Source organism: Drosophila rhopaloa, unplaced genomic scaffold (assembly GCF_018152115.1).
Source record: "Drosophila rhopaloa isolate 14029-0021.01 unplaced genomic scaffold, ASM1815211v1 contig_203, whole genome shotgun sequence".
Classification (NCBI taxonomy): Eukaryota; Metazoa; Arthropoda; class Insecta; order Diptera; family Drosophilidae; genus Drosophila; species Drosophila rhopaloa.
In genome coordinates, this window is record NW_025335088.1 from 3,986,684 (window position 1) to 4,130,862 (window position 144,179).

A 144,179-nucleotide genomic window follows, 5' to 3' on the forward strand; every position below is an offset into this window, starting at 1 on the left:
ACCCCTAACCTAATACTAACTAAGATATCTTCCGACACCTTGTTACACAGGCTCGTGTCTGGCCGGGACGAGGTTTGTTTAAATCCAAAAAAATCCATAAGTCCGTATTTGGACGACATGTCTTACACATACTGCGCTTCCGCAATTTTTTGTGTCTAAAATAATATTTATTTTATTTTTACGTTAATCAACCAATTAAATGGCTATAAAACGTAGGGACTAGCAAGGTAACAATCATAACATGAAAACGTAACAGCAACGCTAATGATAATAAGAGCTTTTGGTAAACGTTAAATTATGATCACGAGTTACTGGGGAAGAACTCTTTAGCCCTCTACTGGTCATCGGGGGTGCCAATGAAGCAGCTAGGTGGTTCGTGTGGGCTCGAAGCCGTTCATTGTTGCGACTTAAGCGAAAATTGATTTGTTTCCTCACGGTGGATATTTGATGTTATTTTGTGACCACCACGGCGCATTTACAATCGTTCACAGCGCTTGGTTTTGCAGCCTTTGCCTGATATTCGCATGATATTCTGGTCGAATTTCTTACCCCATACTTGAATGCAATAGGTAATGGCAGGGACTACTATTGACTTGTAGGTTATAATTTTATTTTTGAGGCTTAGATTACTCGCTGCTCTAAGCATCCTTTTAAGCTTCCTAAGCTTGAAACGGCAGTGTGGTCTCCATGTGAGCTGCTTGACGAGGATCAATCCAAGATACTCCACTCGCAGTACCTGTCCAAAAAGCTCAGGCAGTTTGCGATGAAGGCTGTGTCTTCAGCCATTTGAATGTCCAGTTATTTTTTGACAGCTATTGTGCGTGGCCGTGTTTTAGCTTGTCTTCGATTTTAGTCTATTTCAAAAAATGGATCAAAAATGTGAAAAACAACTTAAAGTGCGCGGACGCATTCAGAATGTTGACTATTGCATGCGGCGAAGCTACTACTGTGGGAAAAAAGTAAGGTTAATTTTCAATTTAAAATTCGCGGGCTTAAGATGGGGGACTTTTCTTTTTCTTTTTTTCTTGAGTTGGCAGAACTGTTGATGACATCTGGCGGTAATTTCATGTCAATGTCAGTATCAGTACTATATTTACGCTTGTGTTTACCAAACGATCAAAAGTGCATTTGTCGATTTTTACAATGTCTGATTTAATTGAGCACAGAAGTGCCATCAAATTTTGTTTGCGGAATGAAATTTCGTCTGCGGAAACGTTGAGGATGTTGCGGAAGGCCTTTGGTGATTCTACCATGTCCGAGAAAAATGTTTATAAGTGGTACAAAGACTTTAAAACGGGTCGGGAACGTGTTGATGACTTGGAGCGCTCTGGATGGCCATCGACGTCAACAGATGGCCATCGACGTCAACAGATGGCCATCGACGTCAACAGATGACCAACACGTCAATGAAGTAAAGGAATTAGTGCTCAAAAATCGTCGGTTGACTGTTAGAGACCTTACTGATATGATCGGAATATCAGAAGGATCTGTGAAAACCATTTTGATAAAAATAAGAATACTATATGTTATAGTATATTTTTTAATATTTCCGCATATATTTCATTTTGGTTTACATATTCAAATCAGTGGTAGCAGAAAAATGTTTTGCATATATGTATGTATTCCAGTTAATATAACACAATCTACTGAGATTGGAACAGGGCACATCGCAGTCGGTGTCTGCGCTTAGTGGTTGAGAAAACATCAAACCAAATCAGCTTTGGTTGTTGTTCTGCGAGCGGATGGTACCTGCTCAATCATCCCAATTTTTTGAAATAGACAAAAATCGAAGAAAAGCTAAAACACGCCCACGCACAAAAACTGACTGGACATTCAAAATGCCCGAAATTGTCAACATAAGTGAGGGTCATGAGTACCAACATAACGCCACCAAAAGATTAAAAATCGAACATACGTAGCCCGCGAAAATTCAATATTCGCGACACTTTTTGAACAAACCTCGAACTACGCAGTTGGCAAGAGAGTGTTCAGCTCAAATAGCAAGCCATCGTGACGCACTCTATTGAGAGCTTATTTACTTCCAAAAAGATAGCAGAGCTGTACTGTCTATTTTCGAAGGCATCCAAAATATATTGATTAGCCCTGTGCGCTTGTTCCGGGGTTCCATTGTGATTTCTGAAGCCGAACTGGTGGTCTGCAATGGTATCTGAACACTTCTTATTGCCATTATTCTACTAAGAAATATTCCTTCGAATATTTTAGAGAATGTGGACAGCAAGCTTATTGGTCGGTACGACGCAACAAGGTTCTCCGGTTTGCCTGGCTTCGGTATCATCGCTATCTCACCGCACTTCCATTGCGTGGGGAAGTGGGGAATGCCTAACATAAAGTTGAACAAGACGACTAGAAACAGAATACTCTTTCTTTGGAGCTGAATTGACAACTCTGCTATCAGTACTTAGGCCTTTACTGAGGCGCAGCTTTTTATTTAAAGACAAACTTCCTTCGGACTTAAATGACGCTTAGGCTCTGCTTCTGAGGATGCAGCATTGAGGAATTGCAGTGTTTTTTCTACGTCACCAGGCATAACACAGCAGAACCACCGAACCGCGTAGACGTGTCTTTTTGCTCGCCCTGCCGAAAGACTTCCAAAAATCTACAAAGTGACCACTAAAAATAAGAAAAATAGCGAAAAGACGCTGGCAGCAATGCCATATCCCAAGGTCAACACCTCCTTGTGATTAAAACTAAATTTAAAACAGATCTAGTTAATCAAAAACAATTAAAAATGTCGAACGCAAATAAAATATTAACAAGTGCAACAGGTAAAGCCACGAAGCCAAGTCGCGATCGGCTACAAATACAACTAGACATAGCGTATGCGTTGGGCAGTTCACCGCTACGGCTGGTCCTGTAAGAGCAACTAGAGAGCAGAGACATGACTTCGCACCGAGGACGACGAGAATTAAGCGCAGGGCACGGAGCATGGAAGCTACCGGAGAACTTATCCGGCAGACTTACAAGTTTATGACTTTACAATAAAACATAGAAAAGGATCCCTATATGTTGTCCTAGATGCCCTATCACAAGTCCACATGGCTAAAATTTAAAAGGCACCCTTTACTTACTTACATCTTGACCTATAATCGAACGCTTTTCAAAGCCCATATTATATGAAATTAATTAAGCATTTAAAGAAAGTACTGATAAATGCCAACACACCCAAATATCTAAGAGATACGTCTATATCCTATTTGGGTCTAAAATCAGTGATGCTATTGAAGATGACACACATTTACGAAAACATCTCATTTTAGTTGGGGGCACTAAAGGAGAGAGGGTATCAGAGCAGGGGAGGCAAATTGTCAATTCCATTGTTGGATGATATCGGTCTTCAGGTACAACAAGAGCGTCAATTCTACATACCGTGACCTCGGACGGGTCTGAAACAAACACAAGATCTAATTGTCTATTTAAAGAATTTCGTATAAAGCTTACTTGCTGTAACGATAATTCTAAAAGGCCATCTACAAAATCATGGGCGGATAAAGGTATAGCGACAAGTGAGTCAGTGGGAGGAGATGATGCTATTGAAGATGACACACATTTACGAAAACATCTCATTTTAGTTGGGGGCACTAAAGGAGAGAGGGTATCAGAGCAGGGGAGGCAAATTGTCAATTCCATTGTTGGATGATATCGGTCTTCAGGTACAACAAGAGCGTCAATTCTACATACCGTGACCTCGGACGGGTCTGAAACAAACACAAGATCTAATTGTCTATTTAAAGAATTTCGTATAAAGCTTACTTGCTGTAAGGATAATTCTAAAAGGCCATCTACAAAATCATGGGCGGATAAAGGTATAGCGACAAGTGAGTCAGTGGGAGGAGAAGAAATATCAGGTAGATTAAAGTCACCCAAAGCAATCAAAAGGTCTCTGTTAGAAAGCAGGGATAGTACGGATTTTATTGCGGACAGATGGTGCTCATAAATTACTAGATCAGAGCCAGGTGGAATATAGGAACATGTAACAAAAATAGATAAAGATTGCAAAGAAACTTTCACACTTACAAATTCAATTTCGTTTGGGATATGAGTGAGAATTCTTTCGGATGTTAGGCTAGAGGTAACAGCAATCAGTACAGTCAGTAAAAGCCAAAATATCTTCGGTGAATGCAGAGGAGTCGGCATAAAGCTTGTGTAGCTTCATATTTAGTCCCCTAACATTTTGATACGCCAAGAATAAACTATTTAGTTTTTTGGCACAGTGGAAGGCCTGTTATTTGTTCTCGGTTTATTTGGAACAAATTCTTTAATTTCTAAATCATCATTAAGCCAAAAACTTTCAGAAAGTAACACATTAAACACATCAGGCGGAGCAAATATTTTAAAAGACGATATCCTACGAGCGTAAGAAAATCGAAATTGTTCAACTGCAATATCCTCGGATGGGAATTTTTCACGTATAAATTCCAAAACATCCTCAGATGTGGTATCTGGGGTGAATCTAGAAACAAATAATTGCTTCCTTTGTGGAACAACTGAAAGTTTCTTACGGCCCCCCACCAGCAGTCTGAACCACACTGGGCTGAGAACCAGGAACGGTGTCTACTGTACCTGTAGGTACGGTCGGCAACGAATTCTTTGACTTAGCCAGTACTGTAGCTTTTATTCTGGAAACAGAGGTACCACCCGAACTAGCTGTATCCATAGGCACAGTTGGTTCATTTACCCCTGTGTCAACAGAAACTGCTGCTACCAAGTTCGGATTTGGGGTGGATTCCACAATCATATTAACGGCGGTTAAACTGGCTTTTTTACGTTTAGGCGACTCGGTTAATAATTTTTTATTATTAAACTGGGCACAGACGGAATTGAACCCCTCATTGAGTTGTTTAAAAGCTCCTGAGATATTCAATAAGCTGTCTCGAGTCTGCCTCATAAAGCCACTCAACAACCATTTCCTTGCAGGACCCACATGACCACATGAGACCAGAATTAAGATCAATGAAATCTTTGACTCTGCCAGTAAATCCTGCACATTTAACGTGCATCATCGAATCGCAGAGCCAGCAAAAAATAAAAGGGTCTTTAGTTGAAGAAGCAAGAGTACAAGAGCCATTGTAAGTTTAAAGCAAAATAAAAAAATAAGAATATGAAAAATACCTCAAAGTAAATTTGGCACTGGGATCAAATCAAATTGTCAAAAACCACAAAACACGAAAAAAGTAAGAGCGCGAGATCACGAAATTAAGTCGAATAAAGAGAGCACGAGAGAATAAATCTTATATCGACTGAGCGTGGCTTGTGCAACACAACAACTTTAATCAATAAACAAATGCAATGTAAAGCATGCAAGAGAGAGAGTTAGAGAAATAAACGAACAAGTCTACCAGAAGTTCATAGAGAGTAAATTACAGTTATAAAATAGAGCGGGAGAGATTGAGAGGGAGTAAAAGAGTTCTAGCAAGTATAGAGAGCGTAAATTACACTAACAAAGCTACGAGATTAAACAAATCTAATAAAAATGTTAAAACAATTCTAAACACATACCCGTTTACTGGGAGATCTATTTAAAATTTCTAACACAGATATGTATTAAGTTAAGCTTTGTAAATAAATTAACACAAAACACTCGCACAAAATCACTGAAAAAATACAAAAACTCAGAGCACAAAGGTAAACACAACTGTTCACAAGCGACGCTAAATCGAAAAGCAACAATAAGTATATCAAATCTTAAGAATGAATTTAGACTAACGGGCCCTAATATTTATTGCTGGGCTGGTAGATCGTTACGATGCAGACGAGTTCTGTTCGAAACCCGTCTTAGGTTCCTTGCGAGATTATTTGGGTGCAGTGTAAGCTTGTTATGGTAGGCCGCTTTCTGCTTTGCTATTTCATCTTTGACCGGTGGTATGCCCAGATCCCTGTGGATGTTTTCGTTCCGAACATACCATGGTGCCCCAGTGATTGTTCGCAGGATTTTTGATTGTGAGCGCTGTATGATATCAACGTTGCTGTTGCTCGCGTTCCCCCAGAGCTGGGAGCCGTAGGTCCAAATGGGCTTGAGGGTGGAGTTGTAGAGAAGAACTTTAAAGTCCAGACTCAGGGGTGATCGAGAATTTATAATCCAGTGTAGGCTGCTAGCTTTAAGTCTGAGATGTACTTTCTTGCATTCAATGTGCCTCCGCCAGGTTAGGCGTCTGTCGAGGTGGACGCCGAGATATGTTATATCGCTGGCTTGGGGAATCTGCGTACTATTCAAAGTTAGCGACGGGCACGATTGTCTGTTAAGGGTAAACGTTATATGTTTACACTTTTGTTCATTAAACTTTTGTTCACCAAATGATCAGCCAGTTGAGCTGTTGCTCTAGTTGGGCATCTCGAGCGGCTCAGGATTGCGGTGTCGTCAGCAAATGTGGACGTAGTCAGCCTCTCGTTCGTAGGGATGTCTGCTGTGTATAGGACAAACAGGGTAGGGCCCAGGGCGCTACCTTGTGGGACTCCGGCTTCAATGTTATACTCGTTGGATGTCGTTGTATTGCATCTAACCTCAAAGACTCTGTGGTAGAGGTACGACTTAAGTAACTTATTAGTGTTTTCTGGCAGTAATGTCATGATTTTATGCATAAGGCCTTCAAGCCACACTCGGTCGAATGCCTGTGAGACGTCGAGGAATATCGCACTACAATATTCCCGATGTTCGAAGGCTGTACGAATTTCTGAAGTTATCCGGTTGACTTGCTCGATGGTTCCGTGGCTTTCACGAAACCCGAATTGATGTGCCGCGATTAAGTTTTGTTCTCTTAAATATGGTGTAATGCGCGTGAGCAGGCATTTTTCCAGTAATTTGGACAGGCACGATGAGGGAATTGTGTGGTCTTTGCCAGGCTTCGGTATCATTATAACCACGGACTTTTTCCATTTTTGGGGTAGTAGCCAAGTTTTGTGATCCCGTTAAATAGCTTGCATATAACATCCACTGCGCAGTTTGGAAGTTCAATTATCATTTTTGGGGTTATTAGGTCGCCCCCTGGAGCTTTTTTTTGAAACAAAATCGGGTTAATTGCAACTTCAGAGCTAAACGGCGGTAGTTGAAGAGAGTTTGTGGCGGCGTTCGGCTGAAATACATTTCGTAGGTGTAAAGCAAATGTTTCGGCTCTGTCTTCGTCACTGCGGGCCCAAGTACCCGAGGAGTTTCTAATCGGAGTGACTGATTCTATCGGAGAGCTTAAATTTGGGTGAGCTCTCCACAAAGGATGCTTTGTACTGGTCGGCGACAGTTTCTCGATGTACCGGCGCTGCGCAAGCTCATCTTCTTGCTTGAGGGTTTTGGTGAGTCTACGGGTGGCATCATTATAGAGTTGCTTCGAATGGGGCGATCTGCAGGATTGCCAAACGCGTCGTAGACGTCGTTTTTCCCGAACCAGTTGTTCGATTTGCAGATTAGTTTTGTATTGGTTGCTACGCACGATTGTCTCTTCTGGTGTTGAGATTTTGGCTGCTGCCACGAGTACTGACTCCAGGGCATCAGCACAGCAGTCGATGTTGTTCTCTATGTTTAACTGTGGTGTTAGTTCAGTGTGGGAACTTACGTACTTTTTGTACTTTAGCCAGTTAGTTCTAGTCGAGGTCAGCCTGAAGGGGTGCTCGATTACTTTCGGGCTTTGAAGGAGAGTTATTAAAACAGGCGAGTGGTCCGATGATAAGTCCGATAGCGATTTGGCGCTGACTAAATTTCTTGGGATGTTCTTGGTCACAGCGAAGTCAATTAAGTCCGGGAGTTTTCTGGGGTCAGCTGGCCAATATGTGGGGCTGCCAGGGGAGACAGGCAGCATTACATTTTTTTTGTTTTCATTGAGGAATTGAGTTATTTCAAGCTTGTGCCGTGAAACGCCGTTGGCATTCCACATGGATATTCGAAGACAAGACATCGATTATTTAGATGGTTGGGATGTGAGCAAATTTATTAAAATGTTTTGATTTTGCATAAGGTTTGTCATTGTTGTTTTCATGAAGGACATAAATTCCATCATACCCTGTTGTAAAGTCAGCATCATGGTTTCCATGCTGTTTGGTATTTGTCCTATTGCTTGCTGAGGTGTTATTATATTTTTAGGGCACTGGCGTATGAAACTCCCCTATTTGTTTTGAGGGGCCCAAATGAAGATCTGGCTGCTTTCGCAAAGAAAACATTAGGTGTGGTTTGGGATTGCACGTACGCATTTCGTGCATTCTGGGAGCGTGCTTGTTTTGCTTGTTAAAACTGACTCTTCAGCTCTTTATAGACCGGGCAGCCTCTGTAGTTTGCGGTATGGTTATCTCCACAGTTAGCGCATTTCTTTGTCTTTGGGTCTTCTTTGCTTGCAGGGCAAGGTTCGGATTTGTGGAAGCCACCACAAGCTACACAGACTGAACGAAGCCCGCAGTTGTTTCTGGTGTGTCCATACTCTTGGCAGTTTGTGCATTGCAGCGGGCCATTCCGCTTATGCGGTTCTTCAACAGTAATCCTTCTGTGCAACAGGAATTGCAGTTTATAATCGGGTGCACTTCATTTTTCTTCAAGGCTCTGCTTTCTGGCTCCAGTTCGACCTTAAAGAGTGGTTGCGGCTTTTTATTTTTGTTGATAATATAAATAATATTTTTGGAGAAGAATCCTTTTTCTTTCAATGCCTCTTTTACCTCATTGGTGGATACGTCGGGCTCTATGCCCTTTAGCACTACTTGCAAGCCCTTGCTACTCTTGAGCTGGTACGTGTAGTAGGGTTTCCTAACCTCGTCTAGGTAATTAGTTACAGCTCTGAATTGATCTTCAGTTTTAGCTTGAAGCTTTGTTTCATGAATATTCCCTTTAACAAGAGGAGTAACATAAAAGTTGTCATTCCCGACCAGCGCAACAATTTTCTTTACTAGGGCATTTGAGTTCTGTTCCCTTTTGTAAATTGGTGGGGGCTTTGGTTTCTTTTGAACAGCCTGTCCAGATTCGGATTGATTATTATCAATTTCCGACAATAGGGCGAATCTGTTGTTACTAGATGCCCCTGGTTGTTCGCTGCCTTTATTAGGGCAATTTTGTTTTGGTTTATTTCCAACCATTTTATTTTGCGGGCTTAGCTTCCGTTTGATTTGGATGTAACAGTCCATGCCAGTCTCTATAGCCGGACCCACTTGTTGTTGTTTGATATTGCCGATATTGGCACTCGTACTTACACTTGGCTTTGTAGTTTTATTCGGCGCTGCAGAAGTTGCAAACGCATTCGAAATCGCGTTGTTGTTAACGGCGACCGTTGATGTTGTTGTTGCAGTGGCTGCGGTTGCAGAAATTAACGAGGTCGCAGTGCTCGTGGCTGGTGAGCTGTGAGTCGAAGCTGGGGGTGGGGTTCTACACTGCAAGCTCCATGAAGTGGGAGTTGGTGTGAGTAGGGCGGGAGAACAAGACCGTGCTCTCGCACTGTCAATGGTCAGTAGGGCTGAGTTGCTCTTTGAAGAAGTTCTTTCTACTTCTGTATCACGGGTTGAGAAATAAGAAATATAACTGTTTCTCTGGTCTACGGAGCTTCTACGCTCATTTTTTGAATCGCCGCTCATTGAGCTATCACTCGTAGCACTTCTTAGTTTTTATAATAACTTTGCACTAGTTTTTTTACATAGCACTAATTATTATTTACTGTTTTTAGCAATAAGATTGCCTTTATTACACCACTCCAGTATTTTTAGTTATTGTTTTTCACTTTTGAGCGGTTTTTTTCCGAAGCTCGCGCAAAACACGTCTGCACTCTCCGGCTGTTATTTGTTGAATCAGGAAAGAAGGGTGTGTGCAAAGTTTCAATTCGATAGCTTTAAAACTGAGAGACTAGTTTGCGTAGAAACAGACAGACGGACAGACGGACATGGCCCTCGGCAAGGGTATAATAAAATAATTAATCTGAATTATTTTAAAATGTAGTAAGAAAATATTAATAAAATTAATTTCGGAAAATTAAATTTTAAAAAATATTAATACATATTAGTAAATTTTTCTGTTGCTTTGTTTGGGGACCGACGGCTCCAAGAACTGGTGCTGCGACTTTGCATCTCAAATTGCCTTGTTCACTCCGTCGATTTATGCTGTTATGTTTTATTTGCATTAAAAGTGCATTAACAACTATTGTTGTTCATTGTAGCTTTGTCGAATTTTTAACGGTTTCTGTGACTTAAAGCTTGTGCATAAGAATGAATAAGGTCATTTTCAGTTCACTTTGTGGATATATGGACAAGAGCTTCAAGCTATGAATAAGAATGGGCAAGTATCTTTTGTCAATGAATATGGACTTTAAGCCTCCAAGATCAGGTTGTACTTTCAGTTGTATTAAGCTAATTTAAGTATAGTTAAGTTTGTTTTTCATACAAGTATACAAGACTTAAGTGTTAACTTTAGGTTCTCCCTACTTAAGTCCTCTGCACCGTTTTCATTAACGTCGACCCCTAACCTAATACTAACTAAGATATCTTCCGACACCTTGTTACACAGGCTCGTGTCTGGCCGGGACGAGGTTTGTTTAAATCCAAAAAAATCCATAAGTCCGTATTTGGACGACATGTCTTACACATACTGCGCTTCCGCAATTTTTTGTGTCTAAAATAATATTTATTTTATTTTTACGTTAATCAACCAATTAAATGGCTATAAAACGTAGGGACTAGCAAGGTAACAATCATAACATGAAAACGTAACAGCAACGCTAATGATAATAAGAGCTTTTGGTAAACGTTAAATTATGATCACGAGTTACTGGGGAAGAACTCTTTAGCCCTCTACTGGTCATCGGGGGTGCCAATGAAGCAGCTAGGTGGTTCGTGTGGGCTCGAAGCCGTTCATTGTTGCGACTTAAGCGAAAATTGATTTGTTTCCTCACGGTGGATATTTGATGTTATTTTGTGACCACCACGGCGCATTTACAATCGTTCACAGCGCTTGGTTTTGCAGCCTTTGCCTGATATTCGCATGATATTCTGGTCGAATTTCTTACCCCATACTTGAATGCAATAGGTAATGGCAGGGACTACTATTGACTTGTAGGTTATAATTTTATTTTTGAGGCTTAGATTACTCGCTGCTCTAAGCATCCTTTTAAGCTTCCTAAGCTTGAAACGGCAGTGTGGTCTCCATGTGAGCCGCTTGACGAGGATCAATCCAAGATACTCCACTCGCAGTACCTGTCCAAAAAGCTCAGGCAGTTTGCGATGAAGGCTGTGTCTTCAGCCATTTGAATGTCCAGTTATTTTTTGACAGCTATTGTGCGTGGCCGTGTTTTAGCTTGTCTTCGATTTTAGTCTATTTCAAAAAATGGATCAAAAATGTGAAAAACAACTTAAAGTGCGCGGACGCATTCAGAATGTTGACTATTGCATGCGGCGAAGCTACTACTGTGGGAAAAAAGTAAGGTTAATTTTCAATTTAAAATTCGCGGGCTTAAGATGGGGGACTTTTCTTTTTTCTTTTTTTCTTGAGTTGGCAGAACTGTTGATGACATCTGGCGGTAATTTCATGTCAATGTCAGTATCAGTACTATATTTACGCTTGTGTTTACCAAACGATCAAAAGTGCATTTGTCGATTTTTACAATGTCTGATTTAATTGAGCACAGAAGTGCCATCAAATTTTGTTTGCGGAATGAAATTTCGTCTGCGGAAACGTTGAGGATGTTGCGGAAGGCCTTTGGTGATTCTACCATGTCCGAGAAAAATGTTTATAAGTGGTACAAAGACTTTAAAACGGGTCGGGAACGTGTTGATGACTTGGAGCGCTCTGGATGGCCATCGACGTCAACAGATGGCCATCGACGTCAACAGATGACCAACACGTCAATGAAGTAAAGGAATTAGTGCTCAAAAATCGTCGGTTGACTGTTAGAGACCTTACTGATATGATCGGAATATCAGAAGGATCTGTGAAAACCATTTTGATAAAAATAAGAATACTATATGTTATAGTATATTTTTTAATATTTCCGCATATATTTCATTTTGGTTTACATATTCAAATCAGTGGTAGCAGAAAAATGTTTTGCATATATGTATGTATTCCAGTTAATATAAATCAATCTACTGAGATTGGAACAGGGCACATCGCAGTCGGTGTCTGCGCTTAGTGGTTGAGAAAACATCAAACCAAATCAGCTTTGGTTGTTGTTCTGCGAGCGGATGGTACCTGCTCAATCATCCCAATTTTTTGAAATAGACAAAAATCGAAGAAAAGCTAAAACACGCCCACGCACAAAAACTGACTGGACATTCAAAATGCCCGAAATTGTCAACATAAGTGAGGGTCATGAGTACCAACATAACGCCACCAAAAGATTAAAAATCGAACATACGTAGCCCGCGAAAATTCAATATTCGCGACACTTTTTGAACAAACCTCGAACTACGCAGTTGGCAAGAGAGTGTTCAGCTCAAATAGCAAGCCATCGTGACGCACTCTATTGAGAGCTTATTTACTTCCAAAAAGATAGCAGAGCTGTACTGTCTATTTTCGAAGGCATCCAAAATATATTGATTAGCCCTGTGCGCTTGTTCCGGGGTTCCATTGTGATTTCTGAAGCCGAACTGGTGGTCTGCAATGGTATCTGAACACTTCTTATTGCCATTATTCTACTAAGAAATATTCCTTCGAATATTTTAGAGAATGTGGACAGCAAGCTTATTGGTCGGTACGACGCAACAAGGTTCTCCGGTTTGCCTGGCTTCGGTATCATCGCTATCTCACCGCACTTCCATTGCGTGGGGAAGTGGGGAATGCCTAACATAAAGTTGAACAAGACGACTAGAAACAGAATACTCTTTCTTTGGAGCTGAATTGACAACTCTGCTATCAGTACTTAGGCCTTTACTGAGGCGCAGCTTTTTATTTAAAGACAAACTTCCTTCGGACTTAAATGACGCTTAGGCTCTGCTTCTGAGGATGCAGCATTGAGGAATTGCAGTGTTTTTTCTACGTCACCAGGCATAACACAGCAGAACCACCGAACCGCGTAGACGTGTCTTTTTGCTCGCCCTGCCGAAAGACTTCCAAAAATCTACAAAGTGACCACTAAAAATAAGAAAAATAGCGAAAAGACGCTGGCAGCAATGCCATATCCCAAGGTCAACACCTCCTTGTGATTAAAACTAAATTTAAAACAGATCTAGTTAATCAAAAACAATTAAAAATGTCGAACGCAAATAAAATATTAACAAGTGCAACAGGTAAAGCCACGAAGCCAAGTCGCGATCGGCTACAAATACAACTAGACGAACGGCGGCTGTCTTGTGCACGGAACAATGCTTACATTTCAATTGACTCATCGGAGGCAACAACAAAATCAACGTCACTGATCACTACCGAAAGAGCCCGCTCACTGTCACCAGCGATTTTATGCTCAAGCAGCGCTGCCGTTACTCAGTCGTGGAGTTCACAATGCCCGTCACCTCTCTCTCTCATCGATGCACCGACTACATCGGCTTGTGCGCCCACCAGCACTGTACCCTCTCTTACTACAGCAACGTCAACGACAACAACAACTTTAACGTCTGCGGCTACCCAGTGGCCTATCTCAACACCGCAAGCAAAACTCAGCTCTACTGACCCTCTTACGAATAATACTCTCGTACAGACGGGGATCGATCGGTATGTACAAATAAAAAGAAAGCTTAGTCCACAAAAAAACGTAAACTCAAATTTGCCAAAAGTACCGAAAACTTTAGGCAATACACGAACATCAGAAAACAGATTTGAAAACAAATGTCAGGCGCCTCAAGTCATGAAAGCTGTAAAGCCACCGCCAATATATATTAGGAAACACAACAGTGTCGATCTGATCAATAAGCTTAAACAAGTAATCGGGCCTAATCACTTCTATATCAACACCCTAAAAAGAGGAAACATATTAGAAGCAAAACTCCAGGTTAACAACGAAGACAACTTCCGTTCTGTAACAAGATATCTCGACAATGAGGTTATAAATTACTACACTTACCAACTAAAAAGTAAGAAAGGCCTACAAGTTGTACTTAAAGGTATAGAATCGTCTGTTGCGGTAGCAGAAATAGCTGAAGGCCTCACGGAAAAAGGCTTCGACGTTAAGCACATCGTGAACATAGTAAATAGGGATAAAATTCCTCAACCACTGTTTAAGATTGAGGTGGCCCCAGAGACGAAACCTCTAAAGAAAAATGCAGTGCATCCTATTTACAATCTGCAATATCTCCTTCACCGAAGAATCACCGTAGAGGAACCGCATAAGCGGAACGGCCCCGTACAGAAGTTCGGGCATACAAGAACCTACTGCACCCTGCGACCAGTTTGTTTCGCCTATGGAGATTTGCATTGCATTGAAGCATGCCTGGGAAACAAAGAAGACCCTACTCTGAGGAAATGCAGTAACTGTGGGGGAAATCATACTGCCAACTACCGGGGCTGTCGCGTCTACAAAGAACTCAAGAGCCGCCTAAATCAGAGACGCAGTAATCCATTCGCCGCTCAACACTCTGCTCAACCAAACATCTTCACCCCATCAACAACCACTCCTGGTGTCTCCTTTGCCAACGCACTCCGCTACCCTGGAATCTCACAAACATCTACCGCCCAGCCTGCAGCATTGCGTCCACAGCCACCCATACCAAACCTAAATGATTTTCCGCTCTTAAGCCAAAATGGCCAAAAAACAACTCAACCTTCTACGCAGCAAAACCAAACTCTTCCCCCACAAACACTTAGCGGTCTAGAATCTATTGTAGTGTTATTGAATTACTCGAGGTCATACGTTGGTTATATTTTAATTTCTTCTATAACGCAACGATTTATTCCACTTAACTTTCATCACACTTACACTCCCTGGGGAGTGAACCCGACTATGATAGGACTAGCTAGTTTCGTCTGCACGTCACCTCAGACTCATCAGCTATCTACGGGGATGGAAGCAGAGCGTCAGAAACTCCCCAATGTTACGATTAGATAAGCTTTTTGCAATTGTGAGTTGCCAAAGTTTATTGGTTTTAACATAGGTGGAGTTCTGTCGTTAAAGCTTGATTCAGTGTGTGAAAGTTTTCAGTGTGTGAAAGTTTTCAGTGTTTTGTCTGTTGAAAAACCCCTCGGTTTTTTCGATATGCAGACTGGTAAATACAACAAATAGTTGAAGATTGTTTTTAATTGCTGAATTTAGGGCGAGTGGATCCCTTTTGTTTATGTTGGTTTTGTATCGACCTTGTAAACAATAATTGTAGTGTTATTGAATTACTCGAGGTCATACGTTGGTTATATTTTAATTTCTTCTATAACGCAACGATTTATTCCACTTAACTTTCATCACACTTACACTCCCTGGGGAGTGAACCCGACTATGATAGGACTAGCTAGTTTCGTCTGCACGTCACCTCAGACTCATCAGCTATCTACGGGGATGGAAGCAGAGCGTCAGAAACTCCCCAATGTTACGATCAGATAAGCTTTTTGGCAATTGTGAGTTGCCAAAGTTTATTGGTTTTAACATAGGTGGAGTTCTGTCGTTAAAGCTTCTATCAGTGTGTGAAAGTTTTCAGTGTTTTGTCTGTTGAAAAACCCCTCGGTTTTTTCGATATGCAGACTGGTAAATACAACAAATAGTTGAAGATTGTTTTTAATTGCTGAATTTAGGGCGAGTGGATCCCTTTTGTTTATGTTGGTTTTGTATCGACCTTGTAAACAATAATTGTAGTGTTATTGAATTACTCGAGGTCATACGTTGGTTATATTTTAATTTCTTCTATAACGCAACGATTTATTCCACTTAACTTTCATCACACTTACACTCCCTGGGGAGTGAACCCGACTATGATAGGACTAGCTAGTTTCGTCTGCACGTCACCTCAGACTCATCAGCTATCTACGGGGATGGAAGCAGAGCGTCAGAAACTCCACAATGTTACGATCAGATAAGCTTTATGGCAATTGTGAGTTGCCAAAGTTTATTGGTTTTAACGTTATAGAAGAAATTAAAATATAACCAACGTATGACCTCGAGTAATTCAATAACACTACAATTATTGTTTACAAGGTCGATACAAAACCAACATAAACAAAAGGGATCCACTCGCCCTAAATTCAGCAATTAAAAACAATCTTCAACTATTTGTTTTATTTACCAGTCTGCATATCGAAAAAACCGAGGGGTTTTTCAACAGACAAAACACTGAAAACTTTCACACACTGAAAGAAGCTTTAACGACAGAACTCCACCTATGTTAAAACCAATAAACTTTGGCAACTCACAATTGCCAAAAAGCTTATCTGATCGTAACATTGGGGAGTTTCTGACGCTCTGCTTCCATCCCCGTAGATAGCTGATGAGTCTGAGGTGACGTTGCGTTATAGAAGAAATTAAAATATAACCAACATATGACCTCGAGTAATTCAATAACACTACAATTATTGTTTACAAGGTCGATACAAAACCAACGGTCTAGAATCTACACTAGCTACTCTTGCAAACGTCATGATGACGATTCAAAGTTCCCTTCAAGAACTACTGCGAAACCAGAGCCTTCTAATGGAACTGCTGATCAAACAAAAGTCTGTATAAATGGACTCCTTAAGAATATGCTTCTGGAAAGCAAACGGCGTTTCCCGGCACAAAAACGAACTCCTACAGTTCCTAAACAGCCACAATATCGATATCATGTTACTTTCTGAAACCCATCTAACTAATAAAAACTACTTCCATATCATCGGATATATATTCCACGCGACCAACCACCCGGACGGTAGAGCACACGGAGGTACCGGTATACTCATAAAACAACGCATAAAACATCATCCCTTGGAGACATTCGCTACTAACTACCTGCAGGCCACATCCCTACGTATAAATCTAATTGGCGGCCCACTTACCCTATCCGCCATATATTGCCCCCACGCTTCAGTATTGCAGAAAATGAGTTTATGAATTTCTACAACTCACTAGGACGCTGCTTTATAGCTGCCGGTGATTATAACGCAAAGCATCCCCACTGGGGATCTCGTCTTATCAACCCCAAAGGCCGCCAATTATACAACGCTATCATCACTCCTGGTAATACGCTTGACTTTGTCTCACCAGCTAGGCCTACATACTGGCCCACAGATCCAAATAAACAACCTGACATTATCGATTTCGCTGTTATTAGAAGAGTCTCGCACAGGCTGATAAAAGTAAAAACCCTAGAAGAGCTTACATCGGACCATTCGCCAGTTCTCCTCTGTCTATCTGAACAGCCGCAGCTTCTGGAACGCCCCCAACATCTAACATCAAACAAAACAAACTGGCTGAAGTACAAAAAATATTTAAGTGCACACATCGAACTTGATCCTGAAATTTCCTCTGAATCTGACATTGATAAGTCGCTTAAACACCTCACGGACGTAATGTCCTCTGCCGCCAAACATTCTACGCCAGAACCCTCATCCACAAACCCGCTAAGAACTGGACGCTCAAGTATCCAGATCGAGTCTCTCCTACTTGAAAAACGTAGACTCCGCAGAGACTGGCAGACTCATCGGTCCCCAGCTACTAAGAAAAGACTTAATGAAGCATCTCGAAAATTGTCGAAGGCCTTCTCTACCAAAACGAACCAGGCCCAACGGGCCTACATTGCGAAACTATCCCCGACGGGTAATAAATTCCCACTATGGAGAGCTCACCCAAACATGCAACCACCAATAGATCCCGATTGGCCAATTCGATCATAAACAGGTGCCTGGGCGCGGAATGACGAAGAAAGAGCTAACACTTTTGCCCATCACTTGGAAAACGTCTTCAAGCCTCACCCGCCATCCAACCAATTCACTCTACCGAATGTCGCGCTAGCGTCGCCGTCCTCCCCAGTTACCCTAGAAACCAGCAACATACTTAAGGCTATTAAAGAACATATAAACCCAAAGAAAGCTCCTGGTCACGATTGTATTTCTCCAAAAATGATAATTGAATTACCTGCATGCGCAGTCAGATGCATCGCATTTATATTTAACTGAATATTGAAATGGGGCTACTTTCCTGACCAATGGAAAAAGTCTCTCATTACAATGATCCCGAAGCCAGGAAAAGACAAATCCCAGCCTTTGAAAAACTGCTTCTTGTTCATCTAGTAACACATCTTCAAAACAACAGAACGATCCCTCTGCACCAATTCGGATTTAGGGAAAAGCATGGAACCGCTTAACATCTGAAATTCGCACGGCTTTCGAACACAAGCAATATTGCAATGCCTTATTTCTGGACGTATCACAAGCATTTGATCGCGTCTGGATCGGCGGTCTAGTATACAAAATCAAAACCCTCCTACCGGAAAACACTCACAAGTTGCTTGAGTCATACCTCAGAAACAGAGTTTTCACCGTGAGATGTAAAGGTTTTATACTTCAACCATCCGTAACATCGAAGCTGGAGTACCCCAAGGAAGTGTGCTTGGTCCAATCTTGTACATCCTTTACACGGCAGACATTCCAACAAGCCGCCAGACCCTCATCTCAACCTTTGCTGACGACACTGAAATTGTCAGCCGCTCGAAATGCCCAAAAACAGCTACAGCTCATTTAAAAGAACACCAGGTAGCTGTAGAAAAATGGCTCGCAGACTGGCGTATCAAAGTCAACGAGCAAAAGTGTAAGCACATTACGTTTACACTAAACTTGTCGAAATGCCCACCATTGGCGCTAAACAACAAGCCGGTTCCACAAGCAGACGAAGTCACCTATCTCGGCATACACTTAGACAGGAGGCTTACCTGGAGAAAGCATATAGAAGCAAAGAATACCCATTTAAAACTAAAGGCCAGCAGCCTTCACTGGCTCATGAACTACCGCTCTCCGCTTCCACTCGAATATAAAGTACTACTGTATAACTCGTGTTTAAAGCCGATCTGGACCTACGGTTCCGAGCTCTGGGGAAACGCAAGCAGCAACAATATAGAAATTATTCAAAGAGTACAATCAAAGACCCTACGAACAATAACTGGAGCTCCCTGGTACATCCGCAACGCAAACATCCAGAGAGACCTGGATATAAATCCCGTAAAAGAAGAAATTGTTTCCAGAAAAATTAAATATGAAGCCAGATTATCAAATCACCCAAACCTGCTAGCCAGACAACTCAACCGGCTAAGCTATCATTCCCGTCTACAGTGGAATGATTTCCCATCCCTCTTCAATAACATAAATTAACGTAACATAGATTAAGATTTGAAAACTTATTGTTAGTCTCTTAAGTAATAGAGAAAATCCAATAAATAAGAATAAAGTATAAAAAAAAAACAAGAAAGGAAAGCTAACTTCGGGCGGAGCCGAAGTTGATATACCCTTGCAGAATACTCTGTAAATTATATTCTCCAAAATTATTCATATGATGCATTCTTAATACTCATAAAAAATCCCAACTTCCTAACTTTAAAAACACCAAAGTTATGGCATTTCCAATCGTTCAGTTATATGGCAGCTATAGGATATAGTCGGCCGATCCTTATGAAATTTGGTAGGTCGGATTGATTGGCCAAAAATAAAACCCATAGAAAATCCCAACTTCCTAACTTAACAAACACCAAAGTTATGGCATTTCCGATTAATCAGTTATATGGCGGCTATAGGATATAGTCGGCCGATCCTTATGAAATTTGGTAGGTCAAATTGATTGGCCAAATATAACCCATAGAAAATCCCAACTTCCTAACTTTACAAACACCAAAGTAATGGCATTTCCGATCAATCAGTTATATGGCAGCTATAGGATATAGTCGGCCGATCCTTATGAAATTTGGTAGGTCAGATTGATTGGCCAAATATAAGACCCATAGAAAATTCCAACTTCCTAACTTTACAAACACCAAAGTAATGGCATTTCCGATCAATCAGTTATATGGCAGCTATAGGATATAGTCGGCCGATCCTGGCCGTTCCGACTTATATACTGCGTGCAAAGGAAAGAAGGGTGTGTGCAAAGTTTCAATTCGATATCTTTAAAACTGAGAGACTAGTTTGCGTAGAAACAGACAGACGGACAGACGGACAGACGGACAGACAGACGGACAGACGGACAGACGGACAGACGGACAGACGGACAGACGGACAGACGGACAGACAGACGGACAGACGGACAGACGGACAGACGGACATGGCTATATCAACTCAGGAGGTGATCCTGATCAAGAATATATATACTTTATAGGGTCGGAGATGTCTCCTTCACTGCGTTGCACACTTTTGACCAAAATTATAATACCCTCTGCAAGGGTATAAAAAAACACGCTTTACTTAGTTAAATGGATGAAAGCGATTTTCCTGTTCGTCACCAAAAGTCAAAGAAATTTCGGAGTCTGATCTGCACCAATTGTTTTCAGTACGCTTAATAGGAATTCTGCGAGGAGCTGTCTTTTTATACCCTTGCAGAGGGTATTATAATTTTGGTCAAAAGTGTGCAACGCAGTGAAGGAGACATCTCCGACCCTATAAAGTATATATATTCTTGATCAGGATCACCTCCTGAGTTGATATAGCCATGTCCGTCTGTCCGTCTGTCCGTCTGTCTGTTTCTACGCAAACTAGTCTCTCAGTTTTAAAGCTATCGAGTTGAAACTTTGCACACACCCTTCTTTCCTTTGCACGCAGTATATATGTCGGAACGGCCGGGATCGGCCGACTATATCCTATAGCTGCCATATAACTGATTGATCGGAAATGCCATAACTTTGGTGTTTGTAAAGTTAGGAAGTTGAAATTTTCTATGGGTTTTATATTTGGCCAATCAATCCGACCTACCAAATTTCATAAGGATCGGCCGACTATATCCTATAGCTGCCATATAACTGATTGATCGGAAATGCCATAACTTTGGTGTTCGTAAAGTTAGGAAGCTGGGATTTACTATGGGTTTTATATTTGGCCAATCAATCCGACCTACCAAATTTCATAAGGATCGGCCGACTATATCCTATAGCTGCCATATAACTGAACGATCGGAAATGCCATAACTTTGGTGTTTGTAAAGTTAGGAAGCTGGGATTTCCTATGGGTTTTATATTTGGCCAATCAATCCGATCTACCATATTTCATAAGGATCGGCCGACTATATCCTATAGCTGCCATATAACTGAACGATCGGAAATGCCATAACTTTGGTGTTTGTAAAGTTAGGAAGCTGGGATTTCCTATGGGTTTTATATTTGGCCAATCAATCCGATCTACCATATTTCATAAGGATCGACCGACTATATCCTATAGCTGTCATATAACTGAACGATTGGAAATGCCATAACTTTGGTGTTTTTAAAGTTAGGAAGTTGGGATTTTTTATGAGTATTAAGAATGCATCATATCAATAATTTTGGAGAATATAATTTACAGAGTATTCTGCAAGGGTATATAAACTTCGGCTCCGCCCGAAGTTAGCTTTCCTTTCTTGTTATTATTCTAGCTGCTTTCCAGAGGTTAAATCCATATGGTTTTGTAGGATCAGCAGTAGCAGATCAACAAAGTATTCATTTTTCGTTTTGTGCAACAACTTGTTGAGATCGTCCTCAGCACGACGATATTTTTATACCCTTGCAGAGGGTATTATAATTTTGGTCAAAAGTGTGCAACGCAGTGAAGGAGACATCTCCGACCCTATAAAGTATATATATTCTTGATCAGGATCACCTCCTGAGTTGATATAGCCATGTCCGTCTGTCCGTCTGTCCGTCTGTCTGTTTCTACGCAAACTAGTCTCTCAGTTTTAAAGCTATCGGATTGAAACTTTGCACACACCCTTCTTTCCTTTGCACGCAGTATATAAGTCGGAACGGCCGGGATCGGCCGACTATATCCTATAGCTGCCATATAACTGATTGATCGGAAATGCCATAACTTTCGTGTTTGTAAAGTTAGGAAGTTGGGATTTTCTATGGGTTTTATATTTGGCCAATCAATCCGACCTACCAAATTTCATAAGGATCGGCCGACTATATCCTATAGCTGCCATATAACTGATTGATCGGAAATGCCATAACTTTGGTGTTTGTAAAGTTAGAAAGTTGGGATTTTCTATGGATTTTATTTTTGGCCAATCAATCCGACCTATCAAATTTCATAAGGATCGGCCGACTATATCCTATAGCTGCCATATAACTGAACGATTGGAAATGCCATAACTTTGTTGTTGTTAAAGTTAGGAAGTTCGGATTTTTTATGAGTATTAAGAATGCATCATATGAATAATTTTGGAGAATATAATTTACAGAGTATTCTGCAAGGGTATATCAACTTCGGCTCCGCCCGAAGTTAGCTTTCCTTTCTTGTTCCGTTATACTATCCGTCAATTTCCAATAAACCTCCATGGTTTAATAAGCCACACCTTTAAAATGTTAGGTCCGGACTTTTCAATAAATTTAAATTATGGTTTCTTCAGGGGTTAGGTCTTGAGGTGGTTCGGGTCGAGCGTTGGAAGAGCTGGAGGCAAGAGAAGAGAGCGGGCGATATCAATGTATGTTTGTCTCTTTCTTGCCGGCGACTGTCAAAGATTGTATTTATGCGTGTCTGTTCGAACTCGTCCGCGTCTGCTTTTTGGCACTACCTTCCCCGCAATCAGATTAATTATTTGCCAGGATTATTGCAAATTACCGCCTACAATCTAACCCACAGTTAACGGGCAAGGATTGTTATCTGTTCCGCCGGTCTGGTCAACGTCCATCGCGGAGCCAGTCATCGCGAGTCCTTTATCTGCCGTTCATTGAGACCAGGTCCGGCCCAATCGTCCCCTTGTAGGTCTTGCACTACCTGGTATGATCCTCACACTCGAGGTGTGAGTCGCTAGTATGTACGGAGTTGGGGGACTGTTGTGGTTCAATTCGAGAACCTCGTCGGGTGAGCTTCGCAGGCTTACTCGAAAATTCTGGGTACTTCGGGTCGACACATCTTCCTAGAGCACATTATTACAACATATTATGGGTGCATGTGTGCATTATGTGCATACGATAAGTGCACAATGTAGGCTAATCTCTCTTGCCGGTCTAAGAAGTCCTATTGGTCAGGCTTCAAAGGGATGCTTTGTCGATCTCCGGCATGACTCTCTAGTCCTATCACAAAGGGTATCTCAGTCTTGGCGCTTAGAATCGTAGTCCTCGTGAATGTGGGAGTCGGTCTCTACTCTTCTCCTTTCTTGCCGTCCCTAACTGGAATCTTAATTTGGCGGGGCGATTGGTCTATCGTAACTGTTTCTTGGCGCAGCATGGATCGGCAGCACCAGGGGGTGGGCATCACCAGCACTGGTAGGAGATCCGTTGTACCTATTTTTTTGGATTACTACCCTCAAGGTGTTACAGGATTTTTGATGCACCTAGTTGTGACGGTTCGTCGTTGTCGGGTGGCTCAGGGATGGCCAGGGTTCGTCACAAGAATTTGTTTGTGTCAGGCGTGGTTGCTGAAAGAGAGTTCCGACCCAGCCCAGAGTAGAAGTCGTGGGGAATTACTTAGTAATTGATTATAACTAGGTTTTATTTCAGTAAGTATCTTGACATTTGATTAACAACTAACGAATTCTCCGGTTTGGCGGTGTGCCGCCCTTACTGCCTTCGCTTCCTTCGTCCACTTAGAATACCTGGTATCGGGAGCCGTCCAGCCGCTCGAGAGGACCAGCACGGGTTGCCTGAAATGAGAATGGGGGCTTGGGGACCCTGAGGTCAGCCACGAGCGAGAGAGAGCTATTTAGTGCTTGGGGACCCGAAAGTCGACCGCAAGAGAGCGAATGTTGGTTGGGGACCCGGAAGTCAGCCACAAGAGAGAGAGAATGTTTTGCTTGGGGACCCTGAAGTCAGCCACAAGGGAGAGAATTTGTTGCTTGGGGGCCCTGAAGTCAGCCACAAGAGAGAGAGAATGTTTTGCTTGGGGACCCTGAAGTCAGCCGCAAGAGAGAGAGAATGTTTAGCTTGGGGACCCTGAAGTCAGCCACAAGAAAGAGAGAATTTGTTGCTTGGGGACCCTGAAATCAACTACAAGAGAGAGAGAGAATTGCTTGGGGACCCTGAGGTCAGCCACAAGAGAGAGAGAAGTGCTTGGGGACCCTGAGGTCAGCCACAAGAGAGAAGTGCTTGGGGACCCTGAGGTCAGCCACAAGAGAGAGAGAGAGAGCTCAGCCGGTGAACCGTGCCGTAAGGAGGTGTGATCCTGAAATCAGACGTCTCCTAAAGATACCTTCAGAAGCGTCCATCCCTCGTCGTTGGACTCCTCCTCATGGACATCTAGTATATCCCGGTCTGTTGCCTCGGCTGCTCGGCTATCCTGGGCGATTCTGGCTACAGCACTTATGGTTTGGCTGCTCCTTTCGTTGCCCTGCCCTGACCGGGTGTTACTGGTTGTTTGCGGTGCCGGGGTCTTCATGTTGCCCCTCCTCTTCGCCGGTGCCGTCCGCTTTCGTGCGGCTCCCGCCATGTTTTCGTGTTCGTTCTGTATTGTATTTGTTCCTCCGTACGGCTTAGTGACTCCAATGTATTTCCTCTTTGTTTTCCGTGTGTTCGGGTCTTTTACTGCCACTTTCGTCCGCGTCTTTCTTGCTTTTTTCTGCTGTGATACCGTGTACTTCTCCTTGATCCAGGTGTCCGTGACCTCTATTGCTTTCAACTCGTCCTGTGCTGCTCTGGGTAAGGCGTCTGCTACCTTGTTCCATTTTCCCTTTCTATACGCCTAAGTCCCTGGTATTTGTTTTTGTCTCCGGTTGGTCCACTTTGTCTCCGGCTGCTCTTATCTCTAGCTCCAAGCCTCCACACCTCAGCGTGCTGCGTGCCCCGGCTAGAAAGTCCATTCCTAACAGTATTCCTCCTGCCACTTCTGGTAGTATCATGAATGTTACCCTGAACGCTCTTCCTCCAAATTGGATTTCTGCCGCGAATTCTCCTATCGCCTTCTGCGTTGCTCCGTTGGTCATTGTTATTTCTGCTCGGGTTCCACACCATTTGCCTTGTTGCTTCAGATCTTGATATCTGCTTCTGCTTATCGCGCTTCTTGATGCTCCTGTGTCCACGGTTCCTTTCGCTGTCTTGTTTCCGACCCTTATCCGGGCTACTATTTGGAACCCGTCGCAACACATCTGTTCCCCAGCTGCTGGCTCCTTTATTGCCGCCTGAGCTGCCAGCTTCAACTGCTCAGGTCTCCTGCAGCACTCCTTGGTTCTCGTACCGTTTCTTCCACAGATCCAGCAAAACAGCCTCGGCGGAATGCTGCACGTGCTTGCCGCCTGTCCGGTTCCTCCGCAGCGCATGCATATCTCCGGTCCTAGTTGCTGCTGTGCAGGTTGGCTTGCCTGTGCCGGTCCTCTGCCTCTATTTCTTCTACTTCCTCCGCTAGTTTGAGGAACTCTGTCAACGAGTTGAATCCTGCCCTCCTAGCGTACAGCTTTATCTTGCTCCTGCTGTTTTTGTATACTCGGTCCAGTTTGGCCTCTTCTGAGAGTTTCGTGAATTGCTTCAGTTTTCTTAGCCCTATTGCGTATTCTCTTACGGGCTCCGTTTCTCTCTGCTTCATCTGTGCAATCTGATTCTCCAACTGTTCCTCATACCTTGGTGGTAAAAAGTATTCCAGCAGTTCTGTTCTGAGCTGCGTCCATGTTACGATCCTGCTCGGCGTGGTGTTCCACCAATCACTCGCGATTCCCTCCAGGATGAATGGCATCGTCTGTATCAGCTGGTCCTTCCGTATTCCGTATCCGCCTGCCCACTATTACATTTTGCTTAGGAACTCCAGTGGGTTTGTTGTTCCTTAGTACCGGATGCCCCATCCGCGTACCCGGTCTATGACTTCTGATTCCATTTTTATTTCTGACTTTCCTTCCGTTTCGTCCCCTAGACTTGCTCCTTTGAGCATCCCCTCCTTTTCCCTGGTTACCACGATCGCCGGAATTGTTTCTTTCGCCGCGCTTTTTTCTCTCCTATATTTTTCTGTCAGTTCTGCGAGTCTTTGTATGACCGTTTCCGTATGATCCGTTTTTTTGGCGAACGCTGCCAACAACCGTCTTAAATCTTCACTTCTTTCTGCCGTTCCTAATCCGAACTCTTTCGTGTATTTCGTTAGTTCGCTTTTTGGTGCCAGAAATACCCAGCTCGACATTACTCCGCTGGTGTCGGTTTATCTCTTGCAACCACTTTAACCTGCTCGGGCGCCACTGTGACGGTTCGTCGTTGTCGGGTGGCTCAGGGATGGCCAGGGTTCGTCACAAGAATTTGTTTGTGTCAGGCGTGGTTGCTGTAAGAGAGTTCCGACCCAGCCCAGAGTAGAAGTCGTGGGGAACTACTTAGTAATTGATTATAACTAGGTTTTATTTCAGTAAGTATCTTGACATTTGATTAACAACTAACGAATTCTCCGGTTTGGCGGGGTGCCGCCCTTACTGCCTTCGCTTCCTTCGTCCACTTAGAATACCTGGTATCGGGAGCCGTCCAGCCGCTCGAGAGGACCAGCACGGGTTGCCTGAAATGAGAATGGGGGCTTGGGGACCCTGAGGTCAGCCACGAGCGAGAGAGAGCTATTTAGTGCTTGGGGACCCGAAAGTCGACCGCAAGAGAGAGAATGTTGCTTGGGGACCCGGAAGTCAGCCACAAGAGAGAGAGAATGTTTTGCTTGGGGACCCTGAAGTCAGCCACAAGACAGAGAATTTGTTGCTTGGGGACCATGAAGTCAGCCGCAAGAGAGAGATAATGTTTTGCTTGGGGACCCTGAAGTCAGCCACAAGAGAGTTTTTTTTGCTTGGGGACCCTGAAGTCAGCCCCAAGAGAGAGAGAATGTTTTGCTTGGGGACCCTGAAGTCAGCCGCAAGAGAGAGAGAGAATGTTTAGCTTGGGGACCCTGAAGTCAGCCACAACAGAGAGAGAATTTGTTGCTTGGGGACCCTGAAGTCAACCACAAGAGAGAGAGAATTGCTTGGGGACCCTGAGGTCAGCCACAAGAGAGAGAGCTCAGCCGGTGAACCGTGCCGTAAGGAGGTGTGATCCTGAAATCAGACGTCTCCTAGGGATACCTTCAGGCCGGCAAGCCGAGAAGGTTGGAGGGAGGAAGAAGTACTACGGGAGCTAACTACGATGTATAAGCGGACTTAGATCCACCAAAAAATTACTTTGCTGCTTACCACCACTGGGGAGTTGCAGCTATAGGATATAGTCGGCCGATCCCGGCCGTTCCGACGGCGTGCAAAGGAAAGAAGGGTGTGTGCAAAGTTTCAATTCGATATATTTAAAACTGAGAGACTAGTTTGCGTAGAAACAGACAGACGGACATGCTTATATCAACACAGGAGGTGATTCTGATCAAGAATATTTATACTTTATAGGGTCGGAGATGTCTCCATTACTGCGTTGCACACTTTTGACCAAAATTATAATACCCTCTGCAAGGGTATAAAAATATGTTCTCTCAACGGTGGACTTATAAATAGGTGGACTGATTCAGGAATCAACGTTCATGTTTTATGTAGAACTCTTGTATGCATATATGTATATGTGGGATGGGGATATATTGATAGACGAGATTTCAGCGTAGAATTTCATCGTCATCGCAAACCACTTTCCATAATTTTCCATAAATGTGATCTAAATATCCATCACACTCTTCCACCCAAATTTCGGGACACAAAGTGTTTCGAGTTGGGATTGGAAACAAATGGAAGAAACAGTGTTTTACTGGATCGGCTGTTTTGAGCTGGATGTGGGTGGCGATGTGGATAAAGATTCTGTAAGCGTCAGTGGTTTATCAAATTACTAAGAAGCGAATGCACCTGTAAGCTCAAGATTTTCTTTACGCGATATTCAAGGCAGTGTATCTTCGTTTTCGGGTTCCAAACAAGAGGACTTCAATCACTGGCTGTCCGAATTCAGTGATGTTGCTGTTACGGTGGGCTGGGATAACTTGCAAACATTTATTTATGCTAAACAGCTACTGATTGGAGCAGCCAGGCCTTACATCAGAAGTATTACAGGAGTTAGGGGTTGGATCGAGCTAAAAGAAGCATTGAAACAAGAGTTTGGAAAAAAGTTATGTTTGGCGGAAATACATACGATTATGCGGCAGAGGCAGAAGCACCCAAAAGAGACATCGGGATAAACAAGCCGGTTAAGCTCGACAAAGAAAGCTTAGTTTCATATTTTGTAGATGGCATGTCAGATAGCAAAGTAAATAAGGCAGAACTGTATCGCACCAATTCCGTTAGGGAACTCAAGGACGAAATTTTTATTTACGAGAAGATGAAGTTTTAATAAAGAGGTGACAGGTAACAGAATCAGGGTAATTTTCAAAGAAAGTGCTTCAAATGTAATAGTGAGGGCCACATCGAAAAAGATTTCAAAGGCGAAGTAGTTTGCTACAACTGCAACAAGAAAGGACACATCTCGAAGCACTGTGATGAAAAGAAAACAAAAGTTTCCGTTAAGAACGAGTCTGCAAAACTGCTAGAAGCTGAAGCTGCGAAAGGCTTCATTTACAAGATGCTGAAAGTTAATGACGTGGAGTTTGTGACGCTGCGCGCACAAAAACAAGATGTATATAAAAAGAGACTAAAAAAGTTAAACGAAAAGAGCCTTTAATTCATATTCAAACTAAGAACGCGCGCGGGCCAACGATCGCGCGCGTAGGGGCACACTAGACCGAGAGAGATGGCCACACTTATACCGGCAAATCCCACACAGGCGGCGGGCACACTAGATCTCGCCCAGCCCTATATAAAGCGGACCACGGGCCATAGAAGGTCACTTAGCAGCCAACCGTCTAAGGGTACAGAGGCAACTCCCCAGTGGTGGTAAGCAGCGAAGTCATTTTTTGGTGGACTAGATCATTTGATCCAAGTCCGCTCATACATTGTAGTTAGCTCCCGTAGTACTTCCTCCTCCCCCTAACCTTCTCGGCTTGCCGGTCCGAAGATATCACTAGGAGACGTCTGATTTCAGGATCACACCTCCTTACGGCGCGGTTCACCGGCCGAACTCTCTGACTTCAGGGTCCCCAAGCAACACACTCTTCCTCTCTTGTGGCTGACTTCAGGGTCTCCCAAGCAACTCTCTCTCTCTCTTGTGGCTGACTTCAGGGTCCCCAAGCAACTCTCTCTCTCTCTTGTGGCTGACTTCAGGGTCCCCAAGCCCCCCATTCTCATTTCAGGCTCGCTACGTGGCAACCCACCCCGGGGTCGATTCTACCCGCGGCCGTAATCCCGTGCAGCTAGACAGCTCCCGATACCAGGCATTCGAAGTGTACGAAGGAAGCGAAGGCAGCAAGGGCGGCACCCCGCCAGTCCGGAGAACCCGTTAGTTATTAATCAAATGTCAAGATTCCTACTGAAATAAACCTAGTTATAATCAATTACTAAGTAATTCCCCACGACTTCTACTCTGGGCTGGGTCGGAACTCTCTTTCAGCAACCACGCCTGACAAATTCTTGTGACGAACCCTGGCCATCCCTGAGCAACCTGACAACGACAAACCGTCACAAGTTTGTAGCCGTGATTGACTCAGGATGCGATTTGTGCTTGATGGGAGAGGACATTTTCAGAAGTTTTGATAGCCTAAAGCTTAAACCTTTTTGGCATGAGTAAATTGTTCGACTTTGCATTAAACTTTAACCTTTTTAGAAAATAAGCAACTATATCCGATGATGAAAGGTCAGGGGCGAGCCGTAAACAAATATATCAATTAATTGTGGCACACGAACGCTTTTAACCATTTTTGGTACTTCAGAATTAGTGCAGACATTACCACTATCGGCGGGTTATCCTTCCTGACGGTAGTGACCCAGGAGAGAAAAGTCAGGACACTTGGGATTGTATATTTCTTTGATTAGTTTTGTTTTACTGGTCAGAGAAAGAGGAAGAGTATTAATTAATCTGTACACAACTTATTACAATGCACTTACAAAATGGGAAGTTGCCCAATATGTAAGTTGAATATCATTTCGGATTGTCTAATTCGTTATGGGCTGCACAAAATTACAATCTTAATGCTGCCAGGGATATTAAAACCATTTCAAACCCATTTGCATTCGTATGGACGTCGAGATCTCGGAATAAAATTTTGTATGAAAAGGATGTTACGTCCACCAATCGAAAAACTCTTTAGTGACCTGGTGAAGGCCAGCCATTGGGCTGTAGATGCCAAAACCGCAGTATCGAATTAAATTTTTTTTTTCAATTGTCGTTTTTATTATATTATTATACGTTTTATATATACGCCTAAATTTTTATACCCGTTACTCGTAGAGTAAAAGGGTATATTGTATTCGTGCAAAAGTATGTAACAGCTAGAAGGAAGCGTTTCCGACCCTATAAAGTATATATATTCTTGATCAGGATCACTAGCCGAGTCGATCTAGCCATGTCCGTCTGTCTGTCCGTCTGTCCGTCTGTCTGTCCGTATGAACGCTGAGATCTCGGAAACTATAAAAGCTAGAAGATTGGCATTTTGCATGTAGATTTTAGGAGTTCCTACGCAGCGCAAGTTTGTTTCAACGCCCCACGCCCCCTTTAACGCCCACAATCGCTTATATACGATTTTAAAAATTTAAATATTTCGGAAAAGTAAAAATGCAGTTTTATTGTGTTTATCAATACCTATCGAAATCGGACCATTCGTTAAAAAGTTATGCGTGATCAAAGTTTCTATCTCCATCTCCCTCGCACTCCCTTTACCTGAGTAACGGGTATCTGATAGTCGTGGCACCCGACTATAGCGTTCTCTCTTGTTTCATTTTCACTTTGCCCACTATTTTCTTAAGATTTTATTTTTAGTGCATTTAAATTAATGTTGTTATATTTTGATGATTTCCGTTTAGGCATCGTAAATCTAAAATACTACAGCAGAAACAAATTTAGCTCGACAAGCTAATCGTTTTTTCTTGTTCCACCTATTATTATAAAAGCTTGGTTTGGCCGCGTATCGAGTTTCCAGTTCTCCTGTATATTAAAAAGGTTTTATATTTTCAACATTGTTTATTTTTATTACAGTATATATGTACTAATTCTAAATTCCGTACTTATTACTTATTAACCTAATTTAAGTATTATTTACTTAAACTGTTAAGTATGTGATTGCTATCAACTTAATTCTAGTAATTTATTTATATATCCACTTAGGTATAGTATAACATTTATTATAAATACACATTGCTAACCCTTGCCACTATTTAGAGTTCAGCTAAGGCTAAGAACCTATCAGTCGACCAGTAATTTAATGAATATTGTGGACTTAAGATGAAATATATGTATCAGAATTGTTAAATTCAACATAACTTTTTTTGCAGCAAATAAAATACATTTTTAATTTATCAATATAATTAAAAATTCTTATTTATGAATAAACATAATATTCGTTGTGGGTTCCCTTCATTTTATTGGTTTGTGATATAATACCAACAACGTTTTTTGAAGGGGGTTTGATGACAAAGTTCCTAATAGCATTTGTTAGTTATCTATATTAATTAAAATTTGTGGCATCTGATTTTATATTTTGTTTATATTTCGTAATTATAATTTAAAACTGCACTGACTCAAACATACAAAAAAGTTCGAATTAATGAACATAAAAATAGTATTTTTTATATTTACCCCTACAAATGAAACAGTTAATATTGCAAAATCGTTTCAGTAAAAACAATAGTCTAAAACACAGAAAATGGAAGCATGGAAGAAATACACATTGCATAATTCATTGATTAAAATTAAATTTAAAACTAGAGTTAAAGAGTTGCACATAAACATAAATAAATTGTTTATGCATTAAAGCTTATTATAGTTATTTATTTATTGATAAGTTATCATAGTAAAACATATATAATATGTGTTAAACAGTCTTTTAAATTGGCAATGGCTATATACATTGTTATGATTATATTGTTAATACATTATTTCGTTTATATAAGCAAGACCACCAAACTATTGTAACACAGAATCTTTGTCTCCTTACAAGTGTTTTCGATTGAGCTCTTTAAACATATATATATATAAATATATATATATGGATTTATATATATACACATGACTAGAGCCCTATATAAAACGGCAATTTGTTTATCACAGCAATATATTTATTGAATTTCTGGCCTTGCTATTTAAGTTCGTGTACTTTTTCTTACATTTTTATATAATTCACCTACCTGACAGATGCATTAATATGGTTTTCTTTAAAACGTGATTGCCAATCTCTTTATTGGTTACATAAATATAGTGAGATATTTAAGTTTGAGTGTGCATAAGGGACCCAATCTAGATTACTAATTAGAAAGGTTAGGGGGTTAGACCTCCTTAAGGCTTCTCACAATTTTGAAAAAAAAGCTCTGAAGCCGAGTGGTCCGATATTTTGAATATATATTATATAATTATCCGAAGAGTTTTTTTTTTAATGTTCCAACAAATTGTAAAATTTAAACTTAACGTCATCTAAGAAATTTTATATTACTTCAAAAAATTGTATCCGATTTGGGGCGTGCCGAAACTAAAAATATAATGTTCTGAGTTTCATAAAATTATGGGCAAAATAAAGAGGCTTTGGATGATAACTAATCAACAAGGTTCTTAGTTTGCAACAGAACTATAATGTTTATAAGTGTAGATGTTTTATTTGTATCGTTTTAAAAATTAAAATTTATTTACTTGACCACGGTTGCATACCTTTTAGTGTAGGAATTTCCATCTACCCATTTAAAAAAACCTGCAGTCTAAGAGTTTGTATAAAAAGTTATTATATCTAAAATATTTCCTTATTACAAATAATGGCATAATAAATTTTTTGAAAATTATTTGTTTTTTAAAATATAAGTCTACATCAACATCTATACCATTCACTCTAATAAGGAAAAACTTTTTTCTTTTAACTTTTTCCACTTTTTCAACGCATTTTTACGGCTAAGGTTCACTTTCGAATAAATAAAAGGGATAGTACTTTGGCAATTGTCAGTTATTTTTCGATATAAATGTTCATCTTTAACAAAAACTTTGCTTAGGTTTTGGTTAGCTATGTTTATTTATCGTTATCGTTAAAAAAAACCCTCTTTATTCTACGGATAAACAATTAATTGTCGAGCTGAAAAGTATAAAATCACACTTCAACAAAATAGTTCCAGTTGTCTATCTTTATCGTAATCTAAAAGTAAGTATTTGTGAGTTCTTGCAAAGGTTTTTATATTTTATTTTAAAACACCTCCGATTTCACAAGTTTACAAATTTTGAATTTCTGTCCAGTTTTGGTGCGTTTTTCTATACACGCTGGTATTATTAGTGTCTTTATAAGACCGAAGTTATAATGGAGGTATACAATAATTGTTTTGTTTTATTGGTATATAAAAATGAATAACATTTTTAATCTAAATGTAATTGACACTGAAAATTTTAGGTCAATATTGTGTAAATCAAATGCGAGTTTTGGTAGTTAAATTTTAATTAAACTTTGTGCACAAGAGTTTTCTAGTCCTTGTAAGGAATATGAAGGAATATGGACAATGCTTTTAAATAATAGTAAAAACCCTAAGTCCTGTTACATTTTTTTAGTTATACCAGCGTGTTTCGCGACCCTAAAGTAGTATAAAAAGGACCTTATTTAAATCGTAACTTTTTTGTGTACGCTACTGCGTTGAATCGTTTTCCAATGCCTACATTTATTTGTAACAACATAAAAATCGAATAAGAACGAGGATCCTATAACTTTCAAAAGACCATTCGTTAAAAATTTGTTTTTTAAGAAAATTATATATAAGTCTTTGATAAAAATATAAAACTTTGTTTAAAATATCAACAATGATCTTGAAAATAAATGGACAACTTATTACATTTAATTTTGAAAAACAAGTTTTACTGTTGGAAGCGTAAGTGTTTAGTTTATTGATAACGTTTTAATACGAATATTTTTAATTTTTAGTAATTTTTTTGAAAAATAATATTTTATCGAAAGAGTTCGAATATATTTGATAGTGGTGCCTTAAAGTAAAAATCTCACTTATCAATTTATATATGCTGCATATTCCTGTCTTTTTCTCATTAGATTAAATAAGATTTCGATTTATTTTTTTTTACTGTATTTTCTTTGGAAGTTATGTACGTTCTATTATAAAACTTACACAGTTTAGAAAAAGCATGAACAGGATTGCCCATAATTGAATGAATAGTGTTAATAGAAAAGTATTGGATAATAATATTTTATAAATTTTGTACGCCCGAATATATGAACAGTTTTAGACAGTGAAGATATACGTTTCAGATACAGCTCTAATTAAATTTGTTGATGAATTAATTTATAAATTAAAAGCATCGTTGTTTGTTAGAATAGTCTTACATACATCTGTGAAGGAAGGAGACATTTTTGAAGGGCTTTTAATAACTTTTGATACCATCATTTTTTTATTATTTTTGTATTAAAAATATATTGTTTAAGGTATACAGAATGCAGTGCCGTTACATAAATAATAAGAAGTTTGATCTTACTTTATATATTTTATGATTTTTCAAATATTTGTTGTATGCTATGGATTTATATAAGGCTCTAGTTTTAATTTGAGTGTGCACATATTTTATTAAAAACCAATTTATAGGATGGCCCCAGACTTTTTGCTTATGAAAATCGAGATATGTATATTAAGTACAGATGTACAAATATAGGCTTACGTGGGGGTTTGTTTAAGTTTCCAGCAAACTTAAAATAACAAATTTTTTATTACTGACACATTATTAAAAACCATATTATTTATTAAAACAAAAACATTTACGAAAAGCCCAATACTCACATAAAACGTGCATTTGTAAATACCTATTTAATTGATTAAGAGTTTAATAACTGAATGAAGACTAGTATATAAGTGCGTATAATTAAAAGGGCGTTTAGTCCAAAGTAACTATTTAAATGGTACCTAATATTTATTACCAGAAAGTTAATAAGTAAAAGTTCTACGTCGTCAGAAGTTTAGCTTTACGTTAAATAGTAGCTATCAGGTCTTATGGTCAATAAATTCGTAAGCATTATCAGTACATTCTATGTGAAAACCTAATACCTATTTACATTTTTTTATGTATAATTATGTTTATAAGTATTATTTCACATTTTTTACAATACAAAATATAAAAAAATAATTATTTTTTTGATTGTGTGTTTCTAACCAAAACAGAAAATTTTAAATATTATAAATGTTTTACAAGACACATTTCGAATCAATCTATGCAAATAAAACAAAGGATTTAATAAAGTCGTGAGTCGTAATTAAGACATATTTCTCGCTTTCATCAGATCATCAGCTTTGGTTGCCAAATTGTCAATTTTGTGTTGTCGTAAAAACGTAATACACTTTGAAAGTTATAATAACATAAAGGATAAGATGTTATTTAGGGATCTGAGTTTGTTTTGGTTTAATTTGTTCAGAAACATACTTCGCCAACATTACCATTTTTGTTTTCGCTTACGTATATAAAATAATAAGAATGAAAAAGATTTCAGGGGAGTGCTGAGTGTTAAGGAAACTTTTTATTTTTCTTTTGAGTTATTACTTAAAAAAAATATATTTTTTGGAAAAAGTTGTCCAGCCTGCACGACTTTTCTTTACATATATACAAAAGTTTGAGGAAATACCAGATTCAACTTTAATTTTTTTGTAATTTTTATGTAAAATTTACCAAAGTAAACAAAATTGTAGTGTGAACAATAATTTTCCAAAAAAATGTTAACCAGGTGTAAATTGATTTTGCACCTAGGGTCATTAAAAATCAATAAACGAACAAAAATGTTGTTAGTTAATAACTTCCCGAGGTAACACTGTCGCATTTTAAAATAAAAACTACATAGTCATAAAGAACAGAGCACCACCCTGATGTATGTGGAAGTATTGCTTACAAATTTAAATTAAACCATACTATTGTTTGATGATTGTTTTAGGTTATTTTTGGAAATAATAGTTATAAAAATAAATTCTTTTGAATCTAACAAATTTATTAATCATATATAAACGGTATTTAGTCAATGTTGTATTTATAACCCTTTTAAGTTTTAAACTAAATAAATGGATCAATAAACGAGATGCAAAAGTGTAACCAAAGTAAGAGTTCTGCAGAATCGGTTGTTGGCTTTAGTGTATATTGTCTGTTTATTAACTGATCTATTTGGCATTTCCTAGCTTGGGATCTGTCTCTGTTTTATCTTAAGAAATAATTATGGTTGGCCTCTATTGGAGTTTTTGTAAGCGATTTTTGTGCACAAATTCTATGATATATGTTATGATCGTTATGAATAGGTTAATTATTAAAAAAAGAAATATTGCGGTGTAAATCTTGGCACAAGTATAAAAATGGCTTCTCGGTTGAGAAGATGGCAAAAGGATAACGAGAATAATAATTATTGCACCTTTAATAATTTAAAATATTTTCTCAAGCAACTATGAATATTTATATGTAAATTTCCAATGACATCTGTTAAGAAACGCTAATGACGCCAGTTTCGGAAGCGCCTGCGCTTGGAGTCTTGCTAGATGCATTTGATTGTGGATCAGATGCTTTATGACATTCACTGTTGCTTACGGCATGTGTACTTACTGACAGGATTGTCGACTCACTTCTTTTAGCCGTTTCCATATGGTCAGTTAACTGTTGATGGAAATGTTGACTAAAGTTGTTACTTAAAAGTGAGTGGTTCGCACGGTAGCCGTGGGCTGCAACATGATGAATAATGGACGTAGCGGCATGAGCAACAATAGTCTGAGTGTCACTAACTTCAATAGATTCAACATTTTGATATTCACGTCTTTTAGTTAACTGATTGATGCTTAGGGGATTATTAATATCCCGTGGATTAGCACCTATGGGGTTTCGGGAAATGTTTGGCATTGAAGAATGGTTTACACTACTATTGCCAATCGACGGCATTGAAAAAATTGCATTATTACAAACTGTGGAATGCGGTTGGAAAAATGGTTCAGGTTTACTGCTACCTGTGTTAACTACTGGAGGACTTAACCCCATTCCCAAGTGGCTAAACCGATTTCCAAGCATCATGGCTCTTTCATGAGCGGAATTTGTAGGCGGAACCGTCGTACCTGTAACTGGCGAAACTGTACTTGAAGTATTTGGGGTCGTGCTTATGCTACTAGTTGAACCACTACTCGATCCGGATGTAGATGTGGACCGTTGTTGAATTGTTGGCTGATCTGCACTGACGATCAAAAGCGCATTAGAGGTGGCAGGATATAAAACATTAGTTGCTGGGTTGGTATTCATATTAATTGGGCTTGCCAAGCTCATTGTCGTCGATGGACTCTGTAAACTGGACAATCCACTTAGACAGCCTGGGCTAGACATGGATTGATTTAAGGATTCGGTGTCATCATCTACTATTTTATTAGTTTCGTCAGCGCTTCCACAACTTCCGCCAAGTTTATCTTCATCGTAATCGTCATCGTCGTCATCACTTAGCTGGCTTTCGTGTTCATCAATACCGCTCCCGTCTTCGGTGGGTCCATTTTCGTTCATGGCTTCCATATAACGAATGCATTTCTTCTTGCGTCTATGTAAAATAAGAAACAGATAAATATAAGTTAAATAATAAAAATGTTAGCCAGAACGACTAAGAGTGCAAGTATAAAACATTCATCACACAAATATTTAGGTATTCATGCAACATGGGATCAAGCCCTTAGAAATTATAAACAGATTAACAGAAAATAAAATGATTTATTATTTTTGTAACTGCATGCCTAAATTATTATTTCAATTCAATATTAAACCTTAATTCATAACAAAAAATGTTTATCTGTCAAGATTACATTTGTAAGAGTTAAACATTTAAAATCTGCGAATAAAATAATTTTTGTGTAGAATAAAAAAAACGTACTAATTTGTATGTTTTCTTAGATATACTCATAAAAATTGCAATACAGAACTAATACTTGCAAAACATTTTAAAATGTTTAACTCAAATATTTTAATTGCATACAAAAAAAGAAATTTAAACGACAAAACACAAAAATAACAACATTTCGTGCGAATTTGATCAAATGTTAACTAAACTACACGCTTGCTTTGATTGTTTAAAATGACCTTCTTAAAAAAAACTCTGGGTTTCGACACATTAAAACATTCATTTTGTTAACAACCCGGAATTAAGATTTTTTTTTCTTTAAACCCAATTTTGTTCCGAAAACAAAATGTTATACTATTTTAATAAGAAAGTTTTTATTTTAATTTAATTATTTTTTTCTTTTTAAAATATGATATTTTTTTATTTGGCGTAAAAAAAGTTTTTGAAAAAGCTCAAGTGTCTTTTAAATCTGAGATTTTTACAATGTTTATAAACTTTCAAATTGAGATAAACAGGTTTTTAAAGAATTTTATTTCAACCAGCCGAACGTTTCACCAGCAGATTAATGAAACAGTTGTCGGGTTTGTATAAAAACCCTAGTTCTTTAAATCTTAAAACGTTCTTATCGGCCCTGTTACAGTTTTCCCTTCACTCTGTTAACTTAGGAAAAACAAACATTTCCGACAAGCATTGAAACTAATTATGTAAATATACTTTAAGAAAACTTTACCTGCAAATTTAATCAAATTCCTTGATATTTAAGCATTTTTGCACTGGACTGATTTGATCAAAATTAGATATTAATACAAATTACAAATTTGATATAAATAAAAAAATTGATTTAATAATAATTATTTTCTGTTTGCAACTTAGAATCGGATAGTTTGTGACTTTAATCATTTCCGATCGAATTAGGCCAACTTGACTGATTAAGGTTGTCCTGATACGCAGAAAAAAAATTATGTTTTTTGTATTGGTATAAACAATCAACAAGAACAAGGCTGGCCAAAATTGTATGAGCCACTTGGGTGGAAAACTAAGGCAAAGCATGGCCTTTTGTAGCCTTTTATTTCAAACCAAAAGTGAACAATCATGAAAAAGGGAAAAAATTTGAGTGAAAACTGGAAAAGGACTATAAATCACGAGAATATGCGAATACATTTAAAATAAATCTATTACGTATTTTCTATTAATTTTTCGATCATTCCAGTGACAGTTTTATAATATACTATTCCGACCTCGGCAATTACTAACTGTAATAAATAAGACTTTTGGTAAAGTTTCGTACAATTAGTTATGTATTGATAGACAAGGTCGACTTGGGTGATGGTCTTGATAGAATCCTGAAGAGAACAAAGTTGTTTTATAAGTTTCCGAACTATTTTTTCAGTCCATTTTCATTTGGTGACACCTGTATTGGAAAGGTACATCGTTTTTGACGTTCCCTCCAAATTGCATGACACAAGGAATAATGGACGTTAAGTTAAAGCGTTATTTTGGCAGTATGTTTTTTTCATGCTGCCTCCAAATCAGCATACCACCCATTAATTGATAAGCGAACGGTAAAAAGGGTGCCAAAATGTCGATCGATGAGATTATAATGCAACAAAGACAACGATATTCTGGTTAAATACAACTCATAGCACTAATATTAAATTACCAATTAATTTTTTCGACCGGTAGAACGTAATCTTTGTTAATAAGCCCCTTCGAATTTTAAAATTCTCCAAACGAGATTTATTGGTAATTTCAACTGTGTATTCGTCCTACATTTTGGAACAAAATCAATTAGTGAGTTTTGAAAAAATTATAACATATTTAAAACATTCTCTTTCATTTTTGCACTGATGACAAAGTATCATGAGGAGGAGTCAATGAATGATGTACCTCCAACGAAGGTACTCACCAAAGGTGGCTTCAGCAGAATATGCCCCATCAAAAAAAAAATATTTTATAATCATATTATTATGTTTATATATACAAAGTATGTCTCAAATTCATTATATCCTTTTACTGCGTTGCAAATTTCAAACTAAAAAAGGAAAGGAAGTAAACTTCGGCAAGCCGAATTCATTACTAAAAACAAGAAAGAAAAGCTAACTTCGGACGGACCCGAAGTTGATATACCCTTGCAGAATATTCTGTAAATTATATTCTTCAAAATTATTTATATGATGTATTCTTAATACTCATAAAAAGTCCCAACTTCCTAACTTTACAAACACCAACGTTATGGCTTTTCCGATCGTTCAGTTATATGGCAGCTATATGATATAGTCGCCCGATCCGGCTCGTTCCGACTTATATACTACCTGCAATAGAAAGACAACTTATGGGAAAGTTTCAAGCAGATAGCTTTAAAACTGAGGGACTAGTTTGCGTAGAAACAGACGGACGGACAGACGGACATGGCTATATCAACTCAGGAGGTGATCCTGATCAAGAATATATATACTTTATAGGGTCGGAAATGTCTCCTTCACTGCGTTGCACACTTTTGACCAAAATTATAATACTCTCTGCAAGGGTATAAAAAAAGACAAGTGTATAAGCGTAAGGAAAATATTTAAAATTATTTTAAAAAGGCTTGTGTGCCTGTAAAGTTTTCTGTGGCAATTCTTTGTGTTAACAAAAACAAAATTTTTTCTTTAATTCAAAATGTTTTCAAACTGATGCTTTAAAGGAATTTATAAACTCCAGCTCAAAACTAAATACTTGCATTCTTGTATATTTTCAATTACCAAAATTTGTATGACAAGAGAGAGGTATAATCTATCAACAATAGATATGAAGAAAATATTGGTTAAATTTACGATTTAATATTAAATTTAATTGTGATAGATATAATTATAGGTTTAATTATAGGGTTACTGATTTGTTTTAATAATATATGAACAAAAAATGTTAAACTTCAACAGGATGACATTCTTAAATTTTTTTTAAGTATATTTAAGCGACACAAAAATAAAGCAAAATCACATCGAAGGTCAAAAAATATTTTATATAACAATAAGATATCGCAGCGCAGTTCATAGCACTAAGTAAAGTACAACAATGCAAATCACTAAAAATAATAATACAAAAACGATTTTTTTTTATATTTTGTACATCGCACACAACAAGAACAAACAACAACGACCTTATTCAAAACGGATATCGGGGTTTCAAAAAATATATATATTTTTAAAAGTTTCTTATTTAAATTCCAAACATGAAAATTGAAATATTTTAAAAATATATTATTTTATAATAAGGGTTAAGCTTGATTAAATTTTCTTTTAGAGCCGATTTCTTAACGTACACTAATTTGTCAACATGGGTATTAGCCTTAAAAAATAGTAATTTTTCTGTTTAAAACGTCCTGAATGAATACTATGTTGAAAACAGATTATAACTATTGAATAAATAAAAGAAAAGTAAATACAGTTAATATTAATATTTGAAAATACATGTTAAATTGTTTATACTAAATCAAGTTATCGATACTCGATTGTTTTCAAATTAAGTAGGTATAATAAAATTTTGACGACCAGCAGTAAAAAAAAACCCAGTTTTTTGTTCACCGAAAATCACCGTTACTCTATTAACCAATTTAAAAAGAATGGGTCCGAATATAAAACAATTTCACAATGTCACAAGAATCTGCATGGTTAATCCCAACTCTCTAGCTCTCTTATTTTCAAACATATATCTCTTTTTTTCCACGAACATAATATTACATTTTTATACCCGTTACTCGTAGAGTAAAAGGGTATATTGTATTCGTGCAAAAGTATGTAACAGCTAGAAGGAAGCGTTTCCGACCCTATAAAGTATATATATTCTTGATCAGGGTCACTAGCCGAGTCGATATAGCCATGTCTGTCTGTCCGTCTGTCTGTCCGTCTGTCTGTCCGTCTGTCTGTCCGTCTGTCTGTCCGTCTGTCTGTCCGTCTGTCTGTCCGTATGAACGCTGAGATCTCGGAAACTATAAAAGCTAGAAGATTGGCATTTTGCATGCATATTCTAGGAGTTCCTACGCAGCGCAAGTTTGTTTCAAAAAGGTGCCACGCCCCCTTTAACGCCCACAATCGCTTATATACGATTTTTAAAATTTTAATATTTCGGAAAAGTAAAAATGCAGTTTTATTGTGTTTATCAATACCTATCGAAATGTAGAAGAAATTTTTCAAATCGGACCATTCGTTAAAAAGTTCTCTCTTGTTCTATGTAATACCGTGTCCGATCCTTGAAAGTGCATCATCAAAATTTGAGTCGGTATAGCTTTGAACTTATGTTTTCATAAGCATATTCGACCAAGATCCTCTCACAACCTACCACAAAACAGCAGAATTGTGTATACAAAATTGTTATACCACTGACAATTTAAATAGCAACATAGTATATTTGATTAAGCAACACCTAATTAATTTTAGAAAATTCTTTAACGCTTTTTAAAATTATTTGTTGTAAACAAAAGGCAGCCACGCAATTCATTTTTTAAGGGTAAGGGTTTGGATGGACCATTCTTAAAAATTGATCATAACTATTTTTACATAAAAATCAGGATAGGTTAATTTCATGTAACGTATATATGTATATTCATATATTCGGAAAGTGCCAGGTAAGATGACTATATCATATAGCTTTTAAGGCTGCTTATATTTAAATGAATTACAAATTATAACTTCATTGTTTTTGAACATATATCCTAAAATAGTCATTTTTATGATTTTAAAATTGTATTAAAATAAGATGACCATGTCATTTAGCTGCCCTTGAAGTCTATATGGTACTAAAAATGCTGATATACTGGAATAACTTTTTTGTTTTTGAATATATTCACATTAAATTCGATATAACTCGTTAGACATGATGTTACCACATCATTTCATTTATTATAACAATAAAAGAGCAAACATATACTTTAGTCATTACTTTTTAAAAGAATTATAGTAGAAAATAGTATTAAAAAGGTGGTGCTATGATTGCTGTAAAAACTTCAACGGAAACTTTCTTAACTGAAAATAAAGAATACAAATGACAAATAACCAATATATTCATTTGATATAATTTGTAGAATTTTGTTATATTTAATTTTTGTGCAATTGAAAACTTATCAATATGCTGTGTAAAAACAAAGATTTTAATTTTATTTCAAAGCCCAAAAAATTAGTCTAGCTGGGCCCGATTTTTCAATTTTATGGGACTCATAATTTAAAATTGTATTTAAACATCGGAATTTCGTGTTATTCAGTATGGATCTATAGGGTGGTAGAAACTAACTGTGTTTGGGACTTCAAACCAGGAGCACAATACTTTTATGAAAAAGTATAATTCTGATTTGTGCATATTTTTAGTTTGTCCCTGTGTGTATAAAATTTATAAAATTATTCAATACGATGAAGAGTATGGAAAAATCTTATCCAACTCTGAACTGGGACAAGTAAAAACTAATTATAGGTTACGGATGTAATATACTGCTGGAATACCCTATTAGGACAAATTAGCAAAACGTTAAACAATACCTTAATTGGCTCTAAAATGTTTGCAACCGATAAATCAATAAATAATTTTTCATGCAATAAGTACATATATATAGTGCCATGAGGCACTAAACCCTGATATGCATTTATTTTAATCGTTTGATTTGTTATTTACTGGTTTAGATGCTGAAGCAATTTTGAGATGTAAAATTTCGGCATCATTTGTTCAGTTTATTGATTCCTGGATCGTCAGATGTTTTTATTTCGCCGCTGCATCCATTAATCTGGATCTACAAATTGACATAAGTCGGTGGTGCCTGAGGCGACAGCTGTTGTAAACATCCGCTAGCTGCACCACCACCTCCTCCAGCTGTGACTGATATGCCATTTAAAGATGCTACTGCGTTTCCATTACTGGTTGACATCAATTGTACATGTGTATGAGAAGACGAGGTGGATGATGATGAAGAGGACGAAGATGACGAGTTGGGCAACATTACCGTACCCCCTATGCCACTTACAATGGGTGCCAGCATGCCAACACCAATGCTGTTCACTGCTGTACTACTGGTGATGCCAACGCTGCCGCCATTGTTGCTTACAGATGAAATGACACCCAAATTGGGACTTAATTATTGGCCAAGGAGAGTCAATAAAAAGTCAAAAATTAATTTAATTAACCATCAGTATTAAAAAGGAAAAGACGTTATCAAAGACATCAAAAGATTGTATCAACTATTATATTATAGCATAAATCAGTGTGAATGTGTTTTGATCTCTTAAAAATTAATAAAAGTAAAAACATTTCGGTACTCAAATAGTAAAATAAAATGAATGAAATTGATCGAATTGATTGTTACTGTTGATGATGGTTAATTTCTTTACATTTGACCAACTTTGCAGCTTTTTTTCACAGGTACTTCCACTCTGGCAAATTATTTGTATTAAATAATCAATAATATCGGTGATGGTACTCACATATTAATTAGCACCCACCTCATACAGCCTTACATTTTCGTATTAGTAAGAAAAAAAAAATTGTTTATAGTTTATATCAAATATTTGTAAAACCCAGTTTAAGTTATTAAGCAAATGGATTACTTTTTTTTTTTTGAAAAATTTGTTTATTTTAAAGTTATCCAGTTTTTGGCGTTTGTTGATACAAAAAAATAAGAACTCCTGGATAAATCTACTGATGGCGGCAAATAAGTCTTGAAGTAAATAATTTGTTTCCATACCAAATAGAAACACTGATATATAAACTTTAAACAATTTTAGAAGAAGTTAAACTTTTTAAATCAAAGACAAGCCTGTTTTGAAAATAGTATATGGACTTTAAACGCAAGTTTTTATTTTTGAGTTGCGTGAAAAATATTTGTTTGCGAAAGGGAGAACCGAATTGTATCAATTTATAAGTATGAAACGGAATCAAAAGTGCCTATAAAAATGGACAGCATCTACTAAATGTTTAATTTGATATCGCGTTAAAAAGATAATGCAAAACGGAAAATATTTAAATAAAATATTAATAAACTTAAATGCATTTTTTAAAATAAAATTCAAAATATTAAAAGGGCACAACTCTAAAGCTTCTTCAACTAAACCGATTTCATAATTTTTATTTAGGAACAAATGAAAAAGATGCATAATATGCTTAGTGGTTTCGAAGGCCTTAATCCAAATTTCGCTGCGATCAAAACCAATTATTTTTAAAATTCCTAAACCGGTAATTCTTTAAAGGCTAATTAAAAACATGAAAGGAAAGCTAACTTCGGGCGGAGCCGAAGTTGATATACCCTTGCAGAATATTCTGTAAATTATATTGGTTGGCCAAAAATAAAACAATTTCCCAACTTTAAAAACACCAAAGTTATGGCATTTCCGATCAATCCAGTTATATGGCGGCTATAGGATATAGTCGGCCGATCCTTATGAAATTTGGTAGGTTGAATTTATTGACCAAATATAAAACCCATAAAAATACCAACTTTCTAACTTTAAAAACGCTAAAGTTAGGCCATTTCCGATCGTTCAGTTATATTTCACCTATAGGATATAGTCGACCGATCCCGGACGTTCCGACTTATACACTGCATGCAAAGGAAAGAAGGGTGAGTGCAAAGTTTCAATTCGATATCTTTAAAACTGAGAGACTAGTTTGCGTAGAAACAGACAGACGGACAGACGGACGGACGGACGGACGGACAGACGGACATGCTTATATCAACTCAGCAGGCGATCCTGATCAAGAACATATTTACTATATAGGGTCGGAGATGTCTCCTTCACTGCGTTGCACACTTTTTGACTTTAAGAAAACGTGTTCTTTGCAACTCTATCTTGGCATTCCATATAATTTCTTCAGTGTTGCTGCCGTTAAAAGATCAAATTTTATTCCTTTTTCGTTTTGCTCGAATAGATAAGCAGTTCCCGTTTAAACAAATTAAAAATAAATTATTTACAATCCAGGTTTCCGTATTTATATCTTTTATAACCCAGAATTAAAAAACAAGTGAATAATATATATAAAAAATTGGTGAACAAAAATGTCAAGTACGATATGGTTTGAAGGTCTTATGAGGTATTCTATGGGGTTGCATTTCGTGCAATTAATATTAATCGTCGCCTTGTATATACTGAGTTACTTAAAAACAAAAATAATGGTGTATACCTATGTTCTTGGTCTGTGTTTTTAAATGTGGACAATTTCATAATTGTTCTAATAAGTGCATAATAATTTCTCAATAAGTATTTCCCTTAATATAAACAAAATTCACGCAAGATATCAAAATCTCGCAGTGTTTTGATAAAAATATTTTTCTTTTAACGATTTAGACTATACTCGGCTTTTAGTAGTAGAACCTAAAACTATTGTAAAATGTATGTAACAGGCTAAATTATAGTGCATTAGTCTTTACTACAACAGATGTCGGCACTGAGCCTAGTTTCGTCGTAAAAATCACTCACATCAGATTTTCTATCTTCTTGAGGTCGAAAGCGGGTCTTGCAGACAAACAGTGAACACTTTGTTAGATAGAAATGACTAGCGGGTAACCAATATTCTTTTCTAAACAACCTGTGATAATATACCTGAATATAAATCTATATATATTATATATGTATGTATATATATATTTCGGTGAGGCTATTTATTTCATAGCTGGTTTTGAGTATCCCGCATATACACGAATTAACAACACGTCTAACCTTTACATTTTTAAACTTATATTAATTTTTATACCCTTGCAGAGGGTATTATAATTTTGGTCAAAAGTGTGCAACGCAGTGAAGGAGACATCTCCGACCGACCCTATAAAGTATATATGTATATATTCTTGATCAGGATCGCCTCCTGAGTTGATATAAGCATGTCCGTCTGTCTGTTTCTACGCAAACTAGTCTCTCAGTTTTAAAGCTATCGAATTGAAACTTTGCACACACCCTTATTTCCTTTGCACGCAGTATATATGTCGGAACGGGATCGGCCGACTATATCATATAGCTGCCATATAACTGATTGATCGGAAATGCCATAACTTTGGTGTTTATACCGGTTACTCGTAGAGTAAAAGGGTATATTGTATTCGTGCAAAAGTATGTAACAGCTAGAAGGAAGCGTTTCCGACCCTATAAAGTATATATATTCTTGATCAGGGTCACTAGCCGAGTCGATATAGCCATGTCCGTCTGTCCGTCTGTCCGTATGAACGCTGAGATCTCGGAAACTATAAAAGCTAGAAGATTGGCATTTTGCATGCAGATTCTAGGAGTTCCTACGCAGCGCAAGTTTGTTTCAAAAAGGTGCCACGCCCCCTTTAACGCCCACAATCGCTTATATACGATTTTAAAAATTTAAATATTTCGGAAAAGTAAAAATGCAGTTTTATTGTGTTTATCAATACCTATCGAAATGTAGAAGAAATTTTTCAAATCGGACCATTCGTTAAAAAATTATGCGTAATCAAAGTTTCTATCTTCTAACGGGTATCTGATAGTCGGGGCACCCGACTATAGCGTTCTCTCTTGTTTTAAAGTTAGGAAGTTGAAATTTTCTATGGGTTCTATATTTCGCCAATCAATCCGACCTACCAAATTTCATAAGGATCGGCCGACTATATCCTATAGCTGCCATATAAGTGATTGCTCGGAAATGCCATAACTTTGGTTTTTGTTAAGTTAGAAAGTTGGAATTTTCTATGGGTTTTATATTTCGCCAATCAATCCGACCTATCAACTTTCATAAGGATCGGCCGACTATATCTTATAGCTGCCATATAACTGAACGACTGGAAATGTCATAACTTTGGTGTTTTTAAAGTAAGAAAGCTGTGACTTTTTATGAGTATTAAGAATGCATCATATGAATAATTTTGGAGAATATAATTTACAGAATTATCTGTAAGGGTATATCAACTTTGGCTCCGCCCGAAGTTAGCTTTCCTTTCCTGTTTTGAATTGTTTTTTTCTGATTGTTCCTATGGTCCTACGATCCGGCTTGTTCCGACTTATATAATACCTGCAATAGAAAGACAAATTTTGGGAAAGTTTCAAGCAGATAGCTTTAAAACCGTAGAAACAGACAGGCGGACAGACAGACGGACATGCTTATATGAACTTAGGACGCGATCCTGATCAAGAATATACATATATACTTAATTATGTCGGAGATGTCTCCTTCACTGCGTTGCACACTTTTGACCAAAATTATAATACGCTCTGCAAGGGTATAAAATATAATATGCACAAAAACGTAAATTCTACTTTAACAAAAATGGTACCATAAAAAAATTTAAGTGTAGTGCTCTTAATGAAGCGTCCAACGGTACCGTAAGGCCAAACTTTTATTTTGAAATAAAATTATCGAAATAATTTTGTATAGTTACAATTGTTGACCTGGGAGAGGTTTTGTTTGTTTGAATACAAAACATTTAGTTGCTATTTTGAACAACCCTTACAACATGTTACATACATTTTTACAAATAGAACATACCCTTCGATTCTACCAAAAAGGGTTACTCTAGAAAAAATATTGTATGCTTCGAAAGTTTTGTGTATAGTCATTAAGTCATAACGTAAGCAAATTTTGTAAATGTTAATTTCCTAAAATTGTTGTATTCCGTACAACAGCAACCTGTGGTAATGTCGGTATGTTCTCAGTAAAAGGCAAAGAATCCATAACAGCAAAACTTTTTAGAAAAATTATAAGGTACATTTAATTGTAAATTTTAATTCTTTAATTCGATTGGAAAGAAAAATGCTTGCGTGAATCTTGTAACGTCCTTTGTAGTAACGTTTTTAAGAACATTTAAGTACACATTCATGTACTCCAAAAGAGCTGAAACATACCTGCATGGTTTGCACCATTGATTCTGTTGATCCAGTCCAAATCGGGCTCGACATTTTTTCATATTATTACCTACGAAAATAAAGACCAATTTAATATAATAATATAATATTTGTTCATTTCTGTTTTGATTTGTTAATAAGGATAATATCGATAACAAGGTAATGTGATTATGAACAATAACTAATACTGGTTATCTCTACGTTAAACCGATTATACAAAAGAATGATGATTGCGAATACCAATTAAAAAATGTAGTTTTATTATTCTTTAAACTAACTTAACTTATGTAAAAAATAAATACCTTTAATTTTAAATACATGCATGTCTTGCTATGCTACTTTAAAATATAATTGAAATAAATGATTGCTTCACTAGTTTTTCTACATGCACTATGTTAATTTAATTAAGAAAATGTTTTTACAATTTCATGCCACTTCAAAATTATATTAAAAAAATTCTTTGATCTACAGACAATTTATCCTAATAAGTTTTAGAATCAGGTTTTTGATGAATTTTGAATTCCGACAAGTGTGCATGTATGTGCCTTGCCAATATATTGAGCCAATAAATGTTTGCTAATTTGTTTCCAATTTTGAAGCATATTATAATAATACAAGTTTTAATGAGTACGTATTATATACATATATGAATTTTTTAACATTATTAAAAAAAGGGATTTACATATGTCCTCTAACAATTTCATCATATTTGACTTTGTTAATATTTAATTGATCTTTTCTGGCGTTATATAAACTGATTTTAATTCGTAGAATAGTTTAAGAAAATGTATCTAACCTCCGTCGTTGGTTTCTTGCTTCCGCTTCCGTTTTTTGCCCCGAGAGGCATTTGTACGAGAGCTCCAATCGGGATACATTTGCATGTGCAGTTGTCGCTCCCTTCGCGCCAACTCGTAATACTTCGCCTGCTCCTCACGCCCCAAGGCATGCCACTGGGTGTGGGATAAACGCGATGTTTCGCGAAAAACATATTATATAATAATAGTATGCAAGATGTATCGGAATTATGAAATACATAATCAGCCAATTCAATGTATTGCTTATATATATATATAATGTACCAGGGCTTTCAACACCAAAAATTTTTTGGCTATGATCTAAATTAGTATTGAACCTATATAATAATACCTATTTGTTTTTACGTACCGGATAATGAGAAATATTTAAGCTTGCAAATAAATTATTTTTGAGCATTTTTTTAACGAACAAGAGATTCAAGTTTGTATCGATACATTGTCCTTATTATTAAGTATTTTTGTAATATTTTGCGCTAAATGGTCTAGAATTAAAGTTATTTTTTCAAGTTTGTTAATTTTATTATAGAAACTGAAAGATAAACCTTTAAGCATAAGTACGATTATGGCGAAAATGTTATATTTATCTTATAAGAGACTAAGGAAACGATCATATCACCAGGAAAAAACGAAATAAAACGTATCTAGTAAAAAAAACCTGCACGAGTGATTACTTAAACTTACTTGAACACATCATAAAAATAAACATATTACCAATAGAAGTTAATTTGAACAATTTAATTTATAACAATTAATCATTTTTGCGATTCCGAGTATTGCTGGTCTTTGTAACATCCTATTTATTGTGATCTGCGGGATCTGCGGAATACTTATAATATAATTATTTATATATATATATATATATATATATATATATATATATATAGATATATACATATATCTATAAATATATTTTATATTTTTATACCCTTGCAGAGCGCATTACAATTTCAGTCAAAAGTTTACAACGCAGTAAAGGATATATTTCCGACCCTATAAAGTATTTATATTCTTGATCAGCATCACCAGGAGAGTCGATCTGGCCATGTCCGTCTGAATCTCCGTCTGTCCGTCCGTCTGTCCGTCTGTCCTTTTCTACACAAACTAGTGCCTCAATATTAAAGCTTCTTGAAACTTTCCCAAAAGTTGTCTTTCTATTGCAGGTAGTATATAAGTCGGAACGCGCCGGATCGGGCAACTATATCATATAGTTCCCATAGGAACATTCGGCAAAATATTATAACTTTGTTGTTTTTAATTATTTTTTGTTGTTCTATGGAATATGGTAATATTTAAATTTAAAAATTAAATTTTAGAATTAAATTAAAATCGAACAATATCATATAGCTTCCATAGAAACGATCGCTAAATCCACATAGCTTTATTTTTATAGCTTGCAGAGGGTTTAATAATTTTGGTTAAAAGTGTGCAACGCAGCGAAGAAGACATCTCCGACCCTATAAAGTATATATATTCTTGATCAGGATCGCGTCCTGAGTTGATATAAGCATGTCCGTCTGTCTGATTCTACGCCAACTAGTCTCTCAGTTTTAAAGACATGGAATTGAAACTTTGCACACACCCTTCGTTCCTTTGCACGAAGTATATAAGCCGGAACAGCCGGGATCGGCCGACTATATCCTATAGCCGCCATATAACTGATTGATCGGAAATGCTATAACTTTGGTGTTTGTAAAGTTAGGAAGTTAGGATTTTCTATGGATTTTATTTTTGGCCAATTAATCCGAAATACTAAATACCGAATACTCGGATCAATCTAAAATTTTATTGCAATATTCTTCAAATGGTGTGCATTCAGAAAAAACAAGAAAGAAACAAGAAAGGAAAGCTAACTTCGGGCGGAGGCGAAGTTGATATACCCTTGCAGAATATTATGTACATTATATTCTCCAAAATTATTCATATGATGCATTCTTAATACTCATAAAAAATCCCAACTTCCTAACTTTAAAAACACCAAAGTTATGGCATTTCCAATCGTTCAGTTAAATGGCAGCTATAGGATATAGTCTGCCGATCCTTATGAAATTTGGTAGGTCGGATTGATTAACCAAATATAAAACCCATAGAAAATCCCAGCTTCCTAACTTTACAAACACCAAAGTTATGGCATTTCCGATCAATCAGTTATATGGCAGCTATAGGATATAGTCGGCCGATCCTTATGAAATTTGATAGGTCGGATTGATTGGCCAAAAATAAAACCCATAGAAAAACTTAACAAACACCAAAGTTAACACATTTTCGATCAATCAGTTGTCTGCCGATCTCGGCCGTTCCGACTTATATACTGCGTGCAAAGGAAAGAAGGGTGTGTGCAAAGTTTCAATTCGATTTCTTTAAGACTGAGAGACTAGTTTGCGTAGAAACAAACAGACGGCCAGACGGACATGCTTATATCAACTCAGGAGGCGATCCTGATCAAGAATATATATATACTTTATAGGGTCGGTCGGAGATGTCTCCTTCACTGCGTGGCACACTTTTGACCAATATTATAATACCCTCTGCAGGGGTATAAAAATAAACAAGAAAGGAAAGCTAGCTTCGGGCGGACCCGAAGTCGATATACCCTTGCAGAATATTCTGTAAATTATATTCTCCAAAATTATTCATATGATGCATTCTTAATACTCATAATAAATCCCAACTTCCTTACTTTAAAAACACCAAAGTTATGGCATTTCCAATCGTTCAGTTATATGGCAGCTATAGGATATGGTCGGCCGATCCCTTTGAAATTTGCTAGGTTGGATTGATTGGCCAAAAATAAAACCCATAAAAAATACCAACTTCCTAACTTTAAAAACACCAAAGTTATGGAATTTCCGATCGTTCAGTTATATGGCAGCTTGTTCCGACTTATATAATACCTGCAATAGAAAGACAACTTTTCGGAAAGTTTCAAACAGATAGCCTTAAAACTGAGGGACTAGTTTGCGTAGAAACGGACTGACGGACAGACGTACGGACAGACGTACGGACAGACATGCCTAGATCGACTCTTCTGGTGATGCTGATCAAGAATATATATACTTTATATGGTCGGAAATGTCACCTTCACTGCGTTGCAAACTTTTGACTGAAATTATAATACCCTCTGCAAGGGCATAAAAAAAATAGGAAAAAAATGTAAATACCCCCCTTAATACAGGGATGGACCCAAAATAGTTCGTATAGTTTTTCGAAAACAACCAATTTTTAAGCGACGTTCCTATGGAGGCTATAGAATATAAATTTCGAAGCGTTGTCAGATTTCGGATATAGATATCCGATCAGCGGCGTATTCGACATTTTTTTTTTTAAAAATAATATGTGTTTAAATTGTCCTATTAATTTTATACCGAAAACTAATCACATTAACCTTGCAGAATATTCTGTAAAGCCCATAGAAAATCCCAACTTCCTCACTTTACAAACACCAAAGTTATGGAATTTCCGATCAATCAGTTATATGGCGGCTATAGGATATAGTCGGCCGATCCTCATAAAATTAGATTGATTGGCTAAATATAAAAACCATATTAACTTCCTATAGGATATAGTCGGCCGATTTTTATGAAATTTGGTAGGTCGTATTGGCCGAAAATAAAACCCATAAAAAATCTCAACTTCCTAACTTTACAAACCCCAAAGTTATGGCATTTCCGAACAATCAGTTATATGGCGGCTATAGGATATATTCGGCCGATCCCGGCCGTTCCGACTTATATACTGCGTGCAAAGGAACGAAGGGTGTGTGCAAAGTGTCAGTTCGATATCTTTAAAACTGAGAAACTAGTTAGCGTAGAAACAGACAGACGGACAGACAGACGGACATGCTTATATTAACTCAGGACGCGATCCTGATCAAGAATACATTCACTTTATAGGGTCGGGAGAAGTCTCCTTCGCTGCGTTGCACACTTTTTATCAAAATTATAATACCCTCTGCCAGGGTATAATTTCAAAATTTGTGTTAGTAATTACTATGGATTTTAATCCATTTTCTATGGATTTTATTTTTGGCCAATCAATCCGACCTTCCAAGTTTCATAAGGATTGGCCGACTATATCCTAAAGCTGCCATATAACTGAACGATTGGAAATGCCATTACGTTGGTGTTTTTAACGTTAGGAAGTTGGGATTTTTTTATGAGTATTAAAACTGAGAGACTAGTTCGCGTAGAAACAGACAGACGGACATGCCTATATCAACTCAGGACGCGATCCTGATCAAGAACATATATACTTTATAGGGTCGGAGATGTCTCCTTCACTGCGTTGCACACGTTTGACCAAAATTATAATGCCCTCTGCAAGGGTATGAAAAGTAAAGTTTATATAATTAGTAAGCACGGACACACACAGCACGTTGAAAAATGCACAACAAAGAAAAAACTTTTTGTAGGCGGTTAATTCAAGAAAATACTAATATACGGTATCTATCAGAAAAACTCTTCAGACTCTTAAACACATGTGTCTATTATAATATCTAAATTAAATGATGCCTAGAGCACACACAATATATTGTTGTAAAGCGCAACTCTGCTCTTTTTTTTAAGGATCCCTTTGCTATATAATGTGCATTTTGTTCACTCTCGAATTGAAAACGGATCGCTAAATCCATATTAAAAGCGATTGTAAAGGAAAGGAAGATCGTCGAAAAACTGTCTCCTGAATGGTTCTTATGCTTTCATTTCAAGGAGCGCATGAAATGCTCTACATTGCCTTTTTACCTATTAATGTGTAACGGCACGGGGTAAAGGGTTCTTTCTTAATTTTATTTGATATCTTTAAGTTGGCAACTGGATCTACATATGTGCAAGCAAAGATAGATTTGATTAAGGGGTTATCCGGGTCTTGGAGCACGAAAAAAAGCCTATTTTCGTGAATTTTTTTTAAAGATCTTACGACCATTTCACAAATTTAATTTATTGTACATTAATGTTTATGGTTTGACCAACATTGTGTAAAAATTTGAACCAAAAATTTTTAAAATTGAGCCGTTGAGGCAGGCTTGAACTTGACCTCATAAAAATTGTGTCTTTGCGGTAGGCAAAATATCTCCGCCAATTTTTATCTGAAATCAAAAAACCAAAATTATTCTGATAGTGAATGTGTCTCGCTTGTCCTCTACGAGCCATTTTTTTTTTTAAGTTAAAAATTGAATTTTTGTAGCGCTTTTCATAAAAAGTCTCATTTTTTACGTAAATTTTGGCCATATTTTGGCTTATAAAATGAGTTGTAATTAAAAATTTAAAAAATCCCTCCGTTAAGGACAAGAGAATTATGTTTAAAAGAAGTGTGCAAAACCAGAAGTTGATCGGTGCAATAGTTTTTGAGAAATCGTGACTACCGACTTCAAAAAAGTGGTTTTGAGAAAAACGCGTTTAAAGTGCCGCATCTGCCCGACGCCAGAGCCCGAATGGCTTGTTGTGACGTTCGACGCGCTGGGTTTTAAATTTCTCCCATTCCTACAGTTTTGCTTCGATCGACTTGAAATTTTTAGACAACATTCCTGAAACTTTGTACTATTATATAAAAAAGTTTGAAAAAAATGAATTTTTTGAAGTGTCAAGACCCGGATAACCCCTTAAGTGTAAAACTAGCCTGATGTCGATTATTTAAAATAATATAATATCCTAGCTTGTTTTAAAATACTTGGCACTTTCAAGGGGTACTGACGAATGATTTGGGTTTTATTACATTGTTTTAATTAAGAAAAAATTTATTATTATTTTTTAGCAAAAAAAACATAATATTTTACATAATTTATAACAAATAAACAAATATTTTCGGATTATCTAAAAACTATGTTGTAAACATATAAAGTTCAATACTTTAAAATACTATAAAACAAAACATGAAAAAAAATTGTATTGAAAAAAAATTGTATTGGAAAAAAATAATTTAAAAATAGATCGTTGAATAAAGTTTGTTTAAGTAACCTTAAAGCAACTAACTACACCAGTTAAACTTAATCTTGATCAGGATGATCAGCAGAGTCGATCTTGCCTTGTCCGTCAGTCTAAATTAGATTATACTCATATATATATATATATATATATATGGAGTCACTGTCGATCGGCACACCTAAAGTTTTTCAAATCATTACTTTATATTTTATTAAGAAATTTAGGCAAATGGCACTCATCTTTATTGTTACTACTCTGGATGAGACACCCTGTTTATAAAGGAGTTCTAAAAAAATGTATTTAAAACGCTGTTTCATTCACTCATTCTAAAGAGGACCAAGTAAACATAACCCAATTGAACTTTAACTAGTTATGAGAAGTAACTTTAGAATGCGAAGACAACATTAGATTAATTTAATTTATATGTAGCACTGCGTAATTCAACGATCGTTTTCTAATGCGAGGTTTTAAAAAGCTTGGACTGATCGATCTTCAATACGGTTTCGGGCGCATGCTTTCGCCAATTCTATTCGAGATGCCCAATTTAGATTCGGATGATAATTTACCATCGTTTGTCAGATTCTTAAAGAAAGAATCGGTTGAAATTAAAACTTATAAGAAAATATTGTTTCAATTAAATTGTTTTTATGATTTTTAGTTTAACTCTTTTGCCAATATTTTTTCATTAATAGCAATATTTTACAGCCAATCGCTAGTGACAAGCCCCTTATTAAAAAGTAATTCAAATATTATTATATTACTTTAAATGCTAGTTTTATCTCAAGTATTTGTAATTTATTTAAAAACAAAATTTGTGCATCTTTGGCAGCGTAACTCTTTTTGGTAATACTTTAGAACACAGTGAAAGGTGGGCAATCGCAGGCTTGCTTAGAGAATTTAAAAAAAGTATGCATATTTTACATGATAATGCTCTAAAGAGCATTTTAATACTCGTTATTTGAAATTTAAATTTGTCTAATTACAACACTTTTTCATATTACAGGAGTATTTGTTAAGAAAAAATTTAAAATTTAAATAAGCAAATTTCTGACAACATTTTGTATTTTCTTTTTTTTTTTTTTGGGAATATGAAAAGCAAATTGGCTGTAATATAGGTAATATGTTAATTGTGTTTGTGTTTGTGTTCGTACATGTTTTGTATATTAAGCTAATCTTTATTGAAAAGTTTTTGTTCTTAATTTATAGGTCCGCCACGATGCTGACTGATTTAAAAAAAATAGAATACATAAATATCAATAGGTAAGCGTATATATAAACCCAATCTTTTACTGGCACATTTTCACCAATAAAAAAGTTATGTTAGATCCACTACAATTATAACATTATTGAATCAACGATGTAAAACATCATGTTCTTGTTATTTTGTACGTTTTTTTCTACAATTAAATCTTAACTAATATTTTAATTCAAATCAAATAGGTTAGTAAATCGATCCCGATTTATAAACATGTATAGATCTATTTTTACATTGACTAACTATGGTTAAACTCGTCTAAGTTATCTTCAAAGCTACAAAAGCAAGTTATACGTCTTCAAAGAATAGATTTGTTTGTGATTACTCTTTTTAGTTACGGAACTTTACAATATTTAAATATAATCAAGTATTTACACAAATTACATAAAGGTTTATTTTTTAAATGTACTGTTATTTCTAATTTTAGTAGGTTAGTTGTTAATGTTAGATGTGTGCTTTAAGTTGTTTGTGTGTAAGTGATTAAATGAAATAATATAAAAGTGAAATGCAATAAAAAGAAAAAAGTGTAACATTTTGAGAATTTTGTGCAGTACCTCCCGAATCCGTTGTCGATCTGTCTTTTTTTCGCTTTTTCTTTTTTGACACGTAACCATAGTTATCTCGTGCGCTCCACCCTGGATACAATTCCATATGCAATTGACGCTCTTGTCGAGCTTTTTCGTAATATTTGCTTTGCTCTTCGCGGGAAAGTTCGTGCCACTACAAAAGTATTATTAATAAGGTAATCAATTAGAAGCAGTATTTATAATCGTATATTTTTTTTTATTTTTTGTATTCCGTGTGTTAATGTTACGAAATTCGCTCTAACTTTGGCGTGCTATCCAAAAACGATATTTATAAAGATCCCAAAACTTTTTAATCGCAATTGAAATTGGATAAATCTTACTACGCGTATACACGTATAAATGTTATAATTGTCTTACCCGTCTCCCTAATATTTGATTAATAGCTGCCGATTCTTTCAGTGTACATTCAGCAACAACTTTAGCACGCATTTCCTTCATATAGAGCATGAACGCATTAAGTGGTTTTTTAATATGGGGTTTTTTTTTATCATTTAAACTCTCCTTAGAATCGTTCGATTGTGTACTTGATGAGTTTTTTGTGTCCAAGTTCCTGAAAAGCAAAACAAGATTATTACTAATATGTATAAACTTTTCCTGTATTTTAATAAATTGTATTATTTTTACCATACAAATATAATTAAAATGCGAAAAAATTAAATAGAAAGAGATAAGGCCAGGATAGTTAAACAAATAAAGCTGATAAAACAGCCATATTTCAAAACAAGAAAGGAAAGCTAACTTCGGGCGGAGCCGAAGTTGAAATACCCTTGCAGAATATTCTGTAAATTATATTCTCCAAAATTATTCATATGATGCATTCATATGATGCATTCTTAAAAATCCCAACTTCCTAACTTTAAAAACACCAAAGTTATAGCATTTCCAATCGTTCAGTTATATGGCAGCTATAGAATATTGTCGACCGATCCTTATGAAATTTGAAATGTCGGATTGATTGGCCAAAAATAAAACCCATAGAAAATCCCAACTTCCTAACTTAACAACCACCAAAGTTATGGCAGTTCCGATCAATCAGTTATATGGCGGCTATAGGATATAGTCTGCCGATCCTTATGAAATCTGGTAGGTCGCATTAATTGGCCAAAAATAAAACCCATAGAAAATCCCAACTTCCTAACTTTACAAACACCGAAGTTATGGCATTTCCGATCAATCAGTTATATGGCAGCTATAGGATATAGTCGGCCGATCTTTATGAAATTTGGTAGGTCTGATTGATTGGCAATATATAAAAACCCATAGAAAATTCCAACTTCCTAACTTTACAAACACCAAAGTTATGGCATTTCCGATCAATCAGTTATATGGCAGCTATAGAATATAGTCTGCCGATATCGGCCGTTCCGACCTTTATACGGCGTGCAAGAGAAAGAAGGGTGTGTGCAAAGTTTCAATTCGATATCTTTAAAACTGAGAGACTAGTTCGCGTAGAAACAGACAGACGGACAGACAGTTACTTCGGTGTTTGTAAAATTAGGAAGTTGGGATTTTCTATGGGTTTTATTTTCGGCCAATTAATCCGACCTACCAGATTTCGTAAGGATCGGCAGACTATATCCTATAGCTGCCATATAACTGATTGATCGGAAATGCCATAACTTTGGTGTTTGTAAAGTTAGGAAGTTGGAATTTTCTATGGATTTTATTTTTGGCCAATCAATTCGACCTACCAAATTTCTATTTCCTATAGCTGTTATATAACTGAACGATTGGAAATGACATAACTTTGGTGTTTTTAAAGTTAGGAAGTTGGGATTTTTTATGAGTATTAAGAATGCATTATATGAATAATTTTGGAGAATATAATTTACAGAGCTTAGCTTTCCTTTCTTGTTTTTTTAGAAAGTTGTACAAATAAATTATGCTCGTTTCACGTTAAAAATTATTTAACAGGTTTGAAGGAACGGGTATTTGTACATATGACTGTCGTGATTTTGGGAACTATAAGAGCTATATAGTTAGAAATAAGAAATACTAGTGAATTTTTCTTTAACAACTGATTAGGCCCACTTTAAAGCTTACTATCTTTATCGCTTACAAATAGCCAAAACGTGAGAAAAGTTTTTGTCTAATTATAGTTAAAGTAAAGTTCCGTTTTATTTGGTATGTAGTTGTCCCTATCCCTTTCTACTCATACTAGTCCCTCAGTTTTAAAGCTATCTGCTTTAAAATTTCCAAAAAGTTGTCTTTCTTTCTTCGGCAAACCGAAGTTTATGTACCCTTGCAGTTATTACAAATCGACTAAATTTAAATTTCTATGCCTATATTACTAAAAACAATGAAGCTATGTCGATTTTGCGCTGCATTTTGCCATCGTTTCTATGGCAATAATATTTGGTAATATTTATTTATTAAAAAAAATAATTAAAAACAACAAAATTATACTTTTTTTAATTCCTTTTTCCGATTGTTCCTATGGGAGCTATATGATATAGTCGCCCGATCCGGCTCGTTCCGATTTATATACTACCTGCAATAGAAAGACAACTTTTGGGAAAGTTTCAAGCAGATAGCTTTAAAACTGAGGGCCTAGGTTACGTAGAATCGGACCGACGTAGAGACAGACGGACATCGCTAGATCGACTCTCCTGGTGATGCTGATCAAGAATATATATATATACTTTATAGGGTCGCAAATGTCTCCTTCACTGCGTTTCAAACTTTTGACTGAAATTATAATACTCTGCAATAAGGAGCTAATAAGTTTCCTTTAGCTTCGATATCAGATCAATTAGGTAGACTCCGGGGAGCAAAATATTTCACTTCACTAGATATGGCTAGTGGCTTTTAACAATTCCATGCACTCTAAATTAATTGAATTTACCTGCTTTAATAAAGGAACTTGGCTGCCTTGCTAATTCGTATGCTTTACCAACGAAGCAATAAGCGTACGAGCGGTTGGAACTTGTTTTGGACAGTAAAGGCAGGATTCTAACATTTAACATTTTAAAATGCGTTTGAAATGTAATTATGGAATGGACTACATTTATCGAAATTGAATAAAAAAAAACAACATGGCGGCGTTTTTAAAATTTAGTGTCGTTTTTACAGAAATTTTCTTAATTTTTTTGTCGATAAAAAAGGCAATCTATAAGCATCAATGTAATTCTAGTTTATTCCATGGACAATTTAAAAACACCAAAGTTGTGGCATTTCCAATCGTTCAGTTATATGGCAGCTATAGGATATAGTCGGCCGATCCCGGCCGTTCCGACTTATATACAGCGTCCAAAGGAACGAAGGGTGTGTGCACCCGATATCTTTAAAACTGAGAGACTAGTTCGCGTAGAATCAGACAGACGGACAGACAGACGGACAGGCTTATATCAACTCAGGACACGATCCTGATCAAGAATATATATATACTTTATCTCCTTCACTGCGTTGCACACTTTTGACCAAAATTATAAAACCCTCTGCAAGGGTATAAAAAACATTAAGATTCGTTAAAAATTGACTGAAAAATGTAGTTTTTCAGAAAAAGCGTTTAAAGTTTTATGTACGCTCCACTTCCTTTGAGTCTGCCGGCTCGGAGGCTCATAACTTTTAAACTATTACGTATTTCGATTTGCCCTTTTAGTATAATATTCTAGATACTTGTAGCTAAAAAAAAAAAAAATTTCGATTCTTTTAAAGAAACTAACCAGAATGGACCCTTAAGGGGAGGGTACGGTTAATTGCACAAAAAAAAAGGCCTATTTTCATGAATTTTTTCAGACGATATCAAAGTACAACATTTATGCAATGTTTTCACAAATTTTCACCGAAATTTTTTTACATTTTTGATAACACTTTAAAGTCAAAAACGTGATTTTAGCCTAAAAATTAGATATATTAGTTATTACAAAATGAAAAATAATTAATGAATTACACCCAATTCCAAAAAGAATCCTTCTATGGAAATTGAAAAAACTTGAGCTTTACGGGTGCACAGTCTGTGCAAGTTCTAATCAAAAGATGCAGCTACATCGAATTGGAATGGTGCAAGTCGAGCCAACTGTCAAGTTAAATGTGTTATAAGTACACTTAAGAATCTGTTGACGGCTGTAAAGACAAGCTCGAGTGCGTCATTTAGCTTTGCACAGTTAATCGTAACACTACAAACTTTTAGAACTTTACCAATAGTTTCTCGTTCATTGGAGTTGATTCCTATTAGGGATATTCTAACCGAAATTGACAAGATGAAATTAAAAGAGTAAGCCGCTAAGAACATGCAAAATAAGGCTACGGTCAGTGGGAATGACAATGTCTTGCTTAAAATCAAGTAGAGACAGCTAACGAAATTGGATCCAGAGTCTAGAGGGCCTTGCTTGGTGGCTGAGGTTTTGGACGGAGACTGATATGTAAAGTCTACACGATATAAGTATCCACAAGAAAGTTTGCGAAAGCTACCGGATGTCCAAATTCCAGAAGAGCTTACTAAAAATGAAGTAATTCAATAAGTTGCCTTGTTTGGAGATGGACACTTCAATGTGCTTGACGAGGTGTGTTTGGCGAAGAACTCGTGTTAATTAGTTGAATAACGAGAGTCAAGTTGTGTAACTTGGAATATGATTTTATAAAGCTAAGAATGTTGAAAGAAACGAAAATAAAGTCCAGTTCATTAACATTAATTCGTACGGATAAATAAGTTATTTTATAAAGTTAAAACTCGCAATTTGGCATGTAAATGAAAGAAATGCCTTGTAAGAGCAATCATAAATAAACTTATGTTGTAGAATATTATAAAGGGTATGTAAAAACATAGTCCGGGTTTTATTTTTCTGAAGCTATTGAACAAAATTATTAAATTTGGCAGTGCCACATTTGAATTGCGATTCTAAGGTGTGACCACGGGTTGTGGTGGTCATGATGATAGACCTAGTAGGTTGGGAACTCAGTTTAAGAGCTGAGTACGTGTTGGCTTTGTTTGCGTTGCTAGATTTTGTCATACTTCTTGTTGAATTGAGTGTGGCGTGTGAAAGACATTGTCAATAATTTGACAATAAGAATACTGGGCAATAGAGGCTGCGAAGACTCGCTACATCTGCTGTAACCGAGGTTGATATAAATACGTTATAGGGTCGGATATATGGCCAACACTGGATACCCTTTGCAAGGGTATAAAAACTCATCTTAACGATGTGAAAACAGTCTAAAATAACGCACTTTCAACATATAAAGCTTTTGGATACCTAATTTTGTGAAAAATCATTTAAACATTTTTGTAAGGCTTTTTGAGTGTACTGCCATCCACAGTGATGAAAATCAGACGTTTTATTATATAGCTTTCATAGAAACGAACGATAAATTTATAGGAAAATTGCAAAGTTTATTTTTGTTATTAAACATATTTAAGCATAACAAAAAAGAAAAGTTAACTTCGGGAGGAGCCGAAGTTGTTATACCCTTGCAGAATATTCTGTAAATGATATGCTCCAAAACTATTCATAGGATGCATTCTTAATACTCATAAAAAATCCCAACTTCCTAACTTTAAAAACACCAAAGTTATGGCATTTCCAATCGTTTAGTTATATGGCAGCTGTAGGATATAGTCGGCCGATCCTTATAAAATTTGGTAGGCCAACAATAAAACAATTTAAACTTCCTAACTTAACAAACACCAAAGTTATGGTATTTCCGATCAATCAGTTATATGGGGGCTATCGGATATAGTCGGCCGATCCCGGCCGTTCCGACTTATATACTGCGTGCAAAGGAAAGAAGGGTGTGTGCAAAGTTTCAATTCGATATCTTTAAATCTGAGAGACTAGTTTGCTTAGAAACAGACAGACGGACATACAGACTGACGGACAGACAGGCAGACGGACATGCATATATCAACTCAGGAGGTGATCCTGATCAAGAATATATATAGTTTCTAGGCTGGAGATGTCTCCTTCACTGCGTTGCACACTTTTGACCAAAATTATAATACCCTCTGCAAGAGTATAAAAATATAAATAAATTATTGAATTGAATATTATTTTCTGTAGACTTATTGATATTTGATTATGTTAAATTAGGTTTATCTAAGGATAATTTCCCACTACACCAATAGTAAATCAGCTTTTGGTTTCGTTATACTTTTAAAAAAATAAATTCAACAGGAAAAACTTCCCATCTGAGGAGTTATTATACCCGTTACTCGTAGAGTACAAGGGTATATTGTATTCGTGCAAAAGTATGTAACAGTTAGAAGGAAGCGTTTCCGACCCTATAAAGTATATATATTCTTGATCACGGTCACTAGCCGAGTCGAAATAGCCATGTCCGTCTGTCCGTCTGTCCGTCTGTCTGTCCGTCTGTCTGTCCGTCTGTCTGTCTGTCTGTCCGTATGAACGCTGAGATCCCGGAAACTATAAAAGCTAGAAGATTGGCATTTTGCATGCAGATTCTAGGAGTTCCTACGCAGCGCAAGTTTGTTTCAAAAAGGTGCCACGCCCCCTTTAACGCCCACAATCGCTTATATACGATTTTAAAAATTTAAATATTTCGGAAAAGTAAAAATGCAGTTTTATTGTGTTTATCAATACCTATCGAAATGTAGAAGTAATTTTTCAAATCGGACCATTCGTTAAAAAGTTATGCGTGATCAAAGTTTCTATCTCCATCCCCCTCGCACTCCCTTTACCTGAGTAACGGGTATCTGATAGTCGGGGCACCCGACTATAGCGTTCTCTCTTGTTATACCCGTTACTCGTAGAGTAAAAGGGTATATTGTATTCGTGCAAAAGTATGTAACAGCTAGAAGGAAGCGTTTCCGACCCTATATAGTATATATATTCTTGATCAGGATCACTAGCCGAGTCGATATAGCCATGTCCGTCTGTCCGTCTGTCTGTCCGTCTGTCTGTCCGTCTGTCTGTCCGTCTGTCTGTCCGTCTGTCTGTCCGTCTGTCTGTCCGTCTGTCTGTCCGTCTGTCTGTCCGTCTGTCTGTCCGTCTGTCTGTCCGTATGAACGCTGAGATCTCGGAAACTATAAAAGCTAGAAGATTGGCATTTTGCATGCAGATTCTAGGAGTTCCTACGCAGCGCAAGTTTGTTTCAAAAAGGTGCCACGCCCCCTTTAACGCCCACAATCGCTTATATACGATTTTAAAAATTTTAATATTTCGGAAAAGTAAAAATGCAGTTTTATTGTGTTTATCAATACCTATCGAAATGTAGAAGAAATTTTTCAAATCGGACCATTCGTTAAAAAGTTATGCGTGATCAAAGTTTCTATCTCCTTCTCCCTCGCACTCCCTTTACCTGAGTAACGGGTATCTGATAGTCGGGGCACCCGACTATAGCGTTCTCTCTTGTTTTTTGATGAATTCAATACCATTGAATTTATTTGTATAAAGTTATCGCTTCCTGGTAACTTTATATACATAACATGCTCTTATATTCCGCCGTTGTCTGAACTTCCTGATTATTTAAATCACCTATCCGTTATTAAGTCCGTTGCAAATAAGCTTTCCGATAGGGATCAGTTGATTGTTCTAGGTGATTTTAATATACCTTGAGTTACTTGGTCCACTGAGGATGGATCGAATGTCTTACTACCTATAGCACAGCATGATTTTATTGATGGCCTGCTTGACATATCTCTATCTCAAGTAAACCATGTTCGAAATTCATTAGGTCGCCTACTTGATTTGTGTTTTGTATCGAATCCTGAAGGTGTGTTTCTGTCCAAAGTAGCACCACTCACGCAACCTGAAGATCCATATCACCCAACAATCGAACTTTCATTTGATACGGGTAGAGTTATAGAAGAAAAATCAGAAAAATCCAAACGAATACATTGTTTTCGCAAGGCAGACTTTCTGAGGCTTAATAATTTTATTTCTGGCTTTAATTGGTCTGATCTTTACTTATGCAATAATATGTCCGATGCAGTTAATGTTTTTTATACTGCAATAAACTCATTTTTTAATTCCTGTGTTCCGTGGTACTATCCGTCAACTTCCAATAAATCACCTTGGTTTAGCAAAGAGTTGACACACTTAAGAAATGTAAAGTCCAGACTTTTTAGGAAATATAAAAATACCGGTTCTCAATCTGTTTTTACTAGATATTTAAGTGCTCGGTCAAGATTTACCGTGCTTAATGCTCAGTGTTATAATAGTTACTTAAACCGTTGTAAGGTCCAGTTCTCTCAGGACCCGAAACAGTTTTATAATTTTGTTAACACCAAGCGTAAATCTAATTCTTTTCCTTCCTCGCTGTCGTTCGAAAACATGACGGGAACCACAGATCAGGCAATAGCCGATATATTTGCCCAATTTTTTCAAACGACTTACTCTACTTTAGATTATTCATCTTAGCCTTATTCTTACACCATGCCCAAGTCAAACCTCATATTCTGTCCCACTTTAACAGAAAGCTCTCTTCTTTTGGATCTTCTTCGTATTAAGCCTGTTTATTCGCCAGGGCCCGATGGTATTCCTGGGTGCGTGCTTAGGTATTGCGCTAAGGCCCTGTGCAAACCTCTTCACAAGTTGTTTACCTTATCTCTAGAAACGTCCCAATTCCCAAATATTTGGAAGGAATCATTTGTTATTCCTCTTTTCAAAAAAGGTAACAAGTTAGAAGCCAGTAACTAAAGAGGTTGTCAGCTATTCCTAAGCTTTTTGAAAAATTATTACTCCTCATTTGCAGCACTTTTGCAGATCAATTATTTCTCCGTGTCAACACGGATTTATTAAACGTAGATCCACAATTACAAACCTTCTAGAGCTCACTACATTTGTGATAAAAGGCTTCAATAGTAGTTTTCAAACAGATGTCATTTACACTGACTTTAGTAAAGCATTTGACTCTGTAAATCACTTACTTCTTATTCATAAACTTGACCTTTTAGGTTTTCCAGTTGATCTGCTTAAATGGATTTCAAGTTATCTAAATGGCAGGTCACAAAGGGTCCTTTTTAAAAATTCAATTTCTGAAATTCTCCGTGTTACCTCCTGTCCCACAAGGGAGCCATCTGGGTCCGTTACTTTTTACATTATTTCGTTAATAAATAATGTAATAAGTCATTCTCGCGTACTTATGTACGCAGATGATGTTAAGTTGTGCCTGCAGTATAAGGACATTTCCTGCCATTTAGACTTGCAATCCGATCTAGATAATTTTCAAAACTGGTGCCGAGATAATTTACTAAATTTAAACGGCTCCAAGTGCAAGCTGATGACTTTTTATCGGGCCAATCCGATATACGCGACTTACACGTTAAGTGGCAGCTCTTTGGATAGAATAACTCTTGTAAACAATCTTGGCGTTCTCTTGGACCCTAAACTAAAATTTTCTAACCACATTTTGTCCATGGTTAATAAAGCCAGAGGAGTGCTTGGATTTATTAAAAGGTGGTCAAAAGAATTTGATGATCCTTATTTGACTAAAACTTTATTTATTTCGCTAGTCCGTCCGATTCTGGAGTATGGGTCTCCCGTCTGGAGTCCACAATACGGAATACATATATTGAATCTGTACAAAAAAACTTCCTTCTTTTTGCTTTACGGCGCCTAAACTGGGATGCACATCTTATCTTACCTTCTTATTCTAGTAGACTTCTTTTGATTAATTTACCATCCCTAGCCAACCGTAGAACGATGCTTGGTACTATCTTTATTTATAACCTTATACATGGTGATATTGACTGCCCCGACTTGTTAAGTCGGCTAAACTTTTCTGTGCCAAGTAGATTAACTATAAATTATATTCCCCTAATTTTAAATCATTGTAGATCTAAATATGCCTTGCATGAGCCTTTCAGAGTATTATGTTCTGACTATAATAGACTTTTTCCTGTAATATCAAATCTTGACTCTCTGCCGCTCCTAAAACGATTAATACTTGCTTCATTGGCACAAGATTGATCTAACTATTACTTTTTTCCCCGGACCTTTACCTTTATTTTCCTATCTCGCGTCTATCCTATCGCGAATCGTGCCGTACGATACACGGCTGCGCCCCTCGGTCGGTTGGGCGGGTAAGTAGGCCGTGTGACTCAACGCGAAAAAAAAAAAAAAGAAAGGAAAGTTAATTTTGGGCGGAGCCGAAGTTGAAATACCCTTGCAGAATATTCTGTAAATTATATACTCCAAAATTATTCATAATTATTCATATTCATATTTGGCCGATCCTATAAAACCTATAGAAAATCCCAACTTCCTAACTTTAAAAACACCAAAGTTGTGGCATTTCTGATCAATAAAGCAGCTATAGTATATAGTCGGCCGATCCCGGCAGATCCGACATATATACTGCGTGCAAAGGAAGGAAGGGTGTGTGCAAAATTTTAATTCGATATCTTTTAAACTGAGAGACTAGTTTGCGTAGAAACAGACAGACGGACAGACAGACGGACAGACAGACGGACAGACAGACGGACAGACAGACGGACATGCGGACATGCTTATATCAACTCAGGAGGTGATCCTGATCAAGAATATATATACTTTATAGGGTCGGAGATAACTCCTTCACTGCTTTGCACACTTTTGACCAAAATTATAATACCCTCTGCATGGGTATAATACGCAAACTATTTAAGCCCTTTGCCTTCCAGGGCATTATCTCAGTCCGCGTGCATAAAGAGAATATTGACATTCACAATATTTATATTTTAGTAAAACAAATTACCTTCAATTATCAACCTTTCTTAAGGTATAGAAACATGTTATTAGATTATCCACGATTACTCCAAAGAAAAAAATGATTTTTTTTTAAATAAACAAGAAAGGAAAGCTAACTTCGGGCGGAGCCGAAGTTGATATACCCTTGCAGAATATTCTGTAAATTATATTCTCCAAAATTATTCATATTATGCATTCTTAACACTCATAAAAATCCGAACTTCCTAACTTTAAAAACAATAAAGTTATGGCATTTCCAATCGTTCAGTTATATGGCAGATATAGAATATAGTCGGCCGATCCTTTTGAAATTTGATAGGTCGGATTGATTGGCCAAAAATAAAACCCATAGAAAATCCCAACTTCCTAACTTAACAAACACCAAAGTTATGGCATTTCCGATCAATCAGTCATATGGCAGCTATAGGATATAGTCGGCCGATCCCGGCCGACAGACAGACGGACATGCTTATATCAACTCAGGAGGTGATCCTGATCAAGAATATATATACTTTATAGGGTCGGAGATGTCTCCTTCACTGCGTTGCACACTTTTGACCAAAATTATAATACCCTCTGCAAGGGTATAATAATCTGATATATGTTTATACTCTTGCAGAGGGTATTATAATTTTGGTCAAAAGTGTGCAACGCAGTGAAGGAGACATCTCCGACCCTATAAAGTATATATATTCTTGATCAGGATCACCGCCTGAATTGATATAAGCATGTCCGCATGTCCGTCTGTCCGTCTGTCTGTTTCTACGCAAACTAGTCTCTCAGTTTTAAAGATATCGAATTGAAACTTTGCACACACCCTTCTTTCCTTTGCACGCAGTATATATGTCGGACCGGCCGGGATCGGCCGACTATATCCTATTGCTGCCATATAACTGATTGATCGGAAATGCCATAACTTTGGTGTTTGTAAAGTTAGGAAGTGGGATTTTCTATGGGTTTTATTTTTGGCCAATCAACCCGACCTATCAAATTTCATAAGGATCGGTCGAATATATCCTACAGCTGCCATACAACTGATTGATCCGAAATGCCATAACTTTGGTGTTTGTAAAGTTAGGAAGATGGGATTTTCTATGGGTTTTATATTTAGCCAATCAATCCGACCTAACAAATGTCATAAGGATCGGGCGACTATATTCTATAGCCGCCATATAACTGATTGATCGGAAATGCCATAACTTTGGTGTTTGTTAAGTTAGGAAGGGAAGGGCTTTATTTTTGGCCAATCAATCCGACCTATCAAATTTCATAAGGATCGGCCGACTATATCCTAAAGCTGCCATATAACTGATTGATCGGAAATGACATAACTTTGGTGTTTATAAGGTTAGGAAGTTGGAATTTTTATGAGTATTAAGAATGCATCATATGAATAATTTTGGAGAATATAATGTACATAATATTCTGCAAGGGTATATCAACTTTGGCTCCGCCCGAAGTTAGCTTTCCTTCCTTGTTTTGCGTTATTTGTAATTTTATCGGTCTAAGAGTTGACTTCCGAAATTCAATAAAATTCTTAGTAGACGTAATTGTAACGGATTAATCAAATATTTTATTTTCTTTACGTTTTACGTACAGAAAACTACATTTAATTGAAAGTTTTCTGTTGACGAGGTGCAAGAGAGCTATATATTAATTTTTAATTTTAATCAATATCAACAGCCGAGCCGGTCTAGCCATGTACATGGCTTAATAAAAATTTAAATAGTTTGCACAGAGCCTGACGGACAAAAATTATAAAATTGTTTATAAGGGCGCAATGCACTTACGTTAAAACCATTTTGCAAATAATAAATACACAAATTTTAAAAATAAGTACATTTTAAGTTGAGAATGACTTAAATAAGTTAAATTCTTAAATTAATTAGGAGGAAGGCAATATAAAATTACATGTCTTTTATCTTGGTTCCAATACTTAAGTCATATGGAGCATCTAGCAGGGGTAAACTTTCATACTCGGTTGGTCCAATATCTGCCGTTAACGCGCTTCGCCGTGCTTTTAACATATTGGCTATGGAACGCTCTTGCGCTGTTGTTACTGCAACTTCATTTGAAGACGTGATCTTAGGAAAGGCAGGTGACAAATTTTCCGCTGTTTTAGCTAATGCTGTAATTGATGGCGATATTTTTAGCTGGTAAGACAATGCCTGATCGCCATTTCCTTTCAAAATATTAGCTTTACAAGAATCTGAAGTCAGAGTTTCAATGCGCCGTGCGAATTTTGGTTTTCTTCGACTGTGACTTAATCCAAAAACTCCAGAAACTACTCCACTCGAGCAGACACTATTACTACTTGTCGAAGTTGTAGAAGGAGCAGTGGAAAACTCAGAAAAAAACGCAGGGTCGGTAATGATTGACATAGCTGAACATTCACGGTTATTATTTACCATAATGGGAGATTGTGTTATGGCAATACAATTTTCAATATTATCAGTGATGTTTGATGCAGATGGGGAAGTATCAGGCATGCGTATTGTGTTTGCATTAGTTGATGAAGACAATGAAGCATATTCTAAAATAATTTCAGCTGCTGTGGTACAATGCTCTACCTCCTTTTTACGTCGAAAGCTTCGTTCTTTCGTATGCCATAAGCAAGCGGGTGATGAATTGGATTCTTCACTGTCACTGTAAACATCAGGTGTTGAGCTATCTAGATTAGATTTATCCATATTAACAGTTGAAGCTAAATGTAATATAATATCCTCTATTTCGTTTAGTGTCTTAGGTTTTGCTGAAGTAGGGAGCAAATCAGCGTCGCTTTTAGTATCCAAGTGTTTAGATTCAATTTGAATACTAGTACTTTTCTTAGTTAAGAACTCATTTTCATCAGATAATGCTATTGCAGCCAGAGCCATAATGGTATGAGTTGGAGTAGGACTAAATTCAGACCCTTCTTCTGATGTGAGTCCTAAGCGTTGTAGGCTGCGAAGGTAGTAGAGCTCAGCGCTGCTCCATTGATTATAAAGTCGTTTAACTTGTTCCAATACGCTTTCAATTGACTTGCAATTTTCATCTAATTGTCGTCCCACAGTCGCCTCAAGGGCTGATCCAGAGACATTATTGATATCGACGTGACGCACACCCAGACTTTTTCTAAATTTAGCTGATAATAAGGAAAGTTGTTCTAGTCTATTTTTAACATCGATAAGTACTTTTTTATGTTCCAGTATAAATTCACAAGTGTGTTGTAGATCGTACCCTTCTGTGGATTTAGCGTCGTTACTGAGTTTAAAGTTTGGTACATAGTTAAAAATAGGATTACCATTTTCCGATTCTTGTATGTTTCCTTTCCTCGTGCTTTGATTTTTATTAGAAAATTCAATCAAAGGTTGATCGCCACATCTTAAGCAATCCTCGACGTCATTAAGTAATTCAATATTGTTATTATCATCTTGCGAAGATGGGTTTGGTGGGAGTTCATCTTGACGAACCGTAGGCTTTTTTAAACCTGAAAAATTAACCATATTTGTATTCCTTTCGACGGATTTCTCGGAATCCTGATCTGCTAACTGTGGTTGCAAAAGTCGAGCATAAAAAAGTTGTGTTGCTAAAAGTTGCTGCTGTGAGCAATTTTGTTGGTTTAGCATACTATTGGTGTATATACAAGAAATCAGTTTATTTCGGTTGCGAAAAAGCTCTTCTTGACATTTATCTGCCTCTTGTGCTGTTTGCCAATGCTGAGAAGTCGCTTTTGGCTGGCGTAAAAGCAGTTCGGATAATGAAGCTGACATTCCGGTCGAACTACTTGATGGAACAACAAAGAATGTTTCCAAATCATTACGATTATTTTGTTGTGTACTATTGTCAATTAATGGCGTATATTTGTCCAAGGAGCTCTTGTCTGAAGATTTCTTAAATGGCTTTATTAGTATTTCTCCATCCCGGCAATTTTTTTTTTTTATTAATTCCTTTGAATCCGAAGTCTTTTCACCATTGGATGTCCCACAGTTTGGCATTATAGGAATTTTTAATTTATTTTTTGTTACATTATATTGTATGTTTTGCTTTTCATTAAGTTTTTATTTCGTACTATATTTATACATCATTTAAGGAACGGAAACTATTTTCTGGAAATCAGTGAGGTTGTTTTTCTAATAAGTTTTATGTTTTAGGTGAATGTAACGCAAATTACTTTTCATAAAAAAACATAATACAGGTTAATATTATCATTTAGATTTCGAAGTGTTACTAAAAGTTACCCTGTTGCCCGCTTCTAGCAATACAGGTCGTGGAGGTTTTGCAGTTTATGGGTATTGAATTTATTTTTCCTTAATTGTATATTTTTTGTTTAGATATTTTATTTGGTACGTAACTCTTAAAAAACTCGTTTGAGCGTTAATCTTTGATATATACTCAAAGTATTTTGCACTACTTCCCAAACTTTTTTTTGTTTAATGTTAGTATGAAACTTGTCTGAAGTCAATTATATTTTTAAATAAATATAATGTTAAGAACACTGTTTAATTATTGTTGAATGAGAATATATAATTGGCACATATTTTAAAACGTGTTATTGGATTAATTACTATTATTTATTTTCTTTATAATTGTTCACAGAGACTTTTTCGCATTAAACATTTCTTTTGTAGTACTATTTTTATTGTTTTCCAAGGGAGAAATCGATTACAGTATATTTTATGAATTGACAATTCTGTGTTTTATTGTCCCGGAATATTTCTGAATTATTTTTAAGAAAAATTGTTCACATATATAGATTTTCGCAAAATTTTATGTACTGCCACAACAATTTGCCGAATTACTCTCTTTCGGCCATTAAAAATAAAACTTAACGATGAAAGTGTACGAAGTCTATCCGAACAAGTGACCCGAAGACAATCCAACGGCACGAAAGAAAATAAATGCGTGAGAGACATTGCGCAGAGAACAACTCTCATATTTTGGTTTTCTTTCACGTTTCGATAAAACTTTTTAATATAACAAACATTTAAAACTTTTTACCTTAATTATGTCAATTAAACATAATATTTTAAATATAGATTCTGAAGTTAATATTAAGATCTGGTTTTCTACTCCCGCTTCTCCAATATGTTGTTTTGTGTTTTTATACATTGGTGTATAAATCGAAGTATTTTGACATGTAAATTAGAAGAAGTATCTGTACACGAATTTTATACGTAACATTTACATTTATTAACTGAAATGGCTGCTTCGGCAGTAAAAATAAATAAGCCCACAAAAAAGCGATATAAGAACTACACAAGCTTTGAAATTAATTTTTGATTCAAGCGTATGCTTTCAAAAATGTAAGCTAAGTTCGATGTAAAACATAAGTTCGGATGCAGGCATTTGTATCTTTTTGTTCAGACATTTGTACAGTGAATAATTATAAATACTTTTTTGGGCTCTATTCTTGCATATTAGATATTTTGATACAAATACAATCATTTTTACTTTACTAGAATAAAACCTCTATGTATTAAGCGGGTAAGAAATTCAGAAATATGGATCTAGTAAAATGGTTCAATAATAAATTTCCGATAAAAATAAAGAATACAAAAATTTATTAATTTATTTCCAAAGTATTAAATTCCTCTTAAAGAAATAAATTCTTTGGGCTCGTTTGCTTAAATTAAGAAAAACGTGTAAACTAAAATTAATAAACTTTTAAATTGTGAAATTTATATATTTCATATTTAAATTATTTTAAATTTTTAAAATTTGAGGGCACACTTATCACAAGGAAATTTTTCTTAAATCAAGAAAGTTTTTCTCAAATGTAGAAATTGTCGCCCTAAACTAAAATCGGTCTAAATCCAAGAAAAAATTCTATATTTAAGTAAAAATGGTACATGTTTAGAATAGAATAGAAACATATTTTATGTATAACAAGAGAGAACGCTATAGTCGAGTGCCTCGACTATTAGATACCCGATACTCAGCTAAACAACTCAATATAAATATGCCTTCTTGTAATAAATTGACTAGAAATATTAAACATAAATACTTATATTGGCTAAACACATAAATTCTTAAATAGTATTATGTATATTAAAGTCTAAATGTTTGCACAACACGAGTAACGGGTATAGCGAATAGCTTTCTTTGGTAGGAGTTATCTTTGCCGGGCAATTGCAACTGTGTACAATGTAAATACATACATATGTATATGCTTACATACATACACACATACGCCTTTGTTTGACTCAGACCTCCAATTTGGCTAACTAGATTTGATTTGCATAGTTCTTGGGATATAGTTCGGTATTGACAAATGAAAACCATCGCAATTTCCTTTAATAGAAATCCTTATCGAGAATTAACGTTGACTCTGTTGAGCACCTTGGCCAGCTGTTCCAAAGTCATCCGTTAGATGGCGCCATGAAAGGCGGAAATGTAGGCGATAGCCAGGCTTAAGCGTTAGAGTGGGCGTGGCAAACTTTTATTAGGCCAATCGATATTTATTGATGAAACAAATACATATCAATTAAAATTTTCATAATATCATCAAAACTGTGGCCCCAGCTTGTGGCTTGTGGGCGTCAGAGGGGGCGTGGCACCATTTTGAAACAAACTTGCGCTGCGTAGGAACTCCTAAAATCTACATGCAAAATGCCAATCTTCTAGCTTTTATAGTTTCCGAGATCTCAGCGTTCATACGGACAGACAGACGGACAGACGGACATGGCTAGATCGACTCGGCTAGTGATCCTGAACAAGAATATATGTACTTTATAGGGTCGAAAACGCTTCCTTCTACCTGTTACATACTTTTGCACGAATACAATATACCCTTTACTCTACGAGTAACGGGTATACAAATATTTTCTATGAAATAGAATAGAATTGACCATAAAATTGTTCTAACCCTAAAAACAAGAAAGGAAGCAAACTTCGGCAAGCCGAAGTTTATATGCCCTTGCAGTTATTACAAATCGACATTTCGATTTCTAAGCCTATATTACTAATAAGAAAGGAAAGCTAACTTCGGGCGGAGACGAAGTTGATATACCCTTGCAGAATACTCTGTAAATTATATTCTCCAAAATTATTCATATGATGCATTCTTAATACTCATAAAAAATCCCAACTTCCTAACTTTAAAAACACCAAAGTTATTTCCAATCGTTCAGTTATATGGCAGCTATAGGATATAGTCGACCGATCCCGGCCGTTCCGACTTATACACTGCGTGCAAAGGAAAGAAGGGTGTGTGCAAAGTTTCAATTCGATAGCTTTAAAACTGAGAGACTAGTTTGCGTAGAAACAGACAGACGGACGGACAGACGGACATGGCTATATCAACTCAGGAGGTGATCCTGATCAAGAATATATATACTTTATAGGGTCGGAGATGTCTCCTTCACTGCGTTGCACACTTTTGACCAAAATTATAATACCCTCTGCAAGGGTAGAATGATCAGTAATTAAATAAACAACTATTAAATTTAAATTTTATTTAAATTATCCCGCAAATCCGTTTTTTGAATTTCAACTGTTTGTTAACAAGCCCAGCTGATTGACAGTACGACCGTAGCACGCTCAATACTGATGAACTCTCAAAAATGCTGTCACACTGGAAAGATTAAAGTTTTTCCGCTAGCGAACTCGTTTTTCGATCTGAGTACTAGAGTACTTGAGGAGTACTAGTGGAGTTTCTTAATAGCTAGGTTTCTTTAAACCGAGGTTTTGATAAAAACGCCTTTAAAACTCTTGGTTTACCCACTTAGAGAAGCATGCGACGACAATGTATAGCTACATAAATTATGTCCCAATCGTTTTAAAATCTGAAAGCTTGAGGTGCTTCTAATTAATAAATTTTTATAACCTCGCAGAGGGTATTATAATATTGGTCAAAAGTGTGTAGGAAAGCTAACTTCGGTCGGAGCCGAAGTTGATATACCCTTGCAGAATATTTTGTAAATTAAATTCTTCAAAATTATTCAAATGATGCATTCTAAATACTCATAAAAAATCCAAATTTTCTAACTTTAAAAACACCAAAGTTATGGCATTCCAATCGTTCAGTTATATGACAGCTATAGGATATAGTCGGCCGATCCCGTCCGTTCCGACTTATATACTGCGTGCAAGGAAACGAAGGGTGTGTGCAAAGTGTTAATTCGATATCTTTAAAACTGAGAGACTAGTTCGCGTAGAAACAGACGGACGGACATGCTTATATCAACTCAGGACGCGACCCTGATCAAGAATATATATACTTTATAGGGTCGGAGATGTCTCCTTCACTGCGTTGCACACTTTTGACCAAAATTATAATACCCTCTGCAAGGGTATAATATGAAGCTATGTCGATTTTGTGCTGCATTTTGCCATTGTTTATCTGGCAGCTATATGATATTGTTGTCCGATTTTAAATTAATTAAAACCGTAATTCAATAATATTTAAATAATACCAAATCCCAAAAAAAAACAAAATATTTTAAAACAACAAAGTTGAAAAGTTAACGGACAGACGGACATGGCGAGTTCGACTCTCCTGGTGATGCTAATCAAGAATATATATACTTTATAGGGTCGGAAATGTTTCCTTCACTGTGTTGCAAACTTTTGACATACAAATTATAACTTTGTTGTTTTTAATTTTTTTGAGATATGGAAATATTTAAATATTATATAATTAATTAAAATTGGACAACAATATCATATAGCTTTGTACCTTCGAAACAATGGCAAAATGCAGCGCAAAATAAACATAGCTTCATTGTTTTTAGTAATATGGGCATAGAAATCGAAATGTAGTCGATTTGTAATATCTGCAAGGGTATATAAATTTCGGCTTGCCGAAGTTTGCTTCCTTTCTTGTTTCATATACCGTCCAATAACTCCAGGTCTTACAATTCCAACATTGTAAAAAGAGTGAGAAAATATAGAATTTTCATGTTAAGTCCTTAACTCTTCATTTTGTAGTTTTCGAGATCTCGACAGACGGACAGACAAAAGGACATGGTTTGACCCTGATCAAGAAAATATATACTTCATACAGTTAAAAAGCTTACATATCTACACAGATTTTTAAAGCACCTCCGTATGAACTGTTTTTCGATCTAATTTCTTAGCGGAAGCTGAGAACAGAAAGGTACTTAAAAGTTAAACGGCGGTTAGAAAATAAATATCAAAGAGTTACATGTGAATAAATGCTATTAAGTTATGTCTGTTTTCCAATACATGGTGAAAATAATACTAATAATCAGGAAAGTTTATTTTATCCAAAACAAAAAAGAAACCAACTTCAATAAGTGAAAAGAGAGATACAAATTAGATTTAATAGTAAACTGTCGTTAAACAAAGATATAGGTAATTGTTATGTTGTCATATTTCTTATTAAAAGAACATTTAAAAAAAAAAAAAAAAAATATGACAAAAGCGTCAACAAATCGGCAAGTTCTTTTATAATAACCTCGAAATAATGAAAACATTGTGGAAATGATAATGATTACAACTAAAATATTTTTTTATTATAATAATAATAATATTGTGCTTGATGAAATTTCACGTCTACTTAAAAATGTTTTGCCAAGAAATTAACGAAATAAAATACAAATTCAGTGTTTTTTATACCCTTGCAAGGAGTACTCTAATTTCATTCAAATGTTTGCAACGTAGTAAAAGCATTTTCGACCCTATTAAATACACACTCATAGCAAAGAAACTTTATTTTTTTTAAATCAAGAAAAAAATTCTTTTTTAAAAAAAATTCTTTTCTGAAAACAAGAAAACTTTTCATAAATCAAGAAGGTGTTTAAATGTTGAAATTCTATAACATAGAAAACATTTTCTAAAATATCACACCCTGGCCATAAAATTGTTCTAAGGCTGTCCTAGTAGCTTAACCCCTAAGCCCTAAGAACGTCTGAAAATCTGAAATCTAAGCACCGCAAGTTCAATTTCAACTGCCGTCGGGACATACATTATTATTTCTCTTCTTTTTTTTTACTTGTGTTATAAACACACATGAGAAGTAATGTTTAGACCGACGCTAATAGTTTTATTAAAAAGTAATTAAAATATTTTTTGTCATATGAAATATCATACAAAATTTATTTTTAGTATTTCGACTTTCACAGTTGCGACTTAACGATTTCTAATTTTAAACTAATATTCTTCGCTAACGCCTCATCATATAGTCCGTGGTTTTGCCGCGTGTTCTTCAATGTCTTTGAACTCTCGCGCGGGACACCTGTGTTCGAATCCCACCGACGGACTAATAATATTATAAGTTTTTTCGGATAGATACTTATCGGAATTTACTTGTAAGAACTTAAATAAATCATAATTATACCAAATTTCTCTTTCCCCACAGGATTTAAGTTGAAATAGATCTTGGCAATTCACTAGTGCAATACTAATAAAAACATTGTGACTTTTCTGAATAAAAAGCGAAGTTCTAAAATCATGTACATATACACATTTATAAATATAATATATATAAGTCCATAAATCCTGAATGAACAAGAGAGAACGCTATAGTCGAGTGCCTCGACTATCAGATACCCGTTAATCAGCTATCCAGAAATCCTTATCGAGAATTAATGTTGACTCTGTTAAGCACCTTGGCCAGCTGTTCCAAAGTCATCCGTTAGATGGCGCCATGAAAGGCGGAAATGTAGGCGCTAGCCAGGCTTAAGCGTTTAATGGGTTTTTGGGCGTTAGAGTGGGCGTGGCAAACTTTTATTAGGCCAATCGATCCTTATGAAATCTGGTAGGTCGGGTTGATTGGCTAAATATAAAACCCATAGAAAATCCCAACTTCATAATTACAAACATCAAAGTTATGGCATTTCCGATCAGTCAGTTATATGGCGGCTATAGGATATAGTCGGCCGATCATTATGAAATTTTTTGATTGATTGGCCAAATATAAAACCCATAGAAAATCCCAGCTTCCTAACTTTACAAACACCAAAGTTATGGCATTTCCGATCAATCAGTTATATGGCAGCTATAGGATATAGACGGCCAATCCCGGCCGTTCCGACTTATATACTGCGTGCAAAGGAAAGAAGGGTGTGTGCAAAGTTTCAATTCGATATCTTTAAAACTGAGGGACTAGTTTGCGTAGAAGCGGACGGACGGACGGACAGACGGACAGACGGACGGACAGACGGCTAGATCGACTCTCCTGGTGATGCTGATCATATGACTGATTGATCGGAAATGCCATAACTTTGGTGTTTGTGGGATTTTCTATGGGTTTAATTTTTATACCCTTGCAGAGGGTATTATAATTTTGGTCAAAAGTGTGCAACGCAGTGAAGGAGACATCTCCGACCCTATATAGTATATATATTCTTGATCAGGATCACCTCCTGAGTTGATATAGCCATGTCCGTCTGTCCGTCTGTCTGTCCGTCTGTCTGTCCGTCTGTCTGTCCGTCTGTCTGTCCGTCTGTCTGTCCGTCTGTCTGTCTGTCCGTATGAACGCTGAGATCTCGGAAACTATAAAAGCTAGAAGATTGGCATTTTGCATGCAGATTCTAGGAGTTCCTACGCAGCGCAAGTTTGTTTCAAAAAGGTGCCACGCCCCCTTTAACGCCCACAATCGCTTATATACGATTTTAAAAATTTAAATATTTCGGAAAAGTAAAAATGCAGTTTTATTGTGTTTATCAATACCTATCGAAATGTAGAAGTAATTTTTCAAATCGGACCATTCGTTAAAAAGTTATGCGTGATCAAAGTTTCTATCTCCATCCCCCTCGCACTCCCTTTACCTGAGTAACGGGTATCTGATAGTCGGGGCACCCGACTATAGCGTTCTCTCTTGTTATGATTTTATTTTAATTTATGTTTATTTACATATATAACTTTATTAACATAGAATAAAAACTATGATTTTGATTTGCATAGAAGAGGTGTTACATATAAGTGGATGTGGTTTTTACACTCATTAATGTAATAACTAATAGTTATTAATAATAAAAAGTAACTTAAATAGAACTAGTTTTTATTCGAAAAAATAAATTATTTTTATTATACAACAAGTTTTTGCTTGTTTTCGAAATAAATGAGACAGAATTTCGAAAACAGGGGTAATGAAATTCGAATTTGCCTCAGATTAGGGGTTGGTGTAAAATGCGCAAGCGCTATATCAGTGAGAGGACCAATGAGAGACTTTATATATAGTCCAAATGTCTGCCTATTTGTTCCTTATGAGTGTATATGTGAATATGTGCATTGAAGAAAGCCATTGGTAAATTAAAGATGGCGGATGTAAATTGCCCACCCACTAAATTAAAATGTCAAAAGCGCAACAATAAAAAATGTAAAAAATACAAAGATCTTTTAGCAAAATAATGATTTTTAAATTTATTTAGTTTTGTTTTAGGTTTAGCACTTACCTTGGATATCTATTATTCGTTGTTGTGTCTTGAGCTCCACAATCCGGCTTGGAGCTAACGCCCACAATAGCAGAATGCGCATTAAGAACATGGTGCGATGTGGCATGCACTGAAGGCAAAAGGCTAGGTGAAAATCGGAATGGAAAATCACTGCAAATAAAATATTAGGAATTGCTATTCTGTGGAAATATTGTATTTTAACGGGTCACAAAATTTTTACTTAGCCACCATATACATAATAACATAATAACATATATATAATAACAAAAAGATTAAAAATATTACATTTAGGAAAAGCTGTTTTAAAATAGGTTGCTTTGTCAAAACAAGCTAAAGTGAATTTAGATTAAAAATTAAATTCTATACATGAAATTATACCAAACAGTCATAACTCACTTGTCAAAAACAAGGAGGTATGATTTATTTATATAATATTAAGTAACACTATTTTTTTAATATAAAGTCTACTTTGTAGAACATTCAGAGTTTTCTTTAAAATCATAGGATACATAAACGATCTTTTCTCAAAATCCCTCAGAGTGTGCTATAAACCCAACATGTTTTATTTTGTTTTATACCATTTTCATTCATTTTAATTAACCTTCGTAAACTGTAACCTGTAACTTTGTTGTGTACTTAGGGGCTGGACCAAATTTAAAATGCTTATTACGACATTGATTTTCTACACTTGAGTTTGACATTTTGCGTGTTTTTTATTTAAGTATTTCGGATTTAACCCCAACATTAAATATTTACCACAAATATATCTTTAAATAAATAAAAAAAAATTCGACAAGTCGAATACACTTCGACCCTCTATATATTCGGTGTATATTCGACATTCGATCGTTCTTATGTTAGCTATATAATATAGTCATACGATTTTTATAAAAAAAAAAGCTGCTTAGCTTTTTCTGAAATGGAAAAAAAACACTATTTCTATACCGATTCACAAGCGGACGGACTGACAGAGGGACTGACGGACGGACTTGCGGACTGACGGATGGTCATGGCTAGCTCGACTCTCCTGGTGATGCTGATCAAGAATATAAGTATATACTTTATAAGGGCGAAAATTTGTTACTACGTGCCAAATTTTTGACTGAAATTCAATACAATAGTACAACTTAATAAAAACAAAACTTACAAGAAAGGAAATAAAACTTCGCCGAAGTTTATATACCCTTACAGTTATTACAAAACGACTACATTTGGATTTCTAAAAACAATGAAGCTATGACGATTTTGGGCTTTATTTTGTCATCGCCGATGTTGGCCGATTTTAACAAAACTGAAAGCGTAATTCTGATATTGTTAATAATTACTATGTCTCAATTACAATTTTTTTCATTTTTAATTTTTTTTTATTTTTTGTTGATAAAAATGTTTAATAATATTTAATTAAATTAAAAACCGCAGAAAATATAATTGTTGATCTATTTAATATGATAAAATCAACTTTTCTGTTTATAAATGTCACTAATGGTGCTACCACTTTACCAAATGACATATATGTGGAAATGCTTGTAAAATATCTTCCAGAACAATGAAACCATTTTTCATTTATCCCCTCGATATTCCATCTATCAAACAAAAGTACGGTTGAGAAAACGATCCGTAATCTAAGTGTTAACTTTTCAGTGAGCAGCGAAAAAAATCGACAACAAAACTAGCTAACAATCCGCAAGCTTTTGGGCAGTTTTGTTTTTTTAATTGCCAAAAAAAATTAATTTGTATACATTAAATAGAAGTGACACTTTCACCGATTGTTCCTGTTCTGCCTTCTATTAGAGCGCTGAAAGAAGAAATGCGCTTTGAATACATCTAATAAGCATTAAAGTATATTTATTATATAGAATATTATTTTCGATTTGGACAGCCAGAAGTGTATTGGTGTGGGGAAAACCAATAGATAGCTTTAAAACTGAGGGACTAGTTTACGTAGAAACGGAAGGACGGATGGACGGACAGACGGAAATGGCTAGATCGACTCTCCTGGTGATTCTGATCAAGAATATATTATACATTTCGGGTCGGAAATATCTCCTTCACTGCGTTGCAAACTTTTGACTGAAATTATAATACCCTCTGCAGGGTATAAAGAGAAGGACAGACAGGAAATCAGATAGATACCAATATACAGATATAAATATACACCCGGTAAAATCAAACACTTAATTCTACAGTTACATGTCCTTGAAAATGAATTCTAATTAAATGTATATGCTGATTATAGGCTAGTTAGCCTAAGGATTATTATTATATATTATATATATATTATATTATTATTATATATATTGTTATACTATTTGTAAATAGATATGTATAATAAAAGGGATATTTCTGTGAAGTGTGAGAGATATTTTCCTTCAAATGAAATGCATTTAATATTCTTTGTTACTTTAAATATGGGTGGCTAAGTATACCGGCTATGTCCCAAAAGCTTATTATTACCTTGAAAGTGTAGTATTTATAGGTAACGACGAGGGATAAGGAGTTCTAAAACTGGATGCGGAGTAAACAGATGGTGTGTGCCTAAAAATATTTATTATAATATATATAAACTAAAACTAAAAACATTATAAACTTACCAGGAAGCCACTTGAGACATATCAGAACTTAACATTGGGTAAGGATATTGACCTCCTGCAAATGGGTATAACGCTGGACGAGTTAAACCTGAAATGTAAGTTTTGTAATTTAATTAATTAATTTAATTAAAAATAATAATCTTTGCAGCGGTTTAAAAATCAGTTTTAAAGATATAATCAAATGCCTGCGCGTGGGCTAGGGTGCGGCCTATACCGACTGTATTTATGACAGCTATGTAAAATGTATGACTTTTTTTGTAAAATTTGATATCCATAACTGAAATTACCAGATATGTAGTAACGACTTCATGCAAATATGATGAAAAACAAGGTAGATAAGTCGATTTTCCTATTATTTTCCGATCTTTTCTAAGGAATCTATATATTTTCCATCTCCATCTTATGATGACTTGGGATTACACAATATTTGGCTTTGTTAAACAAAACTCTACGTTCTTTAAGGATACCTTTACCATTTGTTTGATCTAGATTTGAATATCTTGCTAATCTGGAATCTCAGTACGAAGCTCCATGTCAAGAGGACGAGCGACTGCAGAAGAAATTTTAAAACTTCGCACTTTCGCCTGAAAGTCAGTTAAAGACTTTTTTGCCCTTTTAAGTGCGCCTACTGGGTACTAAATATGCCTATTATAAACCAGTGTATTATAATTCCATAGGGCCAGTTTAAAACGTCATACTTCAGAATAATTGTCAAGTATTAGATTTAATTAAACGTATAAAGTAAATTGAAACTTAATTTATATACATTTGCATATAAGTAAAACATGAAATAAATTGAACATTTGTCATGTGAGACATTGCGCTTGATTATCTGATAAAATTGCCTACTTAGGTATAAAAGGGATGGAAACGCATTTGCTTTCTTATCAACCGTAAAGTAGATGTGTAAATATAGGATTATTTAGCAATTTCAGATTCGTTCTCAATCCGTTTTTTTTAATTGAAAATTTGTTGTACTTTCTATTTCATGCTTCACTGTTGTCTCTGTTCTTCTTGCCCTTAAAATTTGCTCTATTGTTGTCGTTTTCAAGTTCAATTGTTATACATTGCGGCAGAAATACCAACTAAGGGTGACGAGACGGTTACTGCAATCACCCGCGGGCTCTACTGCGTCCCATAGAAAATGATGGCATCCATGAATTAATCCAGCGACAGAAAGATGTCATTATTATGTGGTTGTGCAACATGTTTTTAAGCATTATGTTTTTTTTTGCCCTTAGTAGATTTTATTGAATGGGTCATGCCCTATTAGCAATGCACTCCCCTGACGTTTGTGCTTATCCGTCGCGCAACCCTTAACATTATTTTTATGAACTAATATCAATTTCAAATAAGGGAAGCATTTTTCGAGTGCTAAGTGCAGTGCCATGACATATCATGACGCATACTCTGTAAGGCCTATGTTATAAGACATGGCATCATACAAAATCTTAATATTAAAGAATAAAAAATAACAATTTATAAAACATGTAAAGTTGCCATGTTACCAAAAGATTCACTTACATTACATACATTTTTAAAATCAATGAAACCAAAATTAGTATTTACATATAAGGGTTCTATATTTATGGACTTATGAACACGACACGTGTATAAACTAAAGCAGGCAAGTCCATATAAATAAAAAACTATAATAATAAAAATAAAAAATCTCTGAAATTGACTATCAAATTTAAATAAAAGAGAGTAACATGCAAACCATCTATCAACTTTTACAACTACCTGTAACACATGAGAGATAGTTTGCATGCTTGGTAAACCAAATTATATTACTAAACAAATTTAAATGTCTAAATATTAAGTTATATATTAGCTGGACTTTTTAGCATGTTTTAACATTTAATTGTAAATGCTTAATGCGTTAATAGCGATCTTACTTGTTGTACCCTTTAACTTTAGTCTCATACGTGTCCGCCGTTTAAAGTAGGTCTATAAATTTAAAACCAGCATCACATAATTTTATTAAAATCGGATGCCGGTTTCGTTTAGTTAGTTATTATAAAACAATTCAGAGAAGACATGATAAATTTAATCTGAATGTTATAGTAATGATAGTTTCGAGTTTGACAAGTAAGAAGGAAACTTCTCTTTTTATTGTTATATGCATTGAAAATATAGAAACATGACGCAGTTATACACATTTTTAAATTTAATTTGATAACATCAACATATTTTAGGCTTAAATAGCTGATATCAATTCTGGGAAATCTAGGACAATGTGAACGAAACAATGCCAAACATTCTAGAGCTCCCGATTTAAGGCATGAGTTTGACAAAGGCTTACGGTTGAAGAGGGTAGTTTTAGGTCATGTGCAAAGTTTTTTTAAACCACTTCGCACAGAGGGAGGCCTGTCTGTATACCCTTTAAAAAGGAAAACGCCCCTATTTGCGTTGTCCTAATAGTGTACCAATTAGCTGTTTTTGTAGCTAGCAATAAATTGTCAGCTGTTAACAAGAAAGAACTCTGTAGTCACCCTATAGCCCCATTACTGCGTTAACTGACCTACATTCAAGCGATAAATTGATCAAATCCAAATGAGTAAAATTCTTAAAATTTTCAAAATTGTTTCTAGTTATGGCGCATGCCTCCTGGTCAAAGCTTAAAATTAATTTCAAAGAAGAAAAATGTGAAGCAATTAACTGAGGTTTTTTCAAACTTTAAGAAGTAAAATAATCAATAGCTACCGGCGAGCGTTCTCTGGTGATCTCCGAGAATAAGATATAGTAACAACAAATTTTAAATGGTTATATTCAATATATAGTCCTCGGGACAACCATACAAATGAAACAATTAAAATTAGAAACACGAATAGATATATGAACTTGTAAATAACTTATAAGCTTAGCGAACAAATTAAAATAATTGTCAGTGGTATAAAAATGATTTGTTAGTAATAAAACGTTTTTTTTTTAAATCTATATTTTAGAGTTGGATAAAGTAGTCTTCACAAAACAAATTTCCATAATTTTTGCAATGGAATACATACTTAGAAAAAACCCCCGAACGTGTTACTAGTATTGCGATTACGTAATTACTCTGTAATTTTGATTTACACTTGCAAATATTAATATGTTACTGCATATTAAAAAGCAAACAATACTCAGTCAAGTACGTAATTATTTTAACCGTTATAGGGGTTTATGCCCTATCATCTAGCTGGCTCAAGTTTTATTGTATTATTCAATTATGAATACTTGATCATTGTAAAGGTTCATAACGCCGTGTAATCCATTGGACCTCTTAAGTGCAGGCCTTTTATTTACGCCGCTGGTTCTCATTTGATCGGCAAACCAACGTAGACCTAAAGCAGGGGTTCAATTTCAACCCACCACAAATTCTATTCATAGCAACAATGAGGGAAATTTGGCAGAATCATTGCCATAGAATTTTCGATGTGTACAAATGAAATCGCATCATACGCAATTATTACTTCATAATTTGTATGAATTTTGTCGTTGAGTCTTAGGGTGAGAAAGTCAATAACTTGTGGCGGGGTTACTTTATGGGAAAAAGAGCACTGACAAACCGCAAAAATAAAGAATAAATATTATTTATTTTGTTGTGTTATTATATGGCTATAGTTTATCATACGAAATACCTGACAGGATAGGTATTCCTTCTGGTATTCTTATAACCTTGTAAAATTTAATGATTTTTAGTTCTGAAGTTTTCTAGATTTTTATTTTTAATAACACGGTAAACAAGAAAGGAAAGCTAACTTCGGGCGGCGCCGAAGTTGATATACCCTTGCAGAATATTCTATAAATTATATTCTCCAAAATTATTTATATGATTCATAAAAATTCCCAACTTCCTATTTTTAAAAACACCAAAGTTATGACATTTCCAATCGTTCAGTTATATGGCAGCTATAAGATATAGTCGGCCGATCCTTATGAAATTTGGTAGGTCGGATTGATTGGCCAAAAATAAAACCCATAGAAAATCCCAACTTCCTAACTTTACAAACACCAAAGCTATGGCATTTCCGATCAATCAGTTTTATGGCGGCTATAGGATATAGTCGTCCGATCCTTATGAAATTTGATAGGTCGGATTGATTAGCCAAAAATAAAACCCATAGAAAATCTCAACTTCCTAACTTTACAAACACCAAAGTTATGGCATTTCCGATCGTTCAGTTATATGGCAGCTATATGATATAGTCGCCCGATCCGGCTCGTTCCGACTTATATACTACCTGCAATAGAAAGACAACTTTTGGGAAAGTTTCAAATAGATAGCTTTAAAACTGAGGGACTAGTTTGCGTAGAAACGGACGGACGGACGGACAGATGGACATGGCTAAATCGACTCTCCTGGTGATGCTGATCAAGAATATACATACTTTATAGGGTCGGAAATGTCTCCTTCACTGCGTTGCAAACTTTTGACTGAAATTATAATACTCTCTGCAAGGGTATAAAAAATAAGACGTAAGGGTGTGGCATTTTATAAGAATTATACTCAACACAATATGACACTGCGTGACAGTTTAAATAATTGAAGCTCAGAAAGATGAACTTTATAGTTAAAATAAGTTTAATCCGCTGATTTTAACATTCCAAGCTTATTTTATTATCGCCGGAGGAAATTATAATACATGGGTTTACAAACAATTTATTGTGTAAATACTCGGTAGATAGCTACATTTTAACATCATTGAATTGCTTTATTATACCCTTGCAGAGGGTATTATAATTTTGGTCAAAAGTGTGCAACGCAGTGAAGGAGACATCTCCGACCCTATAAAGTATATATATTCTTGATCAGGATCACCTCCTGAGTTGATATAGCCATGTCCGTCTGTCCGTCTGTCCGTCTGTCCGTCTGTCTGTCCGTCTGTCTGTTTCTACGCGAACTAGTCTCTCAGTTTTAAAGATATCGAATTCAAACTTTGCACACACCCTTCTTTCCTTTGCACGCAGTATATAAGTCGGAACGGCCGGGATCGGCCGGCTATATCCTATAGCTGCCATATAACTGATTGATCGGAAATGCCATAACTTTGGTGTTTGTCAAGTTAGGAAGTTGGGATTTTCTATGGGTTTTATATTTGGCCAATCAATCCGACATACCAAATTTCATAAGGATCGGCCGACTATATCCTATAGCTGCCATATAACTGATTGATCGGAAATGCCATAACTTTGGTGTTTGTAAAGTTAGGAAGTTGGGATTTTCTATGGGTGTTATATTTGGCCAGCCAATCCGACCTACCAAATTTCATAAGGATCGGCCGACTATATCCTATAGCTGCCATATAACTGAACGATTGGAAATGGCATAACTTTGGTGTTTTTAAAGTTAGGAAGTTGGGATTTTTTATGAGTATTAAGAATGCATCATATGAATAATTTTGGAGAATATAATTTATAGAGTATTCTGCAAGGGTATATCAACTTCGGCTCCGCCCGAAGTTAGCTTTCCTTTCTTGTTATATTTTTATTTTCGCTGTCTGCGCCAAATTCCGAAGAACAACAAAAAAATGCTAAACAAGAAAGGAAAGCAAACTTCGGGCGGAGCCGAAGTTGATATACCCTTGCAGAATATTCTGTAACTTATATTCTCCAAAATTATTTATATGATGCATTCTTAATACTCATAAAAAATCCCAACTTCCCAACTTTAAAAACACCAAAGTTATGGCATTTCCAATCGTTCAGTTATATGGCAGCTACAAGATATAGTCGGCCGATCCTTATGAAATTTGGTAGGTCGGATTGATTGGCGAAAAATTAAACCCATAGATAATCCCAACTTTCTAACTTTACAAACAACAAAGTTATGGCATTTCCGATCAATCAGTTATATGGCGGCTATAGGATATAGTCGCCCGATCCTTATGAAATTTGATAGTTCAGACTGATTGGCCAAAAATAAAACCCATAGAAAATTACAACTTCCTAACTTCAAAAACACCAAAGTTATGGCATTTCCGATCGTTCAGTTATATGACAGCTATACGATATAGTGGCCCGATCCGGCTCGTTCCGACTTATATACTACCTGCAATAGAAAGACAACTTTTGGGAAAGTTTCAAGCAGATAGCTTTAAAACTGACGGACTAGTTTGCGTAGAAACGGACGGACGGACAGACGGACGGACAGACGGACGGACAGACGGACGGACAGACGGACGGACAGACGGACGGACAGACGGACGGACAGACGGACAGACGGACAGACGGACATGGCTAGATCGACTCTCCTGGTAAAGCTGATCAAGAATATATATACTTTATAGGGTCGGAAATGTCTCCTTCACTGCGTTGCAAACTTTTGACTGAAATTATAATACCCTCTGCAAGGGTATAAAAACAAAGTTATAATTTTTATACCCTTGCAGAGGGTATTATAATTTTGGTCAAAAGTGTGCAACGCAGTGAAGGAGACGTCTCCGACCCTATAAAGTATATATATTCTTGATCAGGATCACCTCCTGAGTTGATATAGCCATGTCCGTCTGTCCGTCTGTCCGTCTGTCTGTTTCTACGCAAACTAGTCTCTCAGTTTTAAAGCTATCGAATTGAAACTTTGCACACACCCTTCTTTCCTTTGCACGCAGTATATAAGTCGGAACGGCCGGGATCGGCCGACTATATCCTATAGCTGCCATATAACTGATTGATCGGAAATGCCATAACTTTCGTGTTTGTAAAGTTAGGAAGTTGAGATTTTCTATGGGTCTTATATTTGGCCAATCAATCCGACTCACCAAATTTCATAAGGATCGGCCGACTATATCCTATAGCTGCCATATAACTGATTAATCGGAAATGCCATAACTTTCGTGTTTGTAAAGTTAGGAAGTTGAGATTTTCTATGGGTTTTATATTTGGCCAATAAATCCGACCTACCAAATTTCATAAGGATCGGCCGACTATATCCTATAGCTGCCATATAACTGATTGATCGGAAATGCCATAACTTTCGTGTTTGTAAAGTTAGGAAGTTGGGATTTTTTATGAGTATTAAGAATGCATTATATGAATAATTTTGGAGAATATAATTTACAGAGTATTCTGCAAGGGTATATCAACTTCGGCTCCGCCCGAAGTTAGCTTTCCTTTCTTGTTTATTTTTTTTTTCCGATTGTTCCTTTGGGAGCTATATGATATAGTCGCCCGATCCGGCTCGTTCCAACTTATATACTACCTGCAATAAAAAGACACCTTTTGGGAAGTTTCAAGCAGATAGATTTAAAGCTGAGGGACTAGTTTGTGTAGAAACGGACGGACGGAGGGAGGGACGGAGGGAGGGACGGACGGAAGGACGGACAGACGCACGGAAGGACGGACAGACGCACGGAAGGACGGACAGACGCACGGAAGGACGGACAGGCGGACATGGCTAGATCGACTCTCCTGGTGATGCTGATCAAGAATATATATACTTTATAGGGTCGGAAATGTCTCCTTCACTGCGTTGCAAACTTTTGACTGAAATTATAATTCCAGAGGGAAGGGTATAAAAACAAAGTTCCCAAAGCTCCAAGCTAAGCCTGACCTCTAAGCTCTTTTTGGCGCAGTTAATATCAATACTTTTTGCAGAGGCATTGTCTAAATCGTGCAGAGAAGCTCTGTATCAATACTGATGCCTTCTGATTAAACAACAGCAACAGAAGATCTCCGACTGAACTGCGTGGACTGTTTACTATTGACCATCATTCCTTGCAAGTATTTGTTAAGTGGTCTTTTAACATATTGGATTTTTGTATATACATTAGGGAATGTGATATACACTCTTACACCACTGTAAATACTTCCAGTGGACTGTCTGAATCATGGGATTCTTCGACAAATTTTTAGTTGTTAATTGAGCCTAATGATTACAAACCTATGAGACTTGCTACAATAGTAAAATTTAATAATATTGAGAGGACGTAATGTTCCGGAGGTGGTGAAGTAATTGTGTCAATAAGTCAAACTGTTCACAGTAATAACTTTCGGTTTTCCAATGAAAATTCATTGGAAAATTCATCTTTATTTCATGGGCCATCAGAAAAACTTGTGTTAGTTGCATATCACATTCCACCAAAACGCGGATATGAAGCACATATGGGGACGAAATCGTCTTTTCATAAAAGCTTTGGCTATTCGCCACCGCAGTCCCCAGATCTTAATCCCATTGCCCATTTGTGGGACCTCCTGGAGCGCAGGATCCGCCAGCACACTATTACATCAAAGGATACGCTCAAAAAAAAAACTAACTTAGGGCGGAGCCGAAGTTAATATACCCTTGCAGAATATTCTGTAAATTATATTCTCCAAAACTATTCATATGATGCATTCTTAATACTCATAAAAAATTCCAACTTTAAAAATACCAAAGTTATTGCATTTCCAATGGTTCAGTTATATGGCAGCTATATGATATGGTCGGCCGATCCCTTTGAAATTTGGTAGGTCGGATTGATTGACCAAAAGTAAAACCCATAGAAAATCCCAACTTCCTAACTTAACAAACAGCAATGTTATGGCATTTCCGATCAATCAGTTATATGGCAGCTATAAGATATAGTCGGCCGATCCTTATGAAATTTGCTAGGTCGGATTTATTGGCCAAATATAAAACCCATAGAAAATCCCAACTTTCTAACTTTACAAACACCAAAGTTATGGCATTTCCGATCAATCAGTTATATAGCAGCTATAGGATATAGTCGGCCGATCCTTATGAAATTTGGTACGTCGTATTGATTGGCCAAATATAAAACACCAAAGTTCTGGCATCGTTCAGTTTTATGGAAAGGAAAGAAGGGTGTGTGCAAAGTTTCAACTCGATAGCTTTAAAACTGAGAGACTAGTTTGCGTAGAAACAGACAGACGGACATGGCTATATCAACTCAGGAGGTGATCCTGATCAAGAATATATATGTCGGAGATGTTTCCTTCACTGCGTTGCACACTTTTGACCAAAATTATAATACCCTCTGCAAGCGTATAACAACAAAGTTATAATTTTTTGAATTTTTTTCCGATTGTTCCTATGGGAGCTATATGATATAGTCGCCCGATCCGGCTCGTTCCAACTTATCCGTCCGTCTGTCTGTCCGTCTGTCTGTTTCTACGCGAATGCCATAACATTGGTGTTTTAAAAGTTAGGAAGTTGGGATTTTTTATGAGTATTAAGAATGCATCATATGAATAATTTTGGAGAATATTTTTACAGAATATTCTGCAAGTGTATATCAACTTCGGCTCCGCCCGAAGTTAGCTTTCCTTTCTTGTTATAACTAACATCAATAAAATTCTTCTAAAACTACGGAATAACTCCTGTGTGCTGAAGATCTCAAAATATTCTAATCTCTTTGATCAATGGCTAAATAAATATGGCAAAAACTAAGATGAAACATCGTTTGCCATTCATGTGAGTAACAATTTTAAATACACAAAAAAAAACCTTTAATCTTACGACTAGGTCGACGCGGCTAATGATCCTGATCAAGAATGATTTACGGCAATAGCCTAGAACCATTTGTTACGCAGGCTACTTGACGTACGATACATACAAATGTTCTTTTTTATACTCTGATGCTGAAATCAGTAACCATTTATTCAAAATGTTATATTTTAAATACCTTACATTGACTTACCCATAGTCTTAGGATCAAGCTGGTATGGTGGAATTCCGCAATGCGCCGGAGGTGGTGTCGTTAACGGGTCTGCATTGTGACAGAAAAACGGAGGCAATCCCATTTTGTTAGCCTAGTATACAAAAAGTGCAATATTACAAATATGTTTGCTTAAACCAAAAAGGGATACCTGCGGAAGCCGAAGCTTATATACTATTATTTTGATTTCGATGGTTAAAAACAATGAAGCCAGGTCGATTTTCCGATAAATTTTTTGATCGTTCTTATGGCAGCATATGGTTTAGTTGCCCGATTTTTATAAACCTAAAACTGTATTTCTGAAAAGGGTAAATTTCTGCAAAAGAAATAAGACTTATTGCAAAGCTTCAATCGAATAGCTTCAAAGCTGTGCGAACAAAATGACAAACAAACTGGACGGTCGAACGTACGGACAGGCGGAGATGGCTTAATCGACTCGGCTATTGATCTTGAACAAAAAAATATATACTTTATAGGGTCGAAAACTCTTCTTCATGACATACTTTCCAAAATGGTTTTTAAGAGTATTTTTATACCCTTGCAGAGGGTATTATAATTTCAGTCAAAGGTTGGCAGCACAGTGAAGGAAACATATCCAACCCTATAAAGTATATATATTCTTTATCAGCATCACCAGGAGAGTCAATCTAGCAATATCCGTCTGTCTGTCCGTCCGTCAGTTTCTACGCAAACTAGTCCCTTTGCTTTAAAGCTATCTGCTTGAAAGTTGTACTTCTATTGCAGGTAGTATATAAGTCGGAAGGAGCCGGATTGGGCGACTATATCATATAGCTCCCATAGGAACAATCGGAAAAACAAATTTAATAAATTATAACTTTGTTGTTTTTTTTTGGAATTTGGTAATTTGAATATTATGTAATTTAGATTTTAATTAAATTAAAATTGGACAACAATATCATATAGCTGCCATAGAAACGATAGCAAAATGCAGCGCAAAAAAGACATAGCTTCATCGTTTTTAGTAAAATAGACATTGAAATTGGAATGTTGTCGTTTTGTAAAAACTGCAAGGGTATATAAACTAACTTCGGCTTTCCAAAGTTTGCTTCATTTCTTGTTATTTATTTATTTATTAATTTTTTGAATTTATTTATTTTACTTTGACTTTTTAATAATTTTTCTTTCTTTATTTTTTTTTGTTTATTTATTTTAATTTTAATAGGAAAAACGTTTAATAATTATACCCTATTATAATTTCAGTCAAAAGCTTGCAACACAGTGAAGAAGACATTTCCGAAACTCTTCCAAAAGTTGTCTCTCTATTGCAGGTAGTATTTAAGTCGAAACGAGCCGGATCGGGCGACTATATCATATAGCTCCCATAGGAACAATCGGAAAACAGAATAAAAAAATTATTCCTTTGTTGTTTTTAATTATTTTTTTTTTGTTCTTTGGGATTTGGTAATATTTAAATATTATGGAATTACGGTTTTAATTAAATTAAAATATATATGATATAGTCGCCCGATCCGGCTTCTTCCGACCTAGTAATAGAAACACAACTTTTGGGAAATTTTCAAGCAGATAGCTTTAAAACTGAGGGACTAGTTTGCGTAGAAATGGACGGACGGATGATGCTGATAAATAATATATATATATTATAGGGTTTGGAAATGTCTTTTTCACTACGTTGCAAACTTTTGACTGTAATTATAATACCCTATAAAAAGAAAAATAAGTAATTTGGTCTAATAACTCACAAGCCTCACAAAATGGAAAAAAAAATTTATAACTTATATAATTTATAACCATCAAATCTGCTCTTCTAGCTTAAAACACAAAAGTTAGCAAAAAAAATTAGCAAGCATTATATTTTAAAAATACTATTTCAAAAAAAATAAAACATGTTTATGGTCCCTCCTCTTACCCTTCCAACCCACAGAACTTAACCATGTACATCTTTATGGTCCCAAATGTTGTTTTCATTTAATCAAGTTCTAACACCATTATATTCTATTCTAATAAACTTTATGAAAATTAAAATGATTTCGAAACATTAGAGAGCAATTTAAAATATAAATGTGGCGATTTGATGTTAGTTGCACACGATCAGGAAGATTGACAAATTTCACAGAACTGGATATCAAATACGTTTTAACATAGAAAAATAATATGGATGTTTGCTAAATATACCATATAAATAAGTAATAATCCAAGCATAATTTTGTTTTTTTGACGGAAACTGTATATGTAAACTTCTAATTTATCACTGATAATAGTCATACTTATACGACTTGACGAATAAAATGGTAACAAATAAGCAGCACACAAACAATAATAATAACAAGCTGCGTTGAGTACAGCGGCAAGCAATTCACAGAAACTGAAAAATGCTTTGAAGTCGCCGCCGCTTAACGAATATGAAACGTGCCGCCAGCCCTTACGTGCCACCCCCATTGAAATAGCAAATGTGAACGGTGAATTTTTGTTTTAAGTCTTCTCACATTTGCAATCATTCCTATTTTAGCATCAGACCCAATCACAGAAGATAGTTTAAAGTGTATTGTATTTTATTAATGAAACACGCCGCTTTAAAATAATGTCCTAAGCCCAATATAAGGCTTTTTCTAGTGTTGGATAATTTAAGATTTAGATTAGACAATTTAAAAGCTCTAAAAATGCTTTTAAAACTAATTTTTTTTCTTAAATGTTTACCCAAACTATCCAAGAATGTTACAGGAGAAATTACGATTTTTTACATACGATTTTTTATATACGAAAACTTTGACGTGCGATTTCTTGGTTCTTCATTTTTTAAGATTAGGAGAAATTGGCGGGAAAGATAGGGATAAAATTTAAAGTCCTATCGAAACGAAACAACATTTATTGGGTTCGGGATTAAATTCTCTTCTAGTTGAACCTAAAAAAAACCTGAAAAAAGTGAAAGACTGTCCGTTTCAATCGTATATTTCTTTCCTTCCAAAAAAAAGTCCTCGGAAAAAACGAATTTTTGAAGCTTCTTTATTAAACATTCCCAATCGTATTTATACCTGCGCTAATTAGATACCTATATGACAGGGTTCAAAAAACTACAAATATCTCGATACTTAAAAAAAATTGACTTTAAATATAAGTTTCATAAAATTAAGTTTAAAAATTAATTAAAGTATGTATATATTGATATATTATAACAAATATATTTCCGTGGTGGTACAGGAAGAAAATTTCTTTAAGGCACATTAAACCGAGTTTTTAATATTTGTTTGTGATTTTTTTGAAGAAAGTTTTTAAACCTCTGTTAGAAATAATTTCTCTATAATTTTATTATTGAAATAGAGCCTGCAAGAATTTAAATAAAATAATTTAATTTAATAAAATAATGTTTATGACACTGGTCCATTCCATATTGAAATCTCTTCTTTTGAAAAAAAAATTTCTACAATTCTAAATAATAGTCCTTTTTTTTCCCTCTCTAGCTTATAAACTTAAAATAAATATATAGATACACTTTTATGTTCCAAAGTATTATGTAATGAGAAATAAGCGGAATAAAAGAAAAAACAATAAAAACAACCACCGAAGCTGAGTGCAGGCGTTTTTGTTATATACTCGAGAGCCACCCCCAAATTGTATTAAGGTTGACAACAATGGAGAAGTATTTCGAAGTTCAATTCTGAGCTCCCAAAAAATGCATCCAATTTGATTAAACTTATACAGGACAGTATTGTCGTGTTCACCAAATAAAAAAAATCGGTCCTTAAAAAAAGTATTTGAATTTGACAATGCAGGTAAGGACACTATACAGAATAAAAATTCTTGATCGTGATCAACAAAAGAGTTGATCCTGGCACTTCTATCTCTGTCCGTCTGTCCGCACATTTGTCCATTTGAAACCTTAAAAACTATAACTTTACAAATGTGACAGTTTGGAGAAAAATCGTAAATCTACCTTAACAACATATATTTGCACGTTAAATTAAAATTTCCAAGCTCTTATGATTTCAAAGTTGTCGATGCTTATACGGACGGATCGTTGGACGCACGGACGGTTCGACAGATTACCTGGATCGACTAAAATTAAGATCCTAATCAAGAGCACAGATTCAACACGAATTTGTATTATCCAACGCGAATAAATAAAAAATAATAATTTTTTTTTTTATTTTGTAAAATTAATTGTTTTCAAGTCGAAAATCGCTAATAGTTTTGATGATAGGCTGATCGTATTTAAACATGTATCAACTTTCTTTAAAAAATTCATTAAATTCGAATTGCACCACTTTTACTTAAAATTAATAAAATATTTTTAACGATTTAAATATACCATTTAAAGTTAATATTTAAAATGTAAAATAAATCGGTAAGTAGTTTTCAGATGTCAGTAAGATAACTTTTCCCTTCAAAACTTGATTTTACGAAAAACTCATTTTTGATTCTACCTAATTACAACAGTTGTTGCATGTCGACGTATTGCAGAAAACACAATAAATCAGTAAATTGGTTTATTTTTATTGCAATGTTACGGAAACCAAATCTCTAACAAAAAAAAAGGATACACAATCCTTAATAGAAAGAAGTATACGAAAATATCGGTAAATTAAATTCTTACCATTGTCACTGGAAGGCCACTTGGAGTACCATTTGCATACGAATATGGCGAAACTAAGTATCCCATATTGAAGCTATGAGTGTGGGTATCAATTTTATCTGAAATGTATGAAAAATAAATTAATGCATAATTATTAATAACAATTATAAGGACCTGTTTTTCGAGTGCCAGTAAATTATTTGTTAGGCCCAAATAAACTTGTAACAGAAAATTTATTTATTTTAAGTTGCTATCGCCTAGTAATGCTGTTCAAGTATATATATATTTTATAAGGTCACTACGTTGAAAACTTCAGTCGGACGGTCCTGATCGGACGACTCAATCAATAACTTTTTTGTTTTAGTTATAAATAGTTATTTATTTATCTCATACGAGGGAAAAAATAAAGCAAATAGAATTACAGAAGAAAGGAAAGCTAACTTCGGGCGGAGCCGAAGTTGATATACCCTTGCAGAATATTCTGTAAATTATATTCTCCAAAATTATTCATATTATGCACTGTTAATACTCATAAACACCAAGGTTATGGCATTTCCAATCGTTCAGTTATATGGAAGCTATAGGATATAGCCGATCCCGGCCGTACCGACTTATGTACTATGTGCGAAGGAACTTTAAAACTGAGAGACTAGTTCGCGTCGGCCCACAAATGATGGCGCACCCGGTATATATGATAAAATATGCCCTATTATAATCCGGTATTATAATTTCAGATATTTCTGACCCTATAAAGTATATTTATTCTTGATCAGCATCACCAGGAGAGTCGATCTAGCTATGGTCCTTCTGTCCGTCCGTCTTTCTAAGGAAACTAGTCCCTCAGTTTTAAAGCTATTTGCTTAAATCTTTCCAAAAAGTTGTCTTTCTAAAAAAGTTGTCTTTCTAGTCGGAACGACTTATATAGAACAGGAACAATCGGGAAAAAACAATTTTTAAAAGGATAACTTTGATGTTTTTAATTTTTTTTTGAACTTTAGGATTTGGTAATATTTAAATAAAGTATACGGTTGAATTCATTTAAAATCTGACATCTATATCATATAACTTTTATAGAAAAATAAAAAATAAACAAAATTTTTTTAAATAAAATAAAATAAAAATGAAAGAAACAAATTTCATTTGCTACTTTTCTATTTATTAATATTTACTATATCAGAATTACGCTTTTCATATACCATATAGCCGTCATCGAAACGATGGCAATGTGCAGCGCCAAATCGTCATAGCTTTTATTTTTAGTAATATAGGCTTAGGCATATCGAACTGCAAGGGTATATAAACTTCGGCATGCCGAAATTTACGATAATTGTATTCTTACAAAAAAAAAAGCGTCCAAACTAATCCTGATTTGTTAAAATAAATTCCCTGTTCGAAAATTATTAAAAAATTAAGATTTCGGGGATCTTAGCTAAACTACACTTTTTTAATCTTTGTTTGTGAGTATGGATCAAATAGCTTTTTTAAAGACCTTAATTTTCAAATTTTTAACATAATTTGTTTAAATACAATACTTCTAAAATAATGGCCAAACGCTATTTGTAACTTTTTATACAAATTATATTTCTTAGTTCTGAATAACTAATGACGAAAAGTTTATTTAAGGTTTTAAACTCAAGTTTATATTGGGCTGTGTAAGTTGGGACAACTATTTTAAAAGCAAAAATGCAATGCTCAAAAGGACAAGGGCACTAATACAAACTGATAAAAAATATATATTTTATATAATGCTAAAATATAAAGCTTTTTAACGGTATATAACACTTTTTGTTTTACAAAGCTAATAGTTAAATAGCTGAAGAAAATCAAAAGGTGTCCCAACCTACAGAAATCTCACCTACACATAAGACAATAAAGAACCGGAGTACAATTTCATCACTAACAACCTTAACAGTTTAAAGTAAAAGAAGCTCAACGAGACAGAAATTCCGCGAAAACTCATTAATTTTCAAGGATACACTGAAAAGTATGTGAATCAGATTTAACCATTATTTATGTTCTTAGAAGGACTCAAATCACTTTAAGGTAGCACTATCTTACAAATGACAAAACTGCAAACCATTAATTTTTTAAAAATTTGGTGCTGTCGGTATAAACAAATTCGTTTATATATGTACAGACAACCGAGTTTTTCGTGCATTTTTTAAGCATACACAAGAAATATATATATCAACAGAAAACCAAAGAAGTGAAGTAGCGTGTCGGTGAACGATCTTCATCACCTTGTTAGCACCATGAAACGGTGGATGCCAAACTTTAAGTCTACCTAGCCGGTTATTTATCCGACGCACCTTCTTACCTTACTCCTGCCCCTCTACCAAAATGCTCTATCTCTTTTACTCTAGTCAAAATATTCCCTTTAACGTTTTACTCCCTGCCCGGTCTCCATCTTAACACAAGCACATGTCGACCGCCTTTGTTAAAGCAATACAAGCAAAGCATGCTTTCATACATTTATATGCACTGTTTGTATGCAAACCTTGGTGTGTATTATATATTGTCATAAATTTAAAGCTTTAAAGTATAGTTTTTTTAAATTCATATTTTGTTTTAATAAACAAGCAAATATTGGTTTTAAATAGTAAATAAATCTTAAAACTAGGACACAGTTTATAAATCGTCTAAATATTGGAGCAAATTTATTTTATATTAAAAATATACTTACTAAAAACAGGGCTGTGGTCCGGTCTTGCAATTTTTTGACCCTTTTCCTAAATACAAAGAAAACAAAAATTTGAAATCATAAAGAGAAAATTTAAAAGTTATATTAATATAAGCCAACCTCTTATAATTTGCTGTTTTAAAGACAGTTGCCAAATTGACTGTTGATCTGATCTGTATCTTATTGATATAATTAATGGTATTATATATCAGCACTTTTATTTTAGTGTTTCAAAATACTACGAGCAGGTCTGTTGAGTGTGATCCAAATCGCACGTCATATTCACCGAATTGTCGCTAATGACGTAAAAACATTACCGTATTTTTTCTTGCTAAAAAATCTCGCGGATATTGATGGTAATTCATTTCGTAACTTTGGCTTTCCAAAATTACCGTCCGATTTCGTTATTAAGGATCTCATTATTAAATGTTTAAATTAAATTTTTAAATTGTTTGCAAAAATGTTTTTTTTTAATGTGCCCTAACGATAAAATATTGCCATATCTAAAAAAATATGCATTTTAATGCTCAAAAAAAATTTCTATAATGGTAAAAAAAATATTTATTAATGTAAATGTCATACCCTAATAGTTAAATTAGTGAAAGCATTTTCATTTAGTAGATTTCCATTTATATTTGACTTTCGAATTATTTGTCTTAAGAAATGTGAGGGCTAAGTTAGTCTTAATTTATTTCTTTCGTTACTCGTTTAAAATAATGTTTAAATTGTTTGTAAAGAATTATTTAAAAGTCATTGTATTCTTGGCCATATTCAAAATGAATTGAAAAATTGTTGTTTTATTTATGTAAAAATATGTCACTTGGAGATTATTATAAACAAGAAAGGAAAGCTAACTTCGGGCGGAGCCGAAGTTGATATACCCTTGCAGAATATTATGTACATTATATTCTCCAAAATTATTCATATGATGCATTCTTAATACTCATAAAAATCCCAACTTCCTAACTTTAAAAACACCAAAGTTATGGCATTTCCAATCGTTCAGTTATATGGCAGCTATAGGATATAGTCGGCCGATCCTTATGAAGTTTGGTATGTCGGATTGATTGGCCAAAAATAAAACCCATAGAAAATCCCAACCTCCTAACTTAACAAACACCAAAGTTATTGCATTTCCGATCAATCAGTTATATGGCAGCTATAGGATATAGTCGGCCGATCCCGGCCGTTCCGACATATATACTGCGTGCAAAGGAAAGAAGGGTGTGTGCAAAGTTTCAACTCGATAGCTTTAAAACTGAAAGACTAGTTTGCGTAGAAACAGACAGACGGACATGGCTATATCAACTCAGGAGGTGATCCTGATCAAGAATATATATACTTTATAGGGTCGGAGATGTCTCCTTCACTGCGTTGCACACTTTTGACCAAAATTATAATACTCGGCTTTAATTATTATTTGTTGGTAGCACTTTTTAAAAAGTTGTTATCAGCTACCAAAAGATATTATAAGTAGTTGACCAAGAATTATTTTACATTTAAGATGGCTATTATACAGTTATGACACCTGCTGAAAATTCGGCAGTCTGAATTTATTTGTAAATGCAGTAACCGTATCGGCTATAGAGAAACCGAAAATAATGTACTATTGTCATCATGGAACTTGTTAGTAGTTCATCCATTGCTTCACTAATTTAAATACTGCTCGTTTTCATTCTGCTGCCGATTTTATTTTAGAAGTATTATTTTTAAAGTTGATCAATACGAAGTATTTGTAATTTTTCTTTCTCGTAAATTCAGTTTCTCTTTCACGATAAATCCAGTCAATTTGTCAAATGTTAAGCAAAAGTTATGATTTTTTTAAGGATTCATATTACCTCACTTTCAGTTAAATCTATCAAGCTTGACTTCTCTTCAACCAATAAGTTTTCAGAAGATATTTTATCATCTTCACGGTCTCCTTCGTCTTTAAATATCTTCACTTCATCAGTACTGCACAAATCATCGCCAGATGACCCATGCCTGGTGTGTGTATGAGGCATGTTTTACTCTTTCCAGGTTTTTGACGGTTAAGTTGATTTTTCCTAAATTATGCCAACTTTAAAAGTTTCGTGAAATTTTCCATACTCTTCAAATGCGTATCTGAAATAAAACCAAAGGTAATCAAGAATCAGGAATTTCGTGGAAAATGTTTTTCAAATTGAACTAAACTACATTGAGCTAACAGCAAGCATACTGCACTTTAAGATTGTGTTTCTAAATCTTATTAAATCTAGAGAAAGGAAGCTAACTTCGGCAAACCAAAGTTTAGTACTCTTGTAGATTTTTAAAAAATAAAGAAATGTTCGGATTTTCACGAGAAGAGCACCTATTACGATTTGGAAAGTTTCAAGAATCTATCTTTCACCCTGCCTGAAATATTGGCATATAGCCGTATGAGACATATATGGAAGATATAGTTAACCGAAAAAATAAAAGTTTTAATTTTTCGATAGCTACAAGTGTCTAGAATATCATACAAAAAGGCAAAACGAAATACGTAAGGCCTAGTACGCAGATCGACAAACGAGTACGCTAGCGTTAAAACTTTAATCTTTCCAGTGTGTCTAAAATTTCGAGAGTTCATCAGAATTAAGCGTTCTACGGTCGTACTGTCAATCAAATATCGTATTTGCGGGAAAGTGCCTTTAAAAGATATTATCAACTTCCTTGGCAAGAGAAGTCAGCCGCTGTACAAAGAAATTAAAAAACAATACAATTTAATTTTAAGTTGTTTTTTTGATTTACTGATAATTATTTGCTAATTTAAAGTTCATAGCTGCACTTTTATTGTGGTTTTCGTACATTTTTGACCTAAGAAACACTTTGCTCTGACGAGAGAGAAAAGTGAACGCCAGCTGGTTGCCTCTCGCTCTCTCTCATGACTGGCGTACAGTTTCCATCGATCTGAGTACTAGGCTTAATAGTTTACAAGTTATGAGCCTACGAGCAGACCGACTCAAAGCAGATAAGGAGCGTACATAAAACTATAAAGGGATCCCCCATTCTCCGTTTCAAAGAATCGATTTTTTTTTATTTAATTCGAACCTATAACTATTCAAGAATGTTTCTTTAAAATTTCAAGTGAATATTTCAAAAACTTTTGAAGATACATATACCAGATTTATGGTGGAAGCGTCAGGCGACGGCGAGTGCTTCTCAAAACTTTAAACGCATTTTTCACGAAACAGTATTTTTACGACTGGCGCATGAGGATACTCGGTTCCAAATTTTAATACGTTATTCTTTACATATATAGGGTAGATCAAATCGGTAAAAATCTTCTTTACTGTCAACTTGATTTGTGGCTGAAAAAAGACGATTTTCAAAAAAAATCAGCAAACAAATGATGTCAAATTGTTTTCTTCTTTTTTAAGACTTCAAATAAATGGATGCAACGTAACAAGCCTAAAAAATAATATATGTATATTTTCCAGCCCATTGTAAATCGTAAAAATTTGAAATCGAGAATAGGGGTCCCCTTAAACGCGTCTGGAAAAATCAATTTTTAACGAATCATAATGTTTTTTTTAAATACGCGTAATTAAATTATCCACGGAATGGACTATAATTACATAGTTGTTATTTTTTGTTCAATTTCGATAAAAGTAGTCTCAGGACGCGATCCTGATCAAGAATATATTTACTTTATAGGGTTGGAGATATCTCCTTCATTGCGTTGCACAGTTTTTACCAAAATTATAATACCCTTTGCAAGGGTATAAAAATATGTATATTTCTTTAAAAATTTTTTCACTTTGTTTTAAATCAGTACTTTTTCAACTTTTTCTGCTTAAATCCAGCTGTCTCTATACTCCATTATGCTATATTTATAATCGTTACTCATAAGGTAAGTGGGTATACTTGTTTTAAGGTAATGTGGCACAAGGCCATGATTCAAAATATTCTTTCCCAACTTCACCATACGCCTTGGTCCTGCAAATTAAATAATATTTTCGGCTAAAATTTGGTTAATTAATCTTAATTATAATTGGAAGTAGATAAAAAGAGCAGCAAAGTCGATTAAGCTTTATCGACTTAGTTAACTAAAACCAAAGTGTTCCTAGAATATCAAATTAAAACGACAAACACACTTTGGAGGAGTCTTAATTTAAAATGGTTTTAAAATATTGTTAATTAAATAACTTGTTGTATTTTTGAATATAATGGGTGTGTTTTGCTCAACCCGATTTCCCTTTATAAAATTTTTTACTGAACAAATACACTTTTACAATGTTTATGTGATTTAAGAGCATAACAGTTTTATTCGATCAATGTATAATTATTTGTTATACATTTTTGAACACAAAATTTATTTGTTTAACTTTTAAAGCCAATCTCTTTGAAGATTTAGTACCAAAAAAAAAAAAGTTGATAGGTACCAATTAGTTTAAAAATAAGGAATCTTCGAAAATTGTCGACAATGGAGGGCAACCTCCTCTTAAAATTACCATTTTGTAACGAAAATCGTTTGTCCACCTAGGGGTTTTTTCGTTAATTCGAAAAAAAAAAATTCCCACCTCTTAAGAATTAATAATTTAAAAAAAATCGTTAACAAAATATCGTTGGCCCACCTCTTAAAATAGCAATTTTTAATCAAAATAGTTAAAAAATAATGGCCTTGTTGACCACCTCTTAAAAAGTAATAACTAAAAAATCATTGGTCCACCTCTTAAAAATAGTTAAATAAAAAAAACATTTGGCCACCTCTTAAAAGTCGTTGTTTCAAAAAAAATAAAAAGTGTCATGTTTGCACATTTAAAAAAAAATCATTTTTCCATCTCTTAAAAATATATTCCAAAAGATGAGACAACGTATTGGGCAAACGATAAAGCTCTTTAAATATTTAAAATTCAATTTTAGACCCAACTTTCAGATTTGGTAAACCATATTTTCGAAAATTTCTTAAATTTTTTGTTTTGGGGGAAGAATAAATAGTTTGAAAAAAAAGTTACATCTAGTATTCCAACGGTATTCAGTGCAATAAACCACAAAAAGAACCGAGGTCGTAAACTTAAATTGACAGCTTTGAAAGATAGACAGAAAAAATAACTTTGGTGGTAGGGTCTAGTGCCCGACAGTATGTTGGGAATGTGATTAACTGAATCATGGACAAAACCGTACATGTGGCAATATGCACACTCCATCAATATGTAATTTGCGAAATGCCTTTAATGTAGACATTTCACCTGGATAATTATACAAAGCACACAAGTAAACCCGCCAAAGGCTTTTTTTTTGCTTTGAGAATACCGATTTAATGCCACGGCCAGCGTAGTGTTCGGAACTAAATGCGATTGAAAATTTGTGGGCTGATGTTAAAAGATCCTTTCTAAATCTGATCAAGTGGTGCCAGAGGCATGGTTAGCTGGAATAAAATGATCTGGTTCTCCCAATAAATTTGGTCTAATTAAAACTTGTATTATCAAAATGAAAATTATTACAATAAATCATACAATATCCTTAAAAGTGAAAACGAGTTAGAGTTGCGTTATCAACAGCCATTATTCTATGGCTCGCCGGTGCCTATTAAAATAGCAAAGAGTATAAGGCCCTAATTAACTTTTAAGAAATATAAGCTTAATATAAATGTAGGTCTGTTTGGATTCTTGTAAATATTTCATTGAACTTTATATTAGTATTTTTATACAAATATGAAAAACAATGTTCGGAAAACTGAAAATGTATAAAAAAAATTGAGGAGTGCGAGCTGCTCTATTATTTTAATGAACACATGATCGCTAGAGCTTAGGTTGTCCAATAAATCCATCTAGCTCCTCATCAAACAACCTAAAACCGTTAATTGTCTAAAAATAAAATCTGCTTCATTTAGTGAGTTTTTAATAGTACTCTGCGATGTGAGCATTTAAATTCGAATGAAATCAAAGCAAACATCTTAACATATACATACATATGTATGTATGTACTTTTGCAGATGTGTTGGAAACGAAGGATAAAGAGTGCGCTTGAAACTTCTTCCTTATTCTGCGAATGTATGTACAAATAAATAAACTAAGCCCATTTTCATTGAAATAATTATATTAGTGCCTGCAAGGACAAATTCTGTCTTACTCTTACTTTTCCGAGAATTGAATGATCAGTGAAAAGGAAAAGCAAAACGCAAATTGTCACTGTCAATTTTCGGATTTAGCGGCTACCTGGATTAGCTGTTGGATAGCCCAAGATTTTGAACTATATGATATGTAGGGTATGTATATATACATATGCTGTTAGTACTCGCCGGCGGAAATATCTAACTACATACTAGTTTAAGGTAAAAACTCTACCGACGACACCATCGGCAATAACTAAAACAGAATACGCATCGGCTCAATACTAATGACACAACGAGTTTCTATTTAGAGACAAGATTGTGGTACATCAACAGGTAGAGACGAAAACGGCAGAGTCTAAACAAAAAATATGCGTAAAACAGAATACAGAAAACTGTATTTTGAGCAAATAAATAAACAAACATCAGGGTGTGCGTGCTATTATGTTATTGTGTGAGTACTGTCGTCGTCGCCTCTCTGAATTCGAAACAGAGGATCGGATCTCATGCTTACAGAGTAGTGTACGTACACATATGTGCAGGTGAATGTGTAGACGTTCATACATACATATAACTTTTAAGACGACAATGGCTTCAACAATTTTTAAACTAAAATTGCATATTTTTGAATTATAAAATATAATAAAATTGTTATACAAATAATAAAACTAGATATTAAAATCTTAAAACACATTCAAAAAAAATCGGACAAATTTGTTTGTTGTATAACTGTTACCGATGGCAGTAAATATTAATATGGGAAATCAAGTAGGGTATTGTACTTACTTGTACGTTATTTTTTTTTAACACCCGAAAGGCATGGACAGAAAAAGTATATATTTCTTTGAATCTAATTTTTACTAAACAATAATTAACAAACCGTCGGCATCTTAAAGTCCCAAAGCATTTTCGAATACTGTTCTGTTATTTTTCAACACTCTGTCAAAGAATAACAATTTAATGTGGTTTCACAATTAAAGACATACACGCTTTAATTAATCAGGCTCACATATATATTTAACACACTTGCACGAGTTTCATTCTTTAGCCTTTCAACGAGTACCGAACGAAGCTTTGATCGCACTTATGTATGCCAACACACGGATACCGATAAAAATTCATATATTCGTTTGTGATTTACATACACTTACACTTATACAGTATGTTTATACATGTAAATATTTATTCGTCAAAGCACAATTTGTCTCTACCACGACGACAACAATTTATTTATACATTTTGTACTTTTATCAGGCGCATAACATTAATGTTTAATCGAGCAGTTACAAAATATGTTTTATCAAGTAATGTTCCCGCTTTAAAATTATTATCAAATTTAAATCGGTTTAAAGAGCCGTACCCACGTCCGCGCTGATCAATTTTTTTTTCAAGAGCCCCTTAGTAGTGGTGAAGAAATATCGATGCATCGATGTTTGCAAAACATCGGTAATATCGATGTTTGGAAGGACATCATCAATGTTTTTCCATCTCAAACGAGTATTAGTTGCCATTCGTCATTCTTTTTACCATAAAGCCTAGTATCCACTTCGACGTAAACCGTACGCCAGTCATTAGAGAGAGCAAGAGGCAAATAGCTGGCGTTCACTTTTCGTCGGGCCTTTTTTTCACGTCGGTCTCCTGATCGACGAAAAAAATACCAGAAAATTCCATAGCGTTGCCAGTCTGCGGAAAATAACTTTGGGTGAACCCTAGCGGAAAAGATTACAAAATTTAATCTTTTGGCGTGCGCTTCTCACTGAACATTATAAGAAATGGAGGGAAAAACTCAAAAAACTCACAAAAGTCGATTGCAGGTGTTTACATGTGAGGACAAAATAACATTAATACTATCTGGGGTGCCTCTTGTCAGAGCAAAATGTTTTTTAGGTCCAGAATGTACGAAAAAACACAATAAAAGTGCAGCTATGAACTTTAAATTAGCAAATAATTATCAGTAAATTAAAAAAAACAACTGTTAAATTTAAATTGTATTGTTTTTTTAATTTATTTGTACACCGGCAGACTTGTCTTGCCAAGGTATTTGATAATATCTTTTAAAGGCTCTTTCCCGCAAATGCGATATTTGAATTTTAACTGCTTGTCAACAAACCCAGCTGATTGACAGTACGACCGTAGCACGCTTAAATCCGATGAACTCTCGTAATTTTGGTCACACTGGAAAGATTAAAGTTTTTACGCTAGCATACTCGTTTGTCGATCTGGATACTAGGCTTAAAGCCTAGTACTCAGATCGACAAAAACTGTTCGTCAGTCATGAGAGAGAGCGAGAGGCAAACAGCTGGCGTTCACTTTTCGTCAGTCTTTTTTTTCACCTCGGTATCAGATCGACGAAAAAAATACCAGAAAATTGCATAGTGCTGCCAGACTACTAAAGTGAACCCTAGCGAAAAGAATAAAAAATTTAATCTTTTGCCGTCCGCCTCTCACTGAACATTTTAAAAAATGGAGGGAAAAATCAAAAAACCTGCAAATGTCAATTGTAGGAGATTGAGGACAAAATAACATTAATACTATCTGTCAGAGCAAAGTGTTTCTTAGGTCAAAAATTAACGAAAAAACACAATAAAAGTGCAGCTATGAACTTTAAATTACCAAATAATTATCGGTAAATAAAAAAAAACAACTGTTAAATTTAAATTATATTGTTTTTTAATTTCTTTGTGCAGAGGCAGACTTGTCTTGCTAAGTTAGTTAATAATATCTTTTAAGGGCTCTTTCCCGCAAATACGATTTTTGAATTTTAACTGCTTGTCAACAAACCCAGCTGATTGACAGTACGACCGTAGCACGCTTAATTCTGATGGACACGCTTGTCGATATGTCGATTTCTACTCGATATTTGACATACCGATTAAATATCACCACTATCAAGCAAAAAAAACATCTGGTAGGCTAAGGCGGGAGGATTTGAATTTTAAATATTGTCATTTGCATCGAGATCTGTTTATTTAATTTTTATTGGTCTTATAATGTTTTTCGTAATTATTAAACTATGAATAAATTTTAATTGAACAACCCCTAAAAAGTTACATATTCTTAAAGGCAGCTTTTTCAAGTACCTAATATCATAGGAATCCAAAAGTTGTTGTTCTGTGCTAAATAATTAACTAAGTGAGTCATTTCGCCGTTATGTAAGTCATAGATCAAGGTATGGATAAAAAATACGATTTGGAAGGAATCATGTCAATAGCTTTTACACTGCGCAAAATATCATCAATTCTTGCAAGATATATCCGATTGTTCCTATGGGAGCTATAGGATATAGACGTCCGATCGGGGCGATTTTCAAACTTGATCTGCGTTCACATGTTTTAGGACGAGTGTGAAAGTTTCAGATCGCTAGCTTTTAAACTGAGCTCGCAAACGGTATTGAAACAGACGGACAGACGGACATGGCTATATCGACTCCCCTATTGATCCTGAACAAGAATATATATACTTTATAGGGTCGGAAACGTCTCCTTCACTGCGTTACAAACTTCTGACCAAAATTATAATACCCTCTGCAAGGGTATAACAATGAAGCTATGTCGATTTTGCGCTGCATTTTGCCATCGTTTCTATGGCAGCTCCATGATATTGTGGTCCGATTTTAATTTAATTAAAACCGTAATTCGATAATGTTTAAATATCACCTAATCCCAAAGAACAAATTAAAAACAACAAAGTTAAATTTTTTTGAATTTTTTTTTCGATTGTTCCTATGGGAGCTCTATGATATAGTCGCCCGATCTGGCTGGTTCCGACTTATATACTACCTGCAATAGAAAGACAACATTTGGGAAAGTTTCAACTACCTCTGCAAGGGTATAATGAGAGAAAGAGAACATGCTAAAAATGAGAAAAATCATAACATTGAACTTTATATAAATTGAGTTAGATAAAGTATACTTTCCCTATAGGGAATGAGACAACGCTGTTGTGTGGGTAAGGCGTCGAGCCTCGTGACTTCACGTCAGGCAGAGCGAACCGTTTGATTATACTCGAAATCTGCTTGCCGGTTTGAAGTGTGGTGAAGGCATGGAAGTAAGCAAACTGATGTTTAAAAAAAAAAATCATTAAAAGAATGAGTATTTCGAATCACCATCGATTTAAATCCAACCCCTGGGCTACATTTTCCCAAAAATTTTAATTGTTCTACATTTTAAACCATAAATAACATATTTTTTTAATTATGTGTATTAAACAACATTTCATATTGTTAATTGGGTTCTAAAAAGACGAGAAAAGTACAAAAATATCAAGTCTCACAAAATATAATAAAACCAACCAAAGTTTTTGATTTACACCCGCATTTGCTGTATTCTTCAGCCGTACGCAGCTCTTATGGCGGTTGCATCCCATTCCTTGTCCCTCGCGCAGGTTCGAACAGCTTATATGTTTACCACACCAATCAATCACGGCCGCCGAGATATCCACGGCCAGAGAAAATGAAACCCTATATAGATTCCATAGAGTAAGAATCTATATAGAGGTTTTATTTGCTCTGCCCGCACCTCTGCCAAAGCTCTGCTGAGAGCCATGTTCGAAACTAACTTCGCTTTCTCACCACACCTAACATATGGGAGGCACAAGCAATAGTATGTGGAGTTCTCGCACCAATCCTTAGGAATAAGAGCGACCAGTGCACCAATAAGTATTCACCATGGGACTCGATTCCAGTTCGATCGCACAAATGAAAAACTCTTTCTCACTTAAGGGAAAAACGGAAAAAAAAGAGATTTTTTCATTTGTTCGAATCGAGCTTCATTCGAGTCCTATGACATAGAGTAAGAATCTATATAGAGGTTTTATTTGCTCTGCCCGCACATCTGCCAAAGCTCTGCTATACAGATTCTTAAGCCTAGTATCCAGATCGACAAACGATTACGCTAGCGTGCTTGAGAGTTTATCAGATTTAAGCGTGCTACGGTCGTACTGTCAATCAGCTGGGTTTGTTGACAAGCAGTTAAAATTTAAATATCGTATTTGCGGGAAAGAGCCTTTAAAAGATATTATCAACTACCTTGGCAAAACAAGTCTGCCGCTGTACAAAGAAATTAAAAAACAATACAATTTAAATTTAACAGTTGTTTTTTTTAATTTACTGATAATTATTTGCTAATTTAAAGTTCATAGCTGCACTTTTATTGTGTTTTTTCGTACATTCTGGACCTAAAAAACATTTTGCTCTGACAAAAGGCACCCCAGATAGTATTAATGTTATTTTGTCCTCACATGTAAACACCTGCAATCGACTTTTGTGAGTTTTTTGAGTTTTTCCCTCCATTTCTTATAATGTTCAGTGAGAAGCGCACGCCAAAAGATTAAATTTTTTTATCTTTTCGCTAGGGTTCACGTTTCCGCAGACTGGCAACGCTATGGAATTTTCTGGTATTTTTTTCGTCGATCAGGAGACCGACGTGAAAAAAAGGCCCGACGAAAAGTGAACGCCAGCTGTTTGCCTCTCGCTCTCTCTCATGACTGGCGTACAGTTTTCGTCGATCTGGATACTAGGCTTTACTCTATGCAGTGCTGCCAGAAAATCCCAAGCAGAAATTGCTAGATTTTAAAAAAAAAGTTGCTAGAAATTGCTAAAAATTCGTCGAAAATAGCCCAAAAAAATGCTAGATCAGTTAAATTAAACTTTTAAACTAATTATGCATATAAATAATCGCTTGTCGCCATCGCCGTATGTTTTGTAATGTATAGGCATAGTGCCGCTTCTTGTTCCTCCGTTTTCGTGGACTTTTGAAAGGGCAACTTATATTTTTGTGTAACAGCGCCAATCGCAGCCACGTGTTTTTTTTAATGCGGCGTGGTGTCGGATCTCGAAAAGTTTCGCGCCTATTGTGGATTTGCAATACGCACAATAGGCCCTGTTAGTGTTTTGCGAATCCACTCCTTAAACTCGGCGTCGCGCAGCCAGGCATCCCGAAAATGTTGTTTGTAAATTTTTGGCATCTTTACCGACACTACACAGCACAAAAGTGATCAAAAGTGTTCATATGATTGAACCACTGAGTTAAAAAATAATTCCGATATCTTTGTGAACCATTTTCGATCGTAATTGGTTCAGTAAATTGGAATAGGTATAAAAAAGTTCAAAATGATGAAGAAAAATAACAAAATATTTAGTTTTGTTGCTAAAATTGCAAAAAACAAATGAAAAGTTGCTAGATTTGTTGCTAATACCAAATTGAAAAAAAAAGTTGCAAATTTATTTAAACGTTTCTAGATCTAGCAACTAAATAGCTAAACTGGCAGCACTGACTCTATGTCTATAATGAGAGAGAGCACGAGGCAAACAGCTGGCGTACACTTTTCGTCAGTCTTTTTTTTTACCTCGGTACTTAGATCGACGAAAAAAATAGCAGAAATGTCAGTCCGGTGAACTGAATTTTGGGTGAACCCTTGCGAAAGAAATAAAAAATTTAATCTTTTGGCATGCGCTTCTCACTGAACGTTTTAAAAAATGGAGGAAAAAAATAAAAAATAAACCCGCCAAGGTCGATTGCAGGAGTTTACTTGTGAGGACAAAATAACATTAATACGAATTGTGGGATTTGTCAAATAAGAAACATTTTAATACAACCATTATCAAAAGTGTACGAAAAAAACGCAATAAAAAACTTAGAAAATCGCCTGTTAGAACTAAATGCAGCTATATAAAGTTCATAGCAAATAATTATCAGTAAATTTAAAAAAAAAACAACTGTTAAATTCAAATTATATTGTTTTTTAATTTCTTTGTGCAGAGGCAGACTTGTCTTGCTAAGTTAGTTAATAATATCTTTTAAGGGCTCTTTCCCGCAAATACGATTTTTGAATTTTAACTGCTTGTCAACAAACCCAGCTGAATGACAGTACAAACGTAGCACGCTTAATTCTGATGAACTCTAGAAAATGCAGTCATACTGGAAAGATTAATGTTTTTACGCTAGCTAACTCGTTTGTCGATCTGAGTACTAGGCTTTTCCATTTTCCTGACCTGCTGCTGTTAAAAACGACAATGCCATAAATTAAAATCCATAAATTAAAATCTATAAATATACCCTCTATAAATATACCCTTCCTTTTAGTTCCGAGTAATCCTGACCCCTTGCGGTCTCTGTACCACAAAGAGTCTGCAAGTAGGATGTTGTTAGACAAGAAGAAGCTGGTTAGCCTGAAACTGCAAAAGAATTGTTCAACGGTTTTCGAAGTTTCTCCAGCTGGTTGAATCCATCGGGGTTTTTTAGGTGGGCAGCGACTATCACATCTAAATCCACCCAAACCTTATTTCCGACACATTTAATTGTTGTATTTACAAATTGTTTTTCTTTATGGCTTAAGTTACTACTCTACCCGTATGTAAAGTGGATTTTGTTTGGCCGCGCTTGTGATTACAAAGAAAGCGCCATGCTAATTAAAAAGACGCACACTTTTCCGTTATATTCTTATTATTCTTAAAGGTCAGTATTTTTATTTTTGTGATCAAGGTTTTGACAACTTACCTGAATATGGAATGCAAATTTTGGGTTTTCTTACTTTTTCTGTTTTAGGTAAGATATTGGTGGCATCGTGCCTGAGATTCGAAATGAGCTTGAGGCACTGCCACCTAACAAAATTGTAGTTCGTAACCGTATTTATATAACTATTTCCTCTCTGACGAGGCTGTCTTTGCTATTAATAATGATAAGTTATTTTTGTTAGAATTACTGTTATTTTATCACCAACATGTTCCTCGGTTGTTATTGAACTTCTTTAAATTATTTTATTTTCTTTTCTTTGGTGACATTACAGGTTAGCTCCTCCTCAGGGCAAGGTTCCCCCCAGCAGATTCCTAACCAGATATCTACCATTCGCGGACTCACCCACTCTATAGCCTAGTATCCAGATCGACAAACGATTACGCTAGCGTAAAAACTTTAATCTTTCGAGTGTGACCAAAATTTTGAGAGTTCATCAGATTTAAGCGTGCTACGGTCGTACTGTCAATCAGCTGGGTTTGTTGACAAGCAGCTAAAATTCAAATATCGTATTTGCGGGAAAGCGCCTTTAAAAGATATTTTCAACTACCTTGGCAGGACAAAAACAATACAATACAATTTAAATTTAACAGTTGTTTTTTTTTAATTTACTGATAATTATTTGCTAATTTGAAGTTTATAGCCGCACTTTTATTGTGTTTTTTCGTACATTTTTGACCTAATAAATATTTTGCTGTAGCTAGAGGCACCTCAGATAGTATTAATGTTATTTTGTCTTCACATGTACACTCCTGCAATCAACTCTTATGCGTTTTTTATTTTTTCCTTCCATTTATTAAAATGTTCAGTGAGAAGCGCACGCCAAAAGATTAAATTTTTTATTCTTTTCGCTAGGGTTCACCCAAAGTTCATTTCAGCAGACTGGCAACGCTATAAAAACCAGAAAGGAAGCAAATTTCAGCAAGCTGAAGTTTATATACCCTTGCAGTTATTACAAAACGACTACATTTCGATTCGTATGCCTATATTACTATAAACAATAAAGCTATGTCGATTTTCGATTTCTATGACAACTATATGATATTGTTGTCCGATTTTAATTTAATTAAAACGGTAATTCAATAATATTTAAATATTACCAAACCCCAAAGAAGAACAAAAAAATTAAAAACAACAAAGTTATAATTTTTTAAAATTTTTTCCGGTTGTTCCTATGGGAGCTACATGATATAGTCGTCCGATTCGGCTCGTTCCGACTTATATACTACATGCGATAGAAAGAAAACTTTTGGAAAAGTTTCAAGCAGATAGCTTTGAAACTGAGGGACTAGTTTGCGTAGAAACGGACTGACCGACAGACGGACATGGCTAGATCTCCTGGTGATGCTGATCAAGAATATATATACATTATAGGGTCTGAAATGTCTCCTTCACTGCGTTGCAAACTTTTGACTGAAATTATAATACCCTCTGCAAGGGTATAAAAATGATTTAAGCAACTTGATTAATTTTGAAAAAATCTATTTTTGAGTTGGTCATTGCAATTATTATTTTTTCTTAAGTTCTCTAAAAAGTTTCTTGAATCACGTACTAGGTTTGTAGATCCCCTAAAATGTAGAAATTTTGGAAGATAATTGATTTAAACTAAACTGTGCAGCTTCAAGAGCGTGTGGAGATGCTAAATTTTTATCAACGTGAGTGTGTACAAACTTTTCACTGAGAGTGTAGGTTTGTTCATAGTGTCGCGGGAATTTCTCTCTTCGTTCTGTTAAGAGAACTCTTAACTACTTTGCTAAAGGGTTTTATCGCGTAAATATGTTGTGCTACAGTTTTAGTATTATTTTGCAGGGTGGGAATTGCAGATTTTCTCTGCCATTTTGGTTGTGGGAATTGAGTTACATACATTATTTGTGTCAACTTCGTCTAGAATTTGGAACACTGAAACACTTACTAAACGGCACGTACGGACTTACTTTAACTTTTGTGTACAAAAACACAATTTCATTTGGGATTTGCGCTCCATTAAATAAGATTTTTACTCTTGTCGTGTTAATAAAGTTCTCTTTATTTTCCTTTACACGAATGACTTCGAAAGACTGGTGAGGAAATATACTCTTTGAGCTCAGCTTCAGAAAATTGCGGGGGAATAATATAAATAATACTCATTTTAAAAATAAATTACTTAAATATTTTGGGTTCATAGCCGTTATTGTTTAAGTCGGAAGATAAAATGTTATTTGCTGCCATCGCTGATCTGCACTCAGCCTTGCAGCGTCCATAGTTAATTTTGCTAACAGAAATAATATCATTAATTTTTACCTTAACAAGCACTGCATTTAATTCCAGCGGATTAATTGGATTAATTGAGAAATACGTTTTTTTTGTTTAAGCCTAGTACTCAGATCGACAAAAACTGACCGCTCATGAGATAGAGCGAGAGGCAAACAGCTGGCGTTCACTTTTCGTCAACGTCTTTTTTCACCTTGGTCCTCAGATCGACGGAAAAAATACTGCGAAATAGCATAGCGTTGCCATTCTGCGGAAATGAACTTTGGGTGAACCCTAGCGAAAAGATTACAAAATTTAATCTTTTGGCGTGCGCTTATCACTGAACATTATAAGAAATGGAGGGAAAAACTCAAAAACTCACAAAAGTCGATTGCAGGAGTTTACATGTGAGGACAAAATAACATTAATACTATCTGAGGTGCCTCCTGTCACAGCAGCTATAAACTTTAAATTAGCAAATAATTATCAGTAAATTAAAAAAATAACAACTATTAAATTTAAATTGTATAGTTTTTAATATCTTTGTACAGCGGCAGTTTTGTCTTGCCAAGGTAGTTGATAATATCTTTTAAAGGCGCTTTCCCGCAAATACGATATTTGAATTTTAACTGCTTGTCAAAAGCCCAGCTGACTTATAGTACGACCACAGCTCGCTTAATTCTGATGAACTCTCGAAATTTTGGTCACACTGGAATGCTTAAAGTTTTTCCGCAGGCGAACTCGTTTTTCGATCTGAGTACTAGGCTTAAGAAAATTCCCATATATGCCGTCTTCCCACAGAGATCCATCCACCATCCGTTGAAAGGGTGGTCCATAAGGTTTTGCCGTTCCGAATATTCCAAGTTAGTTCCCTATCCAAATTTGACGGACTTTTTTGTGTGATAGTTAGGCGATGTTTTTTCGGTGCAACTCTGAATTCTTCTTAAAGACAGTGAATATTGAAACATTCACTACGAAAATTTAAAAAAATAATGGCGCTATACTTTTGAAAAAGGAAGGCGCCAATTAAAAAAATGGTGATTATAGTTGTAATAATTAATTAATTACTGCTCAGTCCGTGTTGCACTCTGCAGCATTAGGTGATGTTTTTCGGTGCAACTCTGAGTTCTTCTTCTTGACAGTGAAAATTGAAACATTCACTACGTAAATTTAAAAAATAAAGTGTCTGGTAACTTTTCGAAAAGTAAGGAGCCAAATCAAAATATGCTGTTTATACTTGTAATAATTAATTAATTACTGATCCATCCGCGTTGCAGAATAAAGAGTTTCTCCACTCTTTCCTAGGCGCATACCGTACTCACAACATGGATCAGAACACCTTGGAGAATATGTATATTTAATGAACTTGATTTGTTGGTCAATAGCTGTTTTTATTTTTTCTGCAGGCTGGCAAAAATCTGTAGACATATTAGTTCGATTTGGTTGCTCGCTTGCAGTCTGTCACCACGTATCATATATAACGCTGTTGTGCTCATCTTAAATGTTGTGCAAAATGCAACGGGCTAAAATGAAGAGCCTCAGCTGTTCAGATCAGCTGTTATCGGATGGTGGATGTGCTCTGTGGGAATCGGAGTTTCACATATGTCAAAAATCCCAACCGTTCCAGACGGATGGACTCCATGGGAAGAGGGCATTAAGCGGCTGACCGTTTAAATGGAGTATATTGGGAAGGCAAAAAAACTGTTTGTTGAGAATTGGCTCTTCCGTTCACACAATATAAGTCATAAATTGCTTAGTGCATAAGGGCCTTAAATAAACATTTGACACCATTGACATTACCCAACACTTATTTCCTCCTTTTGACAACTACAGTCAACGTGACTCGACCTTTTCCGGTTTATTCATTGAACATGGCAGTCGGCAAAAATAAAGGTCTTTCCAAAGGTGGCAAGAAGGGTGGCAAAAAGAAGGTAGTGGACCCGTTTTCTCGCAAGGACTGGTACGATGTTAAAGCTCCGAATATGTTTCAAACCCGTCAAATCGGTAAAACGCTTGTCAACCGCACTCAAGGCCAGAGAATTGCGTCCGATTATCTAAAGGGTCGCGTTTTCGAAGTGTCTTTGGCAGACTTGCAAAAGGATATTGATCCAGAACGTTCTTTTCGCAAGTTCCGCCTAATTGCCGAAGATGTTCAAGACCGAAATGTACTCTGTAATTTCCATGGCATGGATCTAACTACTGACAAGTACAGGTAATTGTCTGATAAGTATGGACCATTATGTTCCTTCCTTCATAATGTAACTGCTTACTGAAATATTTGTATATTTGGTAGGTCCATGGTGAAAAAGTGGCAAACACTTATTGAAGCTATTGTTGAAGCTAAAACCGTCGATGGGTACCTCTTGCGAGTGTTCTGCATCGGATTTACCGCCAAGGATCAGCAGTCTCAGCGCAAAACATGCTATGCTCAACAGTCGCAAGTCCGCAAGATTCGCGCCCGAATGACTGACATTATTACTAACGAAGTCAGTGGTGCCGATCTGAAGCAGCTTGTCAACAAATTGGCTTTAGACTCGATTGCTAAAGATATTGAAAAAAGTTGCCAGCGTATATATCCTTTGCATGATGTTTACATCCGCAAAGTCAAGGTATTGAAGAAGCCACGTTTCGATGTCTCAAAGCTGTTGGAGTTGCATGGTGACGGTGGTGGAAAATCTGTCGAAGCCGCTGTGTCCACCGAGGGAGCGGTGATCGACCGCCCAGAAGGTTATGAGCCTCCAGTACAGGAAGCTGTCTAAAGTGGATATGATATGCATATTTTTTAATGTATTGCATTCAGAGATAAAATACATTACTCTACAAATGGCATAACCTAATTTTGAGGGTTTTTGTGTTCGGCCCTGGGCCTCTGGGGAAATTTTTGCATATTATAGGTCTTTTGTGTGTGCACAACAGTTTTCTGTCGGTACATGTGGTATGTATATCAGAAACTACTAGTTAATCCTTTATTGTTTATTATATTTAGCAATTGCCCTGAAGGGATATACTTAAAATAAAAGGAGAAGTCAAGGACTCTAGGTATGTTAAAAATATTTAATATAATATTTAACATAAAACTAAAATATGCGGCAACAATATCTAAAATATTTTCCAAGATCTATTCGATAACTCTGCATTTCATTAAAGGTCTCATTGTGACTTGAGATTGAGTTTAATTTTATAATTTTATTTTGAGCATAACAAGCTGGCCTTTATTGATTGGATACTGTTTGCAAATTTCCAAATCTATTTTAGTTATTAAAAAAAAAGAAATCATTTTGATTTAATTATTATATTTTTTTCTTTTCCCTATTGTTTATTTTAATCGCCGAATCATTAATTTTGATTTCTTTTTCAAAATATGTTTGTTTTGCTTCCCATAGGGGACAACACAGCTTAATTATTTAGAAATATTTAAACTGCATTGCACGAAATTTTTCAAAAATGTGGCATATTTTTGCGATTATTGTGATGGCATGTTGTTTTTCGTCCTGAAATTAACAATCGATCTGCGATATCGAGCATTTAAAGATATTAAATATATTTAACAAATGCTATTTTTGATTGTCTTTACAGGTTTGCCGATTTGTTTTCAGAAGTGTAACAAACAAGGACTACATTTTTTTAACTTTCAAAGCCAGTTGCAAGTTAAAATATGTCAAATTTTCTTCGTTTTGTTTTACTAACTTATACTAATGCGTTTTGGAAATGATCTATAATAAGTTTAAGCGGTTTTAATAAAAAAAAAGGTTTTATACATTTAAGGTTTTAAGGCTGGGTGAAACTTTCTGTTGCAAAACATGTTTTTTTTTAAATTTACGATTTAAATTTTGTAGATTCGGACGATTATATCATACAACTGAAAGTTTGTGTTAGACCCGGGTAAAAGCCTGCATGCGATCGTACATATGGTATGTAAATCAGATATTACTACTTAAAAAATTTCTATTGATTGTTTATTATATCTAGGACTTGCTGCGAAGGGATCTTCTTAAAATAGGTATGTTGAGAATTATTTAATATGTTTGTCTATTTATTATTTACCGTGAAAATAAAATATGCGGCAGCCACTTCTTAAATATTTTCTAATGTCGATAATATTTTTATACATTTGATTAAAGGTCTCCTCGTATTTCATTAGTGTTGATGATTGTAAATGCCGAAACTAATTTTTGTTATTTTACACAAATAAAAAAAGTTACACTTACCATAACTGTCCCAGAACTGTCCGGCATTTCAGTAGAACATTCTTAGGAATTGAAACTGCATTGCATAAAATATTATACATACATGTATTATTAACACATGCCGCATATATTATTTTGGCAAAATTAATGTGATGATATATTATTTTTCGTCTCTGTCATATTATGATGATAACTCTAGTCCTGAAATTACTTATCGCAGATAACGAACGTTTATTGATATTAAATATATTTAACCAATGCTATCTCTGTTTCTCCTCACAGGTTTGCCTATTTGTACACAGAAGCACAAAGTGTAATAAACAGGGAGCTTACATTTTTTAAAACTTTCACCGTCAGTGGCAAAGACAACAAATTTTCGATTTTCTGGATTTTTTTTTACAAACTAGTACTAATACATTTTTGTACACGATCAACGTATCATCTTAAATATTTAATATGCATAGACAGCAGTTTTTAATTAAAATTATTTCATTAATTTTGTTCTACTGGTATTTAAAATGAGTGTTATTATTTTTGAGTTTGCGATGCTTTGGGTTTTCTAGACATTTTTTTAAACGTTTTTGGTAATTACGTTTCAAAAAAGACTCAGTCATATTCTTCTCAAGAGTTATTATTTTACTTGGAGAGTGCAGACGTGTTTAGCACGAGCTCTGGAAAATCACTTAAAAAGTGGAAAACAAATATCTATAGATACTGGAATAGTCTAATAAAGGCGAAAAGACGCTATAACGAAAATAAAATGTAAAATAATAATTAGTACTATGACAAGTGCAAAATTCTTATAAAAAACAAGAAAGGAAAGCTAACTTCGGGCGGAGCCGAAGTTGATATACCCTTGCAGAATACTCTGTAAATTATATTTTGCAAAATTATTCATATGATGCATTCTTAATACTCATAAAAAATCCCAACTTCGTAACTTTAAAAACACCAAAGTTATGGCATTTCCGATCAATCAGTTATATGGCAGCTATAGGATATAGTCGGTGGATTCTTATGAAGTTTGGTAGGTCGGATTGATTGGCCAAAAATAAAACCCATAGAAAATCCCAACTTCCTAACTTTACAAACACCAAAGTTATGGCATTTCCGATCAATCAGTTATATGGCAGCTATAGGATATAGTCGGCCGATCCTTATAAAATTTGGTACGTCAAATTGATTGGCCAAATGTAAAACCCATAGAAAATCCCAACTTCCTAACTTTAAAAACACCAAAGTTATGGCATTTCCGATCGTTCAGTTATATGGCAGCTATAGGATATAGTCGGCCGATCCCGGCCGTTCCGACTTATATACTGCGTGCAAAGGAAAGAAGGGTGTGTGCAAAGTTTCAATTCGATAGCTTTAAAACTGAGAGACTAGTTTGCGTAGAAACAGACAGACGGACAGACAGACGGACAGACGGACATGGCTATATCAACTCAGGAGGTGATCCTGATCAAGAATATATATACTTTATATGGTCGGAGATGTCTCCTTCGCTGCGTTGCACACTTTTGACCAAAATTATAATACCCTCTGCAAGGGTATAAAAACAACTCAGCCCTACTGACTACTGACAGTGCAAGAGCACGGTCTTGTTCTCCCGCCCTACTCACCCCAACTCCCACTTCATGGAGCTTGGAGTGTAGTACCCCACCCCCAGCTTCGACTCACAGCTCACCAGCCACGACCATAGTCTCGGTCACCAACAAAGCGAATATCGAAAAAAATTGCCGATATAAAATCGCCAAATAAAATTGTAAGGGCCAATATCGCCAATATTAACAACAAGCGAGTCCGGCTATACAGACTGGCATGAATCGCTACATCCAAATCAAACGGAAACTTAGCCCGCAAAATAAAATGGTTGGAAATAAACCAAAAACAAGAAAGGAAAGCTAACTTCGGGCGGAGCCGAAGTTGATATACCCTTGCAGAATACTCTGTAAATTATATTCTCCAAAATTATTCATATGATGCATTCTTAATACTCATCAAAAATCCCAACTTCCTAACTTAACAAACACCAAAGTTATGGCATTTCCGATCGTTCAGTTATATGGCAGCTATAAGATATAGTCGGCCGATTCTCATGAAATTCGGTAGGTCAGATTGATTGGCCAACAATAAAACCTATAGAAAATCTCAACTTCCTAACTTTACAAACACCAAAGTTATGGCATTTCCGATCGTTCAGTTATATGACAGCTATAGGATATAGTCGTCCGATCCCGGCCGTTCCGACTTATATACTGCGTGCAAAGGAAAGAAGGGTGTGTGCAAAGTTTCAATTCGATATCTTTAAAACTGAGAGACTAGTTCGCGTAGAAACAGACAGACGGACAGACAGACGGACAGACGAACATGGCTATATCAACTCAGGAGGTGATCCTGATCAAGAATATATATACTTTATAGGGTCGGAGATGTCTCCTTCACTGCGTTGCACACTTTTGACCAAAATTATAATACCCTCTGCAAGGGTATAACGAGAAGGAAGCAAACTTCAGCAATCCGTAATTTAATACCCTTGCAGATGTTACAAAATGACTGAATTTCGATTTTTATGTCTATGTTACTAAAAACAATGAAGCCATGTTGATATTGCGCTGCATTTTGCATCGTTTTTATGCAGCTATGTCCGGTTTTCAAAAAACCAAAAACGTAAATATTTCGATAAATATGTAGAAAAACAGCAAAATATTTTTTTTTTAAATATTTTTTTATAACATTTTTTTATGGGATTTTAATTTTATTAAAACCGTAGTTCCATAGTATTTAAATATTACCAAATCCAAAAGAACAACCAAACACCAAAGTTATGGCATTTCCGATCAATCAGTTATATGGCAGCTATAGGATATAGTCGGCCGATCCTTATGAAATTTGGTAGGTCGGATTGATTGGCCAAATATAAAACCCATAGAAAATCCCAACTTCCTAACTTAACAAACACCAAAGTTATGGCATATCCGATCAATCAGTTATATGGCAGCTATAGGATATAGTCGGGCGATCCTTATGAAATTTGGTAGGTCGGATTGATTGGCCAAATATGAGACCCATAGAAAATCCCAGCTTCCTAACTTTACAAACACCAAAGTTATGGCATTTCCGATCAATCAGTTATATGGCAGCTATAGGATAAAGTCGGCCGATCCCGGCCGTTCCGACATATATACTGCGTGCAGGAAAGAAAGTTGTGTGCAAAGTTTCAATTCGATAGCTTTAAAACTGAGAGACTAGTTTGCGTAGGAACAGACAGACGGACAGACAGACGGACAGACGGACAGACAGACGGACAGACGGACATGGCTATATCAACTCAGGAGGTGATCCTGATCAAGAATATATATACTTTATAGGGTCGGAGATGTCTCCTTCACTGCGTTGCACACTTTTGACCAAAATTATAATACCCTCTGCAAGGGTATAACAACAAAGTTATACTTTTTACAATTTTTTTTCTGATTGTTCCTACGGTAGCTTTATGATATAGTCGCCCGATCCGGCTCGTTCCGACTTAAATACTACCTCCAACAGAAAGACAACTTTTTGGAAAGTTTCAAGCAGATAGCTTTAAAACTGAGGGACTACCTTGCGTAGAACATAACCTACAAAACGACGCTATTCATAACAAGTTGGGTAATTTTTTTTTTTTTTTTTTTTTTGCGCGGAGTCCTCACTTACCCGCCCAACCGACCGAGGGGCGCAGCCGTGTATCGTAAGATAGACGCGAGATAGGAAAATAAAGGTAAAGGTCCGGGGAAAAAAGTAATAGTTCAATAGATCAATCTTGTGCCAATGAAGCAAGTATCAATCGTTTTAGGAGCGGCAGAGAGTCAAGTTTTGATATTACAGGAAAAAGTCTATTATAGTCAGAACATAATACTCTGAAAGGTTCATGCAAGGCATAGTTAGATCTACAATGATTTAAAATTAGGGGAAAATAATTTCTAGTTAATCTACTTGGCACAGAAAAGTTTAGCCGACTTAACAAGTCGGGGCAGTCAATATCACCATGTATAAGGTTATAAATAAAGATAGTACCAAGCATCGTTCTACGGTTGGCTAGGGATGGTAAATTAATCAAAAGAAGTCTACTAGAATAAGAAGGTAAGATAAGGTTTGCATCCCAGTTTAGGCGCCGTAAAGCAAAAAGAAGGAAGTTTTTTTTTTATTGCGTTAAAAAGTTATACATGTGTAAATATGGAGTTCGCTAACGCCGAAATTCGCGCTGTTTTAAAGTTTTCCTTCGTAAAAGGTAAATTCATAGAGAAACATTCCGTGAGACCTGTTGGACAGAATCAACGCCTGCGATATGCTGCTGAAACGGAATGAACTCGACCCATTTTTGAAGCGGATGGTGACTGACGCGAAAAATGGATCACATACGATAATATCAAGCGAAAAAGGTCGTGGTTGAATGCCGGTGAATCGTTTAAAACAGTGGCCAAGTCGGGATTGACGGCCAGGAAAGTTTTGCTCTGTGTTTGGTGGGATTGGAAGGGAATCATACACTATGAGCTGCTCCCATATGGCCAGACGCTTAATTCTACCATCTACTGCGAACAACTGGACCGCTTGAAGCTGGCGATCGACCAGAATTGGCCAACAGGAAGGGTGTAGTGTTTCACCAGGACAACGCCAGACCACACACTTCTTTGATGACTCGTCAGAAGTTACGGAAGCTCGGATGGGAGATTTTATCGCATCCACCATATAGCCCGGACATAGCGCCAAGTGACTTCCATCTGTTCCTGTCCATAGCGAATGCCCTTACTAGTGTAAAGTTGGGCTCAAAAGAGGTTTGTGAAAAGTGGCTGCTAGAGTATTTCGCAAATAAAAAGGGAAGTTTTTACGAGGGTGGTATTATGAAGTTGCCGTCTAAATGGGAACACATTATCGAACAAAACGGCGCATATTTTAGCTAAATCCGTTCACTGTATCAATTTTTATAAGGCATTGAATAAAGAGCAAAAAAGCGGAAGGGAGTTATTTGACAATATAATATATTCTTTATAGGGTCGGAAATGTATCATTCAATGCGTTGCAAACTTTTGACTGAAATTATAATATCCTAACAACAGATTCGTCCTTTTCTCGGATATTGAAAATGTTGAAAATAATCAATCCGAACCTGGATGTTAGTCCTCTTGTCAAAGGAAATATTAACGAAACAAAGCTTCAAACATAAACTGAAGATCATTTCCGAGCTGTAACCAAACACTTGGATGAAAACCCTACTACACGTATCAGCTCAAGAACAGCACGGGCTTGCAAGTGCTAAAAGGCATAGAGCGCAACGTATCTACCACAAACAGGACTTGACGATCCGACGGCGATCCCACAAGTTCGATGCTCTGAGCGGAATATAATAACCTCAGCAATCACTGGAACAAATACCAGACATCATCAAAACCATGATGCTAACTTTACAACAAAGTATGATGGAAGATCACGAAAACCAAAATGCAAAACCTTTGGCCGAATAAAAACATTCTAATAAATATGCTCGCATCGCAACAATCCAAATAATCGATGTCTTGTCTTCGAATATGCATGTGGAATGCCAATGGCGATTCACGGCACAAACTTGAAATAACTCAATTCCTTAATAAAAACCACATAGACGTAATGCTGCTGGCAGAAACGCATCTCACAAGCAAATACAACTTACAAATAAGAGGTTACACTTCGTATTGCACAGATCATCCGGTTAGTAAGGCCCATAATGGAACCGGATTAGGATTCAGGAACGCATTAAGCACCACTTTTACCAGAGATTTGCAACAAATCATTTGCAAGCTACATCCATAAAATTACAATCAGGCAACGACATTATCACTATTGCCCACCGTGTTTTACAATAACTGAAATGCAATTCTTGGACTTCTACAAACCACTTGGAGATCGCTTTATAGCAGAAGGAGACTACAACACTGGGGATCACGACTTTTGACCCCCAAGCAAAGGCAACTGTATAAAGCAACAAGCCAAGCCCTGCTTACTGGCTAGCTGACCCCAGAAAACTTCCAGACTTAATTGTCTTCGCTGTAACAAAGAACATCCGAAGAAATTTAGTAAGCGCCAAATCGCTATCGGACCACTCGCTGTTTCTAATAACAGAACTCAACCGGAAGAGACAATTGTGCGTACCAACCAATAAAAAAATAATCTGCAAATCGATAAACGTGTTCGGGAAAAACGACGCCTACGACGTGCTTGGCAATCCACCAGATCGATTCGAATGCCGCAATCAACTTTTTAACAAAGCCACCCGCAGACTTACCAAAACACTAAAGCATGAAGAAGAGCTTGCGTAGCGTACATTGAGAAAAGATCGCCGACTAGTACAAAGCATCCTTTGTGGAGAGCTCATCCAAATTTAAGCCCTGTCACTACGATTAGAAACTCCTCTTGGGCCCGCAGCGATGAAGACAGAGCCGAATCTTTTGCTTTACAACTACGATATGTATTTTAGCCAAACGCCGCCGTAAACAATTTTTTTGATCTACCGTCGCTTCGCACTGAAATTGCAAGTGAGCCGATAGTGTTTCCAGCACTTGAAGTTGTTAATTTCATTAGGAAGTAATTAAAACCAAAAAAGGATCCAGGATGTGACTTAATAACCCCAATATGATAGTTGAACTTCCAAACTGTGCAGTGGATGTTATGATAAAAAATGGAAAAAGACGGTTGTCATGGTGATACCGAAGCGTGGGAAAGACCGCACAATTCCCTCATCGTACAGGCCAATAAGTTTATTATCGTTCCTGTCCATGTTATTATAAAAATTCCTGCTTACGAGCATAACATCATATCTAAGAGCTCAAAATGTAATCCCGGCACATCAATTCAGGTTTCGAAAACGACACGGAACAATAGAGCAGGTCAACCGGATAACATCAGAAATTCGGACAGCCTTTAAACATCGGTATTATTGTGGTACGATATTGCTCGATGTCCCTCAAGCCTTCGACCGAGTGTGACTTGAAGGCCTTATGCATAAAATCATACTGCCAGAAAACACTCATAAGTCATTTGAGTCGTACCTTTACCACAGAATCTTCGCGGTAATATGCAATGCAACAACATCCAACAAGTTGTAACGACCTGATTCTTTATTTTTAGCTAGTGAACGAGCGGCTAGCTCAGAGAGGTTGTGAGTTCGTTTCACCAAATTTATAATGTGTGACTGCCTGTAACCAAAGGATAAAGGCAGAAAGGATTAGTTTGGTGCTGGTTTATTGTTTCTCGAATTATAGCCTTATTGGTACTGCTTCTGCTGCTCGATGCCGCTCTTCTCTGCTGCGTTGCTCCTCGCTGGACGCTGCTGCGTCGCTCCTGGCCTCCTGCTGCGCCGCTTCTGGCTTACTGATGCTGCGTCGGTCCTGGCCTGCTGCTGCGTCGTTTCGGGCTTGCTGCTCCGGGTGACTGAGATCGGGACGGCTCCACCGAGACTCTGGATGTTTTGCGCACTTCCCTACCGGGCCGGCAAGGTGTATCGCCTAGCAGGTGGACTGGGTTCTCCCTTATCGCCTAGCCACCTTTATCGCCTGACACCGCGCAAGGACTCCTTTGGTTTGACCACGACCTAGCACCGTTGGATCTCAGCGATGACACTTCAGCCTTGTAGACTTGTCTTCGTTCCACGAGGTGCCGTTATTTCCCTCGCCGAGTTCGGGTTCAAGATCCTCTGCAGTACCGTTCATTCACGGTACGTCCTCTTTGTGCGGGCCCGAAGTCCGCCAGTTTACGGTTCGACCTCGTTGCCCTTGCCGTGCCTGGGTCCAAGGTCCATCGCGGTACCGTTAATACACGGTGCGTCCTCTTTGTGCGGTTCCGAAGTCCGCCAGTTTACCGTTCGACCTTGTTGCCCTTGACGTATGAGGGTCCAAGGTCCGTATATTTTCCGTTTGATCTGGACGCTCTTCATTTCTCCGGCATTCTCGCCTCATTCGCTGTTGCCAAGCCGCTCTCCTACATCGGAATTTGTGGGGAGTTTAAGACTCCTCACATTTCTCCCTTCCTTCGGAAAGGTGATGAAAGTGGTGATTTTCTCCGCCCTTGATATGTAGACTATTCGGATTTCCCGCCTTTCCCCATACTGTTTCCAAAAAGACTTTTCTCATACAGCTCTTTGAAAGACTTGAACTTTACCACGACTCTTTCCCCAAAAGACTTTTCCCATTCAGCCCTTTGAAAGACTCCTTTCCCAGACTGTTTTTCCATTCCCCAGACAGTTTTCGCGTTCCCCAGACAATTACCCGCGTGACCGTCACCATTTTGTTTCCCTTGGTCCGGCAACTCACTCGAATATCACCACGATCGCGTTTATCGATTCCAGCGTTGCCATCATCGTTGCCTCTTTGTTGTCTTAAGTTGCCAGAGTTGCCATTGGTATGACCGTACATGAAAATATCTATTTTTGTCAAATCCATCGATCGCAAAAACGATCGACCGCCTGCCCAGTCGCCCCCGTCCCTATTTCCCATGTCCGGCATCCCAGGATTTAAAAAATGTAAACAAGAGACAATAAATTTTTCGAAACCAGATCCGGCTGCTTTATTTGGCTCTTAGTACTCGTACCACTCCGCCCGCCTCCCGGATCCGGTAGCGGACGCCATCCTCCAGGACCAATTTGGCCAATCGGCTGATACGAGCCCTCTTGCGCTGCCGGTTGGCCTCGGACGCCTCCTCCCAGCGACCGCTGTCCGCCGAATGCTGGCTTAGTAGCACCAGGACGCCAGCAGCTGAAGTACGGAACCGGAGTTCCGCCTCCATTTCGCAGCTGGCTGTTGCCTGGTCCCGCTACCCCTGTGCTCATGCTAATGTTCGAATTCCAATGGGCCGGTTCCATGCCACCTTGGTTCCGTTGTCCGCGGCGGCCTTTGGACTCTCCCTTGCTACGGGACTCTGAAAAATTCGGTACAGAAACAATTCCTTTTGTTTCCTTTACGTGGTTTAAACTGGGAAACACATCGTCACCTACCATCTTACGTGGATAGACTGCGTCTACTGAACCTGCCCTCCCTCAAGGATCGTCGAACCTGTCACGGTGTCATGTTTCTTCATAAATTAATAACTGGTCTTGTAAATTCAAGCTACCTACTAAGTCTAATACGGTTCTTTATCCCTGTGAGGTCTACTCGTTACTTTCGACCTATTGCCCTTGATATTTGTAAAACAACTTTTGAAGTACATGACCTATTTCGCGTTTTATGTTCGCAATATAACGAACTGTATTTTTCGAAATATTCTGAATGCTCTGTTAATTTAATTGTAACAAACATCCTAACTCACCTGGCCTTGCCCACTCCCACTTGATGTGAGTCGGGTACTATGTTTATGTTGGCAGATATTTGGTAACTTTAATGTAATAAATAAATAAATAAAAAAACGGGCCTACCGACCTCTCCTCGGTGTGCCTTACCCGGTAACGGTATCCACAGCTTCTGATTCTCCCACTCGCGCGCTCCTTAGTTATGGGTGTGTGCGTTCGATACCTGGGATCGTCCTCTCCCTCTCCTCGGTTGAGGTACTGTGTACCCCGGCTATGCTTTCTTCCGCGTCCTGTGTCTGGTCAACAATATTTTGCGGCTTTAATTGGTTAATATGGGCGGTTCTTTCCTTGCCTGTGCTCACATGCCACACTTTACATATTACTGGGGAGTCAGGACAGATGGTGTACCTTGGCCCAGACTGTGTCCTCGATACTTGGTTTCCATGGACGTTTACGGAGACTGTAAGGGCGTGCCTGATCCTGCGCTGCCTCCATATTGCGCCTCACCAGCTCGAAGATTTCCTTCAGCTTCTGTGCGTTTCCTGACGCAGTTTGTGTTTGACTTCCGGTGCCGGTTGTTTCTTCGTCGTACAGGGCATTGGGTAACCTGGGCTCCCTTCATTGCGTGACGAAAGCTGGCGAGTATACCATGGACTCTGCCACGCTTTTGTTCACGGCCAACTGCAACTCTGGCCATTTTTCGTCCCAGGTCCTCTAGTCCGCCTCGGTGAACTGGCCGATCGGCGGCGTCGGTCTGCAGCACAAACGTCTTCGTAAAATCGGGGCATGCTAAAATCGGGTCAGCGACTAATCTGGCCTTGACGGCTTCAAAAGCCTGCTGATGGCCATCTGTCCACTCCCACTTTGTGCTCTTTAGGAGAAGGGCGTTCATCGGATGCAAAATATGGCACAAAACGCCTGTACCACGACGCTCCTTCCAAGTATTGCCGCAGCTCCTTCACATTTGCCGGGGGGTTTTACTAAGGCAATCGCCGATACCTTTTCTGGGTCTGTTCCGAAGCCTGGGTCGGTGATCCGATGCCCCAAGTATTGCCGACGCGGAGTGCAGACCAATCGGCATCGCCTTTCCCTGGTACAGTAAACGCCGTGGACTGCCTACTGAATGCCTCCAAAGGTGGCCATACCTCCTTTGCCGGTATCAGTTTGCCAGTTAGTTTGGAGAGGAGGCACTGTGCGACCCCTGTGCGCCTCTCTGCGACTGGGATCGCTGCCCATTTCCCGCTTTGTGGCAGCTCTCTCATCATCAATCGTCTTTGACTTTCAAAGTGAACGGTCGTGTTTTTTTTCTGCGCTTCGAATTTTGTACTTCGTTTATTCCCATCGGTGGGTTTTATCAAAACAATTTTAATTTTCTTCCGGTTATTCAAACATAAATTTAAACTCCGTTCGCTTCGCGAGTGCACTTTGTATTAATACTAATAAATTGTTTTAGTTTTCGTAATTCTTATCTGTGTTTTCTTTTCTTATATCCCCGCCGTTTCTCTTTTGTGCATGCACTTTAACTTATTTACGCTCCCGCTCTCTTGCTCTCTTTGCTTTGAAAGTTCTAAGCGTGCAGTTTCTGCGCTCTTGCGGTACTTATAACTGCTCGCTTATAAATTTCAATTTCGCTTTCTTGGTACAGTGGTAAATAAATAAAATGAATAATAAAAATTTAGTCTGCTTCTGCAAAAAATGCAGCCTCGTAATCAGGGCTGACCAGTCTAATATGACTTGCTGGCTGTGTGAAAATATGGTGCACAACAAGTGCGCCGGTTTTACTGGCCGGACAAGAGATGACCTTTCAAAGGGGCCCAATTTGCAGTTTTGTTGTGACGCTTGTGTCGAGGTTGCGAACGAGATGAAATCGTTCATGCGCCAAACTAAAGGCGGCCTGATGGGACTGATTAGCTGTTTCGGAGTGGCTAGAGATAGTTTTCGCCGAGCTGATGATCTCCTATCTGCGCTGGACTCGCAGTTTAATAGTCGTAAGCTATTAGAAGAGTCCCCTAAGAGCAAAAGGGGAACACCCCGCAACCGAAATCAAAAGAACAACAGAGCATTCCGGCGGATCAGCAGCTGATTTCAGCAAACGCTCAAATGTTGCTAAGATCAGCAGCTAAAAAAGATTCGGTATCCGAACAATCCGTTACAGAATGCATGCAACCAGGGACTTCTAAGAATTCCGATTTGTCCGTAGTGGTTTCACAATTAGTGGATCCACCTATCTCTCAGAATGTAGCATCACCACCACAAGGGACTACTGAGTCCGGACAACCGGCTTAAGTTGGTTTTGCAAAAACAATGTCTGCTCCACCAAAATCCCTTTCAGTGGTTCCACTAAAGAAACTAATTTTCGTTTCTTGTCTTTCCCCTGATCAAACATCTTCTGATGTATTGTCTTATATACAAGACAAAACTAAAGCCGATCGTAATAGTGTAAAGGTGGAAAAGTTTAAGTTTTCTTATGCTAGAGACATTTCATCTTTCAAGATAACTGTCCCTAACGAACTTTTTGAAGCCATATGCTCGGGCGACTTTTGGCCGGATAATATGGTTGTAAAAGAGTTTGAGGCTATGATAAAGAAGAAGGGGCCCGTGGGAGTAAAACTTCCTAGTCGAGGCCAAACCAGTGTACCAATTTCAAAAAACTAACTTCTAACCTCCTTCTTTAGTATCAGAATGCAAGAGGTTTGCGTGGCAAACTCACTAAATTGTATTCCGATAGCCGGAAATCAGCACAACGCTGATTTAGTTCATCTTCCGAATCACCAATGAAGTAGATCTGAAGGAATTTATGATCTTTGTTTGGTGGTGGTAACAAAGCGCCCGCTCGATGGTGAATTTGCCCTTGAATTTGAATGTTGGGATGCCATTTTGAAAAAAATGAGAGTTGTTCATTTTGATAATAAAGAGACGCCATTACCTTAAAACTCGGATTGTAGCTTGGTTGCTGAACAACCTCGGCTCCAAATGACGTCATTTGAAAGCATCCGTTATATTTTTGTGCAAGCTTTAGGAAGCTGTTTGATTAGCCTGAATTTCCATATAGTAGCGAATACAATGGCTCTGGTGGATGAGCCAAAACAGGCAATTTAATTTTGCCACCTGCACAACATAAGCCGGGTTTCCAATCGAAACTTCAGTGCATTGCAATGCTGACATACGACAGACAATGAACCAATAACAATGAATGCAGCGCGATTCAAGTTTTCATTTGCGGCTGGTCTTCTTCTACTCAGATTTTGTCGGGCTTGAGGTGGTCTTTGTGCAGCGCGAAGCTGTGCAATTCGAGCACGTGGCGATGCATTTATTTCTGCACGAACCTCTTGCGTTCGATTATTACGGACATTCTGAGAATGTATCGCATTGCGCGAACGCCGTCCAAGTCTTGATCTAAAAGCAAAACTTTGGTTTCGTTGACTCGATTTTTTACAGTTTTATGTACAACAATGAAGGCATTATTTCCAAAGACTGCTGTTTTAACAGTTTTATGTACAACAATGAATACATCTCTTGAGCCGATAGCGACTTTACCGGCAGGTTTTCCCAAAATTTTCTGATGTATTAACCTTCTTCTGTTAATTACAAACAGCTGAAAAAAATTTGAGCCAAATCGGCCCAGCCGTTCTCTTGTTTTGCGATGGCGTACATTTTTTGCACCATTTTTATATATATAGATAGATTATAAAAAAAATTAGCTGCAAATATAACTATAACATAATTTATTTATTTTTGGATGCTATTAATAACTAACTAATCCAAATAACTTTTCCTTTTTACGGTTCCTGCTTTTGAAAATTATATTGTCAAACAATCCAAGTTTTGGTTGTTATACCCTTGCAGAGGGTATTATAATTTCATTTGTCTATGATCTCTTTAAAGCGTTAAGAGATTAATGAATTGATGCTTCCAAAATATACTTCTGTTGAACTTGTCAAAATTCGTCCTTCTCAGGTACAGTAAAAGGTTAAATAATGTGTTTATTCCTTCAATATCCATTTTCTAGCTTCAAAAATTTAATCCATGAACTTAGGGGATAAGTTTGATTAAAAATTTGTCTTTGTTGAACACATTAATTACATATCAATGCTGTGCAGCTTTCTGATTCATACAGTGAGCTTAGACCATTTTCATCATTGGTTTTGGACAAACTAAAAAATACTTCGTTTGTCTATAGTTCGACTGGGTACATACATATTCGCCGCATTGAGCTTGTTCAACATCTTTTCATACCTATCACCCTTTAATGTGTAACCTTTAACAAAAATACTACTTCCATTTCCGCTAAATATCGTCTTCTACATCTGCCTTCGCTTTAGGATCCCCGAACCGTTTCTGAGCTTACTTTAATTTTCATCTGATCCAAAACTAGGATTGTTTGACAATATAATTTTCAAAAGCAGGAACCGTAAAAAGGAAAAGTTATTTGGATTAGTTAGTTATTAATTGCATCCAAAAATAAATAAATTATGTTATAGTTATATTTGCAGCTAATTTTTTTATAATCTATCTATATATATAAATAGGGTGCAAAAAATGTACGCCATCGCAAAACAAGAGAACGGTTTGTTGTTTGTAATTAACAGAAGAAGGTTAATACATAAGAAAATTTTGGGAAAACCTGCCGGTAAAGTCGCTATCGGCTCAAGAGATGTATTCATTGTTGTACATAAAACTGTTAAAACAGCAGTCTTTGGAAATAATGCCTTCATTGTTGTACATAAAACTGTAAAAAATCGAGTCAACGAAACATTGCCAAAGTTTTGCTTTTAGATCAAGACTTGGACGGCGTTCACTCAATGCGATACATTCTCAGAATGTCCGTAATAATCGAACGCAAGAGGTTCGTGCAGAAATAAATGCATCGCCACGTGCTCGAATTGCACAGCTTCGCGCTGCACAAAGACCACCTCAAGCCAGACAAAATCTGAGTAGAAGAAGACCAGCCGCAAATGAAAACTTGAATCGCGCTGCATTCATTGTTATTGGTTCATTGTCTGTCGTATGTCAGCATTGCAATGCACTGAAGTTTCGATTGGAAACCCCCGGCTTATTAAAATTAAAATTAAATTGCCTGTTTTGGCTCATCCACCAGAGCCATTGTATTCGCTACTATATGGAAATTCAGCCTAATCAAACAGCTTCCTAAAGCTTGCACAAAAATATAACGGATGCTTTCAAATGACGTCATTTGGAGTCGAGGTTGTTCATCAACCAAGCTGCAATCCGAGTTATAAGGTAATGGCGTCTCTTTATTATCAAAATGAACAACTCTCATTTTTTTCAAAATTGCATCCCAACATTGAAATTCAAGGGCAAATTTACCATCGAGCGGGCGCTTTGTTACCACCACCAAACAAAGATCATAAATTCCTTCGGATCTACTTCATTGGTGATTCGGAAGATGAACAAAATCAGCGTTGTGCAATTTTCACTGCAACTAAACGTGAAATTATACAACAATTGCAAAATCTTCTGCATGAGCGTAATGAATTGGTCAGATTGTTCAAAACCGCATTGGATACAATGCATTCTGACGAAAGGCCCACTGGAAGCCATGCAAGACAATTTAATGCTCCCACTATTAATGAAGTCGCAGTGGTGATTGTTGGCGAGAATGTGGAATCACGCGATATTGTTCTCAAGCGTCGGGATGATGGCCAATTGCAGCGAATTTATGAGACTCATCGGTCATATGATGCACTTCAACACCCGTTGATGTTCTGTCGTGAAGAAGATGGGTATCACTTCAACATAAAGATGGTCAATCCAACGACAGGTTTGTTTACAAGTCATCACTTCTTTTTGATTCTACAACTAAGTTTGAATTCAAATTTTAGGAGAGGAAACGAATAAGAAGGTCAGCTCTATGAATTTTTATGCGTATCAATTGATGATTCGACTAGATGTTGACAATCATCTGTTGAGATACCGCCGTTTGTTTCAACAGTACTGTGTCGACATGTACGTCAAAGTAGAAACGGAGAGTTTCAATCAGTCGAAGTTGCGCTCAGACGAGTACATCCACTTGCGTGACGCCATCGCTACTGAAGGACACGCGGCCAACATCGGTTGTTTGACCATTCTCCCAGCTACTTATATTGGATGCCCGCGCCATATGCATGAGTATGTCCGTAATTACCGACGCCCGGATTTATTAATCACGTTCACATGCAATCCGAAATGGCCCGAAATTACGAATCTGTTGCTTCCAGGACAAACATCTAGCAATCGACCTGACATCACTGCACGAGTATTCAAGCAAAAGATCACAGTACTTATTAATTACATCGTTAAGCTGAAGGTTTTTGGCGTAGTACTCGGTTGAGAGGCAGAAGCGTGGCTTACCACATGCGCACATTCTGCTTTGGATGTTCGACAAGATCCGACCAGATCAAATTGATTCGATTTTTTCAGCCGAAATACCAGATAAACAAACTGATCCGAGCATGATTCATGGCCCTTGCGGAGTCCACAACCCAGAATCAGTATGCATGGATAACGGTAACTGCACAAAACGATTTCCCCGTCCGTTGACGGCTGAAACAATCGGTGGACACGATGTATATCCATTGTATAGGCGTCGTTCTCCAGATGACAACGGCAAATGGATCGAAGTAATGGTGAAACGTAACAAACTTAACAGTAATCGTGGATAACCGCTGGATCGTTCCATATTGCCCGCTTTTGTCGAAAACGTTCTCAACGCATTGCAATGTTGAGTACTGCAACTCTATCAAATCCATCAAATACGTTTGAAAATATGTGAACAAAGGGAGCGACATGGCGGTGTTTGGCATTGCTGATCCGAATGCAAACGATGAGGTGACGAAATTTCAACTTGGACGCTACGTTAGTTGTAACGAGGCCATTTGGCGGCTATTTTCATTCCCGATTCATTAACGTCACCCGACTGTCGTGCACTTATCTGTTCACTTGGAGAACGGCCAGCGTGTCTACTTTACGGACGCGAACGCAGCGCAAAGAGCAGAACGGAGAACAACGAAGAATAAAGACGTAGATAGTTTGAATTTCGTTATTCAAAGTCAAATCGCTGGAGAACTGCATTCATACAGATCCGTTGACAGCGTGACCGACGAGGATGAAGCGACCAACTATCCGAAGGAATTTTTGAACTCACAGGATGTGCCAGGAACTTCGCCACATAATTTGCTACTGAAAGTGGGATCAATTTATATAATGCTGCGGAATCTAAATCATCCGAGATTATGCAACGGTACGCGGTTGTCCGTTAAAAATCTGATGAACAATGTGATTCATGCGACGATTTTTAAGGGCAAATTTATAAGAGAGGAAGTTCTTATCCCACGAATTCCGATTATTCCAACAGATCTTCCATTCCAATTCAAGAGGATTCAGTTTCCAGTTCGATTGGCATTTGCGATGACAATCAATAAATCGCAAGGCGAATTGTTGGATGTCTGCGGGATTAATTTGGAATATCAATGTTTTTCACATGGGCAGTTATACGTTGTGGGAAAGCCGTCATCATTATTTATTTTTGCCCCGGATAACAAAAGAAAAAATATTGTTTATCACATCGATCAGTGGAGATTTCGAGTCAAATAAATTTTTATGAAATTTGAATTACCATTGTCAAATAAATTTTTATGAAATTTGAATTACCATTGTTTTATTATTACTCTGGGATTATATGAAGTCGTGAAATAGGGGCGAGACAAAGTTCGCCGGGTGCTCTAGTATAATATAGATAACTAGCAGGGTGCCCTCAGCTTCGCTTGCGATGGATAACCCCAATATCCTACTTTTCTTATGTAATAAGTATGTGGACATGGGGCAGACCACGTTTTTGCCATTCAATAGAATACATAAAACACTGTACTTCACCAAACAATTGGCCTTAAACCAACAGCGCCATTAATGTTTTAACTTTTAAATGAAAGACTCGAGATATCAGGTCATGACGATTCTGAGGTTTTTGGCCTGGAAACAACTCATTCGTTATTTCCTCCCATTTAGGGTTACAGGTAAATGTTATAAAAATATCAGGTCGGCCATGATGTCGAACATAAGTCATAGCATCCTGGGTCTTTTCATGCATATATCGAGGAGAGCCTGTAAAATTGGAAGGTAAAATCACCATCTGACCAAGTTGAGTCATATCTGCATCTCCCCTACCTATAGCGTCTTGAAGATGTACATATGTAACTTTCTGCTCCCAATTTTTTTTGATTTGCTCGAATATAATTAAACCGTTCGGTTTCCATTTTTGCACTCATATCAACCAAAAATTGATTAAACAGAGCTCTATAATAATGCAAGTGATTGACTCCAGTCTCCCTAAGAATTATTCGATAACTGTAAAAGCTTAATGCAAATACAGTCTTCTTTAGATCATTTTTTGTTAACGGATCCCGTTGGGGAATATTTATGGAATATCCATCATATCCGTGGCAAAAAATTAATGGATATTGTAGACAGTCATAAGACCTTTAAAGTTCACTTTGCTATTATGACTCTCAATAACAATGTCCCGACTTGAAAATTGTTGATCAACTAATACCAAACCCACTTCATTTGTTTGAGGTGCATTATAACGACCTCTATGAGCATTTGCTGGCTTTTTATCAGCGTTAATGACCATTTTGAAGTCTTTGCAATCTTTTGGGTCACCAATAACTATAAACTAATGTCTACAGATATTAAAGCTCATTTTATATTTTTAAGGAAGCGTACGGAAATGCAAGGCAGAAAGAGAGGGAGGGAGATGGAATCATTTGTTGACAATTTGTATGAAAATGCAGAGAGAGATACCAATATGCAGGCAGAAAACATATGATGCTTATGGAGACACTTAAATTCGATAAAAGATCGACTTTTTGCTTAATTTCTTTGTTTAGAAGATAGCTAGAGCTTTGGTGAAACCATTAAATGAATCGTTAAAGCTTAAGGAAAAACTTTACCGAAGGAATTTTTGATACTCAGTTTAGAAGTGCCATTTTTCGACGTTTGAAGATATTTTTGGCTAAATTGTAATTTTAGAACGGGTGTTAAAAATAGTAAAAAGCCTTAAATCTAAGCGGTCAAATTTTTTAAACATTTATAATGTCTTAAACTATTTTTGGGCGAAAACGGATTCGATTGCTAAAACGGTTTAGCGTCCAGAATTTTTGAAAGGAAAATTGACCTTTTTTCCAATTGGAATCGATTGGGCCACTTGGGGAGCCCCAATAAATCTTAGCAAATCAGTTTAAAGTTATTAGAATGTAATAAAAATGCATATCAATATTGTTAACCAGTGGTTTTGGCTGTGCGTTGATTCCCAGTTTTCTTACTGATAGCTTTATATATAGAGATGATGACTGCCCCCCTGCCCTTTTCACAAAGCCCAGCGGCATGAACGCTTTGACGGGGTTTATTCGTGTGTGTTGCTGGTATAATTTAATTTTAATTTATTGTTAATTTATTGTTAAGTTTAATTTAGTTTTGAGTTTTTAATTTTAAGTTCTAAAAATAAATCAAGATCAGCCGCCGCACAAATATTGTACTACACAGAGTCAGAGAGAGAGAGAGAGAGAGAGAGAGAGACACAGTGCGAGAGAATGCATTCGGTGTTCAATGCTTGTGTATAATTTGTTGGAATTATTATTCCTACTTTAGGCTAATGTAACTTTTTTTAGAATTGACCTAGAGTTTCAGTAAAACCACCATATGAATCCTTAAAGTATCAGGATTCCCTCGATAAATTTTCATATTGCTAATTGACTTAGATCAGTGTTTTTTTGCCGTTAGGAAAAAATGAGGAAAATTCTTAGATTTTCAAAGATCGATAAAAAATAGTAAACATTAAAATATCGAATATTAAATTAAATAGAAACTTTATTATGTAGAGGAATAAATTTTGGCCAAAAATCGCATCGATTGATTAACGCGTTTAGCGTCCAGATTTTTTAGAAATTGGGGGTTTTTTGCTACTGGAAGAAAATGGGGGCATGTTTGTGGCCAAAATAAATCTTAGCAAATCAGTTTAGTGTTTTAAGAATTGAATGGTAAAAAATTTTAATAGGGTCATTTAATTAGTTTAGGCTGTGCGTTGATTCTTAGTTTTTTTTTTTTTTTTTTTTTTTTTTTTTTTGCGCGGAGTCCCACGGCCCACTTACCCGCCCAACCGACCGAGGGGCGCAGCCGTGTATCGTACGGCACGATTCGCGATAGGATAGACGCGAGATAGGAAAATAAAGGTAAAGGTCCGGGGAAAAAAGTAATAGTTAGATCAATCTTGTGCCAATGAAGCAAGTATTAATCGTTTTAGGAGCGGCAGGGAGTCAAGATTTGATATTACAGGAAAAAGTCTATTATAGTCAGAACATAATACTCTGAAAGGCTCATGCAAGGCATAGTTAGATCTACAATGATTTAAAATTAGGGGAATATAATTTCTAGTTAATCTACTTGGCACAGAAAAGTTTAGCCGACTTAACAAGTCGGGGCAGTCCATATCACCATGTATAAGGTTATAAATAAAGATAGTACCAAGCATCGTTCTACGGTTGGCTAGGGATGGTAAATTAATCAAAAGAAGTCTACTAGAATAAGAAGGTAAGATAAGATTTGCATCCCAGTTTAGGCGCCGTAAAGCAAAAAGAAGGAAGTTTTTTTGTACAGATTCAATACGACCAATATGTATTCCGTATTGTGGACTCCAGACGGGAGACCCATACTCCAGAATCGGACGGACTAGCGAAATAAATAAAGTTTTAGTCAAATAAGGATCATCGAATTCTTTTGACCACCTTTTAATAAATCCAAGCACTCCTCTGGCTTTATTAACCATGGACGAAATGTGATTAGAAAATTTTAGTTTAGGGTCCAAGAGAACGCCAAGATCGTTTACAAGAGTTATTCTATCCAAAGAGCTGCCACTTAACGTGTAAGCCGCGTATATCGGATTGGCCCGATAAAAAGTCATCAGCTTGCACTTGGAGCCGTTTAAATTTAGTAAATTATCTCGGCACCAGTTTTGAAAATTATCTAGATCGGATTGCAAGTCTAAATGGCAGGAAATGTCCTTATACTGCAGGCACAACTTAACATCATCTGCGTACATAAGTACGCGAGAATGACTTATAATTGAGGGAAGATCGTTAATAAATAATGTAAAAAGTAACGGACCCAGATGGCTCCCTTGTGGGACACCGGAGGTAACACGGAGAATTTCAGAAATTGAATTTTTATAAAGGACCCTTTGTGACCTGCCATTTAGATAACTTGAAATCCATTTAAGCAGATCAACTGGAAAGCCTAAAAGGTCAAGTTTATGAATAAGAAGTAAGTTATTTACAGAGTCAAATGCTTTACTAAAGTCAGTGTAAATGACATCTGTTTGAAAACTACTATTGAAGCCTTTTATCACAAATGTAGTGAGCTCTAGAAGGTTTGTAATTGTGGATCTACGTTTAATAAATCCGTGTTGACACGGAGAAATAATTGATCTGCAAAAGTGCTGCAAATGAGGAGTAATAATTTTTTCAAAAAGCTTAGGAATAGCTGACAACTTAGAAATACCTCTGTAGTTACTGGCTTCTAACTTGTTACCTTTTTTGAAAAGAGGAATAACAAATGATTCCTTCCAAATATTTGGGAATTGGGACGTTTCTAGAGATAAGGTAAACAACTTGTGAAGAGGTTTGCACAGGGCCTTAGCGCAATACCTAAGCACGCACCCAGGAATACCATCGGGCCCTGGCGAATAAACAGGCTTAATACGAAGAAGATCCAAAAGAAGAGAGCTTTCTGTTAAAGTGGGACAGAATATGAGGTTTGACTTGGGCATGGTGTAAGAATAAGGCTGAGATGAATAATCTAAAGTAGAGTAAGTCGTTTGAAAAAATTGGGCAAATATATCGGCTATTGCCTGATCTGTGGTTCCCGTCATGTTTTCGAACGACAGCGAGGAAGGAAAAGAATTAGATTTACGCTTGGTGTTAACAAAATTATAAAACTGTTTCGGGTCCTGAGAGAACTGGACCTTACAACGGTTTAAGTAACTATTATAACACTGAGCATTAAGCACGGTAAATCTTGACCGAGCACTTAGATATCTAGTAAAAACAGATTGAGAACCGGTTATTTCCTAAAAAGTCTGGACTTTACATTTCTTAAGTGTGTCAACTCTTTGCTAAACCAAGGTGATTTATTGGAAGTTGACGGATAGTACCACGGAACACAGGAATTAAAAAATGAGTTTATTGCAGTATAAAAAACATTAACTGCATCGGACATTTTATTGCATAAGTAAAGATCAGACCAATTAAAGCCAGAAATAAAATTATTAAGCCTCAGAAAGTCTGCCTTGCGAAAACAATGTATTCGTTTGGATTTTTCTGATTTTTCTTCTATAACTCTACCCGTATCAAATGAAAGTTCGATTGTTGGGTGATATGGATCTTCAGGTTGCGTGAGTGGTGCTACTCTGGACAGAAACACACCTTCAGGATTCGATACAAAACACAAATCAAGTAGGCGACCTAATGAATTTCGAACATGGTTTACTTGAGATAGAGATATGTCAAGCAGGCCATCAATAAAATCATGTTGTGCTATAGGTAGTAAGACATTCGATCCATCCTCAGTGGACCAAGTAACTCCAGGTATATTAAAATCACCTAGAACTATCAACTGATCCCTATCGGAAAGCTTATTTGCAACGGACTTAATAACGGATAGGTGATTTAAATAATCAGGAAGTTCAGACAACGGCGGAATATAAGAGCAAGTTATGTATATAAAGTTACCAGGAAGCGATAACTTTACACAAATAAATTCAATGGTATTGAATTCATCAAAAATAACTCCTCAGACGGGAAGTTTGAATCAACTCCAATTAAGACTCCACCTCCCCGTCTAGAGGGACGGTCATACCTATATATTGTGTACTTACCTGGAAAAACTTCGGAGCTAAAGATCTCCGGCTTTAACCAGGTTTCTGTGAACACAATAATATGAGATGCAAAGGAAAGGCTATCAGAATACAATTTAGTGAGTTTGCTACGCAAACCTCTTGCATTCTGATAGGAAAGAAGGAGGTTAGAAGTTAGTTTTTTGAAATTGGTACACTGGTTTGGCCTCGACTAGGAAGTTTTACTCCTACGGGCCCCTTCTTCTTTATCTTAGCCTCGAACTCTTTTACAACCATATTATCTGGCCAAAAGTCGCCCGAGCATATGGCTTCAAAAAGCTCGTTAGGGACAGTTATCTTGAAAGATGAAATGTCTCTAGCATAAGAAAACTTAAACTTTTCCACCTTTACACTATTACAATCGGCTTTAGTTTTGTCTTGTATATAAGACAATACATCAGAAGATGTTTGATCAGGGGAAAGCCGAAAAACGAAAATTTGTTTCTTTAGTGGAACCACTAAAAGGGATTTTGGTGGAGCAGACATTGTTTCTGCAAAACCAACTTGAGCCGGTTGTCCGGACTCAGTAGTCCCTTGTGGTGGTGATACTACATTCTGAGAGATAGGTGGATCCACTAATTGTGAAACCACTACGGACAAATCGGAATTCTTAGAATACCCTGGTTGCATGCATTCTGTAACGGATTGTTCGGATACCGAATCTTTTTTAGCTGCTGATCTTAGCAACATTTGAGGGTTTGCTGAAATCAGCTGCTGATCCGCCGGAATGCTCTGTTGTTCTTTTGATTTCGGTTGCGGGGTGTTCCCCTTTTGCTCCTTACCACCAGCGGCCTTTTTGCGCTTAGGGGACTCTTCTAATAGCTTACGGCTATTAAACTGCGAGTCCAGCGCAGATAGGAGATCATCAGCTCGGCGAAAACTATCTCTAGCCACTCCGAAACAGCTAATCAGTCCCATCAGGCCGCCTTTAGTTTGGCGCATGAACGATTTCATCTCGTTCGCAACCTCGACACAAGCGTCACAACAAAACTGCAAATTGGGCCCCTTTGAAAGGTCATCACTTGTCCGGCCAGTAAAACCGGCGCACTTTTTTTGAACCTTTTTTTTCAACCCCCAGCAAGTCATATTAGACTGGTCAGCCCTGATTACGAGGCTGCATTTTTTGCAGAAGCAGACTAAATTTGTATTATTCATTTTATTTATTTACCACTGTACCAAGAAAGCGAAATTGAAATTTATAAGGGAGCAGTTATAAAAAACAAAAAAGGAAAAAAAACAAAGCTTAGAACTTTCAAAAGCAAAGAGAGCAAGAGAGCGGGAGCGTAAATAAGTTAAAGTGCATGCACAAAAGAGAAACAGCGTGGATATAAATAGGAATGAATATAATGAACAGTTTTATATATATAGTAACATACCCACACCCACATATCTACCACATAAAGTAACATACACACACCCACATATCTACCACATAAACATATTTACATTACGCATTTGTCACACCCAAAATCATCGGCTCCCAAGAGTCGCCAATTAATATAAACATCCTCTTGAGTTATAAACAAATGAAAGAACCCCAAATTGTCGGCTCCCACGACTGACCAATTTATGTAAACATCCTCTTGCATTATAAACAAATGTCCCCAAACTCCAAAAAGCTTTTATCCCCCAATACTGTAAAATTGCAGACGCAGCTCAAACCTAGATCGCTCTCTTGCTCAGTGCTCTCATTTTGGACACTCTCAATTTATCAATAAAGTTCTTTCTCCCAATCGAAGGTTTGATAAGCGCCAGCTTAGTTTTTAAGTTTGAGTTTTAAGTTGAATCTTGTAAGGAGCAGACCTATCTCTCCCAGTTCGCGTTTACACTATTTTGATAAATAAAAATTATATTTTTTTCAAAGTGCTAAATCCCGAATTTGTTATTGGCGCAGCCGGTAGGATATAACTTTTTATACGGTTATATCCTTAAAGAACCCAAACGTCGTTCGTCCCAGTGCAATTATAAACCAGCTATCGCAGTGTCGGTTTGTGTCGCTAATATACGAACGGAAACCTCAATTTTTGCAACACGCTATCGAAGCTCAGGTTGCGAGGTTTTTTTAAAACATAAATCTTGACCCGTGTGACTGTCAAGTAACTAAAACAAATTTTTTGCAAAAACCCGTTTTATTGTAAAAGCTAGTGCCTTTGTTCGTAACACAAGGGTTACTAAAAAATAAAACACCTTAGTTCTCCCCCACCAGTGGTAAGAGACAAGGTATAACAATTTTAAATCAAATTCATAATACAAAACTTTTAAAATTGTGAAAAATTTATAAAACTAAATAAAAAACCAAAAATGGCAGAACCAGTGCTATTATTGTCAGAAAACCATCTAAATCAAGCCCTGAACCAAATCAGGCAAGTGCCGCAATTTGGAGGCAACACGCTCGAACTCAG

General features: G+C 36.5%; 2 protein-coding genes across 13 annotated transcripts; one reads left to right on the plus strand and one right to left on the minus strand.

Moving 5' to 3' along the window:
• Positions 1–30,898: 30,898 nt before the first annotated feature.
• LOC108043637 (protein pangolin, isoforms A/H/I/S) lies at positions 30,899–107,029 on the minus strand. 12 transcript variants are annotated; one of them, XM_044460609.1, is made up of 13 exons: positions 106,402–107,029; positions 101,402–101,666; positions 99,567–99,612; positions 96,905–97,002; positions 92,317–92,428; positions 82,697–82,784; positions 82,560–82,640; positions 80,106–80,255; positions 57,494–57,686; positions 49,361–49,514; positions 48,565–48,634; positions 43,394–43,845; positions 37,345–37,459 (listed from the first exon to the last, which is right to left on the minus strand). In XM_044460609.1, exons 2-12 carry the CDS (start codon positions 101,564–101,566, stop codon positions 43,509–43,511), a joined length of 1,494 nt encoding a protein of 497 aa, XP_044316544.1. In that variant the 5' UTR covers positions 101,567–101,666; positions 106,402–107,029; the 3' UTR covers positions 37,345–37,459; positions 43,394–43,508. The 12 variants fall into 12 exon arrangements, with proteins under 12 accessions (XP_044316543.1, XP_044316542.1, XP_044316541.1 ...); XM_044460608.1 differs by lacking the exon at positions 43,394–43,845 and having other exon boundaries at positions 30,899–37,459; positions 106,402–107,027; XM_044460607.1 differs by lacking the exons at positions 43,394–43,845; positions 49,361–49,514 and adding an exon at positions 57,104–57,269 and having other exon boundaries at positions 30,899–37,459; positions 101,402–101,652; positions 106,767–107,026.
• Positions 107,030–117,173: 10,144 nt separating this feature from the next.
• On the plus strand, positions 117,174–118,192 carry LOC108043636 (40S ribosomal protein S3a). Its single transcript, XM_017122418.1, has 2 exons — positions 117,174–117,567; positions 117,649–118,192. Exons 1-2 carry the CDS (start codon positions 117,227–117,229, stop codon positions 118,112–118,114), a joined length of 807 nt encoding a protein of 268 aa, XP_016977907.1. The 5' UTR covers positions 117,174–117,226; the 3' UTR covers positions 118,115–118,192.
• The last annotated feature ends 25,987 nt before the right edge of the window (positions 118,193–144,179 follow it).

Bases quoted from the DNA above. Each gene is read 5' to 3' on its own strand.
- LOC108043637 (XM_044460598.1), bottom strand. From the start codon at position 71,741: ATGCCAAACTGTGGGACATCCAATGGTGAAAAGACTTCGGATTCAAAG. The intron at 57,687-69,675 runs GTAATTTTATAT...TTTGCTTTTCAG, and splicing joins GGAACCAAGATAAAAGACAT to GAACTTGGACACAAAAAACT. The intron at 37,460-48,564 runs GTATGTTTCAGC...TATTTTACATAG, and splicing joins CAATGGTGCAAACCATGCAG to ACGCAAGAAGAAATGCATTC.
- LOC108043636 (XM_017122418.1), top strand. From the start codon at position 117,227: ATGGCAGTCGGCAAAAATAAAGGTCTTTCCAAAGGTGGCAAGAAGGGT. The intron at 117,568-117,648 runs GTAATTGTCTGA...TATATTTGGTAG, and splicing joins CTAACTACTGACAAGTACAG to GTCCATGGTGAAAAAGTGGC.